Raw genomic sequence first — 144179 nt, forward strand, 5'->3', positions numbered from 1 at the left:
TTTAAGTACCAACTCCAGGCAGATGATGATCCCTTTCAACTTACATCTTTTCCTTCTAGAATGAGAAGGAGTTAAAGAATGTGCAACATCCACTTAATTTTGCATACTCTTTTATTCTTTTAAGTCTTCCTTACTGCAATGCATAGGCATCTCACAGAACTAAAAATTCTCACTCTTACATAGGGCCTCTTTAAAAAATCTGTAAGAAGCTCTCAAAAGTAAGAAAGACAAGGTTAAGTAAGGTCAGGAACACTTCAGAATAGGTATGGAAAAAGGTACAAGCCTCTGAACTGTTTTTCATAAATTAGGTCCAGTCCATATTTTAGTATGTTTTAATACTTTATCCTTTGTGACTCTGGTCACATGAGCTATAATTTTCATTCTATTCTGAAGCTGTATTAGAATTGGCCATATTCTCTGTATGTGACATGCAGAGAATGGTGACACAGAGGTATGTATAATCAGGGAATACTTCCAACTACCATTCCCTAGACAGGGAACAGGTATCTGCTTCTTACTGGAAATAAAACAGTGAAACCTTAAAAAGCAAATTGTGGATAAGAATGCTGAAGAAGTCCAAAAATGTAAATCTGGTGTGTGAAAGCTCATCTGTATCATATCTGCATTCTCTGTGTACTTAACTTCCTTTACCCCTTAATAGGGTGAGGAGTTTGGAAGGCTGCCTTCATTTTGTCATATGCCAGTAGATAGCAAATTAAATCTAAGAATTAGCCATAAAATAGATTATAGTTCAAAGAGTCCTTGCAGGAAACAACAGTCAGACAAATTGAAAATTAGTCAGTTCTGCTGGTATCCTGTGGGTCAAGGATTGGAAGAGAAATTATAATGCCCCATTATAGAAAATCAGTACTTTTGGAGACCCAAAAAGGAGTTTTAAAAAGATGAGAAGCTAGAGGTGATAAGGCTTTTTGGAACACAGAAGTAACTGACAATCATTCATTTTGCCTTCAGTATGGTGCAACATTGGTAATTTTAGCAACATCTGATGATGTCTGTAGTTAGGAATATCTAAATATTTTCATTATGAGCAACATTTGTCAGACATGAAAGCTTTTGCTATTTCAAGCTGTGTAAGTATGTATTTTTTAAAGCTGTAATACTACCATCAGTACTTAACTTCTTGATCACCCCACAAAATTCATGAAGTCGTTCAAGTCTGAATTGGAAATTTGTGATGTTGCTGAAATACCCACTGAATCATCATGAATCATCACTGAAAAAAGTTAAGCTTCTGGGGAAGACAGGAAGAAAATATTTTTTAACATCAGAATAGAGCATGCATTTTTTTTCATTTATTCTCTACTGAAGATTTTTTGTTCTGTATATATTACTGCTGAAATAATATCAGTATCAATTTTATAACACCATAATAGATGACCAACTGGTCAGTCAATGCTTTTGAGACACACCAGCTCAGCAAGCCTGGCAAGTTATTTAAAGTGCATGACACCAGAGACTTGATAAGCATATGTGAAATTGCCATTTTCTAATATCAATGGCAGCAGGTAAATCTCTTGAGATTTTTTTGAAAGAGTTGTCAAAAATGTATTCCCTCAAAGAGTTAACAAAAACTTGCCCAGAAATTCCATAGGTGAATTATATAAGAGCAGCATTTTTATTGTAGTTTACGTTGTTATATGAGACATCTGTACATCTCCAAGGATAGCAGCAGTAATTGTATTAGTATTAAAACATAAAAATTTGCCTATTGAGTAAATCACACATTTAATACTGCCTTTACTTCCAGTCTTGTGCCACCCTTTCCTTCTTTTTTTCTCCTTTTCTTTCTCCTTCTCCTGGCATCTTGATCATTTATACTAATAGAACCGTAAAAGTTACAATGTGCTTCATCAAATTATTGTGACATTTATTTTCCTTCTTTTTTTAATGCTTCATAATTGCTCTTACTAAATCAATAACCTTAAGCCTAAAGAGGTAATTATGATATCTAGAACCACTGTATAAAATAATCAGGACTAACAATAAGGCTTTGATTAGCTGTAAGGGTTACTGTACCAAAGTTCTGTTTTCATTTTTCAAAATACTGTTTTCTATGTACTTTTGTGTTTGCTTGTATTCAAGACACATACTGCACTTTGCAATCAAGAGAATAAAGGAAAATCAAAGAAATGCCCACCTTCGTGTTGTTAAAAAATGCTGCACATATCATCCACTGCATTTCTGATTGACAGTTCTTGAAACTAAGATTGACAACATGTAGGATGTAATGAGTGGGAAGACGACTGGAGTGTTCAGCTTATAAAAGAGAGGTCTGCCTTCACAATAGCACTAGAAGTTGTTACAGTCATCTGTTACTGCATTTGAAGAAGCATATGATAAACAGTGTCTAAAAATCCCAAAATGATGTAAATGCCTACTTTTTTAAATTATGGCTTATATTTATGGATCTGCACATTCACCAAATTGTTTTCTCAGGGAAGTGCTGTACTAATGATATTTTTCTTAAGATTTTAATAGACAAAGGAACAGAGGGAAGACAGATAGTAATTGCCAGTGAATGGACAGTAACTTGAGACTATGCCCTCAGTACTATGTAAAAAACAGTCAAGGAATGAGAGCTTCTGAGAACTGAGAGTTTCTGAGGTCAAGAGAAAAGCTCATTTCCACATGGGTTAGAGATAGCCAGTCTTGCATAGCTTTACCTGATCCACACTACATAGTGCTCAATTTTGTCTTTTATCCAAACCTTGAAGCCCCTGCGAGGTCATCTTTAATTTACATGTCATGTGGCAGGTGGATTCCCCCATCTTCACCCAGATTAAAATGCCAGAACTAATGTGAAAACTATCTTACAGCTCCCTAGAGTATCGATTTATTTGAAGAAAATCAGAGGATCCTGTTATTGGAAGTTTTGAGGTGTGATGTGGATTTGTGATGAGCGACTGTGTGACAAGTCTGTGAGGACCATATTTGAGGGAGGGAAAACTGGTGGAAATCTGATCAAGTTTTATCTGCATACACTTTTGAGATTTGCTCATGAAGAAAGCTGTCTCCCCTGTGCGGATCTTGTCTTAAAAAGAGGTATTTGGAGCAATCTAAAGCATAACTATGGAAAGAATTATCAAATAAACAGGTGTAGATGTACTGAAGTCTAGTGCTTAAACAGCATTCCTCTTTCATTTGTTGGGACAGATGGAACTGTAGATACCAGGAGTCAGGAGAGACTTCTTTGCCCATAGTGCATGGAGTAAATTAATATTGACTCATAGGCTAACAGTGATAATCCACAAGCCTAAAAGAAGCAAGTCCTATTATGGCTCAAAGCCACAGAGTTCTGTGTTCTCACACTTCTATCCCACTCTCTTTTTCAGGTAGAGGAATATGCCAGCATGTATGAGTCCTGTAATGAGAGTGGATTACTTTCCAGGACTCCTAGGGATTGGAGAGTTCTATACAATTTATAGTCAATTTTCTAGTTCCACATGCAAAGAAGGGTAAACCAACGGTTCTAGAGAAGCTCCTTGCTACCATAATTGCAAGCAGCTACATAGGCAGCAAATGTAGGCAGTATGAATGCTGAACAGCCTCATAATTCCTGGTGTGGGCACAAAGCCAGGATCACAATCTGGCTCTTCAAGACTTGACACATTCTCAGAACACTGTAATACAGTATTGTTATTTATAGAATTTTGGACCTGTTTGAACTTTCCTACTTTTATATCAGAGGATAAAACCTGAAGATATCTTCTATAATCTATAAGACATGGTGTATCTTTCTGCAAACTCTGATAATAATTAGAGAGTAAAAATTACTCTAGACCTTTCAGATTCCTGTGCCCTAGTAATGTCATTTTATCCTATGTATTTTGCTGGTTCTCAGCAATAAAGGAAACTCATTTGATTATTATCTCAGGATATCTTTTCTATTCATTTTTATTATACAGAGCCATTGTGTCCCTAAATTTAGATATAACACAGCAAATGGGGTAAAATCAAAGAGAGGGTATAGTTTAAAAAATGCTGGAATAGTATTTGTGCTTATTTTGGTGTGAAATTGGTTTTTGGGAAGTAAAGGATTAATTTCCCATACATAATAGGAATTTAATTGGAACAATTGTCCTGACACTTTTTAGAATCTTAAAACATGGTTTACTCCAAGATGTGGCAGTGATTATCACATCTTATGCAAGACTGGACTATGATGTCTTCGTGTTGCATGGGACATATTTTGCCTGAAAATATTTGTTTTTAAAATATGGTGAATTAGCCAGTTGAAAAGATTCTGAAGAAAACTTGCATGCATGTGGATCCTGGAAAGGTTTGTAGGCAGTGCGTACCTGTTTCTACTTGTCAGTAAGAATGAAATATATTTATAAAACAAGTTTGCTCAGTTCATTACTGAAATAAACATGCAGGGTTAAGGAAACATGGCTCTGACCCCTGTTTCTGTCTGGTTTTACTTGAATTAAATTTGACAAGATATGTAGGCATTGGGGCCAGCAGAAAACAGAGAGGAAGACATGAGCTGAGGCTGATTGTCCTTTGGTCACCATTCTCAAGAGGACTCATAATGTTTAGTGGAAGTACATCAGAAAGGATGATTCTCTACCTTCAAGGCACCAGCTAGCCATTAACATTTGCTATACCACAGTATAATTTTAATGGGGGCAAGTGACTTTGAAACTTTTACACCTTGCTGTCTTGAGTGCAGTAGCAGAAACAGGGTGCATGGAAGGAACACTTCACATTCTTTACTAGCCAGCAATTCAGGGAAAGAGGTTTTGGTGCTTATTTATCTCTGAACAAAGACTTTTGAGGGAAAAAAAATAATTATTTTTCTTTGCCAACTTTATCATTTGGTCTAATGAACAAAATACCTTTTCCCCATAACTTTGTTCTCTTCTTATACTGCAGAGTCCAGAAAAAAGAAAGGGGAGAAAGGTTATCTCTTTTATTTGCTTTTCCTTATTCACACAGGTAAGCAGCAAACAGCCTCAGTTCATTGCAAATGTTCTCAGCTAATTCCATACATCTTTCTTCTAATGTATGAAACATGTGTTTATACTTTTTCATAATAACAGGGGTTAATGAAGACATGTAATATGTAAATACTATGTCACCATTCACAGAATAGCCAAACCCTTAAATTCATGCCTGTTTTCTTTATTGTGTGCCAATGCAGGAACCACGGGCACATGTAAAACCATTTTCATTTTGAGCAGACCACTGATCTTGCTCATTTACCTGAGAGCAGGCAGACACAGCAAGGTATTATTAGAACAGAGCAAAACAAACTGCAAAGCAGAAGTGGAGAAGAAGCTGATCATGGTGGAATCATGATGCCATTTATCCTTTGGAATGGTGCCATGTATACACAGGTTGGTTTTAAGCTTGTGCTCTAATCCCAGATTTATTACAAAAATCTGTATCTTAGAGATTCCATCCAAAACAATCTCCTAAAAAGCACTATATTGACTTTTGGACATGTTTACATTTTGGGGGTGGGGACATTTGTCAGGTATTTACTGACAAGTAATGAAGATTTATACCTTAGCTGAGAATGGGCTAGATTCCATAATTTCTCGTTTTCTGACATTTCAGCATTTGGGAATTTTTTAAACAGGTGATTAATTTTTGCAAAGGAAGAATACTACCCATAATCAGAGTTGGCTAAGGCACATCAAAACATGCTTATCCTGCATAGATTTCAACAAAGGTTATGCTTAAAGAATATTTGAATATACTAGTGCTTGGTAACTTTGGAGAATGCCTCCATTTATCAGTGCAGAGACCCCTCAGATACAATTAGAAATGGTATAAAATTGGAACAATTTTTAAAATTATTACTCAGATACATACATATTGAATAAGATTGCTGTTTGTTAGACTTAATAATGTATGTTTTATACCTTTAAATTTTTGTCTTCCATTCTGTTGCCTAACTCAATTAAATATAAGTGATTGAGGATATGTCCCATTTTTCATTGCCTTATGCATTAGTGCTGTTTTTTAATCAAATGAAAGATGAAAGAAGTACAAAAATTCAGTCATAGTATAGTCATAGGCTGCTGAAAAACTAGCTATCCAAAATCCATTTAAATATGCATAAAATCATTCTCCTTTTTTCTTGGGACTGCATTATTCCTTCTTTCCCTCTCTTCTTGTATGCCTAACTTTTCACTGTACAATATGATTTAGATATACTTGATGGGAAAGATAACCTAATCTCCTGTTTCAAATTACCTGCTTGGTTCTAAAAATATCTTTGAAAAAATCAGTGAATTTCTGACTTTTGTGCTGCTGAAATCTTATCAAGGAGACCTGAAGTCCTACCTAATTTCTAAGCAGCTGTTCTGTATGTCTGTATCATTTTACAGCCTAACTTTGTAGGCATCTAAAGGATTAGTTGACATCTTTGCTGCTTTCACACATTTTAGTGGTATTTATTTTGGGGATATAATTATATATTTCATACTTATGTCTCTTCTGACTAGGGCACAGCAAAAAAAAAACCTACTGAGATCTGTAAGGGCATTCTGAAAAAAATGGACATGATCCTAATCTTTTAGCTCCTAGCACTGTTCAGCTTCTTCAAAATCACTGTTTACTTTCAGCATTTTTCAGAGAAATCTGAAAATTTCCTTTTTTCATCCTATTCGTCTTGAGGCAGAAATGAAATTTTTTCTAAATTCTGGGAAGCCACCTTTTCACCTCTACTGAATTGTAAGTAAACCTAATACTGAAAGAAACAGAGGTTATTAGACTCCAAATGTCTAAAAAGGATCTTAGCAAAGATTATTTATTTTTTTCCATTGTTGACCTAATATAATACAAATATGCATTACAATTAATAGCCTATAGGCTTATTTTTTCAGTTTTAATCCTCCTGAGACAGGAGCTTAACTCCTTCTTGAAGTGTCAGGTTTCTTGCCCTTTCAGCTCTTTCAGTATTGTCTTAAGACATACATTTTATTCCCCTGCTGTTAAAGCAGGCACAGAACACACCTCTCCAAATTCCTAGGAAGATGCTCTAATATGAAGTATTAGGTAATAGCCAAAAAAGTACTAGTGCATCCCCTTTGGAAGAGCCACCATCCATCTTAGAAGAAGCTGAGACACATTAGGTCCTGAGCAGAAAGAATTGCCTAATGGAAAAGCCAGCTAGACACCTATCCTGGATATGGTGCCTTAAACAATGGAGGGGTTTTGAAAATAATATGGGTGTGATGGGTTTTTTAAGAAATGCCACCCCTTCTTCACTGATGAAGTGGAGATTTTAAACCTTGCCTTCTGAGAACTAAATTTTTCCTCATCTCTCCCACAGAGACAACCACCTAAAATTTAGATCTGTCAGTTTAAAACAGTCATCTTGACCTCTAGTATCTTTACATTTTCTTTGTTCTTACTTTATTTTCTTTTGAAACTAATTTGAGCTTGAATTTTGAGAACAGTGGTCTTTTCAAGTTTCATCACCTCAGGATAAAGGCTTTAATGATAACATAACAAATAATTTCTTAATTTTCTTTAAAATAACAGGAAATATTTCAGTATTCTACAAGTATTCTACAATACCAGACACTAAGTGCATTTCAATCGACAAAAGCTCTATAACATTTGAATAATTTTTCCCCTCAGCAGTCAGTATTTCACTCAGCACTAATCTTTAGTGAGCAAAAAGAAAATTGCTCCAACATTTCTGGTTATCAGTTCTCCATGGAACAAGAAAGAAAAAGGGTGCAATTTGTGCTGTTACTTGTTTTTAGCGTAAGGAAAAAAAAAATCATGGCATCAGTTAGAGCTGAAGTCTGGGCTTTCCTTCTCTGTTTTATATTCTCTAGTGACTTTTTGCTATTATGCTTCGTGTATAAGTGTAAAGGAACATCTTATATTCAGGTACACCACCTACATGGATGGTATACACACACTTAACAATTTCATAGGGAATTTACTTGATTTTTTCCTTTGTTTTTCTTCTTTAAATATTAATAAGTTCACCTTTTATAAATAGAGTATACAACTGCTCTCTAAGTATTGAAAAGTATTACATTTACTGTCTGAAGGTATAGACTTTCAAAATCACTATGTCCCTTGAACCAGTTAGAGATGGTTGTTTTCTTCAAGGTAGCTGGCTACCTTTTTGTTATGAATAAATTGCTTTCAATAAATTGTACATTTGTCCTATTTTCTGCTGTTCAAGTGCTGACAACCCTGCACAATTTCTTTCTTCTTTCAGTCATCTTAAAACTCAATGAGACCTCTATTTATTGAGGTTAGGAATATGAATTACACGCTGACACGCTTATAGTGTGAGAAAGCTTACTGTTTGACTTTTCAAAAAGACAGAGTTTGTTGTGTTCAATAGGTTTTCAGCAGCCTTAGAAGATAGCATTCTGTTTATCTAATTCTATGCATAAAAATCTTTCCCCAAAAAAGTGAATATTACCTCAGCATTGTTCTTTGTAATCTTAAATCAAGAAATAACAGCACATTTCTTTATGGCAGAACAGATAATTGAATGGCACTATTTTATTCTATTGTGATGTTATCCCTTTTTAGGTCATTATCTTCAGCAAGAGCTTTGCTGCTTTATCAGCTGCAATTTAAAATACAGGTGCTTTTAATGTTCTTTCAAAGGCTTAGCTGATAATATCAGGTAAAGTGAATCTGAGGTTTAGTACAAACAATTCCTCTTACCTGAACAATCATTCCTTGAAAGATGCAAATCAAAATGAGAGTTAGAAATTATGTTCACTATGTACTAATGTTCAGTTTTATATTAATGTTACTCCAGAATAAAACTTATATTTTTCTATTAGAACCATTGCACAGTTTCCCTGATGGTACCATTAGTAACACACAAAAACTTGACACTGACACAGAGAAGAAGAAAGACACTAATTTGGGGACTCGTTTTTTTTTGAACATGAAAAAAACCCCAGCAATGTGATGTTGTGCCTACAGTACAAAGCAGATACATGTGTGGTTTAATGTTTTTGGCAGCACCTCATAGCCTTCATGGGAACATCTTGGCCAGGCCAAATGTCCCATGTTCATACTACTGTCATTCAACAGGGCAGCTCTTATTCTTTTCAGCTCCAAAGACAAAAGGTCTTGAACTATGGGTTACTGTCTGAGTCTCTAATTCAAAAAGACAAACCATTGCACCATCCCTCATGCTTTGGGATTGAGTGATCATCTATGGGGCATTCATAAGTTCTACTTTCACATATCTCATGTTCTGTATTTTAAAATGAGGCTGGATTATTTTATGTCAAGGTATCAAAAATGAGGAAAAAAAGGAGATATTTTCTTAGACTACTGGAATTACATCTTTTGTCTTTGACATGGCATTTTTTAAATTGTCCTAGGAAAGTAGCTTAAACTGTTTTTTTTAGTAACAGCATAACTGGAAATCTTGAAATATGAACTGCTGAGGAGTCTCAGCCGCAACTGAAATGAGATCTGTTTGGAACATGTGAAGTATGAGATAATACAGAGCACTCTGAAAATCATGCAATGAATATCAGATTTGATTACCCAAAATTTATAGATATTTCTTAAATGTGTTTCTTTTCACTACCTGACATCTATTCCTAATCTTTTATTTCCTCATATAGGTGTTGTGAATTAACTAAAATATAATTATAAAATATTCACTTAATTCAGCAAATTCAATAAATAAATAAATAATTCTCTTTTTGTAAAAAATAAGCAAAAAAAATTATTGGTCTGCAGTAAATAACTTTTTGGATCATTAATTTGAAATACAAAAGTGAGCTAAATTCAGGCTGCTTAATGAAGAGCCTCCCTGTTCAATGTGTTATATTCTCTGTTCTGTGATTCTGGTTTTCCAACTTAGCAGTTTCCAGTCAGACCAGTACAATTCTCTACTAGGTCACGTTAGGATTAAGTCAATTTTTTCATTGTATATTATATGGTGCTGTGTTTTATGTCCAAAACTCAGTTAATTAAAACACCAGTGTTTTAGCAATTGCTGATTAGTGCTTACAGAATGTCAAGAGCCTCTCTGTTTCTCACTCAGCCCTGCCCAGAGAGTGGGCTGAGGGTGGGCAAGAGGCTTGGAAAGCACAAAATCAGGGCAGCTGACCCCAGCTAACCAAAGGAATATTGATGGCATATGACATGGTGCTCAGCAATAAAAGTACCTTCTGGGGGAGTAGATTTTCAAAGATAGCTGGAGGACTGTGTGGGAATTGATCAGCTGCTGGGAGGTGGTAAATGCCTTTAAATCACTTGTGTGTTGGTCTTTCTTTTCTTCAATTATTAAATTGTCTTTATTGTGATCCATGAGGTTTTTTGTTATTTTTTTTTCCCTCTGATTCTCTCCTGCATCCTGTTGGGGTGGAAGAGTTAGAGAGCAACTGGATGTGGACTTTGCTGTTGGCCAGCAAGGGGTCAACTTACTGTGAATTATAAGTCATTTGTTTCTGACTTTATTTTAATAATTCTGTAAGGCTTTGTAGGTGTCTAATGTCTTCTCCATGCCAAATCCCCCACATATTTGAATCAAAAGTGTTAATCTTTCATAATTTCTTTTTATCAGTGATGTGGATGGTACAGGAGAAGCAGATTCTCATCTTTTAATTCAAGCACTGGGGCTTAGTCCAGAGCGCAGGAGAGCAGGAAAAATCCCCCTGTTCTCTTCTACCTCTGATCTGGGTGTTAATTTCCTGTATATTTTGGTGTGTGTACATCCTGAACAGACTTGGAACTGTGATAAGTGCATATCTGTTGAGGAGAAGAATAGTCAGAAACTTATTAGGCAAACACTACCAAGCACTCAGCAGCATGAAGACTCTTGCATGCTTATGACTTTTCCAGACTCGGCAGAATTTGTTTTCAGATCTATATCTTTGCCTAAAGCCTCGTACCTCCTGCCAAATTTCCAAGTGGCCTGACTCTGTTTTCATCTTCTGTGTATTTCCTGCTTATGCTTGAGTAATGACAGGAGTCCTTTATTCATTTAAGCAGACCTTTTGCCTCCCTTGCAGGGGATTTTCCTGCCAGCCCAACCAGAAATCCCTTCTATTCCCTTCCCTTCCCTCCATTTCCAAGGTTCCATTCTTCTGCCTGGTGGTGAGAGGGTGGGACAACCATTGCTTCTTGTGAAGTGTATGGTGGGTGCATTTGTCTGGGGTATGGTAGAGTGCAGTTCCTGCAGCAAATCTCTTCCTCAGAATCCCTAAGAGCTCTCAGTCCTTCCACTTCATCTCTCATCTCTGCCAGGAGGCTGAGCACGTTTCTGGCCTGATGGCATCTCACACAGCTGATCTCTGCTTCCCTCAGAGAGCTGTGCCAGACTCTGGCACTGCCAACAGCCTGAGACCTGGATCCTTGCATGCTCTTGTAATTGCTCCTTCTGGGTCACTGCATCCTTTGTGGTGTGTGTAGAAAAAGAAACTTTTGTCTGAGTGAGCACCATACCTGAGCTCTCTCAACAAGGGGTATGATCCCCAACTGAGCTAATTGTTGGAGCTGACAGATAGATAATTCTTATTTTAAAAACCCCAAACCAATAAAAACCCCAAAAACCCTCTCCCAAAAAAACAAACAAAAAACCCCCAAAACAACAACAACAACACAAACCCCAAAGAAACAAAACAAACAAACAAAAAAAACCCCAAAACTTGCCTCCCTTTATTTCCTAACAAAACTTTGGATAAAAATGTAATATTTAGCAGACTAATAAGTAGCAGACTACTTAAGCCAGGAAGTAAGTAGAATCATCAATGCTGGATAACACTAGCAATCCTGTCGGTTTTGAAAAGGACTTTTATGAAGCACGAACTATGAACTAATGTTGCAATATCTATCATTCCAGAGTCCCTTCTGAAGGCACTGAGTTTCCCTAGTTCAAGCACAGTAGTGAAGACTTAAGCCTGACAATTTGTATCTTTCATACAGAATTTAATTTTTCTGCCTCACCTGCTCTTACAAGTGTAGGTTATCATCTAGTTTTCTATTATGTAAAAAACCAAAATTACTCTTTTGTTCAATTAAGGATTTTGTCCTTGTCTGAGAAATATTGAGGCATCAAGGATTATGGAACTTCCTAAGGGTGAGCACAAATATTCAACCATGGATATTTTTCAGTCTCCTTATACATTTTATTGCACAGACAGGTAAACAGAAAGTACAGATTTTAAAATGCTCAACACTGAATTACATATGCTCCTCATGAGTACAGGATTTTAGAGCTAGATTCATGAAGAAAGTGTGGTGGAGCAATGATAAATTTCAGTGTCTAATATACAAATACATGATCTAAAGGATTAATTGACTTTGATTCTTTAAATGATACTGTCTTACTAGTGCCAATAACAATCACAGAATATTTCCAATATTACATGACATTGTATTATGGATAGAAAAAGTAATTTCTACAAATACATAATAAATTTAAGTTTTAATCTCGCAAGGAGAGCCACTAGTGTGGATCCATATTCCCATTTAAAAAAATAGTAAAAAAAATCTGGTGAAAAGTGTGAAAAATTATTGTTACATCTATTTACTATTTCAACGCAGTACAAACATCTCCTTTGTAGTCTCATTACATAGTGATTAAAGGATGAAAATAGAATTTCATTTGCAAGGTATTAGTATACAATGAATTTTTTGTAGTTGTCAGGGCAAAACTATAATTACATAGAAATTAATTTTTCTCTTCAGGATATTAAGTGATAATGTGTGCATTTGGATGGAAAGGATGGGAATAAGTTCTAAAACCAATGCTCTGATCAACAAGCAGCTGCAACTCAATATATGTAAAAAATAATGAAACCAAGCTGAATAGTGTAAACTTCAGTGAAAAAGTCATCTCTTGAGATGCAATCTTCTTGCAAAGCTCTTGAATGATTAATGGAAATGGTATTTCACTTGTGGTTGTTTTTTGAAGTGGGTCAAGAACACATATGTTTATAACACACACAGAAATAATGTTAAATTTTAAAGCTATGAGAAATTCACAAGAGCCAGACATATTTAGGATTAAAACTTTGACTATGTCCACAGTACATTCCCCCTGTGCCTTCATAATTGCAATGTTGTTAAGGCTTGAAATCAGTGCTTTTATGTTACAAGTTAAAGATTAATTGGAAGCCTTATCTTTGAATTTTCTTTCCTTCTTGGGTTAAAGGCGAATCATTAAAACAACATGAATGCATTTTCTTTTCCTATATTAATTTCTGTTTATTAATGGAAAAGGGGAAAGGGAAGGGGAAGGGAAGGGAAGGGATCACAACAAAATATTAACTTTCAATTTATCTCTTCATTAAGCTACTAGAATGACTTGAAAAACAGAAAATGATTGGTTGCTCTTTTGTGATGTGCAAACCAAAGGACATACATCTTTGGTCAAAGAAATGTATCCAGCTTTCTGTATTGGGCACCTTCTATCAGACCATGATCAATTTCTCCAGCTGCCTGCTGCAGAGGAAGAGAAAATCCTTTAGACATTACATTTGAACACCCAGGCTATTTCTGACAACAAACACTGCTCTTTACCCAGCTTTTCAGAAATTCCCAAATTACAAGTTTTCAATAAAGTTTTCTATAGACTAGAGTGGGACAAGAGAAAGGCACAAAATTCAAGCTTTAAGAGAGAAGAGAAAAAGATCCTTTAAAACTGGCAGAAGTTTAGGCATTGCACAGCTCAGTGCCTAGGCTGGGAGTTCTTCAACATATAAAACTCTTCATAATTAGTTGACAGGTGAGATCAGATTTTGTATATAGAAGTACAAAGGATGGATGTTTGTAACAAGAATAGGCACCAGACCCATCAAGGCCTCCTTGCCACTTTTGCAATCAAATGTGAAAGAGATATTTTAATAATTGTTAACAGTTAAAATGCATCTTAAAAAGTCACCAGATCAGTTTAGGCCTGAAAAAAAAAAAAAAAGCTACTAAATAAGAACTCCCAATGTAGGTATTTCTCACAGATCATTATTTTTTCCCATTCTGAAACAGATATGCTCTCCATAAATCGTGTGAAGCTAATGAGATTTATGAGTGCTCATCAGCCTTAAAATTAGGCTACTTAGATTTTCAAAATATTATGAAGATACAGGGGCCTATACGTCCCCTTTTTTCCACCTGAGTTTTGAAATTTCCATTTCAAAATTAACCTAAAAATCATATTTGCTGGGGGTTTTAGCTCCTTTCTCTTTTATGCTTTCAAAATTTACATTTGCAATGTTAAATATCAGTTTCAGAAGATGTTGGATCAAAGCCCAATATATCTTTGTTTTGCATTTAGTGTTATCTTGAATCTTAGAAGCTCTTTTCAATGTCAACTCCCAAATGATTTATAACTAACAAACAAATATTAGCCCCCCCCGCTAGCTACAGCATCAGAATGATCAGCTGGCTTGACACTAGGTGGCAGACAAGACAACTAGGAAGACCCTTGAGCAAACTATCCCTACCTCTGTGCTCTGGTGTGCTGCCTTCCAGTTTAACACCTCCTAACATACAGGCAACAAAATCAAGGAGTTAGTAGTGCAAACGTGCTAATTGCAGCACAGACTTCCTGCACACACTATTGTGTGTGACTATATCTTTTAATGCTCGTGCTAGTGTTTTGCAGAATGAATAACACTCTGAGAATCCTTTGTCTTTGAAGCCATGAAAAAGTACACATTGATTAAAAAACTTGTTTTCTTAGTAGTTTAATTATGAATATATACATAGATGCATGTGAAAGAATTTTTATTTCATAATATATTAGGAATAATGTCTAGCTAAAACCTTTTGTTATATAAATATATATCTTGCTATATAAATGTATCTGTATAACTATATATGTGTATGTTAAGTCTATTGGCCTATAGTCAATCTAATATTGGCTAATATTCTAGGATCTGCTCCCCAATGCATTCAGGAGCAATGCATTTCAACTAAGACAAAGTCAGGCAAAAACACCAGGAGGCTTGTGTGGATGAACAAGGTCAAACTCAGACACAAAAATGAAGAGTACAAAGGATGGAATCAAGGACAGATAGCCTGGGATGAATATAGAGAAATTAACTGAGCAGCCATGGATCAGAATACAAATTCTAAAGACCTGATGGAATTAAATCAACTCATGAACATCAAGAGTAACAGGAAAACTTCTATGGCTATGTTGGTGATAAAAGGAAGATTAGGGAAAATGTAGACCCTCTCTGTAAGGAAATGGAAGACCTGATTACTCAGGGGATGAAGAAGACTGAGTTACCCAAAGACTTTTCTGCCTTTGTCTTCAATGGCAAATGTCCCAGCCATGCTTCCTGAGTCAGGACATAAAGTCAGGGACTGGGAGAATGAAGAATCTCCTACTGTAGAAGACCAAGTTTGGTACCATCTGAGGAACCTAAAGGAGCAAAAAGCATGGGACCTGATGACATGCATCCGTGGATACTGAGACAGCAGGCAGATGAAGTGTCTAAGCTGATATCTGTTATATTTGAGAATTTTTGCTGCTCCAGTGAAGCTTCCACTGACTGGAAAAGGGAAAGTTTACCCCCCCCTGGTTTTAAAAAGGGATAAAAGGGAACCAGGGACCTACAGATGCCAGTCTCATCTCCATGCCTGGAAAGATCAAGAAGCAGATCCTCCTGGAAAGTACGATAAGGCATGTGTAAAATAAGGAGGTGACTGGTGACAGTCAAGATGGCTTCACTAAGGGCAAATTGTGCCTGATGAATGTGGTGGTCCTCTGTGACATGGTTAAGGCATTATGGAATATGGGAAGAGGACTGATGTAATCTATCTGGACTTGTGCAAACATTTGACACTGACATGACAACCTTGTCTCTAAGCTGGAAACATGGAATTGACAGATGCAATATGTGGTTAATTAGGAATTGGTTGGATGGATGCATTCAAAGATTTGCAGTCAATAGCTTGATGTCCAAGTAGAGACCAGGCATGGATGGTATTCCCCAGGAGCTGGTGTTGGGGCTGGTGACATTTAATGTCCTGGCTGGTGATGTGGACTGTGGGGTTGAGTGCACTCTCAGTGCTCAGCAACACCAAGCTGTCTGGTGCAGTCAACATGCTGCAGGGAAGGAATATGCCATCCAGAGGAGCCTTGACAGGTTTGAGAGGTGAGCTTGTGCACTTTTCATGCATTTCAAGAAGGCCAAGTGCAAGGTCCTGCAGCTGGGTGAGGGCAATCCCAAGTTCAAGTAATGGGCTGGTGAAGAAGGGATCAAGAGCAGCCCTGAGGAGAAAGATGTGGGGGTATTAGTGCATGAGAAGTTCAATGTGACCTGGCAATATGCTCTTGATATAGAGATATAGATGGAGATACACTGAAAAGTTTTAGCTGGACTTTCTACCACACTTTTATTGAATGGTTATATAATATGTTATCTCTATGGCAGTGAAAGTATCTGTCTATTGCTTCTTTTTTTATTCTTTTTCAAATTCTGAACCATCTGTTGAATATTGTGAAAGGCCTTCCATAAGAATATGCTTAAATTACATAATTAGGTCCTATGAACAAAACAAGAACTTTGCTATAAACTCAGAGAAATACCAAATTTGCTAATATAATTAAAAATTTAACACTAACATTAGTAGACATATTAACAATATCAATCAAATTGTAAAGGAAAAAAAAAGAAAATTACTTCCAGATTATTTTGAAATTTTTTTTGCTCCAAGAATGCAAAGTTATTAGTCGTCGGGGACTAAGTCTATAATCTGATTTCCAACTCTTAAGAAACTCTGTTGGGTAATAAACTTGTAATGAGAAAACAAACAAATTAAACTGCCTAAAAGGACTGATCTTTCAATTGATTTTTTTATTTTAATGAAAAAAACCTATTGAGTGGAACTTGAATTTTCTTATTCTCTTAGTTTTGAAGACACCTAAACACACATAATATTGCATCCTTTTTAGCTGTCAGCAAAATCAGTTGAAAAAGCATCAATGGTAATTGAATTTATATAAAAGATATCTATCCAAGTGATCTAGGACCTTTTCAAAAAGATACATAAGCAAATAGAAAACACTTTGACTGTGGCCTTTTTTTAGACAGTTAAAACTGAAGATATTTGAAAGTTATCTAAAAAAATAATGCCTTCAATTTTCACTTTTAATTAACTGTTACATATCGGGAATGCTGTGAATAATAATTCATAGATAAAATCACTGTGAAGGTTAGATGGAACACAAAGCAAAGACAAACAGGAGGTTTTCTCATTGTTTAGCATTATTCATTTCTGGATTGAACTCATTACCAGAGACATCAATCAAGCAAAGGTATTTATCCAGTGAAGCTGAATGTATTTGTTGCATTCTGACAGTAATTCATTTGAAAACATGTTGCATAAGGAAAAGGGTAGAAGCTCAGAATATACAGTCTTGGGCTCCTGCTGTGCAGCTTGCAGGATTCGATGTCTCTGGGTGTATCTATTTGTAAAACTAAACCAAGCTGCAGATGCAGCTCGCTTTAATAGTTCTGAATTAGTTATCTCCACACCCAGGACAACTTTTCTCCATTTCCTCCTTTATGATGCATGTGCCAGCAGTGTCATTGTCTGCCACAGGCTTGCTTTACAACAGATTGTGCTGTTTTGCTCTTATGTTGCATTCATTTTGGCTTCCAAGTGGAAGTGGTACTAATGCATTTCTTAGGCACTTACTATAAAAACAATTTGTCCTGTTGGCAGTTTCAGATGCTCAGGAATTCTATGTACTTGTCTTCACTTTGCAGATCATCTTTTTTTGGCACTTAAATATCACAGGAGGAACTTCCTGACTGGAGATAGCACTTACCGTATTACATGAGCTGTGCATTCTTTTTTGGCTCTAGGGCTACACTTAGAGACAAGCATTTGGCTCTAGCAGGCAAAACAAAAATGAACAAATTACATCAGTAGAAAAATTCAGGTCAATATAGTTTTGAGCTTCAGAAAAATTACTTGATTTTTACTTCCCTTGATGAGTACTATGGGTCCAGTATTTTGGTTGGCTTTTTTTTTTTGTCAGTGCAGTCTTATCCAAGACCACATTTATTTTCATTATAGATAAATTAGTGTTTACTTCCTCTTATGAATATAGTTCAGCTTCTAGTTCTGTTCTAAATGTTTTAATCATCATTCCATTGTTAAATAGAACTGATATAAAAAATGACACTTATTTAAAGCGTCATCTTTCTAATGAATATATATCTAAAAGATGCAATAAGTCTGATTCTTACAGCCAAAGCTTTCAATACAAGTAATTCTTATTTGATAGCATATATTTTGAAACTAATAGTTTTTTTTTCTGTAATAGTTAATTAGGGTTGCTTCAGAAAGGAAATTAGGTACCTGCCTTATACTGAATACATAGATGAACACTCTTTTTGAGATCCCTTGATTTGAGAGCACTCTTCAGTATTTATTGATCATGAGGAAAGGCAGAGAAAAAGTAATGAAATGGTATGCAAGACATAGTAAAACTTTCAACTTTTCTATGTACTATGCCCTTTTTGAGATTCTGAATGTCTAATAAAGCAGAAAACAATACTTGCAAAGTGAATGCTGGTGATACAGAACAACTTTTTCCTAAGAAAAGCATTCAAAAATTAGAGCTGGAGGATGTGCAAAATCAAGGGGTGGGAGAAGGAAAACAATAATCTCCCAAAGGAATATGATGACAATGCTGGATTTAAAATTCAGATGAAGAATAAACCAGTAGGTATTAATAAAGGGTAAGATAAATTTGTATTGAATCAAATGAATCATTTGTATCAGACTCAGAGGAAAACATATTCCACTGTTTTTTTCACCTCCCTTTGTAAGTAAAACAACACAATATATGTTAGTGGTAGGAAATAATACTAAAGCAGTAATAATAATAAAGTACAAAAAAAGTATGCTGTCATTATCCAAGAAGGATATTTAAGTAGCAGTTCTGGAAAGCAAGGAAGATGTGCTGGAAAGTAACTGCAGATGTAGCAGATACGTGGCTGAATATCTAGGTCTGTACTAGTAAATATGTGTCATATGGTCTTTCTCCATTTGCTAAGATTTTGGTCCTTGGTAAACTCAGTCACTTGCTCAGAAAGCAGTAGCAGGTGAAATAGTCACTGACAAGTGTATTTTGGAAACGTCTCACAAGGTCCTCCTATTGAGCAGTTTTATAACACATTTGTTGGTATATACTTAAATTCGGTGTATACTTAAAGTTGGTATATACTTAAAATGCTAACTCCCTTATCATGAATTATTGATGCAGGAGTGCAGTGAATTTCACACAGGTGAAAGTTAAGCTAACATTGTAAAATATGAATTGAGCTTATAAATGAGTATACTGATATTTCCTTTTCTCAGAAACTCTTTGCTGTGCTTTAGGAAGGTTCCTAGTTTCATTCTGTTTATTCTTTCCCTCAGTCCCTTAGAGAAATGCAGAATGGATTGTCCATTCAATAAAGCTGTGTGAACCCAGCTACGCCTTGGAATAAACAGTAATTCAGAAATAAAAATTCTCTAAATAAGCAGTAATTCAGAACTTCACTTTGAAGTGGTATGCCATATTCCTCCCTAGATATATCATAGACCAAAAGACATCCTGACTCTGCTCATTCAGTTTCAAGGACCTGGAAGAGACAGGAAATTTGGACACCCTGAAAACCCTCTAAACTATTAATTCATCTCATTACTGAATGATAACCAAACTTCTCAAGGTTAATTCTGCTTTTCAGTATCCTTTCGCTTGGTGTTACATTTAAGTGATATCTTGTGGAATGTTGTTACTTTGATCTGACAGTAGATTTTTGTTTTTATCACATATACTGGCATTTGACTACATAAATAATAAATGCAACATCAGATGTATGTAAGAGGGATTTAACAAATGGGGCTTCAGAGGTTACACTGTGAATGAGGTGGAAATTAAACAAGTTAATACTTTATAGTGGAGCTTTAAGTACCATTGTCTTGGTAGCTGTAATAGTCTTTCCTTTAGAGACTCATTCAGGGAACTGAAGATACCAGTGTTCTGTTGATTTAGGCAGGAAATTTGAATGCACAAACTTCAGAAAAAAAAGAGAGACATTAAAAAGTAATGAAATTTGGCAGATTTCTAGAGATTACATTAGACTTAGAATGCCTTATAAAAATATCTTTTCTTATACTTTCTGGTATGCATGGTAGCTACCAAGTAGTCTAAAAAGTTAGCAGAGTCATTTTGGTTTTAATGGATTTGTCTTTGTTTGGGTTTTTTTAAGTAGAGACTCATTAACAACTATAACCTCCCTACTAAAAATATTTTTTCCCAATACTTCTGTTATGCCCACTCTCAAATTTTCTAAACAGATTAGACATAAAACATGTTTTAAAACATAAATTTTATTCATATTACTCAAATAAACTGATCCTGTCAGATCTGCTTCTGTGTATCTTCCATATCTGGATGAATACATGAAATATTAAATATTTAGATATATTTTGACTTAATGTTTTACATCTGCAAAGTGGAGATTTAAATAAGTTAGATGTCTTAGACAAGATCACGGACAAAATACTGACAGGCCAAGGAACAGTGTTTAGAAGGTGCTTTTGTGAACCAACGGGTATTTTTAGTCTGTGTTTGAATGACATATGCATTTTACTGCATTTGACAATTATTACTGTTGCCATTTTATAAGTAGAACCCATATTTTATAGCAAATAATAAAAGCTCACACGCATTCTTTTTAATTCCAGATGAGTATATCATATAACCATTCCCTCCAAAGGTCTTCCAAATTCTCCATATCAAAGTAAAGAATTCATCTGTTTCTTAAGTGCTGGGCTTAAGCATTAAAGTGTTCTTATCTATTCATTAATTTCTTATTGAATTTATAGAGTTTATTTTGGTTTTTTGTCATTCTTTTTAGTAATTTGTTATTCTTGTTTGTTATATCTTTTTTTGAAGATTCCAATTATGCTTTAACTTCCTCCTCTGAAATCGCTTCATCCTAACCCTAACTTTTGTGAAACAGAAAACATTTGCTATCCAACTCTTCAGAGTCAATGAATCAATCAATGGATCTTTTTTCAGTTCCATAGCTTTAATCCTAAGGTTTTCCACTACTGGATTTTTCAATTCTAATATATTAAATTCATTCTAATCATAAAAACACACTGTGAAGATATGTAATGAAAAAAATGTAGCATTACATACCATTGAGTAGGTTTGCTCAATATATTGTGAGTTTTAAGTCAGCTGCAGTTGTAGCTCAAAATATTTCAGTGAAAGTTATTGGAACAAAATATTGAAACAAATTTATAAAGTACATAATGCAAGTCAGAAATATTAGCATATTTTTAGCTCTGTCGCTGTTCACTCTATAATAAAAATATTTAATACTATGGCCTAAAATATCTAAAAGCAATGAAACAGCACAAGAGGTCTCTAAATTAGCTCTGAATTTTCTTTTAATCTATTGAAGTTAGCCTGAAGATAGAAATTTGTTTATGTGATTTAATATTTATAAGGGTAAACTAACTTCATAAAGTAGTACATATTTACATGTCTAAGTAAGTGCTCCCAGTAATTAGTTAATTGCATTACTAGGGATTGCAAAGCATTCATCAAAAATATTTTCTGCACATCCAGTGATCTACAAACTGAACCTGGACTTCATATAGACATAGTGTACCTATTATAAAATAATTATTCATAATTTATATGTGGTTATTCTTTGTGCAGAAAGCTTTACTGATATTAAGTAGCTAAAAGTAATTTGTTACCACAGCACATCTCTAGAACTTTCTCCTGCGCCTGCAAAGTTAGCAAACTTTTACTTGCATTTTAACATTATTTGAAATAACGTCATCTGCAAGTTTGATTCAATCTGAATGCTAGAAGCACAGAATAAAAAATTCTTGTATCAAGAAGATACAGAGGAAATCTTGTACCTTTTGCATTTATTCTGGGGCTTGCACAGGAGAGCAAAGAGGTTAAAAATGAAAATACTTTCTAGATTTTATGTTCATCCACAGAATATTTGATATTATATTTAAAAGCACTGATTATAATACATTATTGATAGCAGTTTGAGATGCTACAAAATGTCAGATTGTTTTAATAGTACTGCAACCTCTTTTCAAGGTCTGTATCTCAGTGACAAAAAGGCAGGTTACCACTGCAGGCACATGGAGCATGGATGCAAGTGTGAAGAAAATGGTACAGTTTCCTCAGAAAATAGAAGGATTTAAGTTTTTCTAAATAAGGTTCTGATGCTTTATTTTCTGCCACAGTGCTAAAAAGGTTTTTTGCTGAAGACAGGGGAGTCAGGTGGTTTAGTAAGTCTACAGATCCAGATTCTAATCATGTGTAGAGTTGGTTATACATATCTTCCAAATCCACACTGATAAGCCCCAACAAGCTTCTTTCAGGGATTAAAGCAGATTTTAGGATTACATATACTGCAACTGTTTGAGAAAGAACATTGCAACTATGAGCAAGATATGAAAAGAGTGACAAAGAACTTTTTTGAAAGCTGTATTAGAATATTGCTTAAAATTCAGATAAATATTTACAGACCAAGTTCTGCCTAGGGGAAATCAAAGAGAAATTAAAGTAAGGAATGATTATAATAAGAATATCATTCTCTAAAGTATATAATGCCTAATATAAATAAGAAAACCTCTATATCTCCATTGGAAATATAATGTAAATATGAAACGAAGGTACACATATCACCCCCAACCTTGTTTTTTAACAAAAATACAAAGATTTTATTGTTCTAAATTATACTACCAGAAGCAGTTGATAGTAAAAGAAATCATAGAGGTCATGTATAGTTTTGTTTTGTCTCACTTTGTTTTAAAATATGCTAGCTGTCATAATTTACTGTATGTAGGAATAAATGACTGTTGCTGACAGTGTTCCACTCCCCCCATCCCATTCAACACTGACATTTGATTCTTATTTGAGTCCATTCTGGAGAGCTTCTCTGTTTGACCAGGTCAGCATGTAATATCAACTGAATAGTAGAGAATGCACATTTTCACTTTGGAATTTTTACTCTTGGAATTCTGAAATATATTCATGGAGTAATATGCTTCTGTTAATGAAGTTTATCTGGAACATAAGATTAAATCTACAACTCTAATTACTATACTCTAGTAACCATGGAGTATAGACTGAGAGTTAGCAGCCATTGATGGATGAAATTTTCAGGTAGCTGGCATGTGAAGCTAACACTACACTTTGAATGTAAAAAGTCTGGGTTTCATCTTGTGATGAAAATTACCAGTTAGCAAGGAGGAGTCCTCTGTTCTTGTCCTGTTTTACTTGTTCTGTTGTTCCCTCTTGTGTTTTTGCCTTCTTCATGAAAGAGTTCATATGCAGCGCTTTGACCAGAGTGTTACTCAATGTAATTCCCATGTTTTATTAATTTCACACTAGCAAAAACCTGGTCTGGTTTGGTTTGTTAACAAGCTTGGTAATTTTAACACTAGCTATTACACTACCATGACTTCATGGTATTTTACTGCCTCAAAACAGAGTATTGAATTTATGTTCAAAATGGGTTGGAGAACTGAAGGGGTAGAATTATCCTCATTTTTGTGACTGAAATATTGAGATGCATTATCTGGTTCAAAGACTGGTTTGAATATCTAGAAGCTTAAAGTACTTAGCCCTTCAGTTTGGGCTACTGTTCCCAGTATCTTCAAATGCAGCTGCAGGCATCCTGTAGTTCATCTGGTAGTCATTCATGGCATTAAATTGTATTCTCAGAAAATGAGGAACTCAAAACCTGCTGCATGAAAAAATGGTGTAAATGGTGTAAATGGTGTGATTCAACTGTTCTACTTTGTATCACAAAGGTTTTGCATGTCCAGACTCTGATAAACTCAGCTAGAGGAAAATCTTGAAACAAGTAGCTCTCAATGTTCCTTTCTTTAAGTGAACATACCAAAAGACGTTAAAGACTCTCAATCTTTAAAAACGGATTATTTAGAAAATACATAAACTAAAACAAAGTAATCCTTTCTGTAAAAAAAATCAGATATGCTCTGTTTCAAATATCAACATTACCTGAGAAGGCTTTAAACAATTCTCCTTTTTCTCCACCATCTCCTTTTTCCTAGCTTTACTTTTGAATCAAAGAACTCCCTGTGCTCTGGGTCAGAAAACCCCATAGATTTTCTCTAGGTCTTTTAAAAAATCATCTTTAAAAAAATTATCTTGCACAAGTTTGGCTTTTGTTTCTACCTAACAACAAACTCTTTGTTTTAAACAAGGTCTCAATCTCCCTTACCCTGTAGGCTACCCCTAAGTGCCTGCCTCACACGACATTTTTCAAGCTGACCAAATGCTCAGCCTAAGATAGCAGTCTTCCCTTTCCTGTAAGCATTCCTTTCAACTAGGAAGACAGCAACGTGGACAAGTAGCTGTTTTCTCTCTTGTTCAACCATCCCTTATAGTCAGAATATACAAGCACAAAATCATTAAGATTGGAAAAGGCTTTGAAGATCATCAGGTGCATTTAAGTGTGTCACAAAGTGTCACATCTACTCCAGGGATGGTGATTCCACCATGCCCATGGAGAATTTCTTCCAATATTTAACACCTCTTTCAGTAAACAATTTTTTCCTCATATCCAGCCTCAGTCTCTCAACATGCAATGGCATACACATGCAATGGACTGTCAGATAATTCAGTTCATCATAGAACTGTAGAAATCAAAGTCTTCCAAGTCTTAGAATTTTTCATCAACAAAATGTGAATAAAAATCTTTTTGACTTTCATGGATAATTTTAAGGGTAAAGAGTCACAGTTTTTTCCCTTTGGTGATTTGGTCATTAACCCTTTTGCCTTCTATAGTTCTCTCTCCCAGCTCATCTTATTTCACTCATTTCCTTTATTCTTTCATCTAGGTTCTCTGTGTCATCACTTAGTCTTCACACAAATACATTGACTCCTCACCAGTCATCCAATTTCTTTTGTTCTGTTTATTCTCAGATCTTTCCTTGTCATTCCTGTTTACTCTCACAAGTTTTTGCTTTCTGTCCACCTACAGACCTTTTCTCTTCTAGTTTTTAGTCTCATGTGCCTTCTAATGAAAAAGAGCCTAAGAAGGTGACTTTCCTGAATTCAGTACCAATTCAGTTCCGGGCACTAGTAGTTTTCTGAAGAAAGATTTGGTCAGTTCTGTATTGCTAATCGTTATTCATTCTGTAGTAAAAACTTTTTAGAGCCTTATACCTTGAGCAGATTTGAAGATGTTGTGGGATAACAACTGACATGTTCTTGATAGACTTTGTAAAAATCTCTTTTCCAAAGTGTATAGCAATGCAAATTGTAATACAAGGAAATAGTATTTAATTTTGTTTAATTTTCCTTAGACACTTTCTTGGGAATAGCAGATATGTTTGATTGAACATTTATGACAGAAATGCCAAAAAAATGGCAAATTATTCCATCCTGAGTTGTTCACTTAGCATGGAAAATATGAGTTCAGACCATTTAACGTGTGCGAAGTTATAATTAACTTAAAATATGAACTACTGGCCAACCTCAATAATAGGTGGTACCAACAGTCCTGCTTAAAATCTTTATGATGTTCTTGTTGTCATGGAAGCAATTGTTAGAACACAAATTCTCCTAAGACTTCATTCTTTGATAATAAGAATAATATACTTCATTTAAATATACTTGGGTATGGCTCAGTTTCTCAGGGTGGGAGCACCAGTGTTTCAGTTCTCACATCATCAGCATAAAATATCTTAAAACGGTGTATATTCTAGACATACTATGGAGTAAGATTTGAAGTATGGAGAAGTCAAGTCTCAACATAGAGTGACTGAAATCCCTAATACAGACATATATGTACATTATATTTGGTAACATATAATGATTTTACAAAATGGAGTAGAAACAACTTCATAGGTATAGTTGCATTTCCTCCCACACAATTGTTATGGTAAAGTATATTGATTACCATTAGATTCTGTGTAGAGACTGGTGAAGGCTGCTGTGAGCTTCTTTCCCTTATTTTTACACATATATACATCTATTGTACAATTATACATCTATGCTAAGGAACATTATTTCTTCTGGCATTTAGAAAAAAAAGCCTTTGAAGACTTTGGTGCTCCTTAAACTTCCTCAGTAATTGAACCAGAACTGTACACAAAGAGGGAAATTTTTTCTTGATAAATAAAGAATAATGAGAAAAATGTAAAGAGTAAGTGAAACTTAGTTTAAATAGAATATTACTTAAGATTTTTATCAATTATTATTCCTTTACATAAACTTTGATTTATAGAACCATCTCTTCTTACCTTGAAATATAAATTCATTACCATCTAACTCTATATAATCAAAAAACAACTGAATACATGAATGATACAGTTCAGTTTTCTATTAATCTCTAATGCTTAACATTCCTTACACCATGCTACCAACAGTAGAATACATCTTAACTTGCTAGCAAAGGAGAAGCAGAAGCAATAAAACCAATATACATTGAATCCCTTGGCTCCAAAAGTTTTTACTGGTTTTCAAAAGTGCTGCACATTTCTAGACAGGATATAACATAACATATCTATTGCAACATTTAGTTTTACTTATCAACAGGATGAAGAAAAGGAAAAATTCCCTTCCCCATCATATGTTCAGTGATGCCTTCTTTAAATGTTTTCTAATTTGCTGGTACTTCAATTTCTCTTACTGACAGTTACTCTACCTGTGAGATACATCTTGTTCATTTTATAGCAAATTTCACTGCTATATTTTAAAAATTGTATCATTTTACATTTAAACACGTTCAAGAAGTGGTTTCTGAATCCTTGTCCACTTTTCCAGTGCGGGGCAGTGAATGACTGGCTATGTGTGGGACTGAGATGCCTGCTGGAGTTAACCCACGGCTGCTTAGTCAGGTAAGAGTCTGCATTAGTCTGCATTAGCTCATATTTTCTCTGCAGAACTCTCTGGAAGTTGCTGCTAAAGTTGAATACTCATAGGCTGGGTGCCAACAGAAGAACAAAAGGAGACAGGATTTCTGCAGGTATGCAGTGAATATAGTACAGTTCTCAAATTTTCCATTGCCATAACAGGATCAGTTGAGGCTAGAGGGGCCTCTGAAGGACATCTCCTCTGACTCCCCTACTCAGGTTAGGTCACAAAAAGCTGCTTTATTAGGACCATGTTGAGATGAAAATGAAAATCTCCAGGGATGGAGACACCAGAGCCTCTTTGGGCAAACTGTACAAGTGCTGTGAGAGACTAAAGATTTGTGTCTCAAGGTATTTTGGGGTGCACATGCATGGGGGAAGAGGCAGGTCAGGCTTTACCCTGGCAAGGCAGTGCCTTGCTCTGCAACCCCCATCCCTGAACTGTATCCCAGCCCAGCAGTGCCTGTCAATCCCTGGCACGGCAGAGGCAATGCTCCACACCTACTTCTGGAGCCCCTAACCCACCTCCTGAGTGGACAAATGAGTGGAAGTCTTACCTGAGGGATGGGCCCAGGAAAGCCCAGGGGTATTTAAAGCTGAACACAAGGCACGCAGATGTCTTTACACTACCTCCTCTTGGAATCTCTATCTGCTGAACACTGCTGGAACCCAGGAGCTGGTAGCTATTTGTGCCCTTTTCTATATAGTTTCTGTCTCTTGCCTCTTTTTTCATCTAATTCTCTCTGCTTGGAATTTTTGAGTAACTTACAATCAAATGGGCTTGGATTTTGCTAAATTGGGTAGGCTAAATTAATACTTTGAGAAGGGTATTATGTTGATTGAATGCTGCTCTAAGCCTTTGCCAAAATCCTCTGATTTTTGAAGGTTGCCAGCAAAGTTCTTTTTGCTGTTTTGATCTCTTGAAAAGATCTTGTCAGTACATGCATCTAACTCAGACTACATGAACACCAATAAGCCATTTTAAAAGTCTTGTTGAGCAAGTGTTTTGGGATTTTACATATGCTCAGTCACAGTATCAAATATAATACACAACAACAAATACAATCAAATATGATAGAGTATGGATAATATTTTCTGGTTTTGCCTGGGTTAGAGTTGATTTCATTCATGGTAGCTATTATGGGGCTGTCCTTTGGCTATGTGCTGAAAAGAGTGATGCCTTTCAAAGTAGCACAGTATTGTTATCTCTTATATATAAAGTCTCACACCACCCATTGGTTATAATGATTTTCTCTTTTTTTCCTTCTCCACATATCTTTGTAAATTTTAACATGTTATGAGCAGCAACTGGTTGTCTCTAAACTCACTTAAGAGGTTAGTAAAGCATGTAAGAAAAAAAGAAGACCAAAATCACCAAGTAACAAGTTATCAATGTAATAAGTGATCAAATAAAATCATTATAGTAGCAAGCTCCTGTTCTGGTTCAAGTTACTCAAAATCTCTTTGTGTGTCTGCAAAAATGAAACTCAGCTATGTACTTAGTTTGCTGCAGCCTGAAGGTTTGCAGACAGGAGCTTGTGCTGAGTCCAGAGTCCTTTATGTTTCTCAAAGGCTCTCTTATAGGAATGGAATGAAGTAGACAGGCAAGCTGAGTACTAGTTGATTCCTGCTATAAAAGAGGATTAAAAGTTAGGGTGGCCTCAAAAGCTAGTGCCACCAGCAAAGTAAAACTGAAAAAGGAGCAGAAGAAGCTGCTGTACAAATTGAAAAATCCATTGGATAATATTATTTTTGATACTAGAGCATAGGTATCATACTTCATAAATTGCTCATTATTGCTGCCTTCTAGTAGCAAGGTCACTGTAATGTACTCGGTGTCTGGCCACTTTATTCACTTCTAACAATGCTAGGAGAAAAAAAAACTTAAATAAGCTGTTTTTGTAGCCGGAAAGCAATTTGCCACAATATCAGCTAAAAAGAAAATAGTGAAGATTTCAATTCATTGCTACTGCAGTTTTATGCTCAAACAAATTTTGGGACTGAGGAACACTGCATATGAATTCAGAAACAATTTGAAAATAGATAGGGCAGATGTTACACTGACCTCTGCCCATTGGAATGTGATAGATAGTTTGGTTTATCTTGTTTTTCTTGGCAGATAATATTACCAAAATATATGGGGAAAAAAATTATTTCAGCTGAAATCCAAAATTGATTTTGATACTGCTGGTGTATAACAGTATAAAGAAATTAATTCATAAATGTACATACATAAATAAAGATACGGTCCAACAATAAGAAATTACTTAGTAGATGTTTCAATTGCTATTTTTAAAATAACTTACCATCCTCCTTTTCATAATACTTTTACTGACAGATCTAAATCATACTTCTAACACTAAAAAGAGAAATAAAAATGGATTGCTGTCCTAATGAAAAAGTATCCCATAGATTCTTACCCCAGAACCTCTTTGGACTTGTGTATTTGCATCTGAATTGAGTTTTTGTTGATGGTTTCTCCACAATTTTTGATTCTTAAATAAAATAGTAATAAAATAGCTGTCTCGTGAGGGTTTTTTTGGCTGGCTGATGTCAAAGCAATGTATGTTGCATTTAGAATACACAGTAACAAAGCACTGGTGAAGACACATTTCACAGCTTTGTGAAAGCCCTGAAAAAAATCTGTTCTACCGTTTCCTCCACAAACTGATTTTCATCTTACCTATGTTCATTTCTAGTATATGATGAGTGTAAGAATTTTATTTTTCTGTACTCTTAAAGATCCTTTAATTATTTAAATCATTAATTTTCATTGTAAATAAAGAAATGAACAATAGAGGAAAAAAATAAATCAGTAGGGAATATTTGATGTTTTGTGAGTGAGATGGGATTTAAGACACTTTAACCTCCTATAAGGGGAGAAGTTTAACAACAAATCTAAGGAAACTAAGGTTGTTTATGTAGAATCGTGTCACTGATAAATGAAAACAAAAGCTCCCCAAATATATAATTTTTTTCCTGAATGAAAAAAAGATCTTTGAACTTTCAAACTATTGATCTAGGCATAGCATATACAGATTGGTTATGCACAAAAGAGGAATACAATATACTTGTCTATCTGGAGTTATGGACAATAATATATTCTCTATTCTCTGGTTCCATTAATCACTAATGGTAAAGGGTTTTTTTGACACAATTTTGCATGATACCAATATAGTTGTCTAAGCAGAAGAATTAGTTAATAGACTAAAATATTGACTAAGTAATATGATATTAATTGTAAATATTATATTGTTGTATCTATTAGAATATACAATTGTAATAGAACCTGCAATGTGAAGTTATAGAGTCATAAAATCACAGCATGGTTTGTGTTGAAGGAACCAGAAAGATAAAACCCCCTTGCCATGGGCAAGGACACCACCCACTGGACCAGGTTCCTTAGAGCCCTATCCAGCCTGGACTTGAACACTTCTGGGCATGGAACATCTACAACTTCTCTGGAGAATCTGTTCCAGTGCCTCACCACCCTCAGAGTGAATAATTTCTTCTTGTCCATGTTTCCTGTCCCAGAGCTGATGGCTGCAGGGGACAAGGAGCAGCAGGGAAGCCAGCAGGCTCACCCTTTCCTCCAGCCATCTCATTTGGCCTGACATTGCCCCACATGGCTCAATGCAGAGGCCATTTCTTCATTTAACAATCATATCTACTCATAATCATATCTACTCATATTCCTTCCATTCACAACAGTTAGATCAAACAACTAAGAGTTCTTTCATTTAATTCACACTAGCATAATTGACTGTTAAATAGACAGATCTCATATTTAAGTCTATGTCATAATTGTATGTAGGATTATTAATTTAAATTACTTCATATATAGTATTTTCAGTACACATATATACAATGTTCAAAGAAAGTGTCAGTGGATACTAAAAGTTCCATCATTTTGTTTAAGTATGTTTTAAACTTCCATTTCACTGTTCACTGAGCAAATTTACTTCATAAACTATTGTGAACAAGATAAAAGTTCTGTTATAATTTTTGCTTATTAAACTAATATTTTTTGTGGGTAGGAGGAAGATAAAATTTTAAAAATAGGTAAAAAAATAGCTTGCTAAATTTGGTTAGCAAATTTCATTTTTATATTCCACAGAAAATATTAGGATTTGAAAGATTAATGTCCTCACACAAAAACAGCAAAGCAGATTTTGTGATGAAACAAAACACATGCAGATGTTTATATATATATATATTTATACATCTATCATGCTATACAGTATGAAAAGCATCTACACTATCAGCATGAATAGTTTATTTCTATTTCTTGGCTCCATCTTGATCACCCAGGATACAAACCCAAACCTTAGTCTTGCTCAAAAATTGCTTTTATCTTTTTCTGATACACGTTTGTTAGTAAACTGAAATTGTTATTTTATGTCAGTAAATATTATGCATTGGCTCACAATATTTTAAATTATATTTTATTATTTCTTTTCATGAATTGCTATTTTATTGTAACTGAGCAGGGTTTTCCAGTCAATATTCCCTAAAGACACAGTAACCTGACTTTGTAAGCGGATAGAACTGATCTAAGACTGCAAGTTATTAATGTGTTTAGCAACTTCCATTTATGAGAATTAGATTTCTATTGCCATCATTGAAATAAATTTCAGTTTTTCCAGAGATCCTATACAATTTCTTCAATCTTGACTAGTCTGAATAATGTTGTGTTCCTGTTCCAACATCATGGCCTTCCTCCACATCATCTTTTTCGTATCAGTATTGAGTATATGTGAGTATAACAACCACATTCCTCATACAACATTTTGGAAAATCCAGTTATTAGCTTTTTTTTGTCATGCTGAAAATCGATATTATTCTTACACTTTATTTTCAATATCTAAGTCTGTTAGAATGTATTGCAGTATTTTATCTTTCTTCACATGAGTAGGAAGTTTCTACACAGAACTTGCTAATGATTTCTGGAAGGCCTAAAAATATTACATGAACATTTCCCATTTATCCACTATTTTAGTAGATTGGAGGGGCCTGAATTTCCTTTGTAGTAGCCATGCTGTTATCTCCATCTCTGTTCTGATTTTTAGAGTAACAAAACACTGCTAAGAGTAGATTTCCTTATTCTGTGTTAACAGGGAAGCACCTTTGTAAAGAAAATTTGTAATTTCTGTTCAAAGACTAGCAACCTTACCTAGCAACTGATTTATTTGCATAGACTAGCTGTGTTTTACCTGACAGTTGGTGGTCATTTTGTGCAATGGTGATGACACAATAGTTCTTAAATCTGGAAGCACTTTTTCTGCAAGTGGCATGGGGTTTTGGGGGGTTTTTTTGGGGTTGGTTGGTTGGCTGGTTTTTTTCCCTGGGAGGGAGGGGGTGAAACCCAACTGGAGTTACAATGTGAATATGAAATATTCAGTTGGCTTTATGAATAAATCCCACAAAATCAGAATGAATGTGAAATCTGTTTTTATATCACAAGACAATTTTCAGAATTTAGGATGACTTTCAAATTGTTGAATATGTGTCTCCTTCTCTCCCTTTATTCAAAATTTGCTTTTTCATACCTGCTAAAATCAGAAAATATAGCCTCTGTAGGCAGCTACTCTGATGCAGCCTAGCTTTATTATTGTCTCTCTTTAATTTGTTTCTCTTCTTTGATGATGCACATAATTTTTACACTTATTTTCACATGTGATTGAATTCCAAAGAAAGAAAAAACATCTGGGATTCAAAGTAAATTTAATTAATGGAGAGTTTCTAATTTTACCCTGATATTTGTGTAGTTTCTTCAATGATATTCAATATTAATTCCTCTTCATTAAGTGTGGTTTTATAGTTTTCCCAGGATTTGTCTATGTTGTGAAACAGCTTATATTTGCACCCTGAAATCTAGTAGCTAGATAACCATCTAAGATATATTTGGTATTTGAGCTCACAGTAAAAGTCGTCTGCATCTTAAATTAAATATAATGCAAGAATTTTGTGTAACTCTTAGCACTTTCAAGGTGAAAGCTAACTTCTCATGACTTTGATGTGTGTCACAGGATTTTCCTAGCTAATGAAGCAAGATCACTTGACGAAATTCTTGTAAATTAGAGTAAAGGGACACTTCCAGGCTCTGAAACTCTGTTCTTCATAATTTAAAATTGCTAGAAAAATCCCTGAAATACTTTTACTTTGTGAAATGTAGCAGTCCTAGGCACAGTCTGGAAACTAATGTAAGTCAGAAAATCCCTAAATGGAAGACACCTGTTTTGGAGAGTAACAAGGTTGGAAGTAACAATGTGAAGTATTTCCCTTGCTGGCCTCAATATCAGAAAATGATTCCATGCTTTTTGTGGTAGTGTGGACATAAATTCACCTCTGTGTCTTTTAAATACCAGGAAGCAGCCTGTTTCTTGCACTCTCAAAAATGTTCCATTTAACTAAATTTCAGGATTGTCTGCTCAAAGGAAAAGAAGTTTTAAGAATTAGCCAATGCACATTTAACCACATAAACAAGCTGAACAAATATATAATATGCTTCCCCTCGAGTTTCATGTGATAAATTGGTATGTATTTCATTGGACTTGAAGAAGAAAACTAAATGAGTACTTCAGTCTTTGTAAATGTTTCCCAATCTCAATGTCTTTGTAATTAGTTTCTCACTCTGGAGTTATTTGGATTAATAACAGTTTTTTCTCCCTTTGCACTTTATTTATTATTCTTTTATCCAAATAAAAAGGTGTTATCTATATTTCCAACCAGCTGCATTTTTCTACTTTTTTATTTGAAGGTACTAATTGCAATCTTAATTTGAGATTTATGGCAGGTATTTAATAACTGTTTATCCCTAGCTGAGCTATTAACAAGTTAAAAAGTCATTGTGAGAAAGAGTGTTCTTCCTCATTAGCAAATGCTCAAGGATTTTGTAACACACCCACTTCATAGCTCAGGGCTAACATAGACCTGCAAAGCATGTTTCTATCAGTTGCATGAGTAAGTTAGCAATATACCTCAGAAAAGACCAGAGGTAATGGTAATCATGACATTGGCACATAAAATTATTGAAGGAATTTAACTTGTTTTGAGTGACATGATTAAGACTTACTACTTTGTTTGACTAATCATCTCTAGTAGAAGAGAATTTTTATTTTTTTTTACATGCTTCCTAGATACCTAGCTGCAATTAAATTTTTAATAAACAGTTTCTATATTTATATCTGCTTGTGTGCTTATGTACCATTCTTCTTACATGAATCAAGCCATATGAAAAATTATATGTGTTCTCTCTAATGTCTCCATAAAGTGAAATAAATGGTTCTTAATAATAGTAACTACTGAATATTTCTTTAATTTTCTCTCCTGAAAAAAAATCAAAGATATTTACAAAGGAAAAAAAATTCTCTCTTTAATCTCTGATAGAGAAATCTGTATGTTATTAAATAAAATAGGACTGACACTACTTATCTGGACCAAGTAAAACTTGCTGTTCATGGAGTTGGACATATTACACGTTTGGATCACAACTAATTACTTTATATGTATAGCTCTAACTACCTTCTGCTTTTATACAGGTTAGAACACCTTAAATGTTAGAAATGCAATTTAATTTTACTAGCAGAATTCTCTTAAAAGTATATGCATAACCACCTGTTTTAAGTGGTGTTAAGTAATTAAACACTGATTGGCGCACAGCACAAGGCAAAAAGTGATTTTGATTCTCTAGACTTGTTTTTAGACTATTTGCTAGCTGAGAAAATTAAAGGTGGCTGGGAAAATGAAAAAAATAACACAAAAAGTCCAATAGTTGATGCAGCTTTCTAACAATTGGTTTATTAAATAAGTAGGGATAAATAGTCACCAAAGCACTGACAAGCTTCTCCAAATGAGAGGAAACCAACTATACTTGATAGATAAATATATAAGCATGGGACATTTTTGAAAAACAGTTTGTAGTTTGATGTTTCAATTATGTTTAAATTGCACTCTGTGTAAGTAGATCTCTAATATCTTTTATGTATCTAGATCTAATTTTTAAAAAATTCAGAAGTGATTACAGCATATATATCTGCATTTATTGCTAAGTTTTCTTGAACATACTTTTAAATTATCTAATTGGGACATTTTATAAGTTAAGAACCCAATATATCAGTAAGAAAAATACAATATGTGATGTGTGTGATTTTAGTGTCTAATACATTCTGTGCTTCTGTTTTAAAATGTAGTATTTTTCATAAATTGTATTTATTAAATAGCATGCTCAATATATTTTACAGTCTTACTGACATTGTTTTCCATTTAAAATTCAGATAAACTCTATCAGTTACTGCAAACATCTTCAAATAATGGCTGAACAGCTGATAGTAATATTTTATGCATGAACTGACCATTAATTAGACAGATTGTTCACTCATGGGAAAAGGGGCTAGTTAATTTGTAAGAGTAATTATTCTGTCTTTGGACTGGGAGAGTTAATCTCTTTACTGACTTTTCAAATGTTGTTATACTGTTACACAACCCAAAATTTAGCAATTAGTATACTGTGTGAAGTAAGAGGTCCACACCATTACATATATCTCTGTATGAGAAGAAACATACAGTCTCCATGAATTAACCAAATGAGCTAACAAATTACAGTGGATAATTACAGGCATCTAGAGATGTGAGACTGCTAGCAATCAGACACTTGTAATGCAAAGAGAATAATTGCATCTTGTGGTTTGCCTTGGAAAGGATTAAACAATATTTCACCAATCTGTAGTATTTTGAATTATTTTGCTGCTCATTAATGATCATCTGGGGAGCAAGGGAAAGAAAATATTTTATTAGTCTCTCTAGAAGACTACAAAGTACTTTCAAACAAGGTATCACTTAGTGAATATGACAAAGAAATTAAAAATCTGAAAGTAGACAGAAATAACAGAACACTGCCTTAGCTTCAACTTTTACCTTAAACTTCTTATATAGAGGGTTTGTGGCAAAAAGTGGTGATCTAAAACTTAACCCACCTAGACGACCAAGACAAGCCAGCTAATACAGTCTTTTTGGATTTCAGTAAAGCTTTTTGTCTCTCATAGGATCCTTCAGAACAAAATATCCAGCACACAGCTGGATAAACACAGCATGGGATGGGTGAGCAGCTGGCTCACAGGTCAGGGACAAAGGGCTACAGTGAATGGGGTGACATCAGAGTGGTGACTTTCCACTAGTGGGGTTTCACAGGGCTCCATCCTTGGCCCTGTGCTCTTCAACATCTTCATAAATGACTGATGCATCCAATGACTGGAAGGGTTACTGGGCAAGTTTGCAGATGATGCAAAGCTGGGAGGAGTTGTTGACTCCCTCACAGGTAGGGAGACCCTGCAGAGAGACCTCAACAAATCAGAGGGCTGAGCAATCACCAACCATGTGAAGTTTAACAAGAGAAAGTGCCAGACTCTGCACCTAGGATGGGGTAAGCCTGGATGCATGTACAGACTGGGGATTGAGATGCTGTAAAGCAGTGCAGCAGATGTGGGATCCTGCTTGACAGAAAGCTGAACATGAGTCAGCAGTACTCTGGAAGCCAGAGGGCCACCTGTGTCCTGGAGTGCTTCAGGCACAACATTACCAGCCAGTCAAGGGGATACTAGTAGTGTCCCCCAGGGATAAATTTTGAGTCCAGTCCAATGATTCCAGATGATTCCAGAAGACCACCCACAGAACACAGCTAAGCCCATCATTTAAGCTGGTGGTGCCTCTAGAAAAACATATTTAAGAATGGAAAGAAAATTCCAAACAGGCAGAGAGAATACCAAGAGTGAGAAAGAACAGAGGGAGCACCAGAGTCACAGTAAGAGGTTTTCCGGGCACTAAAGAAAGTATTTGACTTGCAGTCCATGAAGGAACCCCATTAGACAGGAGGTGACACAGAAGGAGCAGCAGAGACAAACCACCATGCACTGACCGTAAACACTCCCCAGATATTTTCACCACTGACTCATTGAAGAGATTGAGACAACCTTTAGGCAATTAGGAGGAGAGGGGAGAGATGAGAAAGTTCTGTCTTACATTTCTTCAATCACTGAAACAAAAATCAGTTAATTTGAAGAAGTATTCAAATAAAAAAAATTCTTGCTATTCTGATGATATCTCCATAAACCTCACCTTGGGAATATTGTTGAAATATCTGCCAGGTCTTTTCCATTTCTGAACTCATGCCACTGAGGGAATTTCAAAAGCTCCTTTGTTTATCTTTTGAAAAGGTGGTCTCAACTATATTTTCTTGACTACAAGGTGCAGTCACCTTGTGCTGGGCTTTCTTTGGAAGCATCTACTTAAGATTGCTGTGTAGCCTCATTTTAGAATTCTGCTGGCCTAAGACAGAAGATTGATAGTCAGACTATTCCTCTGGGGAAAGAAAAGTAAAGAAAACAGATTAATAACGATCTAAAAAGAAGTTTATATATCAAACAGTCTGTAACATCTACAAAAGCTGCTGAGTGTAGTTTTTATGAAGGAATGGTTCTGGACTTGAAATGTCACTAGGTATTGCTGGCCACCTTTAGAATCGGACTTGATCTCATCACCTAATATATGTTTTTTTTGAATTGTGTGTTTGTAAGTAAGATAGATTTTTGTGGCAATGTGGCTGACAGAAAATGAGTAAATTTAAGAGATCAAAAATTGTCAACTTTTATACTCACCTACAAATTCAAAGGTTTGACAGCCTTTTCAATCAAAATTGCCTAGCCATAATAAGATATTCAATGAACATTCCTCCTATGGTAATTCTCTGTTACATCACAAAACTTAATCATTCTTGTAAATATGTGGCACCTAAAATTCAAATACAGCCTGGATGAAGACATCTTTTTGCTGATAAGAAAAACAGAAAATTAACAAAAATTGATATCAATGTCTATGGAGTCTGTGAGAATCCATAGGAAAGAAGACATCTGAGGACAGATTTTCTTCAGTCTAGTAAATACATGGACTGTATACTTGATTGTATTTATATGCATTTTAATTTTGTCTGTAAAGAACAAGATTGATGTCATTCGTTCTCTCTCTGTTTTTGGAGGAATGTAAACCTAGAGGAATATAAACCTATATTGGTTGTTTTTGAAGTGAACACATTGTTCTGTATTATATTGATTTTAGATATATTTGTAAAGCTAAGTATTTTTATTGAGCTAATTTCAAAAGGAAATCAGCTTTATTTAGAATGTCTTAGCTTTCAGTGGTATTTATAGGCATTCAATTACTTCTAAGTCAAGCAAAAAATGTATTCTATATCCTAGGTGATTGTTAGGATACAGAATACATGGAGCTTGGTTTAGCTCTCTTACCTCAAAAATAATTTTTTACTTTGAGCAGTGAATGGAAAAATGTGCCACCTTACTCCTTGGACCAGGATTTGGGTTTTTGATTTGTCTTCTTATTTTGTGTGTAATGTAAACTCCATGTGAACTCTGCCTTAACTCAGCTAACTCAGACCAAAGAATTCTGCCACGTAGTGGTGCATGGGAGCCAAAGTGTCAATGTTTAATTCCTACACCTTCTCATCTATTTTGGGGCATTGCTGGAATGTCCTCTGCCAGCTGAATACACACTTCCATATTTAGTTAATCAGTGATTCAGATCTCCATTAGTTTAAATCCTCTTAATGGCTCAGTGTAGGAGGTATTCTTATGTCTGTATTCTCCTCTGTCTGATAACAGAGAGCATTAACTGTGGAAGTGTATTTGTGACTGTTCTCTTTAAAAAATATTTTTTAATTTTAGGAGATTATATTATAATGGAGTTCATTGAATGAAGACTGCCTTATTACATGGATTGATAGAAAACTGTCTCAAAATATGCTATTGACAGACCACCAATCTTTTTAGAGTGTGGGAATTCAGACACACAGATTCACTTTCATCTCAAACTTAATGCTTTAATCTACAGCCTGCACTATGGGACAACTATGAAAGGGAAGAAGAAAGACATATATGAAAAGGAGGGTGGTTTCCAACTTTCCTGTTTAATCTGTTCCTACATAGTTAAGAGTATAATATTTATGGGGAAAGAATGAGAGGGAAAGTGAGAAAAAAAAAGAGAAGAAATGTATGATACTGAAAACTAGTGGCTAGAATATTTCAGCAGGATGGAAAACTGAGTTCTCTCTGCTGCTAAGATTCTTTCCAAATTTTATTTCATTACCTCTATTAAAAAACTAATACCAGGAAAAGATTTTTTCACTAAGTTCTGAGTAATATGACTGAATTTTGGAATAATAAAACATAGCTCAATTTTGCTTTTTCCACGTAATGGATGCCTTCTCATGTTTACTTCATATTGATTCAAGACACCTCTCTCTGTGAGGAATTTGCAGACTTGTGTCTAGATCAACATGTTTTGAACCAACACATTTCCCTGAATGCTATTTGCTTGTTTGAAGCGATCCTCTGAGATGCCAGCTTTTTATGGGGTCTTACCTCTAGAAAAGATGGGTCAAAGAAGATCACTGATCTTATGCTACTAAAGAACTAGTGCCTACATTTCTGTGGATGGATTCAGAATTTGAACCATATCTAATATTCCAGGTGACAGATAGTCCTGATAGATAGATTTTCAGTTTGAGAGGAAGTTGCTAGCTTTATGCCTCTGGCTAAATCCACAGAATGACCACCTTCTGGAAAGTAATTACTGAGACATCATGTGTAGAACAAATTTCTTCATTAGAAGACCAACTCTTTATTAATAGCCCAGCTTTGTTACTGAGTTGGCCTTTACTCAATAAAGTGATTGCAGAGAAAGGCTCTACTTAAAATGAAAATTAGTCTGGCCTACCTTGTGCCCATTAGCAAAACAGGTGGTTCTCTTCTAATCAACTGTGTCTGTCTTTCACTCTGTTAAAGAGAAAACCTTACCATACAAAACCAAATGAACGAATGATAAAATTTACCCTCACTGGGGAAATACACATAGGTTAATAAAAAGATTGAAAGAAAAATTACATTTGAAAAATAATGTTAGATCATAGAAATTTTTCTTCAGGGATGTTACCTCTATTCAAGAAGAATGAGTAGGAAAAATAGAAAAATACTTGAGTAATACAGGAGTGAAAGGGAATTGTACTAGACACACCACATTAATTTTGGATGTTAATTTGTAGTTTGTGAAAGACAGGTAAATTCACAAAAACTGTTAGTGAACTATTTAATCCATAGATCATTTACTTTACTTTTCATAAGATCAGTTTAAAACCATTTGAAGAATTTTAAATTCATATAGTTTTTTTTTCCTATTTCTCCCTTGTTATTTGGTCATTAGACTACTTAAAATAACTTGGTGAAAAAGGTGAACAGCCTCTTGGGTTGTAATGATATGACAGCAAGGTGCATAGGTCATTTAAATCTGATGTCTAGACCAAATGTTTAGTTGGTGGAAATCAAGGTCTATACAGATATGCCACTTTGGATTAAACTGTAGCCAATGGTTGTTCCAATTAGCTACTGCCTCTCTGCTGAAATGTGTTAAGTAATTAGTTGAGGTTTTTCAGACCTTTTAAGTGCTTCTATACAACTGGATGAAACATCAGGAAAAAATAAGAGGAGTTACAGATAACTACACATCTATAGGCCTCTAACCTTATTGGCAGCATGGAGACAATGGAGACATGGTGGTATGGCTCCTCAGGAGAATGCACCCTAGCAAAGACAAAGTCAGGCAAAAAAGACAGGATATCTGCATGAATGAACACTGTCCTACATGACATCCTTGTCTCTAAATTGAGGAGACATGGATTTGACAGATGGAGAAGTTAGTGGGTAAGAAGTTTGGGTGGATGGATGAACACAAAAAAGTTTCAGTCAATGACCTGATGTCCGAGTGGAGACCAAATATGAGTGGCATTCCTCAGAGGTCACTACTGGGTGTTACACTGTTTGATATCTTGTCTGGTGACATGGAGAGTGGAACAGTGTGAAACGTCAGCAAGCTTGCCAATGACTCCAGGCTGTGTGGTGTAGGTGACACACGGCAGGGAAGGGAGGCCATCCAGAGGGAGCTTGACAGGCTTGAGACGTGGCTCTGTGTGATCCTGATGAAGTTCAACAAGGCCAAGGGTCAGGGCAATCCTAGTGCAGGCTGGGGAGACAATTAAATAAATGTGACCAGCAGATAAAGGCAGGTGATTCTCCCCTCTACTCTGCTCTCATGAGACCCCACTGGAGTGCTGCATCCAGGTCTGGGGCTGCCAACATAAGAAGGAAAGGAATCTGCTGGAGCAAGTCCAGAGGAGGGCTGTGAAGATGGTCAGAAGTCTGGAGCCTTCTGAGAGCCAGGCTGAGAGAGTTGGGGTTGTTCAGCCTGGAGAAGAGAAGGCGCTGGGGAAACCCTACAGCAGCCTTCCAGTAAATAAATAAATAAATACAAGAACAGTGGAGAGATACTTATGACAAGGACATGTAATGATAAGAAAAGGGGGAATGGCTTCAAACTGAAAGAGGATGGGTTTAGATTAGATTTTTGGAGGAAATTCATTGCTGTGAGGGTGGTGAGGCACTGGAACACGTTGCCCAGAGAAATTGTGGATGCCCAATCCCTGGAAGAGCAACCTGGTGTGCTTGCCCATTTCAGGAGTGTTAGAATTAGATGATATTTAAGGCTCCTTTCTACCCAAACTATTCTATGATTCCAAGATTTTATGATCTAACAGAAAATGCAATCAAAATCTTTTTCCAAATAAACAGACATTGAAGTTGACTAAATATGAGTGAAATTAAGAACAATATACCAAGTACAAAATTCTGGCTAGTCACAGAAGTTTAGTTGGTTTTACCCTGTGTTTTGTTTCCAGAGATGAATATCTGTGTATTTGAGGATTCTACAAATGAGTGAAGAAACAGTGAGAGAACATGCACACTAAACAATTTGAACTTGATCAATAGACACCACTTAACTGCATTACTGAGACAGTGGATGGAAATAAATAAAGATACATAATCAATATTGCAAAATTCACTTCTTCCAGAAAAGATTTAAGAAAGATTATGATGCCTTCATTTTGATTTTGGCAAATAATAAATAAATAAGGTGGAGGCAGACAGTATACCTGAAGTATATTAAAGTAGATCCTTTTCAATTATATAAAAAATAAGTCTTCTGTTTAAATTATAGAAAAGAATAAATAAAAGTCTGGCTTAAGGATTCTTATTTAAAGAGAGAGAAAAAATAATTGTCTGAATGTGGATAATATATGAAATTTCTCTAGATACAAATCACAAATATATTTGGAGCTTACTTATAAGGAAAAAATCATCTTAATAGATAACCTACAAGGACAACAAGAAACAATATATTTTTTTCTCAGCTGAAGAATCTGTGCATTCTATTTTATTTGTCAAAAAGTATGGAATAAAGGAAGGAAAATCAGACATTGATGGACTGAGTTAGTGTGGGATTAAAAATTACCTAATTTTGGACTTAGAAACTTCATGTTTGAAACAAAGATTTGAATGTAAATGCTGTGGATGAGGTGGTTATGTTAGACAGAATTCTATGAGGCAGTTTTACTAGTTATTAGCCTTAGAACACAGGAATGTGTGAATGTCTGTGGTAGATGTGAGAGATGACCATGTCCACATAAATGTACCATTTCAACACTGACTTTATATTTATCTAGGGCAGAATGAGAACACAGCCAACATATGGTGCTTCATCCAAATGCTTACCCATTCTCTATCTCTTTTCAGCTCTGAACTTTCTAATTCAGAAAAAGAGTCTGCTTTATAGCTTTCCATGAATCTCTAGCATGTGGTCAGGTCTTGACACTTTCAGACTTAGTAATTTTTTGATCTTTTCTGTATCCTGTGGCAAATTCAGCTTCTTGCATTGAAGTTGATGAAGAAATGCATTTTTTTTTAAATCTGACTGTTAATACCTTACTGATACATTCTAAACATTTTTAATATAGAGTGAATAAGCTCCATTGGTTCTGTTTTATCTAGCATATTCTGATTGTTGAGTTTTCATGTTGGCAATAAAATGAGTTACATAACCTGTCCTTATACTGTGACTCACTGAATATAATTTTTTTGTAATCCCTAGTAAAGGGTCACACGATTAAGGAAGTGACAGAGCAGTGTGTCAGGGAGCTAGCCACACATAATTTTGGCTTTCTTTAGCAACTGGCCACTCAACACACCTGTTTTAACATCAGTTCCTTGAATTCCTGGTATAGTAGAAATCTTACAGTCTACATAGTCATTGCATAAAACCCATTAATTTTTTTAGTGTCATAGGATAATAAATACCATTGGCTGCCTAGCGTCTGGGATATTGTTCAATGTAAGGATTCAGCACAGGACTGGCAGGACACAGTCCTCACCAGCCAGTGCCTGTCCCATCAGCCAGGGAGGGGGCACAGAAGCCCTGATGCACTGGGAATAAATGCAGGGTTTGAGGCTGAGGCTGCCGGTGTCCTCTGTGGAAGAAGTGCACAAATTGTCCTGTGCTGCTCACAGTGGATTCCAGACAGCTCTAGATGGAGGGAAATAGTCCATGACACCTCAAAACTTCCACCAAACAGAGACTCACATATCATTTCTTTCTTTTCTTTCTTGAGGAAGGATGGCTGCTACTGGGGGCAGGAAATGCAAGCAGAACACAGGAGGACACTCAAAATGGGACACATGATAAAGTATGTGAAGAGGACTATTTGGAGAAAGAATGAGGAAACTGAAAGAAAAGGAAAATTTTGGGAACATGTAATTAGATGAACTCCTGAAAAATTGCTTTGGAAGTGGGGACAAGGGACACCCCTGAGGGATTACATCCTTTGTGTTGCCTGTGCTGGGGCAGGGGCACCACTGAAGGGAGTGTGGCCCAGAGGCAACCCATGCCAGAGCAGGGGAACAGTATGAAACAAAAAGTACTTGCAGAAAGAAATCTCTGTGTACTGTTCCCAACCTTCTGCACTGCCTGTTTCCTCATCAAAACGGTTTGGAGGGACTGAATGTAAGGTGAAAACAAGAGTGGTTGAGACGAGGAAAGAGGAAGAGGTGCACTTAAGCTGAGTCTGGACAAGAGGGAGGGAAGGCATTTCCCCAAATATTTCATTACTCACTACCTCAACAGATAATTAAAAACTGATAATTGGCAATAAATTTATTTAAATGAAATTTAATGAGCTGAGATTTTTCAGCTTGTTACAGCCAGCTACGGTGACCAGAGCCAGAAACAAGCTGATGTCCCCAGAGGTTGATGGTGGCAGGGACAGATGAAGCAATGTTGAGATAACATCCAGGACATGGGTCAGGATAGGCTCAGAGGGTAACTGGTGTCAGACACAGACATGGAATGGCTGGAGAGGGCAGGGGAGTGGAGGAAAAACCAAGGGCAGGCTGGTAGATCAGTATGCAGGCTGGACATGTCTCAGGTGGCAGGGTGGTGCTGGAGCTGTCAGGTTTGTCCATCCTTTGCCAGGTGAGGGGAAATTTACTGAAACCAATGAGAAGGAGAGGGCTGTTATTAGAAAACATAGAAAATAATCCCTAAATGGTTGACAACACTGAAGATGAAGGGACATGCCCTTCAGGATGTCAGTAATTTCCTGTTATTACAACTCTTCTCTGCTTGAGGAAGGCTGGTGGCACAGACCTTAGGACCTAGATGGACTTTATAGGGATGAGCATAAGAAAGGAGAAAAGATATTTTGATTTTTCTTGTATAGCAACAAAAATACAGTGCTATTATAAATGAGGTGTTCTATATTCATTCAGACTTACGATTGCTTGCTTTAGCCTGATTGTATTGCTCAGTTTTTATAAACAAAAATTCTTGGCTATATGTATCTGTATTTAAAATATTTATGATGCATTTCCTTTTAGTCATAATAAGATTTTGATCTTTGAGATGTTTTTGCTATACTTTTGATTTTGTTTCCATCGTCTTTTCCATTGTTATTTTATTCTTACTGAGAAGAATGAAACAGAATTTTACATAGTACTGAATACAGGATAATATTGGGTTTGTACATGGAAAAATGACAACATTTTTTTTTTCCCCGACTGACTTCTAATATCCTGATTTGCTTTATGGCCACTCCTGAATATCAAGTTAATGATTTTTTGTGATAACTGCTTTTGAAACCCCTAACCATGCTTCTGATGGGTTGATTGTCAGCTCAGAGCAGATCATTTTTTATGAGAAGTTGGACCGGTTTATTAAATTTTTTATTACAATTGTAAAGACAATTATTATTGCATTTTATCTTATCTTTATTCATATTGAAGTTCACCTGCCATTTTAGTAGCTAGTTTCTCCTAGTTAATAGTTCCTTCTGCAATTACTTATAACCAGACTTTATCCTTACTATCTAAAATAAACTCCTGTCACCAGCAAACTTTGTCACTTTTTCCCATCTGCTAAACTGTATATCAATATTTTTACAAGTCATGTCAGTGTAACTCGTCATCAATTTCTCCCTAACTGGTGGTCACCAGTAGCTGACCTTTCTTTCCTGTGAGAACTGACTTCTCTTAGCTTCATTTCCTATCTTTCTCTAAATAATTTAACATTGAAAAGCTCTTTTATGTCATTGCTGATCATATTCTTTAAAAGTAAGAACCCCTTCAAACCTTTGGAAACCCAAGAAGGTTTTATCCATTAGATTATGGGATATTTGAGAAAGCAATTTAATTTTCATTGATGTTCACAAAAAGTCATAAGGTACTCATCAAATTTTCTGATGACAGAAAATTGGAAGTTAATACCAATACAGAAGTGTTCAGAATATCTGATTGAAAGAATTAGATGATCTTAGAAATGGGTTGAAATATGGGTGATCATCCGTTTATATATTAAAAAAACATTCTGCTATAAAATGGGATTTTTCTACTTCAAAAGATCCAAAGTCAAAGAAATTAACATTCTGAGCAATTGCAGAGTGACTAGAGTATTAAGGCTAGAACAGGAAGAGGTGAGGGGTGGGACATACTACAAGCTCTATCAAGAAATTATTTCTGTTACAGAAAGGAAATACCAATAACATTCATAAGGTATTGCTAAAATCTTACATTGAGTCTTTTATATAGTTCTGGACATAATTTTTTTTTTAATATGAGCTGACCAGAAAGATGAAAACTTTATTTTATTGAAAGCAACTTATTGAGCACAGAAAGTTTTGTAAGGTAAAATCTGGGAGAGGATATATTTTACCTTCCAGAAATAAACACCAGAGAAAAGGATGATTTAAGGTAAAATGCATTTACACAAGAGCAAACAGGTATAAACTTGCTGTGATCAAATGTAGCATCTATCTTTCAGGAATATTTGTAAGCATGAGGGAAATTAATATTGAAACAAATATTGTGAATGGGATTATTTAATGAAGTTTTATTGCAACAGCAGGGCTCATAGTCTATTACAAAAAAATTTCTGCAACTGAAAGATATCTGTAACCTTTGAGTGAATGAGTGAAGTAGAACTGTATTGTCTTGCTTCTTCCTCCTACACCCCCTTCTTTTTTTTTGCCTTCTTTCTCATAATGGTTTACATATATTTGCTTTAGGGTATATTTTTAGTGCAATGAAGCATAATGTTGTAGAAACCTGGGGCGTCCCATATTGTGATTCAGCTTTGGAGTTTGTTTTAGAATTCTGAAATCATAGTTTACTGAGATGCCCTAAAGTGACAAGAGAGAATGACAAAGGATCTCAGCAGTTCACTGACATGTGAAGGTAACTATCTAGCAGTGGATAAAATTCTCTATAATTTGTTAATTCATTCTTATTAATAAGATGATCAGAATTTGAATTAGGCTATGGAAAATATAGAAAACTGAAATACTAAAGAAAGATGAAATACATATATTAATAATCAGGTGGAGAGCATAAAACCCAGCAGGAATAGCATAAGTTTATTTAAGCTGGGGAAATGAGAATATTGTTGACCAAAAAAAAGTGTTTTCTTTTAGTTGCTCATATGAGTATAGTTATACTGTACTTGCAGAGAAATTTTGATTTAGGATAGGTTCTATAATACTTGCCAGTTATAATATAGTCATCATAATGCTAAAATATTCAACATTTTCCAGACAGTACTTCAGCCTTTGCATGCAGTTTACTATATTTTCATGTTTATGGGGTGTAGTTACACATTGCTGAGGATACCACTTAGAAGTTCCTCTCAAATCTGAGATTTTATGTGGACAAAGACCTTGATAAGTGGAATTTGACACAAAGTGGCACCTTGCCACTTACAAGATATACAGAGGAGAGAAGGAAGATTAGTCACATGAAGAAATAAGAGGGAAAGAGCATTTGATCCTATGCCCTCTGCCATAAATGTAGAAAAGAAAAAATATGAACTGAACAGTGATTTTTATCCTTGTTGCTCTTCACATCACCTCTTTCTTGTGAACTTTGATTTTTAGCATTTTTCCAAGAAGACTGAGTTAGAAGGGTTTTCCAGAACTTTATGGTCAACAGCAAAAACCTAAATAAAACCTGTTTTTTTCTGTCTTCTTCCTCTTCTAACTCAAATGGTGCTAGTAATGCTCTGCCTTTCAGTGAGAGTGGTGGCAAAAAGAGCATTGTGCAGAACAGCAATGTAATGATGTAGTCTGACTGACACATTCCAACACGATCTGCTGACACCTTTGCCATTTTAATATATGTCCTTCATTTTTTTCCTTTTAAAAATATTGCATTTTTAATTAAAAAAATCCTCATATCCATATTTCCACATTAAAGATTTCCGTTCAAGGATGCGTTTGTGTGGGTATCCAACAGATGTCTAATGTTGCTAAAATCCCTTAAAATAATTGAAACATTAAAAATCCCACTGCACTTGAGAAAATATTTTAAACAGAATCATGATTGCTAAAGCACTAAAGGTAGTATGTAATTTAACAGAATTTAGAAGAGAACAGCATGAGGAACAAGTATCTGCGAGTCTTGACTTTCCTTAATTGATGTGTTCAATGACAAGGTTCAGGATGAAACTTTTTTTAATCTTAGAAAAGATTTTTAAAGGAGAGGTGAATGCTTTTATCCATAAGAGGGGAAGAAAATTACTGCCTGAGATCCAATTCACTAGTGAATTCTTGTTACATTACTCTCATTAATACTTATACGATGGGGCTACCATAAAATATAGATCAGCTAGGTAAGAAATACATAATATAAACAGAGAAAAAAAATAGTCCTAGACTAAGTGCCTTATAAATATGATACAAGAAAGGATTTCCTCGCAAATCTTTAGCTTGGCAAAGATCTAAGTATTTTTGCTAATTCTCATGTAGCTGGGAGAAAGTATGTGAATACTGAGCATATATGCAGTCTGAATCAGTCAAATCTCTTGCTTTCTTATAAATAATAGAGGGCTGTGAGAAGAAAAATTTTTGTATGATGTTTTTTATAACAGTGAACCTTGTGAGTTTGTAGGGCTGTAGCTGAGAAAGGGTGTATTTGATGGAAAAAGATGGGAAATAAAGTATGCGGATTCGAACTTTTCTAAGGCGTCTAAAAAGTCAATGTGTTTCTTCAGTCAAATTGTGAAGATGGTTATCTTTGGTATAAGCAGAAAAAAAAATTAACTTTATCCAGTTTTATATTTTTGTGGAGTATTTTGTGAGCTAAAAATTGTGCTGGGCCCCATCTAAATAGTCAAGTTCTTATCATTGCTTTATTGAAGACTCTTTTGTTCTACAGAAAGGCTTCTTTGACTCATTTCTTGTCCAAATGGTTTTCTGAAACACTGACTTTTTCAAGGATTTTGGCCCCGTCCACGTCTGTCCCTTGTCTACCTCTTTGGAAAATAATTATAATAAATTGTATTTTTTATTTAGGAATTGAAATACAAGAACTACAATCTGAATATTTTATAATACTTGTATCAAAAGGACAATTAATTTCAAGAAGATAGTTTGGGGATCAAAGCCTGCTTTTATTGCAACTGTGTCTAAATGGACAGCTTCAACCTTCTGCCAGGCCTTACTTGGTATACTATCAAGAAAGACTACTGAGGAGATCAGCAATATATTTAGGTAATTTGGGCTCCTAGACTCAGAAAAATTGATCATTTTACTACCTGTGTGTGTCTACTCCCTTTCAATATTGCTTGTTTTCATTTGTAGTAAAGAATATTCTCTTTTACATCCAGTAGAGTGCAGAAAATTCAGTCATCAATCATTTCCTGATCCCTGGAGCTCATGGCACACAGGAGGAGTAATCTGAAAATCCTGTTCCTACTAAAATTCATTTAAGTGAAAAATACTGAATAACTTGTGTGATCATGACTTTTGTATAATGTATTGTCAACAGCAGCTTGAATGGGAATATAGCACATGTTCACATGTAATCTGTATCCTGTCTCCTTTTTTTCTCGATAATCTGGATCACATAGAGGAAAAATATTTTTTTTCTTTGAGAGGCAGAGGGTTGCAGTTCCTGCTGAGTTTACAACTCATGGGTGTTGTAAGATAGTGCCTTAGAGCATGATAGTGCTGATTAGAAATATCTTACCTTTGAGAAGAGGAAGGACTCTCACATTCCACTGACTTTCAAACTCAGCAGGAACATAGAGCCAGGAGCTATGGTTTCTTTCATATTTACCTCTGTCTTTGTCCTCATTTAATAACACTTTCCTTCCACATAGAGAAGACTCCTTTTAGGTTTTCTGAGCTATTACCATAAAGATTGCAGAAAATCCTAGGAAGAGTTTGTGAAAAAAAATTGGGCATGGAAACATCAAAGTGAAATGAATTATGAAAAGTTTCAGCTATTAAAAATAAAGTGAAAAGAAATACCGTGAGGATGAATCAGGGTTGGAAAGACAGGAGGAAGTGTCATTAAAATAAAACTAGTGACTTTCTCACAAGCAAACAGCACCTGTGAAAGGGACAGTTACACCTCCCCCACTCCCCACCTTTTGCCTATGGACCTCTTGTATCAGGACTCATGACCCTGTGTCTGTGCAGTAGGAGGGATAAGCAAACTGATGTAGCTAAAAATTAATCTGTGATTATGTTGGTTTAATGATCAGTACATAAGCAGTAGCTCATGGAGGTCTAACAAAGCACATGAGGAAAATTTCAGCAGTGGTAGACCTCAGTCATATCCCTTCGATCAGTAAAGAGGGCAGCTGCTCAAAATTAATGGTGGAAGTTGAACATAAACAAACGATGAAAAGTTTTGACAATTCAACCTGGAAAGGATAGTTAAAACAGAGCTGTGTGTTTTCAGTCTGAAGAAAAGAATGGTAGGGGCAGTTGTAATGACTATGTAAATATAAAGGGACAAAATAAAGGTGAAAGGAACAATTATTTTCAATAGCCAACAAGAACAGAATGAGCAGTAATGAAAAAAAAAATAGTAGTAACCTTTTATAACCTTTGATGTGTTCAAAATCCAGGAAGAACTAATTTTCACAATGTTTCTCTGTATTTAGTGAATACTATCAATGCATTTTATGAAAATACTGAGGTAAAGGTTTTTTACCTTTCCCTAGTTCAATTAATGTAAAGCCTATGCTAATATTGGAAAAGATTTTTATTTGTTTTTATTATGAATATATCAGTGCTCAAGATTGAATCCAAAAAAGGGACTGACCATTCCTGAATGTTGAATTGAACACCGACGCTCCATGTATACTGAAAGGAAAACAAACACTTCACAATGAATTCCACAGAAAAGAAAATAAAAAGCCTATTTTCTAGAACAAAAACCAAAAAAAGGTTGCCTAGAGTTATAGTCCATAGAAAGAATATTAAAAACAAGGATTTCATCTCTCTTAAAGACTCAGTAACTTTAGTGGGGCTGCTCAGAGACAGTATCTTAGGTTGGCAGGACATAGTCTTTCCCCAAAGGTGAATCTTTGGGAATTTAATCTTAAGGACTGAAGTCATTCAATTTAAATTTATTCTTCAAAGAATATATAATATTTCTCAGGAGAAAAAAAAAGGTTTTTCTGTGGAGGTTTACATACAGGAAAAAAGTAAAATACATTTTGGGATATTCATATATGTTCATACGCAGAGATATTCATATATGTTCATATACAGAGATATTTTCATATTTGGACTGAAAGTTCACCTCAAAAAAGGTCAATATGTTTTAATTGTCTTCAAAAGTGCTAGGAGTTAATTTTCATATTTTATATTGTTGTCTTAATCAGTCTAAATAATGTCATTAAAGCCCTCTTTTAGGGCATCTGTGTAGGGTTCACAGAAGTGTGTTAGATTCTTTACAGTCATGCAAAAATATAAGCTGCTTCCTTGAAGTGATTTCAGTTTAAGTAGACAGTTTGCATAAGGAAGGGGAAAAAAAATAAAAAAAGGCAGAATATAATTATTTTCCTTTTTCCCCTATGCTTTAATAATTTCCTCTCCCCTTTTTGGTTTCACTTAGCTGCCTTAGAATGATATAATACTGGAGGGTCTTTTTCTTCAGTTCATAAAAAAAACCCCTATATATTCCAACATCATCTCATTGCACATTTCAGGAGTCTTAAAGTCCATTAAAGTAACTTTATCTTCTGCTGATTATCATTCTCTCTACTTTATTATTTCCCCAACCTGTGCTCCTTACTTCACCATGCTTCAATTTAAAGTTGTTCTCATTATATCTGTCAGTATGCCTTGTCAGGGACTGTTATGCCATGGCACCTGATTAGGATTTTTTATAGATTGGACCAAAAAGAAGTTTCATTTTGAACCCACCTGATGAAGAATTTGAGATTTTTCTCACATGTGCATCCCTTGGATGGAGTGCCAGTGCATTAAATGAGAATTAGGATATTGTGAAGACTGGACTAATTTCCCATACTCTTTTAATCTCTGTAAATTCTTTTAGAACTTTTCACTGTAGTATCCATCCTTATGCCAAGAAACTTTTTGAAACCTTGAAGCATAGGACTGCTAGCACCTTCGGGCAACAGCTTAAAGAGAACTACAGACAACTGCATTTACCCAGTTATTAGTTCTAACTTGATTTTAAAAGCAGAGATGTAGCTTTTTAAATTCTTGATAAAGAATTCAAAGTTAAGTTTACTAGGCAAGAAAAAAAGAATGTTTTTATTACAGAAATCTGTATCTGAGTTGAGCTGTTTGAACCTTTTTACTTCATGCAAGGTACATGGAGATATAATGTGGTCACATTCATACACCTGACATTGTTATAATAGGATATAATTAATTTTGCTAACCACTCAGCACAGAATCATTGATCCTGTAGGTTTAGTCAGGGTAGTTTGAGTGCTGAGCATGAATTCTGGAGAACCTGTTGTGGATAGACTCTTTCTTATCCCTGGAAAAATACTGTTAAGTGGCTGAAATTCTGTCCATTTAATATTTACAAAGATATGGTCAGAAAAAATTCAGTTGTATGGCTTTAATTCCACAATATAGGAAGTCACAGCTAAAGACCATCTGCTATAGCTGATAACAATGTACTGGTGCTGTCAAATCTCAAAGCAGAACAGGATTGCTGACCTGCAGAATACTAGAGGAAAGCAGATGCAGTGACTCTATCTGTGGCCTTTACAATCCCTGGCCTGCTGAAGTAATTTCTTTAGAAGACACAAAAGTTAAATCCTCTGATGTCAAATCACCAGATGACTTCATTGTCATTATGCCATCTAGGTAGCACAGTCTTTTAATCCCAGAAACCCGTTGTAATTAAGCTAAGTAGACGCTCCTAATGCTTATTAGAAATGCGTCTTCCTGAACCCGTGTTCTGCTCTCCTCTTCCCAGTTGTACACTTGCTTATACAATGTTCATTAATCAGTTCAAATTACTTTCAAGCTGCATTTCCAAGTTTCAATAATATTACCAACAAATCCTCACTTATAGAAAAGATGTCTCCTATTGACCCTGGAAAATCATATCCTTATCTTCTTCATACTGCAAAGGTTGACCACAGCAGTGATACCTCTAATTCAGTTAAAACCCTTCTAGAGGCAAATTTGTAAAAATCGCTTTTTCCCTTTTTTTATAATGAGGTAGAATTATTGGACTGTAGCAGTTTTGCTTCTGTATTTGCTTCAGCTTTCAAAATTGTTTAAATCAAAAAAGTTAATAGCCTTCTGTTATAATAAAAAATAAGTATTTTTTTAAAAATTAATTTAGACCAGGAAGCTTTCTATATCTACTTTAATAAGTGCAGAAATTCCACATGTCCAAACATACCAGCTGTGAAGTTTATTACAATATTTAAGAATCAGTGTTTATTGAGAAAGAAAAAAAATCAACTGAAGGATAAAGGAAAAACGCACTGTGAGAAAGACAGCAGTATTTGTCTTTTCTTGGAGATTTACCTTCATATTTTACTTACTTGGCTTTGTTTTGGAATTAAGTTCTGGGATGCTAAAGGTTAATTAATTAGTCTCATGGGTGATCCCTAGCCAAAAACTAAACATCTCACAGTTCTTTGCTCATTTTCTCCTGGTGGGATGAGAGAGGGAATTGGAAGGGTAAAAGTAAGAAAACTTTTGGGTTGAGTTAAAGACTTTTTAATAGGTAAAGCAGCAGCTGCATGCTCATGCAAAGTCAAATAACAAATTCATTCACGCCTTCCCCTGACCAAGCAGGTGTTCAGCCACCTTCAGGAAAGCAGGACTCCATCACATATACTGGTGACTTGGAAGACAAACACTGTCACTTTGAATTTCTCCCCTTCCTTCTTTTTCCCCCAGCTTTATATGCTGAGCATGATGCCATATGGTATGGAATATCCCTCTGGTTATCTGAGGTCAGCTGTCCTGGCAGCTGTGTCCCCTTCCAAGCTGTTCTGCACCTCCAGCCTCCTTGCTGGTGGGGTGGGATAAGGAGCAGAAAATCTCAGTGCAGCTCAGCAGTGAGGAAAGCATCCCTGTGTTATCAACCCTGGTTAGAGTGCAAATCCAAAACACAACCACAGGGAATACTCTGAAGAAAATAAATGCTATCCTAGACAAAACCAGCACACTTAGCCACTAGTGGAATAATTTTAATACTGAAAGGCTGCAGCAGTACTGATGCTAAAAACAGACTATTTAGTATTTCATTGCAGTTTCTTTTTCCATTTGCCTTAGAAATATCAAAAAATTATCATAAAGAAAAATGAGGAAATTGTATATTGGTAAGTTCTTCACAAGTTGCTCTAGGATTTTGTTTAGATTTGTTAAAATGTACGGTGGAAAATAAATTGCTTTCATTAATAAATGATTTTTCACAGGACCAAAGTTTCACAAGAAGCATATAACATGTGCTTAATTTCACTGTTCATTTTATTCTGTTGATTATGACAGCTATGGTGAGTAATTTGTGATAAGCCAAAAAAACAGGTTTCTGAAAGAAATGAACAACAACTAAAAGAACCAATATTGTCTTATCACTGGTAGAGACGAATATTATTACAAGAGAATGATGGGAAACAGCACAGAGAACATAAGCAAAAAGAAATGGAATTGTATTAGAAAAGAAAGGTATATCCTAAGAAACCCATCTTGATGCAGTTGAATGTGCTTGGAGAAATAGAGAAAAGATGAGGGAGTGATATAAAAATGATGAAAAAAATTATCTTAGTGGTTACATGAATTAGAGTGGGCTTAGCATGTCACAGGCTATGTAAGAGTTGAAAGTATCTTACATGTGTAGGAAAAATAAAGGAAAGCAAACAGAAGGCAATCACAATCCTAGGGGTATGTAGGGATTATTTTTTATCATCATAGCTGATAAATGAAGAAAACAGAAGCTCCTGTAGAACAAGAAAGAACAAGTTCACTTTTGACATAAGAAAAGTGCTTTCTGATGGGTTACAGCTGACTGAAAGAGATGTGAAAAATATCACAGATTTCTAAAAATAAAAATATTATTTTGATGGTTTATGCTTCAAAGGTTCTAATGAGACTGAAAACAAAAAAAATATTTTTAGGCCTTCAGAGGTCTGCAAAACCATTTTCTTCTTTCTTTTCTAATCACAGGAATTAAGCAAATATATTAACTATGAAAAAATCTGAAGTTCTTTGTCCTGCCAGTGTGTGGTACTGTGAAGTATACAGATTAATTAAAATGACTCTATAGACTTTCTTCTTAATTACAATAACTTTAACTACATAGAAGAAATTGAAGCTAAGAATAGCCAGGTCATGTTATATATTGTCATTTTCTGACTACATGTGTATAGAGAGTCTTCAAATCTGATTGAGCAGACAGCTATGAGAATACTTCTTACTGTCACTATGCAGTTTTAACGAGAGTAGTTTTAACAGAAAAAATAGAGGTTTTTTTAATTTAGAGGTATTTTTCATTTCCTTATTAATACATCTCTTAATATTAATGCATGTTACTTCTATTAATATTTGTGCATATGTTTTTTTATTAAGTAAAGCAGTGTTGGAAAATAAAGAGCAGCATAGTTAATTACTTAGTTTTGGTACACAATCTAATTTTTTTTGCATAGCAACTCTAGTACCAACAACTTAAGCAGTACTTGTTGTATGCCTCAGAGCTGACAATCTCTATTCTAGCTGTGTCCACCAGAAAAATCTTAGAATCTGTACATTTTATTTCCATGCATGCAAAAGCGAGGTAGCAGTTTTTATCCCTGTATGCAGTGTATGATTATGAGTAATTTACAATGTAGAGCAGAAAAGTTGAAAACTTTTAGGATAGACTGATAAACTCATAAACAAATTAACTTAAAATAGAATTTATGGTAGCAGGAGAAATAAGCTTGACCTTTTGGGTCCTTAGTAATCTTATGTTATTAACAACTGCAAATAACTTGTAAGATTTTGAAGAGACCTGCAGAACTTACAAAATCTGATAAAATTTTCAATGTAAAGGTAACATAAGAGAGGTAATGTGTTTACATGACTTCTTTCTGTTGTGCTTTGCCCTTATTATTGGTGTTGTTTAGTTCTGAAAGATTTGTTCATTAACATTCCAAGTAAGTTTGCCATTGTATCAGCCTGGGAAGACAGGTAGAGAATAAATAGAAATACGCATCTGTTATGAGGGACTTAAATGTTTCTTTTGGCTCTGCAGCTGGCAGAGCAGAGGATAAAGAGGTCAGAAAGTAGTAAAGAGTTTGGTACTGTTTCAACAACCAAGGAAACAACTCTTTCTTTGTGGTGTTTTGGAGTGAACATATCTTGAATATTGCATTTGATATTAGAAGTTGCCTCCAAAAGAGATATTGACAAACTGAATGAGGCTATGAGGACAAGTTCATAAAGCAACAACCCTCCCCCAACACACCAAAAAAAAATCAAACCCAAAGCCTAGATCAAGGAGATGGAGAGCTTGATTTCTGAGGAAAGATAAGAGAAGGAAGTATGTACATTTGACTTAGCAATGAAAAGGGACAGGGAGAATTAGCATGCTACACATAGCCAATGGTTTGAAGTATTAAGTCAGAGAGAAATAATTTAGTGCAGGACAAGATGATGTAGTTAGAATTTTGGCATTAAATTAAGGAAAAGAAACTGTAAACTGAATACCAGAACAACCACTGCAGAGTAGCTGTGTTGACTGTTTGATTGGATTGAATTACAACGCAATGGCAGTTGTTACACTACTAAGGTTGATCTTTAACCATTAATACTAAAAATATCGTAGAGATACATAATAACACTGAGTCAGAAATTAAGATTTTTGGTGATACTGTTTTATTTTATAATCAAATAAATCATCCTGGCCTGTGTTATTGGGAGTGTTGACAGCAGGTTGAGGGAAGTGATGGTTTCCCTTTATGCTTTTCAATGAGTTAGTTCCTTTGAATATTATTTTAGTAAATTGCTGCCATGAACCTATACAAGCAAGGGTGTCATGAGGAAGAATGAAGAAGAAAATAGTAAAGGAAAATAAAAGAGAGAGACTAGAAGCTGTGTGAATAGACCATGTGGATGTAAAAGTAGAGATTAATATTGTCAGGGCCCCAGTGACAATATCAGGCCTTGTTGTCCTTGCTGAGCCTCACCTGCGGCCTCTCTGTGCCCCTGAGTGGGGCTCTGGACCCCATTATAGCTTACTGGGGCCTTCATTCTCTGTCCCAGGGCTGGTGTCCAAGTCCACACAGCCCTGACCATCCCTGGACCAAGCCCACCTGCCAGTCCATGCCTGGGCCTGGAGTCAGTGCCTCCCCCTCCAAGGGCTCAGTGGGGCAACTGGGGCTTCCCCCAGTGACCCTACTCCCCTTCTGGCTTGGGCAGCGGGACAGGACTGTCTGCCCAACCGCAGAATTCCCCAGGGCTCCCACTTCCCACTAGGGGAACTACTAGCTCACACCTCTATGTTGAGGAGTATACTCAAGAGAGTAACTCGTAAGTGGGTGAAAAAGGATTCTTCTAAATCATAAGTCATTTGCCTCCGGGGAGAGAAAACTACTCTCAGCTGTTATTTAGCTCAGCTTCACAGACAGCTCTCTCTTTTAGAGAGGTGACACGTTGCATGATATTTTTCTATGACAAGTTAAAGTTTTCTGTGATTTTTTCAGAGCAGAATTCTACTTTCTGCTAACATAGTTTCAGCAAATTTGTAAGGACTTCTTGGAACTGAATTGCTTAAAAATGTGGTGTTTTGATTCATATGCATAAAATATATGTACACTTTGATAAGATATATGCATTTGACAATAAGTTTACATTAGTATTGCATTTACATTTGCAATGCCATTGTGAAAAAGTTGCAAGTTACAAGACCTTGAAAAGTTTCTACAGCATTGATAATTCAAATAAGTCTTGAAATTTGCAGTGGAATATACAGAAACCTGTCAGTGTTCTAATACTTGAATTTAAAATGGCCAAGTTTATTAAAAACAAGTAAATCGTGCTTTAACATTATATTAATATCACTTTTTACCAGCTCTCTGAGAACTCTTCAATTTATTGCATTGAATCAGTGTCCTTTGTAAAAGACCTGATTATGTTGCCCTTGCCGTTCCAGAAGTCATATTTTAAAAAGGTCAAAATGTTTATCTTTATAACAGAAAAAGTCATAGCTACTTATTGGTCTTGAAGTTGTTTCCTCATCTGTTCCCCTGACGTTAATTTTAGTGCTTTAGCTTTCTTATTCTCTTTTTCTTATAAGCCTGAGGTATATGCTTTTGATGTACATAATTCAAGACAAATAAAAATCAAACCAAATAGAAATGAGCTCTTTGATCGTCTAAATAAATTGCTGAATTAATCTCCTTTTCTTACCTATATTTTTTAAAAAGGACAGTGGTGCTTTTGATGTACTGAAAGAGCAAACTGCCCCTTAGCTACATACCTCACTGCTCTTCTGGAGTTACTGTTTTCCTCTGTTTGTCACGAAAAAAAAAGTTAAACCTTGGTCTTCTAAATGACGATCACCTTTCCAATGACCATAAAGGAATCACAGGTTTTCCTTTTATAATTGTTTAACCTCTTTAGTTTATCCTTGAACATTTCTGTTGATAGCTCAAGGATGAATTTTTTTTCCCTTAGAGCATGATCCCATCCACAGCTGGTAAATGTTCCAGCCCTACTTGTACATGTATGGATGAAACGTTACAGAAATACAATAGAGCCTTTTAAAGTGGTTTTGTGTCTAATGACATTGAAACCTACTATTTTAGTTAAAGATTTGCTATTGGAAATCCTTGATCTCCTTTCAGATGCTTGTTCTTCTCACTACTACCAAATGCTGAACTGATGGTTGTATGGTCTTACTCAAAATGTGAAATTTTTTTTTTGGAAGGTGAAGATGCAAAGATAATATTATATATATATTTTAAATTCATTTCAGTTTCTGGTTTAGGAAGCATAGAGAAAAATTTCTGACCACCCTAAATTTTTCGGAAATTTTTGTGATTAAAAAAATTAATGAGAAAGTTGTCTTGCTGAAAACTTTCTATATAGACATAATAGAAAAAAACTACCTTTATAATGATGAAAGCACCAGTTTTACTATTTGGATGAAATATAGAAATTTAATTTAAATGAATGAAACATAAACCACTAAAACTTGTAATATATTTGTTTTGGTAACTTTTTAGAAGATGTTTTTGATATTTGTCTATTTTTAAAAATTATTAATGAAGTTATTCTAATAGTAAAAGAATTTGATAAAATATTTATATGGTTCTTTTGTGTTATAGTCATATAATTTTACATCTGGTGCAAAATGTAAATACATTTGACATATAGATAATGTAACAGGACTTATGAATTCCATAGCGAAAATATGCTTAAGGTCATTAATTGAAGTTATAGTTGGACACAACTAACACTTTTTCATCTGGCAATCATTTTTTTCTGTCATGTCAGAAAGCTATATATTTTAGTATAAAAGGAATAAAATCTTTATGGGAAAATGTTGCTTTCTATACATGTTTATTTCCATAATAAATGATGCTAACTATTTTTCTTAACTTCATTTTATGTAAACCTCTATCTTTCAAAAAAATATTTTTTGTTCAGAAGGTAAAAAATAGAGTAGTCTGTTTTGGAAAAAGAAAGATGACACCACTCAATATTTTTTGTGTATGAAGCATCACTGTCTTAGGTATGAAGCTATTTGTTGTAGAGACTTGGTAGCTTTTGACATATTTCTTACACCAACATTTAGTCCAATGTTCTAAATATTAATTGATAAAGGTGACAATGAGACTTGGAAGTATGTGATAGAGGAATGGACAGGCCCTGTGTTGTCAAATCAAGAGCAGATTTTTATTCTTTCTTCTCTGTATTGCCTTCAGCAAAGTATTTTCATGGCAACTTTATCTATCCCACGATGGCATAAAACAGCAGATAATTCATAAGGGAATTAACTCTCTGCTGTATAAACCCTTTTCCTTGTATTAACAAAAATGTGTCAGTCAGGTGGGTGTGAGAAGGAGTCAACCTCTTTGTATGGCATTTCTAAGTAGCATTGCCTTTCATCCAGTACATTTTTCATGGGAGGAGAGTTCACATTACAGCCATCTAAGAATTTACTGTTCAAGCAAACACTGAAAATTATTTTGCTACTTTTTGCCTACTGTCCAAATAGATAGCTACAAATTTTTTTTAAAAAGCTCATAGATATTTGTGTTGCTTATAATTCCTCTCCCTTTCATATGGGAAAGCTTTGAATTGAGGCTAATCAGTTAATTTTACCCGTGAGAATTCCAGCAGAAGTGGGACATAATTTTATCTTGTGGACACCAACAAACTTTGGACCTTAGCTGAGTCTTTTGTTGTTCAACATTCCTTGGACTTGAAGAGTTCTCAGTATTATCAAAACCAGAATTTGTGGAGTAAACAATACATTTGGAGTTCCACAGATGATCTAAAAAAAATCATGTTTGTATCTACACAGTGTTATATTGATGCCTGAGACATGAAACCTGAGCCTGGTTAGGCTGATTTTTTTTCCTGAGTCAAGCTTGACTAGAAACTTTGGTTGTATTCCTAAGTTTTGGTATCATGAAGAAGCTGAAAGGCTCTGATTGTCAGGCTCTTAATATGCTCATAGGTCTAAATGACCCTGACCAGCCTCACCTGGGGCTTCCAATCCCACCATCTGTGTTGGGTTTCAGATGCCTCATGTGAGCTGAGGCCTGATTATCCAGTGCCCTGTCCTGGGCTATGGCTGAAACATACCTGTCCTGTTCATGTTGTGTGGATGGACCTTGGACCTACACTGAAAGTAACTTGTTTCCTGAAAGGACCTCTCATATGGCAGTTTTATCTTGCTTCCAGTCTTGTCTTTGGTCCTGTTTTCTGTTGCTCCTCACTGCATACCTGGGTAAACTCCATGCCTGGTTCATCTCCTTGCTTTGTCTGGGAGCGATGCTGGACTCTGTTATCAGCTCAATGACAGATCCACTTTGGTTGGCAAGGGCACTATCCTCTGAGTGCCCTGAACACTCTTGATTGCTCTTCCCTGAGGGGTGGCCCTGCTCTTTGTGTTTCCCTCTAGTGCTACAGTGTGGTGATTCTAAACAGAGAGGAAGGGGGATGGTAGTGGTAAAAAAACCTAACTAACCAAACCAAAACTTTGAAAAAACATTCAATGTTGGACAGGAGAATACAAAAATCTTGGTTTGTAAAAAACTGGTGAACCTCACCTTGCATGAAAAAGTAAGAGTTTGATGCACCAGCTGAGGGCTAATCTATCTTTAGTAGTACTTCTTGCTTGTACCAGTGAGACTGTTCTGCTGTGTGAAAGCCAAAATCAAGATCCACAGATCCACGCTAAGTATCTGGTACTTTTAAGGGAGGGGTTTTAAACCGGGGGCCTCCTATTATTACTGTCCCTATGGCTTGTCCAGCAACTACTGGTTGTTCTGTTTTCACTCTCTTGTTTTCCTAATGCAGATGTAATTTTATATGTGTAATTGAATGCTTTAGTCTTAAAAAAAGAGTTCTTTGACCACTGTAATAGTATTTGTTTTTATAGATAGATAATATTTTCTCTAAAAGAGACCTTGAGAGACACATTTTATGAAACACTTTGTGAGCCTGTTGATTAAAGTATTCATGAGTTCCAAAGACCATTTAAACCCTCAGCTTCTTAAATAAGGAGATCTAATGTTGGGCTTCTTACCTGCTTGTGTACGTTTTGAATCTGACTGTTGTTCTGTATAGAAATCTTACTCTGATTTTAATTGAAACTGCATCCTACAGCAGCATAGAACCATTTACATTAAAAAGTAGCAATATCTAAAATGCTTTCTGTCCCCAACTTTTTTTTTTTTTTTTAAAGCAAATGAACATTTTTCTAATTGAGAAGCTGTTGGCATGAAATGTTTGACTGGTCCTAATCACTTAAACTGCATATTTGAAAAGGGAGATCAGTAAAGAGTGTTACAGACTTGGAACACTTACACATCTAGCAAAAGTAGAAAAGTAAACAAGCATTGCTCTCTATTTCAACAAATGTTGGCAAGATCTTAGGTATATTTAGATGTCTTCAATAACTTAAAATATTCAGATTTTGCCAAGATTTCTCAATATCAGTTGCTTTACTCTCATGGAATCTAGGAAGAACTCCTCATACCCACACAGTTTCTGAATCCTAGGTCTGTTAAGATCCTAGAATTAATCTCTACTACATATTTCTGCAACAATTAGATATTGTTTTCAGTGTATTTTTATAGTTTTCCTATAAATGGTTGGTGTTCATAAAACACTGATAGATATTCTATCAATTTAATAATATTCTCTCAACCTTCTGATGTTGTTAAAAAAAAAGAACAGCATATTTTTGGAATTTGTTATATCTGTTCATGTCAATAAATTTGTTCAGTCCTGACACACATTATTGACTTTAGCACAGACAAATCACATCTTAGCTTCATCTGAATGGACATGTTTCTCTGAAACATCCTTTGCTCCCATTTGATTTTTATATTATGATATTGTATTACATTAGAAGCTGATTTTTTTCACTTGAAGGATATACATCATTTTCTGTCACATACAAGAAACTTTACACAAACCATGATTATTGTATGAAAGTATTTTTAAGTGTATTTCATAGTTTTTAGAATTACATATCACGGCACATTTATAAACACCATTGTTAGCCACAAAATTCTGGGGCCACCATGACATAATAGCCACATTTTTATTAGCTCTTAAGTTACTGCGTAATTTGGGAGAAAAAAATAACTACGGGAATAACCAATCACTTGGGGAGTGTCATGGTATTAAAGATACTGCTGATTTTGAGTCTCTCAAAGCAATACTGTTCAGAATGATAACTAGGTATCTTCACTTAGTATGTGAAAAAGGCAGGCCTAATACCTCTGCAGCCTTAATTTGATCCTCCTGTATGTATGAATTGGGGTAGTAATTTTAGTTATGTAATTGCATGCAAATTAAGGGATCATTTCCTTATTTGTTTTCTTCTCTTTATTAGAAGACTGTAACTTACTTCATGTGTAGTATTTTAAATTCTTGTCTAATAACTGAAAAACTGTAGTGTTTGGGTTCCTTTTTCCTTTATGGAAGCCATATAATTATGATTCTTTTGTTAGATGACTCAGCTGTTTCTCAGTACTATCAGTTTTTACAAAGCAAAATCACCTCTAGAATAATATTTCAGATTTATTTAAAAAATTTGTTGATGTCTCTCTAATTGCTTCTACAGAATTTGGTAGGACTGAATTTAAACTTGAATGTATTATACTCAAATACTTCCTATTCAGAAAGTTGTAAAAAAAGAAATAAAAGGATATTGTACGAAAACCCTTTTTCAAGTATATTCTGTTTTGCTTATACAAAAGTTTTAGTTATTTATACCTGGCTTTATACCAGTAGTGGTTGTCCTCTAGCAATGTTATCAAGCTTGCGAAAGTATCTGAACTCAGAAAATTCTAATGAGTACAAAATAGAGTTCATATTAGGGAAAAATGTAAGTGTGAGAACATATAAATTAATAACTAAGGAGATTAAAGTAAATTAAGTAAATCATCATTTCAGTCCTTGTATAGATAGCATGGGTGGTACAGAGACTCTTAAGAAGTACATTATCATTAAGAGCTATTGAATTTAAGCTTACTTACCTTAAATCAATCTTCCTGTGATTATAGTACAGTTATGCAGTTAAACAATATTGAAAAATTCCTAAGAATTTCCAATCAGGTCAGGTTAATAATGATAGTAATAGGCTGTGCAAGGGCAGGTGTTTTTTCTTCTGTTTTTTAGTGGATGTGATCAAGGTAAATGCTTCAGTTTCTATTGGTATCTCATAAATAATAATTTATGCAGTTTAAAGGTAGTATTCTTTGTTTTGTCCAACATCTTCAGGGACAATTTCTTTAGATTTTTTGAGTGAATAGTACTATTCTTTGTAATGCCTTCTGTAAATGCAATCCTTCTGTGTCAATCTGCATTAGAATTTTTTGGAATCTAGTCACATTCCCCACAAGGCCATCCAGATTAACTCAGGAAATGTCCTCTGTAGATATGAGACTTCTCTAATGTTTTGATGATGGAACTTTTTGGTTGCCCTAATGTGTAGCAAGTCCCACAGTAGAACACTGTAAAATTACTGTCTGAGAAAGTGGTCTCTTTCTACTTTTGTGTTCCTTTCTCATACTTTACTCTGTAGCACTTAAAAGAACTCCACTGAGGTGTCCTTTTAAAGTAATTTGTATAACTGGAGTGTATCAAGAAGTCATCCAATTATGCTATTCCTTGTATTCCTTGACTACTTTTGCAAATCTATATCCTCCTTTGACTCGTGTAATCACAGAGAATTCTGAAAGCATCCAAAAAAATCTCCAGATGTTCCATATCAGTCAGCATGAGTAGCAATATAACTATTTGTAATCTTAAGGATGTCATCTTAATTAATGTACTTGACACAAGTATAGTTTAATTGAGCTCTCTCAATTAAACTGAGTATTTAGGTGAAACCAAAAGCTTAATTTAGCTTTTTCCTGAGTAATAGATATTGAAAATGGCTGTTAATGGGAGACCAGAGACCACAGTTAACATCATACACTGTACATACCTCTGCTAAATATAAATTTTGGCAATGGTAAATATAACATTTGTTTCGTGGTTTACAATCTAGAATAAAATCAGATGTGATGAAAGGTACAAATTTAAAATGTGTGATAGATTGCAACAATGAGAGTGTTAATCGAATAATGAAAAATATGACATACTTTTTTTTTAACTTAACAAAATAAAAAGTCTCATGACCATTCTACAAACTCTCTGCTGTAAGACAAATTCTGGAGGCTCATTCGAAGGACATTCACTCATAAAAACCTGAATTCTTTCACAGCAAATTGTGGGAGAATATCACTGACTATCAGGGGACTGATAGTTCCAGTATTTGACCAACACAACCTGTATCTTCATTGCAAAGGGCTTGTCCCAAGAGGAAAGCTACACACAAACCCGAACTTACATCATCTGAATGAGAAACTTCATTCTGAAAGCACCACTCAACTTCTTCTATCACCTTTCAGAGTAATCATCTTTGCAAAAACATAAATTGGTTTTCTCAGCATCTTTGGATACAGCCTATTTGGTTGGAAAAGAGATTTATAACCTATGTATTTGTCACATTTACTCTGACAATATGATGCTCTTCAATGTGCAACAGAACTTACAGACTATTCTGCCTGAGGTGATGCTTGGGTGTGTCTGATCAAGCCATACCAATCATGAGGTCTAAGAAGCTAAGCTGAAATTTTATCTTAGTCAAAATTTGTGTCTTTTCAAACTTTCACAATTATATCTAATATTTTCTTCTGCTGATTTGAATCATATTGTAAATTTTGAGAAAAATCAAGTAATGTGACATAAATAATTTTTTCTCCTTCAGACAGAAAGCAATTCATGGCCTCTTTTCAGGAGAAAATTGAATTTTATTGATGCTGAAAAGGACTGGCTTTCTTCATACTGATATGAAAGTCTTTATGAAAGTCTTGTGACTGAGAGCTGGTAATTTTTTTTTTTTAATCTGGTTAAGAAGACATATCTGAAAGAGACTATACACTAGGAAGTGAAAGGCTGCCTATGTCATATAGTATAAAAATATTAGCTCTTTTGAAAACAAATTAAATTGAGGGCCTTGCACCAAGGCATGTGTCTGTTCAGCTTATAGTACAATAAAGAGTGCAAGTCTGAAGATGAATATCCAGCAAAGCCCACTGTTGATTTGTTGACACTATCCTATGCAATTCAAAGACCAAATCAATGTCATTTGATACAAAACAATCACTGATTATTACTATTTTTATTCATTATTTTTGCCTGAAACCTTTTGTGTTCCTGTAGAGTTTCCTGTGGATATACTTACTGAAACTTGATTCCAGGACTTCTGATGTAACGGAATCTTACACCTCCTTCTGATCAATTTTTGCGCCTATTCTGGGGGCCCAGAATGCACTGGCAGGATCAGCAGAGTGCTGCAGACAGCAGCCCTTCAGAAAGGTGTCAGCAGGAGAGATGCTCAGAGAGAACCATCTGAAATTCAGCAAGGCAAGTACAGGGTCCTGCACCTGAGGAAGAGTAACCCCACGCATCAGCACAGGATGCAGGGCTGACCTGCTGGGAAGCAGCTCTGTAGAAAGGACTGCAGGGGCTTCTGGTGGACACCAAGTGTCCATGAGCCAGCAGTGCCCTTGTGGCCAGGAGGGCCTGCGGTACCCTGGGGTGCATTAGGGAGAGCATTGCCAACAGGCTGAGGGAGGTGATCCTGCCCCTCTACTCAGCCCTGGTGAAGCTCATCTGGAGTTCTGTGTCCAGTTCTGGGCTCCTCAGTACAAGAGAGACATGGAGCTCCTGGAACAGGTGCAGAGGAGGGTGACAAAGATGATTAAGGGAAAGGAGCATGACTCTTTTAGGGATAGACTGAGAGCTGGACCTGTTTGACCTCAAGAAGAGGCTACCAAGAAGAGACCTCATCAATTTCTATCAGTAGCTGAAGGGACAGTGGAGCAGGAGGATGGACCCAGTAGTGCCAAGCAATAGGAGAGAGACAATGGGCAGAAACTGATGCCCAGGAAGTTGCAGCTGGATATGGGGAAGAAATTCTTTACTGTGCAGGTGACTGCACTCTGGAACAAGTTGCCCAGAGAGATGGAGTGTCCCTCATCGGAGGTATTCAAGAACCATCGAGATGCAATCCTGTACAATTATTTCTGAAAGTGAATAGTTTAACAGTTACACTGTGTTCTTCCTCTATCAGGATTTGTGCTCTTCAGCAGGCAGAGGTGGAATGTTTGGATTGATCCGAATTACAGTTTCTGGTTCTGATTTATATTTTAAAAGATTTTTTTTTCCTCTGATGGAGCTCCACTTTTTAATTTAGATATTGGTTGCTGAATCTTCATTCAATAAATTAATATGTGTTAAGCTGTTCAGAAGTGGGATATTCATTCACAAGAAGCCTCTTTTATGGTCTCCTGAAGATAGTGAGAAACCTGAGACTGCTTTAAAAAGCAGACAAAAAGGTAGTCTTCAGATCCTTCAATGAGATTTTGAAAGAGAGTTTCTGTGACCTTTTGTCTTTGTTTTTGCAGTCAAAATTATGGTTCTAAACTACTTAAAGAGATTAAACTCTTGCTGATGCTAAATCACTGTATGACCCATATTAATATAGTCAACCAATGAAATCTGAGTGATCTGCCTTACAGATCTCTGTTGATGTGCAAGACTAACTTCTTTATTATAGTGATTTAAGATTCACTATTCCCAAATCTAGTGTGATAATCTTTAGAAATTTTATTATTATGTGAATATTTCTATAAACTGCGGAGTTTTTCCATTCATATGTTATTTTTATAGCAGGCGGATTTCTGTCAAGCACAAAGGTGTAGTGGAAGCAAAACCACATAAATGTCCAGGCTTGAAGAAATTGTTAAAAACTCTTCCTGGGACACTCCCAACCCAGATTTGTTCTACGGTGTGAACAAATCTGCCAGCAACAGGTACAGTGTTGCTCTTCTAGAGGTTTCTGTCTAGCAGATCAGGTTGCCAGCTGGAAAGATATTGTGGGAAACCCCTGGTGAGCAAGTGCAGTATTTTATAATTTCCTTCCAGCTGGCAGACTGCCTAGGATGGTATTTCTGTGCACTCTTCAAAACACTTTAGGAAGTTTATTAAGATTGCAGGCAGCAACCATGACAACTGGTAGGAACGACGTTTCTCAAGTGCACTAGAAAAGCATATATACAAATAAATGCATATTGTGGGAATATCCAGGTCAGTACAATTCTCTGTTGTAATTTCAATATGTATTGAATAAAGTGGTAGCTGGCATCTGAGCATTACAGCTTAATCCAGGTGAGAGAGCTAATGGAACAAAGCTTTACAGTAACATTTTTGTACCTGTTTGTTGTGTATCAGGTGATATGTTTTGTGGTGCTGGGTCATCTTGTCACGTTCCTAGTCGCACCTGTGAACCTGCACGAGGGTCAGTTCACACTTAACAGTTACAAATGTTAACAATGAGCTGCTTTAGCATATGATTAATTCTCTATTTACTAAAGACTAAAAGCTCAGAGAAACCAGGTCTCTTGATGGATCTTGTGATCAGTAGCCTGCCCTGCGTGCTGCAGTCAGATCCTGTAGAGCTCTGCCCTCCTTGGGAGAGCAGTGCCTGTGCTGTGGCCACCTTTTATTCATGGCTCATACTCTGTGGAGCAGCACTACTCTTTCTGCTCTCTAACACACGGATAAAAATCATCCTAACACGTAATGTGAGGAAAAACTAAGTAGACCACAAAAGCAAACTCAAATAATGACTGAAATAAATTAGTTGAAAATGAAAGTATGGTGAAGCCAAAGCAAAATTAAAAAACAAAACAAAAAAAGAACAAAAGCAAAAGTGGGAATATAGAGTAATATTTACATTAAAAAGTCTAAAGCAAAAAACAAATGAAACAAAAATCAATCAAATGCAGGCAAGGAAATTGAAATGAAAAGGTCTAACTTAAGCATGTAAAAACAGAAAAAATAATGTTCTCACATAAATCAAAACTTTCAAGTTAATAGTTTATATAATTTTTCTTCCAGTGATTTTAACTATCACAATTTTAAAATCTAGTCTATTGAAAAAAAAATCTGGTTAGAGTAGACAGAAGCCTGGACAATGCTGGTTACATACAAAAAATATTGATTAATTTGAGGTAATGTGATTTTGATCCCATTATTAAGAAGATGACCAACTTATTATAGAATTGAGTTTTCACTTTTATATTTTTGTATAATAGTTGTAGCACACTGTGGTACACTAGTAAATGACTAATCCTTATACAAGGAGTGAAGAATTTGTTCCAAGGTATTACCTCACTACATTATAAAAAAACCAAAAAAACCCCTATCATTTGGTTTACTGATGATATAAAGAAGAGGGGAGAACAGAAAGTGGGATTTTAGCTGTAGTCAGATATAACTAGACTGACAAATTCTTGGACTACTGATATTCTATTTTAGACTCAGATTAAGTACAAAACAACATCAGCACTTTCTCAGATTCATTCACTGCCTTATATATCCTTGGAAACAAGGGTACATTTCTCTGCCATAGTCACATTCTGATTGTTAGCACAAGACCAAATGCAAATATTTTATCTTGTTTGGAAAGTTAAAGCTGAATACTTACCTTTTCTTCTCAAAAAGCCATTTCTGCCTGTATAGATTTCTTCTGGACTCCTTAGAATCTGTCACCTCTTAGAGCAGGGAAAAGGGTCTCTGTGTAAGGATACTTAAGCTTCAAGAATTTCATAGTAGAAACACCAAATCATTCAAATCTATTTTAAAGATATTTCTTCAAAGAAAACAAGTGTTCCATTTTCCCTTTAGTCTTATTGCAGGAAAAACTATTACAGAATACTATGAAAGTGAATTGATGTCCCATGAGAGATGGCTGAGAATTGAAAATGGAATTGTTTTTAAGACTTATTAAGAACACAGTTTGATACCTGTTTCCTGCAAATAATTTTAAAAAAGAAGGAAAACCCAAAATGTTTTGATAACACCAAAACTATTTGGAGTCTGGCTTAGAATATGGTTGTGTTCCAATTAATGACAATTGTTAACACTATAGAGTAAGCAGTGATAAAAGCAAGTGAACTAAAACACAGAGGAAATTAGTTCTGTTTAAAAAATCAACAGAAATCAGTAAAGCAATAAAAGAGCAATGAAGTCTAACAAGTAAAATGTTAACAGTAGCCAGCAGATTGCACAGGGCAATAGTTTCTAACCTTTTCCTGGGTTGTTGGCTAAAGCCTACAGAAAACATTTGGTTCTTAGGTATGTCTCTGTAACTCATTGGCTTCTGTCTCTGAGTGTTTTAGTTGCATCAGCATTTCTTATAATGATCTTGCAGTCTTGCTGCAACTGAAGCAAATATCACTTGGGCCCATGTTAAAAATTTATTTTTCTTGTGCACTCATTTAAAACATTGTAAAATGGGTTAAAAATATTTACTCTGACATGTTGGACAATGATGAGGTAGGTCTCTTGCATTTGCTAGAATCAGGGAAGAGGAGGGAAAGGGAAAAATTATATAAACTATTGTATAAACGAGCATTTCAGAAAGGTTTTTTTATTTTTTTAGTAGATTTTTTAAAGCCTTTAAAAGAATAATTTTTCCTCTACTTATTTATGAACAGTTATCAAGTTTTATGGAAGTTTTTCTAGCCTTAGTATACTAATACTGAACTTCTGCTTATAGCTATCTGATAAAACCACTTGTGGTTCTAAATTAAAATAAGAACATCCCTCCAGGCAGTAAGAACATGTGTAGGGAGAACCACTTATTGAAAAACATTTCCTTTGTAGTCTTGCATAAAAGGTTTATTTTATATCAGGATTTCTACAATAAAGTTATGCTTTGTTATGAAGAAAAGAAACAGATGATGACTAACTTAAAGTGAAAAAAAAGAATTGAAATTACCAACGCAGAATTTTAAGTAACCCATTAAAATGGTATAAAATGATTTTTAGAATTCTGAAAAATGTGGGGAGGATTTTAACATTACTATATTCCTTATTTGTGGGTAAATATTCTGTATCTTGGACAGATGGAGGAGTCATGCAGTAGCTGAATTACTCATGCAAGGCCATGTAAGGAAAGTATGATTAAGCAAGGAAAGGATACAGATATTTTGTAATCTAGGCAATAAACAACCTTCCTGCTTGCTGAAAATGAAGTGAGCTCTATCCAGCTTTTTGTTGTTTCTTTAGACTTTTCCTTTCCTCAAGTTTCTCCTACATATCTGATTGGGACCTCAATAAAAGTAATTCTGTGAGTGCAAGAAAAATTCCAGAAGGGAATTATATGGAATATATTTCTCTTAGCAAATTTTGAAATTAATACCATGGACCTTATGTGAGTCAGGACCCTTCTCAGTGCTGGCAGAACTCTGTTTTTGCATGCTGCAGTGCCAATGAAGCAATTGAGAGTTAGCATTTTAAATTTCATCTCAGGAACTCACACTCTGGGACTCTGGGACCCAAATAAACACTTAAGCAACATTTGATGACAGTTTCCAGTCCTTCTTGATATGTTTGCAATTATAGTCAAGCCAATATTCAATATTAGGTGCTGGAATATGCCACAATAATATCTTCATTGTGCTCCAAAATGTCATAGTGAGTAAAGTCTTTTGCAATTGAGAATGATTCTGTCATGATTTTTCCCTATTTTTATTTTCTATGTAATAAATTACAACAGTACCAGATTATCTGCTCAGCAAAAAATTGCATATGGTCTGTAGTAGAGTATCAGATCACTATATATGTCTGGAGAAGATGCCTTAAAGTTTGGTAAGTATCATTACAGCAGCTTGAAGATTGTCATAATTGACAACATATTTCACACTCTTTATGGTAATATTTTAGAGAATTTAATATATTAAGGGCCAGATATCATCACTGATTCAAAGAAAAAAGATACCTACAGGTAGCTCTTCAGTACAAGAAATATTTCTGTCTCTTGGCAGGATTTTATGCAGTAAGCTACTGCAACAGCAGGGTTCCCTTTGCAGCTCCTGTGATCGTGTTTACTTGTTATCAGGTAGAAATTTTTGATAATGGACTCCTACATAGGCTCTGGGGCGAGATAACAGTCCTTTTTAACTAACCCCATGCCTGAAGAAACAAGTAATTGCTGAGGCACATCACCCATGTACCTCTCTGATCATATGCTTATTAATCACCCAGCTAGTTTTCTGTCCAGTCAGGTACATGACAAGATCCTACATTTCTCCCATTTTTGCTGCTCTTTACAGAACAGTTAACCTAAATTGTTAAAATCTACATGGGAAACAATTATTATATCAACAGAGGAGATAATTAAGAAACTTAGCTGAAGCAAAGGCTCTATGTACTGAAGGAAAAGGCTTTGTGTAAAGGTATGTAGGGTTAAAAACCTGCAGTTAAAACGGACTTAAGTGATATGATTAATTTAGAGAAAATTTACAAGTCTCAATAATAAGGAAATGTAACTGTAAAAGTAAATCCTTTTTTCTCTGCAGTCTGTGAAACAGCAAGCTGGCAAAATTCAGTGAAACATTTAAAGCAATGTTAGCAAAAATGTCATTAAAAAAAAAGTTGTAAGAAACATGTCTAGCTGCCTACAAGACAAGAAAAACTGAAAAAAAAATAGATTGATGTGTGTACTGGCACAGAGACTAGGCAGCATGACAGACTCCATACATAGTTAATACACCTACACGAAGAACAGATGTTCTGTCAGTAGAGTGCACAGCAGGCCGTGAGCAAAGGGTAAACCAAAAGTTTGTTCTCACCAATCCATAGCCTTGGGACCATTCCAGCAATCTGAATTCCCCTGTGAGAATTCCTAATCTGAGGTTCCTGAGACATAATGGTAAAACTGGAGCTCATTTCCAGAGAATCACTTCTACCTTCTCCCAAACTGCATATATACCCAGATCAAAAACCTCAACAATCAAAGGGTCATAGAAGGGTTTGGGCTTCAAGGGACCCTAAACATTTTATTTCTCCACCTCCTCTGCCATGAGCAGGGAACTTTTCACTAGAGTAGGATGTTCAAAGCTCCATCCATCAAACACTTGCTGGGATGGGAAGGCCACAGCCTCTCTGGGCAACCTGTGCCTTGCCACCCTCACAGCAAAGAACGTCTTCCTAATATCTAATCTAATCCTGCCACCTTTCAGTTTAAGGCCATTCTTTCTTGTCCTATCTCTACATGCCCTTGACAAAAGCCCCTCTCCAGACTTCTCGTGGGTCCCCTTTAGGTACTATAGGCTGCTGTAATATTTCCCTGGAGCCTCCTCTCTAGGCTGAACCCCAATTCTCTCAGCTGGTCTGCATAGGAGAGGTGCTCCAGCCTTCTGACCAACTTGGTGTCTCTCTTCTGGACTTGTTTCAACAAATACAGCTTTTTTCTTGTGCTGCAGGCCCCAGACCTGGATGCAGTACCCCAGCTGGGAAGTCATACCATGCCTATTAATCAGTTAAATCCAACTTTCTGCATTGAGGAATAATGCAATATATTTTTGGAAAAAAGACATACCCAGCCTTCTGATACTTAAAATTATCAAGAAAAGGACTAACATTTCACATTAAAAAACTTTAAAACTTTTTAAATGCCATAAACATATATTAAGCATATTTATAGACGTAGTAGTCATGGCATATGGAGTAGTGTAAGTAGTGAAGCATTTTAATGATTCTGCATGACACTCTAAAAATATTTCTTCTAGATTGTGACATGAAGTTGCATCGACAGGAGTTTGGTGAGACTTACTACAGGAGATAATGAATGGTGTGCTTCAGAGTAAATAAATGGTAGCTGTTTCAAAAGGATTTTCATACATGCAGATTTATGTTCTTGAGAACATATAATGTCTGTCTATGCCCAATTACATAAATAATTCCATCTTTTAAGTCTTGTAACAGATGGCTTCTGTTCTAAATCAGCAAAATGTACATGTCAGCCTGAAACTTGAGTTGATCCCACTCCTCGTCCCTAGGTTTACAATCTCTTTTCACCTGTATAATTGTTAGAGAAAACAAAATTGTTGCAAGGAATATTTTTCCTAAGGAAAATGACAATACCACAAGCTTCAAACTCTCCTCATCTTCATGACTGTTAAACATTTAAACATATTTTCCTAATCTTTTTTGTACTGTGATCTGTGTTGAGGATAGAACTTGAACAATATTCTGGAAATAATACAATTCAATGTGTTCTAACTAACTGCAGTTACATTTATGTTGCTCTAACAAAACTTCACATGAAGGGTTTTTTTGTTTTTTGCTGTTCTTTTTTCATTAGATGAGTGATCAAATGATAATTTGATTCTTTTTACAACTATGACTGGGCTGTAGAAATGTTGACATTTGAAGACTATTAAGGACTTTTTGAGCCTAGATTTTATTTTTAAAGTACACCAAAGGTAATTACCAGAGCTGAGTGTTTCAATCTTAACCTCATAAAGACCTTTCTTCACATTTACCTGTAGAAATAAATTTAATTTCGTCTTATAAATAGGAAAAGATTTTTGGAAAGGCAGGGGAATTTTTAGAAGTTTTATGTTAGTTAGATTCAACTACTCATGCGAAGCATGTACTGAAGCACTTTGAAAGTTATTCCTAGTAATAGGGACATTCTGCTATTATCTTAATGTCTCTGTGCTTTTTAAATTCTGTATTTAGGCCCGAACTTTCCTCTTTCCTTTTCATTTCTGCTTTGTACCTTTTTTTAATGGAATAAGACTTATGAGAGTTGAGAAATTAAACAGTCTGTAACATTAGTATAATCATGAGCAAGAAAGACTATGGTTTACTAGAATCTGAACTACTAAATGAAATGAATAGACAAATATTTTTAGGCTAATCTTTAAAATCATACCTGACCAATTTCACATATATGATTCTGTATTCAATTTCTTAAGTATAATTTTAAAGTAACTATCTACACTGATTCTGAATGGCTGAACACATTTGGTATCTGAATTTGATTATTACCATCATTAATGACTAAAGGAAGGAAGTTGGAACAGTCTGTAACTTGCTTTACTGGTTCAGACCTCCTTTGTGTTTCTTTGTTCTTGGAGGTATTTTTGTACATATTTACAACTAATTATTCAGTATCTCATGTACTAGATAAACATTTCTATGAAAAGAAACACAGAAAAAAATAAACTGAAACTGAAATGCATAGATGTCCTTTTTCAATGATGTCTGAAAAAAACAGATTAGTAGTTAGGCCACAACTAAGCTAGATGGGAAAGTCACCTAAGTTATACTGTATATTTTTCTGAGCATCAAGCAAAAATAGCTTATATTTTTTTAGATACATTATACTGAATGTTTAAAATGGATTTTTTAAAATTATAATTCATTATTCTGGGTACTTATCAGCAATAGCGCTTCACCAGCTAATACCTTAAGGTACTTAATTGTAGTCTGGATAAAACCATCAATGCCTACACTGACTTTTATGTAATAAAACTGTTTTCCATGAGCTTTACATTGTGCACTTGTGTCTATGAAAGCATGAGGTGTTCTGATGCATTTAACACATTAAAGCTTGACATACTTCAGAACTATTTAGAGAAAATGCATATATGTTCTTTCAAAAATTTACCCAGGCAAAAATAACAAATGAATTACAAAATGAATTGAAATGTGAAGAATACTTCTATTATATTTTTTAGCTAAAATTTTAAAAATACACTAAAATATTTAAAATCAAGGGGGATATTATAATTTTACATTAAAATTTCAGTATTTTATTTATTGATTCTTGAAAATATAGCACTCTTTCAATAACAATTTGAAATTGAGTCAACTCCTTTGATAGTGGTGCACACAAAAATTTTTATTGCAACTTTGTTAACTTTTTAACTTATTGTTCAGTCTATAAATAGAACTCTTTAAAATCAGCTTCTCTCTCCCTTTGAGAAGATCTTTATAAGTGAAAGCAATTTGCCTACTTTGCTTTTTTACCATAAAACCACCAAATGATAATGGAGATAGACACCTGCCACCAGAAATAAAATAAAAAAAAAAAAACAAGAAAAAGGGCATTCAACTCCCAAAATTACCTTTTTTTAATGTAACCAAAAGCTTTCTTGGACATGTTTTGAACAAAAGCAAATTTCTGTAATATATGTTGTAAAATGACTGTATTTATTGAAATGGTAGTAATAATAGATCTAAGGTTAAAATGAGTAAATTCTTACTACTAAACTTTTTTCATTAATTCTTTTTAGACTTTGTTTATGACTGCATCATGCACTTTATTTGTATTGCAAGAGCACTGTGATAATGCAGCTGTTATCCAGTTACATATCCTTTTCTTTTTGGACAATGTATCCTTTACTGTCACAATGACCTGATATCTGGGTAGAATAAGAAGGTGTCTCAAATGAAGTAAAAGCCAAATGTGAGGAAAGAAAGATAAAAAGAGGATTCATTTTCAGAACTTTGTCAATACCACTTCACTATTGATCTAGGACATCTAATCACAGATCATTAAGCCAGTGAAGCACCTCATGGTCACTCTTGTCTATTTCCTTATTCACCTACAATTCTCTTTTGTATTAAGGAATTCAAAAGGGAAATATGAAAAGGTAATAGTGCAAGACAACAGATAATGGGCTTAATCAGAGCAGAAACTGAATGTCTGAGAAGCTGAGGAGCTTTTTAGTTATGAGGTACCAGCAGGTGACTGACAGCAAGCCAGGGCTTGTCCCTATAAATTTGGAGATTCATACAGAAGCACAATGCTTAAACTTTGCCTTTTCCAGATGTGTTTGCTAGTTTGGGTGGAGTTGATGTTGGGTGTGAATTGTATAGTTTTTTAGCAAATATGAGAGGGTTTATTTGACTATCATATTTAGTGAAGCAGCAGTCAAATTAGACAACAGGAGAAATGTGCTGATTTTCCAAAAGACTGTAGACACAATATACAGTCTTTGAGTCTTTTCAGCTTCCCAGAAAAATGCTGTGACACAGAAATTCTATTGCAGATTAGACGTGGGTTATCTCTAATTTTGTATACAGATGGTGTTAACACAAGCTCTCCAGCATGTTATTAAATGGTCTTTAAGATGATCTGTGTTCTCTGAGAAAATAAGGATTTCACCCAACCTTACTATAATATAATGAGATAAATCCAATATCCCAGTAAAAAAGTGATAATCACTTGATTAATTTTACCAAGCTTTACACTTGCACCCAAAGTCTAATTTGCAAAGATGTTCTGTGCTCTCCTTTTTGTCAAAGACATTCCATTAATATCAATGTTCCAAATTCCATATTAATTGTCTAAGATCATAACTGTTGACATTTTCTATTTTTCTGGAGTTTTTGGGTCTTCTGCTCTAAGAATTTACTGAACCAGTGCCATTCCTCCTGAAACAGTGAGGCAGGGAAGGAGAAAAATAAAATAGATGGCAATACTAATAAAATTATCATCTGTTTCAACTTTCACTTGAGTTAGCATCAAGTATAATGCATAAGGCAAAATTTAAATAGAAATCATAGTCAAAGCATAAGCAGAAGGTTTTACCAGAAAGAAACAGCATTTAGTAAGACAATTTCAAAGTACTAGGAGACTATGTTAAACTAACAAGACCAGGGTATGTTCAGTGCATTAAAAACTTGTACAAACATGGAAGTAGTTGTATTGAACAGGATATAATGTCTGGATTTCTGTAGGCTGGGCCTAGAAATTATGTCATTTGAGCCTTTAATAAATATATGAAATCTCTGAATCTTATTTGGTAGGATGTGGTAAGATTCCATTGTTTGGCAGGATGATCAAGTCATTAAGTTTCATCATCAGGCACAAGGATTAGAAGAGGATACTGGTGTAGGACTCAACAATCTGATGTAGTATTGGAGAAAGAAGCAAAGGTATATTAGGAATAAAAAGAGGAGTTTAAAAAGAAACTTAAGTGGTAAGTCAACTTAGGAAATTTCTTCTTTTAGTGCTATGTCAATGAGTGGTGATGTGCAAAAAATTATGTTATTAGTAGGATAGTAAAGTCATAATTAAACAAGAGATTCCTTTTCTATTTTGTTATCTGAAATTAGTTCTTGTAGACCTCCACTAAAACAGCATGAACAATTCATTTTTCCAAAGTTTTTGCTAGTCTAGCTTTGAATTATTGCTATGTGACTGACTATATTTACTACATTTAAAGCTATCTAAAGTTCCCAAAGTATTTTACTACACTTGTTTCCTTTAGCATTATATATAGTAACCTTTTACTGGTCTTGCAATATGACTTGGCTTGTGAATTAGCATTCATAAAATATGAGACTGTTTGTCTAATCCTTTTATTTTAAAAAGAATAATCTCATTGGTGGTTGAGGCAAATTGTGGGCATGGTATGCTGTCTGATAGCTCATTTTCAGGTAATACGGTATCCGATGGATTTATGGGATTCTCCCATATTTAAGAGAACTGTTATGACCCCTGAAGGCAAGGGCAACTCAGGTTCTTTTTATTAGAGCCCTTGGGGCAGATTAGAGTGAAATGACAGTGAATCACTGGCGTTTGTAACTAAACATATAAATGCAGGATTTATTTTAGAACAATTTATTTGCAATGGAAAAGAGCTAAATAGCCATTTTGCGTATTATCTCTAGTATTATGACAAAATAAAAGCTTAAAAATAACACTTAAGAAAATGTATTAGGAAGAGAAATAAAAACAAGCTATAAAAGTAGATTGTGGAAAGATGTCACCACCTGTGGATTCAGTGACAAGACTTGATTGTTGCTATTTCGATGTCTGTTGGTCAAAGTGATGGTCACAGTCTTGATCTGCTGGGGTGAGGGAAGCCTCTGAGACATAAAATTCAATGGCTTAATATACATTTAGTTTGGGTGGAATACCCTTGTACTTCCTCTTGAGGAGGGGAAGTTTTACACTGTCTGTTGCTACACTGGAGATCATACAGGGTCTTCAGGTGGAAGGCCCCAGAAATTAGTCAGGGGGCACTCTGGGGGTCTTTGATGGTGTGTGACACCTAAGACATGACAGCTGCCTCTCAAGTCAGCATGGTGGAGCCAGTTATACCCCATCAGAAGGAACAAATATCTTCTTCATGGGAATGTCCCGTGTGAATATGAACACCCCAATAACTTCCCTGGGGGAAAGTGTTACAACTGAGCCACTTGTGTAAGGGAGGACATTGGCATAAGAAAAAGAACTTTTGCTCCTCTGCAGGATCTGCTTCTTACAGCCTTCTCTTCCATCTGGGTCAAAACCCAGCTTGTATTTTCCAGGGGTGGGGATGCACCCTCTCTGCCTTATGTAGATAGAGGTTTTGCCACCAGACAAAAACTCTCTTTGCAAAAGACTCCCCTTTGGTTGGGGGTGTCTGTGCAAACCTGGCCTCAGTGAAATATTTGCTGCTTTTACAAATGACCAATTGCGTGAGTCATTAATCTTCAACATTTCAGTTTCTCACACACACCTTTTCTGGCAAAGTCTTTTGAATTATGTATTTTTAATTCATGGAATCAGAGAATGGTTTGGATTGGAAGGGACCATAAAGATCATCTAGATCCAAGCCCCCTGCCACGAGCAGAGACACTTTCCAGTAGACCAGGCTGCTCATACCCTCATCCAACCTGGCCTTGAATGCTTTCAGGGATGGGGCATCGACAACTTCACTGGGAAACCTGTTCCCATGACTCACCACCCGCAGTATAAGGAACTTTTTTTTAACATCTAACCTAAACCTACTCTCACCAATTCCTTGCTTGCAAAACATGTGCTGGCATATAAGATATTTTGAGGGTTTTTTGATTATGTATTTAATATTATTTGGAAAAGTTTAATACTTCAGCCCTTTTTTCAGATGAAGAACTAAATGTCGTTTGTAAAATACTAACATAAGTTTGTTTCGAAGTATTCATTAGTGCATGAAGTGAAAATTCTCAGTCCAATAAACAGTCTTTCTTTTTTTCTAAAACTGAGGTTATGGGAGCCAAGCTGATACACTAAGCCTGAGGTGAGAAGAATCAAAGGAAAGAATGCTAGCCTTGAATGCATTATTTGCTTCTATGTCTATATTTCTTTGTATTATTCTTAAAAGTGATGTTATTTTAAGTTCTTACCATGGCAAAGTTCTTCCATGAAGAAATTAATATAATAATAAGTTTTAAAGAAAAATTAGTTATCTGAAAATGTTATACTGAAAAATATAGATAAAATGAAATATCCTATATTGATTACAATGAAACCTTAAGTTAATAGGACAAAATTGCTAAGCAGAGGCACATAAACTATAGAAATGGAAGGAACTACATCAGTTTAATAATCAGATCATGTTTATGTAACTATGAAGGGATTTAAAATCATACATTCAAATAAGCAATCTAATGACAATATATTGGTGTTAATTTTTGGAACATATCTTTTCAAAAGCAGTTTGCCTCCCATCTTTCCTTTTAATCAAAGTTGTCTTAGAGCCAATGGGTTTTATCACTGAAGTAAATACTTAATTAGACCAAAACTGAGCACTTCTGGAAAATCTTGCCCTAACATTTACATAATTAAATTACCATATAAATGACTGCATTGTAGGATAAAAACAATTTTACATTACAATTGTAATTGCATGGTTTTGTTTTCTTTCATGTTGCTACGTCTTAAGTACTTGGTACAATTAATAGTAGTTAAATATTTATGATTTTTCTAATGTATTATGTTTCAAGAATGCATCTACCGAATATTAAAATTAGATATTCCTAAAAGCCTGATATTTTGTTAAATACTAAACCTTTTTTTCCTCTTAAAAGCATATTTTAATCTTAAATCTATCAAATATTTTATTGAAATTGTCTATGAAAGACACAGAACAAATAAAGACTAATCAATCGGTCATATTTATTAAATGTTTGACAGTGGTTGCTGAGTGCCTAAATTTTAATTAACTGCACATGTTCTCAAAGCTTTGCTATGTTTTTTTTTCTCACTCAAGAGCTATTCTGTGATAGAGAAGGTTGTTTGTAATATCTAATTGAGAAATGCAGAATTCAAGCTGTGTGTAGGTGATACATGAATTTTTCACCCCTGCTGACAGCCACATTGACTTCTGTGTAATTCTCTAAACTGATTCAATCAAACTCATGCTGTTTATGCTTTTAATTGATTGAATTAAAACATCATTTTAAACACTTAATCATTCCATTAGGCAAGGTTGTGTTTGCCTAGTCTGTGCACAATCCAGCACAAAATAAGCACAGATTTCTTATTCACAAGGCATGAGAAAACTCATTCCTTGGTGTCTCAGTCTCCCTGCTTTGGTAGCCTCATGAAAGCATTTTGCAGAGGAGACTGAAGAGGTACTCTAGTAATAATGAACCTATGAATGACTATAAGGATTATTCTGTTTTGGAAAACCAGATGTGAACATTGACTTATCATCTCAGAATGAACTGGTGAATAAACCTTAGACTCTGCTGCTTCCAAAGTGGATTCATAACAGGAATTTCTAGTCCTTAGAGTTTTCCAGTGGAAGCCTTTGGAAGAGTGTTGTCAGCCTGGAACATATGATATTTTCACAAAATTTAATCTTTAAGAGTTTTCTTTACTTAACAGAGTAAGAAGTACAGACACATTCTGAAGCTTGAAAACCTAGGTAGCAACCTTTTGAGAGTAGTAACAACAAGAAATGTCTGAACCACAGATGAATACTACTGAGAAAGAAAATTCTCTGACAAATTTCAGTTGCTTTCACAATTCCTGACTAGAATTTATGGCAAACTATGATTTTTTTCAGCCTATATTTCTGATTAGATTTACTGTCAGTAATATATTTATCAATAACGGACAAGTAGACTTTTCATTCTCTTATTCCATTTATTTTGACTCTTACTATTTGCTTTCTTCCACCTATTTTTTTTATCCATAGCTTTTTATTAAAGCTGAGTTTTTGCCATTTTATTTTAATAATGCTTATGGTTTTATAGTGCTAAATTTTGCATATTTCCGTATAGTACATTATCTATATAGTATAGCATCCCTTTCATTTCTCTAAGATGGTTCCATAAACATATTTTAAGATATTGACCATGTAAGTGGTGATAAAAATATTTTGATAAGCTCTTGAGATATATGACAAAAAAAAAATTGTGGGAGGCAATGAAGAAACCACATACATGATCACCCTAAATTTTCTCTTAATTACTTATGAATGCTGCTTATATTAAAAATTCTCAGAAGCTTAAAATATCATCCATGCAGAAGTGAGATTTTTGAATACAAAATTATTCTGGTTTTATCCAAACATGGGTACTATTTATTTTGTAATAAAATTTTATTGGTTAGAAGAGGCATTATTTTGTTCTGAAATGGTAAGGAACTTTTACAATATCTTTGGCCTAAACAGTCACTGTCTCATAGTTTCTATGCTTAATGCCTCTCAATGATATTAAAGGTGCATCTCTAAAATGTTAATTTATTTATTTCTAATTTCACTCCTGAAATCACAACCTGAGCTGTTGAGCTCAAGCTGTGTTTTTCTCTTTGTATCTGTCATCTCTGCTAATAAGGATTTGTGTGCCAAATTAGGCCCTTGGTTACAGATTAAATTCCATTACATTCGTATTATGTCTTCAGTGATAACTCCTTAATTTTATAACCTTCATTTTGGTGGTACACCTGTAACTAAATAAATGTTAATCCTGATTCAAAGGTTATTAGAAACAATATGTCTTTAAACTGACTTTAATAAGCTTTAAATAAGGCCTTTATTTATCAACTCTGTTAATGACATGCAAGAAGGATTAATAGTCATCTTCTTAGCTATGTCTGTTAGTAGCAACAATCAAAAGTATTACTTCTTTAAGAGGGCAGATTTTAAAGGCCTCCCTGGATTTAGAAATGAAAAAAATAAATTTACCCTTAAGATCACTATAGTTAGTGTTAGTCAAAAAAAGCACTACTTTTAAGTAATCACGTAGTAAAATTTTATCTTAGCTTTAAATAGAAAATTTCTTCATCATAGGAATATATGTCTTTGTTACTAACAAGAGAGTAAAATTTCACAAGGACATATTTCTGAAAGAAAACAATGGAGAAAATTATCTATCTGATAAATATAGAAAGTATATGAATGTTAAAATAAAATATGTATTTATTATAGACACTGACATGTGAAAGTGTTTTTTTGGTATGAGCCCCCATAAATCTGTAATACGAACATGCTTTCTGGAATTACAGAAAAGAGTGACAAAAATTTTGAAGTGTGTTTAAGTTGGTTAGTAGCCTGTATGTACATAAAATTCTTTGGGATAATCCAGAATATTCCTAATTTGAATTTTATCTGACTTTGGATAAACAAATGTATTTTAAAAATAGAAGTTGGCTATGCATTATTGTAAAACTTCAGGTCAGGAGGAAAAAATGCTCTGTGAACTGCTTTTATTCTAAAAACCACTGTTGCTATGACTACTTGAGTAGCTCTTAAGGTAATGTCCTTTTTATTTGAAGTATTTTTAGTACTTTAGTTACCCTAACAACAGACTACACTTAAAATAGCAACTTCTCGCAAGTTAGTTCTTGTTTGCAAAGAAAGTCTCATCTTTGTCTTTCCTGATGAAGTTCTAGTCATTAAACGATGGAAAGGATAAAAGAAACTAAGCTTCAAAATCATTCAAAATTAAATTTCACGTATTGATATTTCTTTAATAGCTTTAGTCCACACAGCATCAAATAATCTCTGTTGATAATCTCACTGGATTTTTTTTTTTTGAGCAGATCAGAGGATCCAGATTGAAGAGTATTAAAAACATTTTTGGCTGTCAGAGCACAGTGATCTTGTATTTAAGTAGAAACATATTTTTAAAATAAGCTGTGATATTTTATATAGCCTCCCTTACTTCAGTTAATAATAGGGACTAATACATGGTCAGGCTCCATACCTGTAAGAAGAAATGTTTAATTTTTGTTACTAAACCCAGTGTCTTTATCAGACATGAATGTCATTGAGTGCTAGAAGACTCATCCTTCTCAGTTACTATGCAAGGGTCAGTAGCACATCTTGAGTGTATATGAACTGTATTTGTCATTCTTTTCTGACACACTTTTCAATTTTACAGTGGTTTGTAGTACATTCACTCTGCTGAGTAGAACTAGGATGTCTCATTTTGATAAATTTTGCAAAATTAATTTTTTTTTATTTATTCCAGTGGGTTTTTTTAAAATTTTGGTGAACTGCTGTAAATATCCTCCATCTGCTCTAAAAAGAAACTGTTTCTCATCTTTGTTTCAAATTTGCCACCTGCTCCTTTCAGTTGATCCAGAGAGTAGTAATCTATTCAATTTCTCCATGTCAGTCTTTATTTTAAAGATTTCTATCATGTTCATCTCTAGTTATGTCTTCTATGCTGAAGAATATTATTCTGGGAAATCTTTGGTGGTAATATGCACTAGATGTACAGACTGTTAGATGGATTTAAAACTGGGTAGTCTATCACTTTTAAAGGGTGGTGGTTTATGTCTTAATATCTGGTAGCTGATAAAAAGTGGAACATCCCTGGAGCTCATATTGGTCAACACAAGCTTTATGAAGCTCATCAAGAACAACCATATAGATCAAAACAGTCTGGAAAAGGACTGAGTAAGAGCTTAGCAGAAAAGAATTGGCTAGATTAAAAAACAACCCCGTAAGCAGTGACGTCAGATGTTCTGTAAGCAAGAGGCTGCTAGAAGTCAAGCACAATAATACATCCATCACAACAGGGACCTGGCCAGTCTGAGCTCATGGCTGAGATGGTCCTTGTGCAGTCATTTCTAGGATGAAGAAGCACACAAAGAAGCAGTTCACAGTTACTGGATTCTCTGAGCTGCAGAAATAATGAGACCAAATTCCTCTGTAGAGTAGCAGATTATTGCCCATTGTTATACTTTCACAATCTGTGGTTTGGAAAGTTGAGACTTTTCCTCTTTCTTCCTGTGGGAGGGTAAGGCAGCACAAGAACTGTCCAAAAGCAGACTACCAAAGCAGACAGGCCTTGCACATCCCTGGACCCATGGAGATGCCCAAAGCCCAGGGTTGAGGCTGCCTCTGGCTCTCCCCAGCCTGTCCTGCTTCCTGGCTGAAGGTTTCTCTTCTGCCATGCCCATGGAGAACCCCTGCCCTGTGGAGGAATGGTTACGTGACAGGGGCCACGTTCTGGACCAAGAATCGGGAGGATGCAGCTAATCTGGGTCCCTGCACCTGCAAAACACTGTGTCCTTGAGCATAGCTGTGGTACAATAACAAGTAGTGAGAGAGACATGAGAAAAGAAAGATGTAACCATCCCCTAAGGTATGAGAAGAGCTGATATTGTAGTATAGCCAATAGATTGCTTAGCTTGCAGAATATGTATGAGCTTCTTACTTGTTGTGCCTAAAAGTCTGATGCTCTCTTCAATAAACGAAGCTTGCTAAACACTCATATTGAGCGTCCAAGTTTCCCCCACCGTGACACTGCCCTACCGTCAGTCTGGCAGATTTAAAAATATCCTATTTTAGAAGTTTTTGTTTGAGTCATATCTATGTTATAGTTGCTAATTTTCCTATCTCAATGAACTCTAGTCAGACGTGCACTCTATGTAAGTGAATAACTGAATGCACGCACTGCTGACAGGTCATTTAAAATGCCATATTAAATAGACTAGGGTGCTGGTGAGGCCCTGGAAGCTAACCTAAAGAGTCTACAGTAAGGTAGCTTGAAGCTTCACAATTTCTTATCTAAAAATTAAATAACTAGAAAACCAATTTACCACTTGATCACAAACCCCTTAATTCTTAGTTTCTCATGAAATCAACTAAACCAAGAATTCTGACACATCGATAAACACAACATCTGTACATTTTCTATGACCATAGTGAAATAGCTTATCACAAAATTTAAATATTAAATGTTAAATTTAATGTAGTCCATTATGCTGTATAACCAAGACAGAAAAATTGTAACATCAATCATGCAATTTCCATTTTTGGACATATGTAAAGGGTATGTATATAAAAGATCTAAGGAAAAGTCAGCTGCAACATCTGAAAATAGGTATGTTTTCATAAGAGGGAAAAGAAAAAAAAGGAACAGCAAGTGGAAAAACACAGATAGAGGCTTATTGAAGTGTAAAAAAATATCATTGTAACATGAAAAAAATATGCTTCCTGTGTCAGTTAAATCACAGGTGTTGATAGATATTACAGTCTTACAGGAACATTAAATGAGGAAACTTCCATCACAAAACTGTAGCCAACATTCTGTTCTTATTTTAAAACTACCATCTCGAACAATTCTAAAGAATAAATGACTTAAGCCTAATTATCATTATGCTTTATTAAGTGCTATATACAGCTGTCTATTATCAGCAAATATCCAGTCAACTGGACTGGTTATTCAATTTTGCCATAATGTCCATAATGTCTCTGGTGGGAGCTGTTCCTGGAGCCACTGGGATGCTGGTAGCATTTACATTTTTATACAGCTTTTCCTAGTAGTTTGGTTTGTTTTTAATTACTCCTTCCTACTCCATGTAAGAACATCAATTTCCTTTCCTTCTGATAATATTTTCCTATTTTTAAGTGTCATTTCCATAATTGATACCCCAGTCCTAACTCCACTGTCCATGGTATGAATATTTTCTCTCTGTAACATGGAACTGTACATATCAGAGAACTCTTCTTCCGACTGAGTATGACCATGTTTAAATTGGCACTTCCTACCTTTGCACAGGTTATGCTCATTTTATCTGCCTTACATCTTTCATCTTTCTGAGCCTTCTGCTCAATTTATAGTTTTGCTTTCCTTGTTCAAATAACTAAGTGTATTGCTGCCTCCTTTATTCAGCCTACTAACAACCTTCCAATTTAGTATTATTCCAAATACCACCTAATTTAGGATTATAATCCCATTGTAGACAGAAAATTGTATGGTAACTACAAAAAAAAATGGCACCCTTTGAAATAGGTACAGTAAAAAACAGATTTTAAAATATGAGAGCACAAAGAGATTACTTGGAAGAGACAGAAACATGATTATATTATTTTGGCAGATTATGTTTTGGGTTTTTTTAAATTACAAGTGATTCACAGCCATCATGCACGTTAATGTGTGTGTTTTATTTGGAATGTTTCTAAGTTCTTCTGGCACCTTTTCAACAAGGAAGGAGTTGATAAAGGAAAAAGAACCAAAAGGAAATTAATGAACAGAGAATAAGAGAAAATTATCAGACCATTAACATGTAAACTTTGACATTTACTTGGGAAGATGAAAGTATGAATGGCTTATATTTCCAAAGTAATGTACATCACATGGAATTAAGAGGGATCTTCTGAGTTTAGGATTTTGGAAAGACTTTCATCTAAACCTTTGAAACAGAAGGCTGCCCAGGACTTATGAAAACAACCAAATACATCAATATGCATATAAGAGAGGAGGTAACATGAAAGTAATTATAAAAATTATTGGTATTTGAAAATATTGGTGTTATCAAGGTTGCTGTGCATATTAGATATGCATGAACCAATAAGAAATACATAGTCAGTTTATAAACATATCCATTACTAAATATTCCCAAGAGAAGCAAGAATCATTGAGATTTCTTTGTAGGAAAACTTGCATATTTTGTTTCCAGCAGAGAAAAAACCAAACACATCCCATGGTTACTAGTTTAATCTTCACTGCAGGTACACATCAACAGTTGCTTCAAAGAGGTTTAACATGCACCAAATTTCATTTTCCAGTAGGCAAATAGAAAGTCCTGTGTCAGTAAAACCAGCTTCATCGCTGCTTAACACAAGGGTGGTCTTCTCAAATATGTCAGTAGAGAGATTTAGAGATGTCGTGTGGTCCATTAAGCAGGTGTTAGATACAGAGATGGATTGTTATCCTGCAGGGCTGCCAAGTCACTAACATCTTTGTACTGAAGAGTCATTTAGCACAGATAGCTATCAGCAGGCTCTCTCATACGAGAGTTATTGCAGGGGAGCAATAGAAAAGAAAACTATCTTTTGTAGAAGTGGTTTTGCTCATGTAAAAATTAAGTACAAGATTTACATGAACATGGATTGTCTCAAGCATTCTTAAAAATGGGGTTTTTTGGTTACCAGCGTCCATAACAGTTTGCGGAAGATGGTAGTATGCTTATAGTATTTTAAAATGAGAACCCATGTCACAGTTAAAATGAAAAAATAATAATTTGTCTAATTCAAGACACTCAAAGACACACTTATGAGCTGTTGGTTTTACCTCATTAAAGGTGTGTTTAAATCTCAATGTGCACTTTAACCCTTATCAATATATTGGATTTGAAATTAAGTTCTATGGTATATCAAAATTAGGCAAAAGAGGCATTCATCATTAAAAAAATATAATCAGTCTTGCAAGACTTGGATAGCAATTTAAAGTCTTAAAAAAAGAAAGAAGAGGGGTGATTCACATACAGAAGATGGCATTTCCTTGAAATAGCTTCCTAAATTTTGGCAACTACACGTTTAGCAGTTTTCAGAACTGAAGATTTTCATTAAGACCTTCTGATTTTATAGGTCTTGATGGAAATCTCTTACACATAAGTGTTTAATTGCCCTTAAAGATATTTGTACTGGAGGCCCCTACTGTATTCTAAACTCTGTGATGCAGTTTTCTAGCAGGTGAAAAAGTATTATTGTTTCATTTCAACTGTTTTATTATTACATTGATTGCTGCCTGCTTCTTAAGATGTGTAACAGGTGGGCTTTTGCTATTCAGCCTTTTTATACCACACATGACATTTATAGATCTTTAATAAAGTCTATTTTGACTATATCTGTTCCTGATAGTCTTCCATGGCCTGTTTACTATCCCCAAATATGTCATTATATTCTTTTCTTCATTCCCATTTCAAGAAATCTCAGAAATTGATTTCCACTTCAGTGATAATTCTGCCAATGTGTTCTGTATCTTTTTAGTTCATTTGAAAACAGGGAGACTAGGCTTGATCACAATATTGAAGATCCAGGTGCATCAAAGAGTAACATAATGATATAATTATATTGGGTTGCTTTCTAACATTCTAGTACCGCTTCCAGCTGTCACAGGCAATTTTAGAACATGTTCATAAGTCTTTCTAAGGTTTGTTTCCTGACTTTTAATGACTAGGACTTATCGTTATGCATGCATAACTAGTACTGCTTTTCTAAATACTCTTTATGTTGTTTTTATTAATACTGAATTTCCCCTGTTATTTCATTATTCAATTATATTTCAAAACCAGCATTACGCTGATTAACTTGAATAATTCGGTAGGAGCATTTAATTTTGTTAATTATATGCCCATTTCTTTTGTGAGATCATAATACCCGTACATTAGGGTCCATAGCACAGATGTATACTGTTGATCTTCTTCCATTAAAGAATTAATTACTCATTTCTATCTTTGTTTCTTACTTTCAAAACATATTAACCATGAATAGATCATGCCTCTTTACACCTGTTACTATGAAAGTTTGGTGAAGGTCAGTGTCAAAATTTATTTTTTAAATTCATGAGTGCAATTGCAGCATTATCATCTTCATCTGAATGCTTTTTGACAATTTCAAAGAACTTGAGTTTATGATGTATTATTTCCTTTATTTTCTGTATTAACATTAGTTCAGTATACAGTATATGTCTATAGGATGCACCTATATTAGTACTTTAGTTCAGGTCTGGATGTAGATTTCAGGTCCATCTCCTGTTTATCCCTATTTAGAATCAGAGAATTTTTAAGACTGGAAGGGACCTGAGGAGGTTATTGATCCAACTTCCTGCTGAAAACAACTTTATCTGTGATATTGGACAGGGTTACTCAGCACTGGATTCAGTCAGGTCTTGAAAACCTTCAGAGACATCACCATGTCTTTGGACAACCTCTTCCAGTTCTTAATGGTGGAAATGTTTTCCTTAACTTCAGATAGGGCTTCTGCTGTCTCAATTAATTCCTGTTGCTACTAATTCTCCCATCATGCACTACTGTGGGAAGTTTGAATCCATATTCTTAATATACTCTGCATAGGTATTGGGAGACTCTTTGATCTCTTTCTCTTCACATAAAGATCTGGACATTTGATCAGAGAAGTTGATTACACTGATGGTTCTTCTCTAGTTGATCCATATGCACTGCTGCCAAGAACCTTTTCTTTTTCATGAGACAGTCACAAACACTTAAAATAAGTTTACTCTAAAATACATAATTTAGCCACTGAAACATAGTTTATTGTTCAGATGGTCAACTCTGATTGATATAAAGGAAGTCAAAACAAAGTCTGGACAGCCCCCCTAAATAATGAAATAGATTTTTAGTGAAAATATAGATTTATTTTTTGCTACCTTTAAAATTCAGTCCTTCAATGGACTGTGCAAAATGTCCTATGTTATTTACAGAGCCCCAAACTTTAGGAAGAAAATATTCTGTGTTTATAAAAGGTGGACTAAAGAATTTTCCAAATCTTTACTATGGCTTCACAATCATATTAAGAATCCATATTCAGCTGAAATGACAGAAAACAAGTAATTTTTAATATTACTGGGACAAATTGACAGCACATACCAAATGAGAAGAGTAACAGCAGAGAAGACATGCTTTCTTCAAACAGTGAAATACCACATCAGTAAGAATATATTCTAGTCCTGCTGCAGGCTGAATTTTAATGGATGCCCATGATATGCCGAGAGCTGTAAATATTTGTTCCTTATTTAATGCATTATTTCTACCTCCATCTGTTGTAAGTGGCATTTTATGGGAAGGAGTTCTTGAAAGAGGCAGTTTTACTGCTTATAGTGTGATGCAAACAGTATCACATTACATTCCAAATAGAATTAAAAGACGTAAATACATGTTTGCATTTGTGCATAGCTGTCCAGTTACATATACTGTTACAGCAACCCTTCAACATGCTCACAATATAAATAACTATTAGGTCATTTGTATCCATACCACTTAAACAAGGTTTGACATCATCTGGATGGACTAAATGGACTAATGGACTAAAACATTATTTTATTAAGAATTATTTTGTATTGAAAAATATTCTTTCATTTAACCAGTTTCCTGGAAAATAATTTTATTAATTAACCAGATTGCTTTTCTATTCTTTTCAGCTTTACACAGAGCATACACATTTAATCTCAACCCTTACTCAGAAAAACACTCATTATATCATAAGTGTGCAGAGTGCATGTCTACTCATCTCCATTAAGCAGAACACTGTCATTCCCAACCTATTCATCACAGTCATTAATCATCTGTATGCAGAGAGTGAATTAGTAAAAGGTTTTTGCAGATTTGCAACTTAGTTCCAACTTAGGAAACAGTCTGTGTGAAGCAGAGGAAGGATATAGGCAATTCTTATTACTGGAAAATAAACCACTGTAAAATACAATGTATTTTTTTTATACAATCATCTCTAATTAGCAGACATGAACCAGTATTTTGGCTATAGGTATTCTGTAACCAGCAGTGGAAATTTCCAACAGACTAATCTTTATAGCACATAAAAAATATATCTGAAAACAGATGCTGTTTATAAATCTTCATGTTAGGATTTATGAATAAAGTGCTGTGCCTGCAAAAAATCTCCCCCCACATTTCTTGGGAGTGCTAATTTCAGAAAGGTGATCAAAGATGATTATGGTCATTCTTGTACATTTAAACTTGAACCATTTAATGAGGTTTCTTTGTATTAAAAGAGGACCACAGAATAGAAACAAAGAGACAGATACAATCCAGACACATCTAGAAATCCCTTTACCTGTCAAAAGGAAAAAGAACCAGAAAGATAAGACAGAACACAGCAAATTCAAGTTATAGCTCACTCATAGGAATATACAGAACCTAAAGAAATAACTGAGAGTCAAGTCAAGAATTTCCAAGTAACATTTCTACTCCTTGAAATATCTTCAATATTATTTTCTGTTCAAATGCTAATTGTCAACACTAGTTGTATGTTCATAATACATTTTTGAAGAGAGCAAATGCCATTAATCCTGCTGGGGCTCAGTTATCACAAGTGATACAGATTCTAAAACTCATTTTAAAAAGTCAGGTCCCCTAGTACATCTCATTTAGCTATTCCTATTTTAAAGATGCAGTCATAAGTCCATCTCATGCTTGCAAAATGATGCACACAAAAAGTGTCAAGCTCAGTCAATAGCAGAAGTGGGAGCTAAGACTCCAGCAACAAATCTCAGTCCTGTTTCGTATGTATTGTCACTGTTATAATTTCATCATTGTACATCACTTTCTCTGGGCTACAGAGTTTATTGGAATTTTAGATGAATTTCTGTACTGTTGCAGATGACTCTTGCTGATTTTTGATATTTTTTTTCCCCCACAACTTAAGAAAAACACAGAAAATAATTTCTAAAAACATAACTGAGTATGTCTATATAGTTTCTGTTCTGAAATTGATGGTATGATGTTAGAAAAGGTTCAAAGGGTCCATTTGAAGTGATCATAAAACAAGAGGAGACTGTGGCTTTTTGCAGAGCTGTAAATTAATGTCTCGTGTCAAATTCATAGTGTCCACTGAGTTGCAGCTTTTGTAACACTGTACAGAAATACAAGGATACACAAGTTAGTTACATTACATTTTAAAGCTGACAGATTGCTTTACAAAATATTGACTTTACAAGACAGTAAACTTTGATAGCTGCATGATATCTCTTACCTTAACAAAGTGTCTCAAACATGAACATCCTCATTTAATTCAGTGATTTTTATTTAAATTTTACACAATTAAAAATAAACTTATGCTTGTCCTTATCAAATTCAAAATCAGGAAATAACTACACTTCATGTTTTAAAATATAAAATAACGTATATATTTGACATCCCATAAAAATAAATCTCAGGATTCTACAGAGTTCAGTAATATTTCCTTATTTTATATGTAAAAAAGTGAAGTTAATAAAAAATTTTCACAATTTCACTGGGAGGATGATCATGCCTAGAGTGAAACAAGATATTAAATGCTTCATTATAAGTAAAGGAGAATGCAAAACTTTTATTTCCAATATGTAATGCTGTCAAAGCAATTTCAAGTATTGTGGCAAAAATTCCTTTTCTCTTCACAGTCTCAGTATACAATGAATGAGCTGTTTGACTATGGAAATAGAGTGTCACTTTCTTAAGTCCTATGCAATTATACTGTGTTCTGAAAGAATGACTTGCTTAAGCTTATGAAATCCTTATGTGGAAATGTTTCAAGGTGCAGACTAAATGCTTAAAACTATCTATCTAAATTACTTTAAACTAACCCAAGTTACACATTTAGGCATTTAGGAAGGTCAAGATATGTAGATCTCATTTAAAAAGTACTAAAGAACCTATTTTACAGAACTACTTGAAATTGAACAGTCTGAAATGAATTATTGCCTCCAATATGAACTACTTGCCTAAATTTGGATGCCTACGTTTTCAGAAACACATCTAAACTTAGGCAAAATTATCCAGTGTTGTGGTATACATGGAAAATATCTTGCTTCGAAATCCTTGAATTTCACTATACTTGTTTAAATCTGTGAAAATTGTTTCGCAACTCCTTTTTTTTTTTTTTTCTCCATGAAAAGAAGTACAAAACATAAAATTCTGGCTGAAACATTTTCCCAAAAGTAAAGAAGCCTATTTCACAAGAGATTCAAGTATATTATTTCTTTTTTTTTTTCCCCTGTGGAGAAATATCCCTGTCATCATGCTACAGATAGATTATTTTTCTCCCAATCTGAATACGGATAATTAAAAAAACTAAGTTTAGAGATGTTTCTATACCAGAAGCCACCTGAACAGGGGTTTCACCTTGTCAACATCAATGCAGACTTTAGGCCACTCAGTTCTTCCTTGAAAGTAGGGTCAAACAACATGGTGATGTTATTTTAACAAGGAGCTGGAAAATCAACCTCTGTATTTTTACTCAAAAAGTAATAATTTGTGCTAAGGAAGTGGAAAAACTAAATTTAGTCATTTTCGCCAAGACCACTTCTACTTTGCTGTATGATACTTGAAAAGTGAAACATAATGGAATTTTACTGGGGATACGATGAAAAGAGACATCAACCTCTATTTTTCCTTTATAAAGTGTGGGATTTTTGTCAGGTATGGACAAATTATAGGCTCAAATTAAACAAATTTACAGGTTAGAGGGGATGAAAAAGGGAGGACTGTATTTACATATTTGCTTCCAGGTCTTTCAAATTCACAAACTAAAACTCCAAAATTACATCTTCAGAGAGGTGGAATTCAGCTACTTGCATTCACAAAAAGAGTGCTGTAATTATCAGTCTAGGACATTAATGATTCTTCACTCAAGCGGTCCAAAATTAAGAACACATTTTTCTCACGTCAGTTTTAGAGCTTCATTTGTTTTTTACATTATGGAACCAACAGTGCTTGAGAAATCAAACACTTCAGATAGACTGCAGTGCATCAAAACTATACAGATTTTTTAAAGCAAAACAAAACATAAAATACTGCATAGAATGTAGTATGTACATATCTATGTATCTTCATAGACATAATAAAAATTTTCGTCCTGTATTTCTCCATCTTCATTATCAATTCAATGATCATTGGAATAAAGAATAAATGACTCTTAAGAGAAAATCATCACAACTTACATGTATTTCAATAGCATCAATATCACCTTTCTCCCCTTCAATAAACTCTTGTTTCTGAGAAATAAGTGGAAATTCTAGGAGTGGTGAGATGAATGCAAGCATGAAACTTTTCTATTGAAAACAATTTTCTACTGAAGTCCATTACACTATCCAGTAGATTCCTTTGGGAAAATGTAAGAACCTGAGCTTTGGGTTTTTTTCTTAAATCAAATTAAATTTGAATGGCTAAACCAGCTAAAACAGTTGAAGCAAATCTTTTGTAGCAGCTATAGTAGGCCACATGAACAATAAACTTGTTGGGACTCTTTTAGTTTCAACTTCTATTATTATAAATAACTTTCTTTCTTGTAGTTAAAAACAATGTTCTAGCATGAATAAAGTTTGATTATACATCTAAAGAGATTATTTATATGTTAAGGCAGAAAAGGTGGAGAAAGTCTGGGGAAAAAACATCAGAATGGGAAGAAATGTACTGAGTATTTATATAACAAATGGTTGTGTTTTACCATGCTGTTTACATAAATATATATCAAACCATCCTGCTAAATCTTGTAAGAATTTTTACTAGACATTTCTAGCTCCAAATAATTTTTTTCTGGCCTCAAGTCCTATTTTAGAGAAAAGTGGAGGATCACATGCTGGAATGATCAAGATAATTTGTACACACATAATCTTTCATCCTGATTTCTGCCATCTAGAAGACGAATATATTTTCAAAATTTAAATTTTCCATTATTTTGAAAATGAAGGTGTTCTTCTTTACCACAGAACACTTACTGTTGAGGACCTGAGTTGAGGATCTCATTTCTGAAGTACAACTTTCAGAACAAGGGCTCTCTGAGTCAGCTTTGGCTTTTGTTGCTCAGTTCCATCATTGTGCCTGATCAAAGCGCCTGACTTATACCTTTGTTTCTCTGTGAGCACATCATTCTTGTTAAAGTCCTTGAAATCACCTTGACTGCTGACTTTAAAGTTAGAAATAGTGTAATTTTCCTGGTGTCTTGAATATTTTTATCTTAAACCCTTGGAAAATAACAGGATTGTGCAACTGCAGAGCAGATACACATAAACGAAGTGGGGTTCATTTTGCTAAATTATTTAGACCAGCTGGAGGTGGTTTTGAAGCAAAAATACAATTATTAACTGACTTATGTTTGGCATTCCCTTCTGTCTCTTCACAAACATGGCATAAAACTGGTGTTTGAGATACCAGTAAATTCTCATCTATTGTAAATCTTGGTTCTCAGTACGCCCATGTCAGCCTCAGAAGCTGACAGCTTCTGCTTCACCGTAGGGTTCTTTTCTTAATAGGTTGCTCTCTTCTGATCTTACTTCTTTTAACCAGAGCAGAAAATCCTCATTGCCAAGAATTGAAGAGTAGAGTCTTCCCAGCTTTAAATTTTGCTATTGTTCTTGAGTGGATTTTTCTCACCAAGAGCTTTTTCCCTCCTCTTTTCTGCAAAGCTTCTCTATAATTAGAAAAAAACCCTTCTATTTCTATGCATTCAGGCAGGGCAATGCGTCACATATAATTTTGAGATGCATATTACTTAAGGCAAAATGAACATATCTATCCTACACAAAAACGTGAAGAATAGACTTTATTATCTAAGAAAGACCTCTAAAATAGTCTAGCCTGACAAAGAAATTCAACATATTCCACAAAGTACTTATTTTCCCTATTATAAATGGCATTTCAATGAAATTAAGTATTCCTTGAAAATAGGATCATAGTCCATAATGATTATATTTTATTTTTTATAAAATAAAGTATTTTTATATTTTATTTTATATTTTTTCATATTTTCTTACAGAAAGTTAATTTTAAAATTTGTAAAAGCCTTTATTTAAAATATTTAAATTCCGCAAGCAATCTATGTGCATACAAATGTAATCACGTTGTTAATAAAATTGTAATAAATATCCTAAATTTATTACCAAATTAATTAGCAACTTTTTAATTAGAGAAGAAAATTCAAATTAATTATGACTTTTCTATGAAGTGAAGAATTAGATATATGTATATGTTTTGCCTTCAGAACTGTCAACTGAGACAAGTAGGAACCAATTTTGCATTCCTTGAAAATGTGCACCGAGGTACAGTAAAATGAGACTTATAGTTTGCCCAAATACCTATTTGCAGTAGTTGAAACAGTTTCTGAAACTGACAAGCTTCTCTTCTGAAATATGAATAATATATCTGAGAAACAACTTTTTTGGTATATAATTTCCCCAAACCTAGTCATATTTAAGGTAGTTATTCCACAACTGAAAAATAAAAAAATATGGGAACAGAAAAGGAAAGCCTTGTTCCGCTCTCCTCTTTGAATAAAACTTTATCCTGAATTATGAGTTTTATAAAATTCAACCTGCAGAATACTGCAATACAATGTTAACACTCTTAAAAAAATTCCATAATGACTAAGCACTAAATACAGGTAGTCATAGGGATTCACCTGAGGTTTTTGTACAGGAAAAATATCAATTAAACCAAAATTAAATTATTTTATCATAATAGAAAATCTGGATTCAGGTGTTGTTATGTGAATTTTAATATAACGTGTTCTGGAAGACACTTAATTTTCATTGTCAGTAGTTTACGTTTAATCTGTTTTTATTTGAAGTGGTGTGCTATAACAGCTGCCCAGTGCACAGGGCAGACACCCAGGAGGATGGCTGCACCTAGGTGGGTTATCAGCACAGGATTGCATTTATAAATGTGCTGCAGCACACTGTTCTCAGTTATAGTCAGGCTAAGTGCCTTAGCATCAGCTTTACAGTGGACAAAAGACATTATGTCTTCTCTGACACAAAGTTTGAGGGGTGAGAAGAGTTGGTAAGAAATCCAAGATAAGCTAGTCTGGTACAAGAGCAGTGTGCCAACATCTTGTTAATAACCTGTACAAGAAAATATACTTTATTCCAGATTAGCATTTTAGATCAAGATGGCTAAATTTTGAGCTTAAAACTCACATAAATAATTTGTTTATTTTTTTTTTTGGAACACCTCCAGAAATACATTTTAATCTCTTAAGGAGGAGAAGATTTGGAGAGAGGGGAAGCAGACGGTCCAGGCATCAGATCATTTTATCATCCAGCCAAGATCAACCCACCATGGATACTTTTGGTGAACAGTGCAGGGCCTGAGGAATTCAAGACAAGGAGAGGTAATGGGCAAAATATGGACTGAATGAAGAAAATTAAGAGAATGAAGAGTGGAATGATCATGGAAATTTCAATTGTCATGTTGTGATGATGGGACAAGGGGTGGAATGAGTGTAAATTGTCCGCTTTCATTTGCATTTGTGATGATGTTAATGTGATTTTGTTGTGAGGATCCTTTTTTTTATTTTTTTTTTTTTATGTGAGTGAAGTTTATGAAATCTGAGAAGATTGTGGGATTAATTTGTATTTTAATGATAATTCTTAAATATGTGATTCACAGAGGAGAGTGTGGAACTAATTGGGTTTCCATGTCAGGGGTTAGGGTGTGGGGTGCTCTAAGGATGGCTTTTCTGAGAAGCTGCCAGAAGCTTCCCCCATGTCCAACAGAGCCAACACCAACCAGCTCCAGGATGGACCTGTTTCTGGTCAAGGTCAAGGCCATCAGTGGGGATAGCGCTGCCTCTGGGATAACATAGTTAAGAAGGGGTGAAAATTTCCTGCACATACGTAACCCGGAGAGAAAAGTGAGAATATGTGAGAAACAGCTCTGCAGAAAACAAGGCGGGTTAAGAAGGAAGGGAAGGGGATGCTTCAAGTTCCCCTGCAGCCCATGGAAGTCCACAGTGGAGCAGATGTCCACCAGCAATTTGGTGGACATCATACTGGTGGAGGACCCCATACTGGTGCAGATGGATGCCCCAAAGAGGCTGTGACTGAATGGAAGGCCACACTGGAGCAGGCTCCTGGGAGGACCTGTGGCCCTGTGGAGAGAGAAGCCCTTGCTGGAACAGGTTTGATGACAGGACTTGAGACCCCATGGGGACACACTGAAACTGTTCCTGAAAACCTGCACCCCTTGGAAGCGACACATGCCAGATCTAGGTTTGAAATAGAATTCCAAAGTATTCTCCTGATACACAGATCCCTAACTTAAATCCAAATATCATCAGCCTGTTAAACATGTTTGGATTTTCTAGAAGGACCTCTCTAGTTCCATCCATTCCAGATGATCCTTTGCTTGTCTCTAAAGGACAGTTCAGGCATAAATTAAAGTGCTGAAGCTCTGAAATGCAACATCTTAGATGAGGAAAGTAATGATTAATGCTTTGTTCCTGCAATGAGCTGCAATGAAACTGACAGTTCACTGCAGATTTCTGTGACCCTCTGTTTTGAGAGGTATTAAGAAAATGCAGGTGCAGCTCTAGATTGGTTCATTGGCAGCTTGCTCAATCAGGAACAAAAGAATCAAGTCTATTTTTTTAATTGAAGTATCAGTCAATAAATAAAAACCAGGATTCCTAAGTTTTCAAATATCTAATAATTGCTTTGCCCCATTTCATCAACTCTTAAACCAATTGACCAATATCCATGTTAAAAATGGTCTCACTTGGAGAGTTTTCTATTCCTGTTGACAGCAACCCTAAAACAAATTGTGTTTTAGTATAAACTGGAAAGTTATAAGTTTAGAAACACTTTTCGTTCACAGGCTTAAGAGAACTACCTCTACTTATTTTCATGCAGAGAACAAAACAACATGCATATGTACAAAAAAATGTTTAGAAGGGCATTAAAGATTCCTCAGAGTACACGCCCACACCCCTATGCATCATCATGATACTTGTACCAGAAAGATACCCTAACAAACTTCAGAAATCTTGATTGCTTGCATCTTGCTGTGTTGCACCTTTGACAGATGTCAGAGTCTAAAGTCCTTACTGAGAACAGAGACTCCCAAATAAAAAATAGTTCCATCAATCCTTCCTATAAAATGCAGCTAAGTGTTCTATCATTAACATTTTTCCTTTGTGGCCAGTCTAAGAGGTCAGGTAGGAATATAATGGAAAGAGATATAAATCCATCTGTGCTTTTTAGCCTCTCTGGGTCCAGCTTTAGAGAGGCATGATTTTCTTCCTTTTTCTCCCTCTTCTGAAAGTTTCCTACTGCCCATCCTACTCTGCTTTAATTAGTATTTTAGAAAGAAAACCCACCAAAAACCCAGTGTGATGCTTGTGTACTGATCCATACTTTTAGCAATATTGTCATCTACTATTGCTGTTAACTCTGTATATCTACATATTCAAATAGAAATGTCACGTGATAAATGCAATATTGTAGCTGGTTATATTATCTTAACTGTGGATATTAACTGATGGAAGATAATCTGATGTGAAATAAAGACTGATCTTGCTGAATAGGTAGAAATTAATTAGGAACTTTAAAGGAGTAATATTTTTTAAATTGTCAGGATGATGGGGTTACTTTTGGTAAAATGCATGTCTAGTCATGTAATTACTTGAGAAACTGGAGTGAACTGAAGACAAGTGTTCAGAATTGATATATCTCTTGCAAACTCCGCTCCTGGGCAGAACAAATTCACTGGAGATGAGAAACCCCAGAGTTGATCATTGAGGCCAATTAAATGAATTACTGTAGAAGAGCAGAAAAAAATTCATGAGTGACATCTAATCTATTCTAATTTAATTGAACAAAAAGTTAATGTGGGTAGTTTCAATGTCTGTAGTGTATTGTGCAATGTATCACACTTTTAAAAAAACATTTTCTGAGACCTGCAGTCAGTTTAGTGTTTTGTTAGAGATGTATAATATATTGTTCTCCATTAGAAATATTGTTAGAGAAGCCCTGTGGAGATAAATGTCATTGTGTCATCTTTGTATTTTGTACAGGGAGACAAAGGCTCCCTCTGACCTGCAGGCACAAATTGTAATTTTTATGAAGAGTGTTCTTTTCCCACAGATAAACTTGCTAGCTTTTGTCAGTTTGAGAGGCTATGTCACAGACAAGGAGAAAAATTGTTTATATTTTAATTCCTTCCCCAGAAATATCTTGCAGCAAACCAGACCTTGGGAAAAAAAAGGCAACAATGAAAGATGAAGATGCAGAATGGACAGAATGAATGTCTATACAGATCTTCTACCTTGTTATAAGCCAAAGTGTGCTTTGGTTTGTATATATCTGTTTTGCTAAAAAAGACATAAGGTACTGCTTATGCTGATATGCCAGTTGCTTGACCTAGATACAAGTAAGAGTAGTAAAAGAACATTTTTGTCAAATGATTCTTTACTTTTGCCTTTATTATTTGAAATGGCTAAGTAGTTTTTCACTTTTCTCACTATCTGTCTCACAGTAGCTTAAAAAAAATATGTGCTATTTTGTAGAGCAAGGAAAATATAGTGCAGCTAGTATTGACTCAATAAGGTTCTGCTGTCTCTTATGCTGCTCCTTGTCCAGTAGAACACTTTATTTTCTTCTTTGTTCCATCTGCCGCTTTTATATTATGGTTTAACATACCATAATACTGCTTGACAAGAAATCTATAATTAACGTGTCTTGTGTGAATGTCACTCCTGAGGTCTCAGTCATTTCTCCTTTATGAATCTTTACGAACCAGTAAAGATATTTGCCTTAATAGCTTTTAAAACATTCACAGAAAATTATAGAATGGTTTGGTTTAGTAAAGACCTTAGAGATCATTGAGTATCAACCTCTCTCCCATGGGGAGGGACATTTTCCACTAAACCAGGGTGCTCTGAGCCCCATCCAGCCTGGTCTGGAGCACTTCTCTGGATGGGGCATCCACAGCTTCTCTGGGCAACTGTAGTAAACCTGGACAGTGAGGAATTTGTGTGTTGCTCTGCTTCGAACACTGAGGGCCATTCCAGTGGGTAGGTTAGAACGGGATGTGGCTGGGAAGGGGAGGTAAGGCAACATTTTTCTGAGGCAAACTTCCCTGTTCTGATCAATGGAGACTGCCTAACACAGAAGAGTGAAGTGGGGGAACGGGATCAAGGAGGGGTCAAGACCCATTGAGGGGGAACAAGACCAACAAGAGACCCTCAAATCCCCCCAACCTATTTCCAGAAAGGTCCAGAAAAATGGACTGCACATGGTAACTCATTTACATGAACAGTGAGAAACCTAAGCTGAGGGTGGGGTAAACTTACCTATAATAAGGTACCCCCACAAAGCCCAGGTGGTCTGGACCCAGGACTGGTGATGTTCTCTCCTCTCTCTCTCTCCCTCTTTCAACCTCTCATTCTTCTCTCTTTCCTTTCATACTTTTATTTCTCCTATTATTAGAAAGTAGGTGCAAAAATATACCAATTTCCATGAGAAATGTGTAATTTGCTAATAAAACTTGGTGTTTTTTTTCTTTTTTCTTGGACCATTTTGGCTTTTGCAATTCTTTTTTAACCTTTTTAAACTTTAACACAACACAGTGGTTCCAAGATTACCTACTGCATATAATATTCTTGCATGTTTGTGGATAAATATTTTCCTGTTTGCTCTTTTTTGAAATGCAGGGTAGCTGAAATCATCCTTATAAGAAGGGATTTCCCTTATAGGAAATCCTTATAGGAAGATTTTATGGAATTTCTGCAGGTTTTGGGATTTTGTTTCTGGTCAAAATAACCATCATAAATAAAAGGTGGATATTTCATGTGTCACCTCAGCATGTTTAAAATGCCTTTTTTTTAACAAAAAAAACTCCCTGTGTTGGTTCTGTTGTTATTAGTAGCTCTACAGTGAAAAATAAATTTTTAATAATAAAAGTTTTTTAATATGTATTACTTACGTTTTTAAATACATTTTCCTAAATGGATCAGTGTTTTTGTGCTAACATAAAACTGAGTGAATAGACAATGGCTGTATTTCCACAAATTCTAAATTAAGTCTACTTGTCCCATTGGGGAAAAATGTAAAAAGAAAAAATGTATACATACAAAAGAAATTAAAATATCTGGAAATAAAAATTGGATATATAGTGCAAAATAGTTATTTTCATCAACTGAAATTTTGGTTCACTGAGCTTATTAAATTAGGTATATGGACTTACTCAGGCTATTGGAATAGACTTTTATTATTTAACTGTATGTACATTAGAAGATGCAGATTAGTGAGGAAGTCCACATCATTGATTAGATTGGCCATCCTGTGATTCAGCTAATCCAAGTTCAGGGTTTTTTTGCTGTGTGATGGGTTTTAAAAGCAATAGCTCTCTAAAAATATAGATAGAAGATGAATAGAATTTCAAAAGCACCGGAGCATTTAAGTACTGTTGAAATCAATAAATAGTAGTAGTGAGATCCAAAAATGCACTTAGGTATCTGTAGTACAAGATAGGTATCTGAGACCCAGAGGGTTATTCAAATGCATTTAGGTTCTCAGAGTCAGAAGATATTTTAAGTTTGCACTTGTCTTGTTGCTGTGAAGGCCCAGGAGATGCTGCTGCTACTTTGGCAGAAGAATGCATTGAGGGGTGCTCCCATTTCCCATTGTACAGACTAGGCTACTTTTCAGCTGGGGTAAGCGCCCTACAGGGAGAAACAGGACAACGAGTACCTATAAAATTTAATATTTTGGCTATTTTGTTAGAGGAGTCAAAACATGGCTTCTCATTTTAAATAATTTCTGCTTTTTTCCAAGGCTCCATACGAAGCCTGGATTAGTGTACAGATCACTGTGCTGCCTTGTACTCCCTGGCTCAGTAATCTAGTAGCTAGAATATGTTCCTGCAGACTAAAAAGGCTCAGATGAAAAGGAAGGCCAGAGCTGCTGACTCATGTGGCCATAGAAAAAGTGAATATAAGCACTCTCCCCCTCTCCTGTTTCTGGTCTTCTTCAAACAAACAAATAGATGAAAAAACTCAATCAGTAATTCCATTGCATCTAACCAAATAGGCACTTCAAGTTCATGCACTCTCAGCTTATTGTACTTGCCTTAGTCCCTGCTAATTTTCAAAACCTTGCCAGACAAGACATTGTGCTCTTATAGAGTACTTAGTGCTATTTTACATTTTTTGCATATCTAAATATTTCTGAGATTTACTTTTTCTCTGTGTGAGCTTTTCTATTTCCCAATATTTCCCAACCTTTTCTGGGTATTTTGAGGATCGTAACATTAATGATTGCAAGGGGATTACATTTTTTGTAACAAGATAAATATAAATACAACATATACAATTCCTAGTATCACATTTCAAGAGAAGACAGGCTCATTCCAGATAATTAAAGCAGTGATAATCTGAGTCCTTACAACTATAACTACTGAACTGAGCAGTATTTCATCATTTTGTCATGAAAATTTCTGGACCATGTCTATTCTTGAGCTCACTATGTCCTTTCATGAATTATGGGCAGATACACAATTGTTGAACTAGAGACAGTATTTTTTCAAAGTGCAGTCAAGGTCAAAATTAGCAAATTGAAACGGAAGCGTATTTCGAACAAATATTTCCTTTTGAAGTAAATAAAGCAAGCCTGGTCCTTCAGCATAGAAGAGCAAGCTGGCAAAACTTCAGCCTTTAAGAGGACAGAAAAAATCAGTCACATGAAAAATGTCCTTCGTATTTATAAGAAAGGACTATACAAAATCAAAACATTGACTATCTGAATTTGTAGAGATAAATTCTACATTAATGCTAAAAACCTGGAAGGAATTAAAGCTTGCCAATATCTTTAGGTCATGCTAAACTGTTCTTACTCATCCTTCTTTCTCTAAAAATCAACTATTGGCTTCTGTCAAAAATGTACTATGGATTTTTAGATCAAGTTAATACTGAGAGAATTCCTTTATAATATCAAAATATGTATTTTTAGGCTTAAAATCAGACTGAGTCTCAGCTTCACAAAAATCTGTTTTCCCTAGAACTTTTTGGTGGTTTATGTAATATGCCAGCAGTAGTATATAGAATTGGATGGACCTTCAGATACCAACTTCTAGTGTCTCTATTTCACTAAATCAAATTGAGGCAGTTAATTTTAAAGTTTTGTTTGTTTGTTTGTTTGTTTTTGCCAAGAAGTCTGTGTTCCTTTGAATTATTTCTTGATTTCTATCTTTTAGAAGGACCTATATTTTTTGGTTAAGAAACCAAAAGACATTTCTTAAATGATTCAGAAAATGTAGGTCCTTCCAAAAGATGGAAATCAAGAAATACTTCAAAGGAATACAGACCTCTAGACTATAGTTTCAGAGAACTAAGGAAAAAAACCAGGTAGACTTGTCTAGATGTGACACCTGGGCACATGGGTTAGTGGGGGTCCCGGTAGGGCTAGGCTGGCAGTTGGACCCAATGATCTTAAGCTTCTTTCCCAAATGAAATGATTCTATGATTCTATACTGCAAGTTCCTAACTCTCCTTGATTCAAGTCAGTAAAAGACTAGTTCATGGCCTCTGTATTTTAACAAAACCAAGAGAATAAAACACATTAAGCAAAAAATTCCCTGAGCAAGCCATGATTTAATTTGTTGAAAAAAATTAATTAGGAATACTGTGACAGTGTTCACAGGGGTTCTTGGATGAGGCAAGAGACGAGAATGTTGACTCCATGTTCAGAAGGCTTGATTTATTGTTTTATGATATATATATATATGTATTACATTATAACTATACTAAAAAGAAATAGAAGAAAAGATTTCCTCAGAAGGCTAGCTAAGAATAAAATAGAAAAGAATGATAACAACAGAATGATAACAGCTGGCTCGGACAGAGCGCGAGAGCCAGCACTGCCGTGACTGGTCAGTAAATCCAAACATCCACACGAGACCAATCAATGATCCACCTGTTGCATTCCACAGCAGCAGATAACCATTCTTTACATTTTGTTTCTGAGGCTTCAGCTTCTCAGAAGAGAAAAAATCCTAAGAAAAGATTTTCACAAAAAGATGTCTGCGACAGGAATACAATATTTTGATGTACATAAAACAGGAAAGAAAGATATATTTACTAAAAAAAGAATAAATTAATCCCTGTTTTTTCAAATTTACATTTTAAGGGGAATGCAGATAGTTTAAAACATCTTAGTTTTAAGCAGTGCTTTCCAATGTAAAATGTGTGTTTGTGTGTGTGTGTGTGTGTGCATTTTAAATAAATTCTTGTTTGGTATCTTTGAAACTCTAGGCACTATGATTATAGATGTTTATTTTAGGATTAAATGGTAAAAGTTAAACAGACAAAACCCCTTTGACATCTGTTTTATCTGAGGTGGGGGGAAAAAAACATAAGGCAACCTAAGTAACAATGCTTATTATGTGAAATTTGTTGAAAAGAACTATATTTAACAGAGAAATATCTACATTTTCTAGCAAACACTCTGTTCTCAAAAACAAATACAGGGTGCCCCAGACAAGATCATATAAATAAGCAAATCTGAATAACCAATATCACAAATATTTGTTTAAAAACTCTAGGGAAAAATAGAAGAGCCCCATATTTGCTTAGCAAAAGGTCATCATTCTACATTATGTATAAATGTAGTCACTTTGAAACAGAACGAAGAACTGATCTAAAATCCAAGCACATTATTGATCTTTCAGTGACAAAACAATCTTTCTCATCACAGCAAATTTTCTATGGAGGTAGAGAATATACATCTGATAATTGTGAAAAAAAAAAAAAAATCCCAGGCATGTAATGGGCAAACTTAAGATTTTCTGATTTTTCATAAGCCTTCTTATATTGTGAGACATAAATTGGCACTGAAACTCAAGTCAGTTCTGTATGAAAAAATGCCATGAATATTTGAGATGTATCTCTTCCTACAGTATGTGGTATATCCATTAAAGCATCTAAGAGCAGATTCAGAGTCAGTATTCATCAGCTTCCTTCCACAGTATGGGTCTGCAGCTCACTGATTCTCTGCTAAAGTTTTAAGCTGAAGAATAACCTCCTCTACTCTTAATTGACTCAAAAGGTTATGGTTATACAGTGAGTACTAGGTTTTCTGGTTGTCTGTCTTTACTACATACTTCTCATGGATAAACATCAATAATGAATTTAACTCTCTAAGTATTTTGCTAAAAGTCAGTTGTGTATATACATACATACATGCATACATATATATACACACACACACACACATGTAAGAAGCTTGATACACTGAGTTTGAATTTTCACTTCAGGGTCAACAGTTATAGTGCAAGTAAAGAACATGATAAAAACTACTAAAGCTTTCTCAAAAGGGGAATGTTGAATGAAAACAGATTTTGCAGATGATATTTCATTCCTGCTGAATATTTTCTTTCTGGAACTAGACTTCATAGTATCTCATTTCAGTGATATTGAGATATCAGAGATATGTCTCATCTTTAAATTCACAGTTGTGGATTCCACTTTTTCTGTCAAGGGGTGGTGAAAAATAAGCAGCTCTGGATTGTGAATACTTCACAAACTTCCTAGTATTGTTAGGCCTAGTAATGCTTCCTATTTCTTCCTGAATTATATCAATATTTGTGTAAAAGAAATAAAATTAAGCACTAATAGAGTTAAAATACTCTATCTCACAGGTTCTCACATTTTCCACTGTTTTGCAAAGTGTTAGGACCATATATCATTAAGAAATTGCTTCCTCTATCTGCAATAATATTCAGTGTATTTCTGGACTGTTCTATAAATAAGAGTTAATTTTCTCCAAACTGCAAGCCTTTTAATTCTAAGTAGTATGTTCATGGGTTTGTGTTCATAATGCGGAGTTTCTCAGTCTCAGAATACGTGCTGATTTAGGCTGAGATAGAGTTACTTTTCTGCCCGGCATTTAGTGTGAAGCTGTGGTTGGATTTGTGCTGAAACACTGTTGATAACTCGTAATTGCTATTCAGTGCTTGCACAATGTTTTGGCCTTTTCTGCCTCTCACCCCACCCAGTTAGGGGGGTACAAGGGGTTGGGAGGGGTCACAGCTGGGACAGCTGACCCCAAGTGACACAAAGCAGAGCCCATACTCTGCTTTCATGCTCAGCACAAAAGGCTGGGGCAAGGTTGGCTGGGGCAAGAGCTGCTCAGGGCCTGGCTGTCTTTTGGGGCAGAGGAACTGTTTTCATTTGCATCACTTATCTCTCCTGGGTTTTATTTCTCTTCCTTTTTTATTTTCCTTCTCGTTAAAAGGTTTTATTTGATTGCAATTATTAAACTGTTCTTATCTTGACCCATGAGTTTTCTCACTTGTACCCTTGCACTTCACGTCCCCTGCCCTGCTGGGTTTTGGGAGTAAGTGAGCAGCTCTGTGGGTCTTCATTGTCATATGGGTTTACACCATGGCACATGATGCAGCTGACTGATTTAATCATATAAAAACTCCTCCCCCCCCCCCACTTCCCCCCCAAAAAAAATCCTAAACAAGATTAAGGAAAAAGAAGGAAATAAGGAAAATGCAAATGCATGGGATTTTACTTTCAGTGAGCATTAATCAAACAACGTCATTATAAATTCCTAAATAACTTAGGGAAATTTGTGGATAATATTGCAAAAATCTGCAAAGCAATACAGAGAACAATGAATTAATTTGTCATTGATAGAATCTTTTGGATAGTGCTTAACATACCACTCTTAAAAAGCACCAGCATTACCAGTAAATACACTGTAGTTTATTACAGAATTTTCCATTACCCTTATTATGGGGTTGTTACCAGAGGTACTGCATTCCTAGTGAAGCAGCTTCCAAGCTAACAAAAAGACACCCAAAAAACACCATGCCAGGTTATTTTTAAAGAAAATTGTAAATTTTCCTATATGAAACCACTAGGGTTTCCACAAAAAATGAAAAACTCATTATGCAAGTCCTACTGAACTTCTAGGAGGTTTGTTATTTTCAGCTGTTTCCTCCCCCCAAAAATACAATGATCCTAATTTTTTATTCTATGTGTTTGATATATTCAGAGAATGTCCTATTTTTTGCAGATACTTCATGTGATTACTGATGAAAGGAAGAATTCACCTCTTCTAAAAGAGTTAAACCAAGTCCTGAATACCTGCAGGTATTACATGAGTGGTTGCTTACCCTGAGCTTGCCTTTCCCAGTGCCCTAACTGCTGGCCCAGCACGAGTTTCCTGGGCATCCATGGCTGTTAGCCAATAGCTTACAGTGCATGTCCTTATAACCTAATTTTTCCATATGTTTTGTTTGATCTGTTTTCTTTATTTGTTTCTTTTGGTAGTGCTTCTTACCTCTGTTAACCACAATGACTGTTGAGGAGGAAATTTAGGAAGACTAAGACTGATTTAGGCAACAAACTAAAATAGGTGCTGTGAATATCCTCTCTCTGGTACTATCATACCCACAAGCATATGAAAGGAAAAGAGAACCTTGAAGTATATATAAGATTTTCAATTTGCCCTCTAACATGGGTACTATTCTGAATACTAGAACACAAGACTGCAATAGGAAAAATTAACACCTAGCTTACTCTGTCAATGAAAATTTGTCCAGGGGAAATTAAAAATTCCTGATGATAGACAGCACTGTAGTTTAACAGCACTCTTGAACCAGCAAATTGATGGGATGAACCATTTCCATTTAGCCTGACAGCAGAACATTAATTATAAATTAAACTTTATTAGTGGCTTGTTGCTTGATAACCCAATGATATGAGAATAGCATTTATAGTTTAACAATAATTAGAAGGTTGAAAACTGTTTTATTCTCTTCAGTGACCATAAAATGGTCAACATTTATTTACAGCTGATTTAAGGAAGAAGTAAATAGAAACCTGTGTATTCTTTTTCTTTTTTTTAAATGTAGGTGGAAATGTGGTTTTTTTTTTCTTAATAAAGAAATTAATTTACCAGAACATTTTTAGTATAATTAGCCTTTTTTTGCTTTTATGTTAAGTGTTAATTTTAGAGGATTGTTCACATGAGAGAAAGCAGAGACACTGTCATATATGGTCTTCTCTGTTTTCAGAGAGCAATAAAACTTTCAAAAGGAGACAAATACATAGATTTAATGAACTGTTTAACTATACACCATGTATACTGCTGCTGACATCCTGAGTGCTGTGCTGTTTTTTTAAAATATAAAATTAATTATATTTATAATTAATTATAGACTAAATAATTAATTTAATTTAATTGATTAAAATTAACTAAAATTAATTAATATAGTAATCTGAAATAATTTAGTACTATGACTATATTGGCTAAACAAGATCAGGTGGGTTTTTGTTTTGGTCTTTTATTTTTATCTGCAGATAGAGACCCTCAGAATGGCTTTTGAAAAAATTTCATTTTATCTTGGTCTGTCCTATTTTCTCTGGCAAAAGAAGAAATTATTTATTGTTTACAAAATAAAATTACTAATTTTTATTTGGGGCATCTTCATAATCCTGAAAAAGTACCTCAGAAAATCCAGGAAAGGCAATTCTACTTAATATTATAACATTTGGAACTGAAAACATAATTTTGGCATTCAGGTGGCTAAAACAAGACTTTTCATGAATCTCTGTGCTTGTATCAAAAGAGATGTTAGCTCATAATAAATATTTCACTAAAAGCAGGTGGGAAGAAAGACAGAGAAATTACTGCCTTGTGTTATGTTGGCTGTAGGAAGGAGGTGTCATACAAATCTCTGAAATAAAAAGTACAAAGGTAACTCATCTTTTTTCCCCAGTGTTTCAATTTTATTCAAATGTATATATAATTATAGTTTTCACAAACAAAATTGCCACGGAGAAGAGAAAATAATAAAATGAAAAAAAGGGTGACTGTGAAACTTAGATTGAAGAAATGGTGCTTCTGCAAAGTGGAATTTTCCAGGATTCAATTAAGTTGAAAAGGAAAACAAAAAAATGCAGTGGACTCACAAATTTAGTGGAAAAATAGTAGGAATTAAATTGAAATAATGCATAATATTTTCAGTATTCAATATTTTAGGAAGAAAATATATTTTAACAAATCAGTTTTAGTTAAACTGCCTCATGATAAACAGTCTCTGAGATCCAAAATAAAGAAGTATCTGACTGAACATGGGAGGAGAATAAGTGATATGTCATACATATATCAAGGCCAGCAATGTCTTTTCATGGAGGCAGCAGTTTTTGCATTTTAGTCAATACCTAATTTCCTCCAGACTAATCAGATTGATTTTTGGGAAGAAATTATTGCAAATGGTCCACTTTTGTAGGTTCACAGAGGGAAAGGGGTATTCATGCAGTTTTGGAAATAAATGGGAATAATTTCATTGAATGTTTTCATCAGTCTTCTTTACACAAAAGGAAAAAAAAAGAAGGGATGCACTAAGAAAATCTTCAAGTGAAACATATCTGGAAGGTTTTATACAGAAAGAAATGTACACCAAGAAGAATGAGGTTATCTCAAAGACTTGAATAAAAACAAAATTAAATATATTAGTACAGAGTGCAGTGCTAAGCAGTCATGGAGAATTTCTGAAGCATTACAGTCCCAAATATGCAGAAACTGTGAATCATGCCTTTGAAAGAGCCTAATGGAACTGACTTTAAAAAATTTAAATTATACATTTAAGATTATTTTCCTTGCTATTTACTAAGAAAATACTTAAAAGGGAAGGAAAAAAGCCTGTTACATTATGGAAGGTTATAGAGTCCCTGAGGAGGTAAAAACAAAACAAAAAAACCAAACCCACTCTGAAATGGTAGTACGAATTCAGAACTTGTTGCAGATGAAAATTCATGTTAAGGCAGCAAGTTGTAGAACATAGATGAAAGTTTTATATTCTCATTTAATTTTTTATTATAAAGTACCATCCCTTTTTGTTGTTTTTTGCAAATTTATGACAGTAGTTGTTTTGATAGGAGAGGGGTTATTTTTCTCTCGTGTTGCTTTGTGGGGAATACAAGTTTTGAGCACTTTTTTTCCCTTGATCATGATGATTTGAACAGCCTTATACCTTTGTGGAATCTGGCCAAAGACAAAAGATGAAACTGTTGTGAGGTGTGTTTTGTTTGCTTTTATTTCAGGGAGGGTAGAGTTCTCCTTTCTTATTTTGCTTACTTTGATTTTTGGTTTGTTTCCCCTTCTGTATATCCAGAGCAACTGTAATTTAAATCCCAAAGAACATTGAAATAGAAAATATGAGGCACTCAAACTTACTTACAGTATGTTAAAAATTCTTGAAAGAGGGTGCCACACATGTTCATGGCATTATATCCACACAAAACCCTCGAATCCCTCAAAAAATTAATCAAGGATTTTTCTTTTTGTCCAGACATGAATTTAGCCTGTTTATATTCCTTCTGAATGTCAAACAATGGTGCAGATATACTTTGTTGTGCTTCCAAAATTCACTGATCACACAGCAGCATTAGATTGTCCAGACAGCCCACTACTATGGTTAGAGGTTTTTGCTGTAAAATCCTGAGACAGAAAAGAGGCTTGATATGGCTTTCCTGACCTTTGTGGTTTGGTTTGGGAGGTTTTTTTTTTTTTTTCAACTATTATTTTTTTCTTATTACTGTCAAGGCACAGTCATCTGAGTCTAAGAGTAAGGGTGTGCTTACAATCCTTTCTCTGCATCTAGCCAATGTATATGTACACCAAATCACAGAATCATCAGGGTTGTAAGAGACCTTCAAGATCATCATCAACCCAACACCACCATAAACACTCTTCAGCCATATCACGAAGTGCTACATCCTGATACTCTTGAACACTTACAGAGGTGGTGACTCCCCCAGCTCCCTGGCAACTTCTTCCAAAGCCTACCAACTCTGTGTGAATATTTTTTTTCTAATATCTAATCTGAATCTCACCTAGTGCAATTTAAGGTCTTTTCGTCTTGTTCTGTCACTTGAGACATGTCAAAAGAGACTGCCCCCCCACTTGGCGATAATCCCTTTTCAGGTGGTCATAGACAGCAATGAGGTCTTCCCTGAGCCTAGTCTTCTCCTGATTGAGCAACCCCAGCTCCTGCAGCTGCTCCTTGTAAGACCTGTGCTCCAGACCCTTTACCAGCATTGCTGCCCTTCTCTGGACTGGCTCCAGCCCCTCAATGTCCTTTTTTGAAGTGAGGGGCCCAGAACTGGACACAATACTTGAGGTGCAGCCTCACCAGTGCTGAGTACAGTGACACAGGCCAGGATTCCATTGGCATTCTTGGCCACCTGGGCACACTGCTGGCTCATATCCAGCTGGCTGTCAAACAGCACCCCGCGCTCCTTTCTGCTGAGCAGCTCTCACACCACCCTTCCTTGTGCCCATAGAGATATATGGCATTGTCGTGACGCAAGTGCAGCACCTGTTGAACCTAACACAGTTCTCTGCAGCCCAGCCATTCAGCCTGTCCAGATCCCTCTGCAGAGCCTTCCCACCTTCCATTAGTGTGACGGTGTTCACAGGGGTCCGAGGATAAGGGAAGAGACAAGGATCTGACTCCATGTTTCAGAAGGCTTGATTTATTATTTTATGATACATATTATATTAAAACTATACTAAAAGAATAGAAGAAAGGATTTCATCAGAAGGCTAGCTAAGAATAGAAAGAATTAATAACAAGGGCTTGTGTCTTGGACAGAGAGCCCAAGCCAGCTGACTGTGATTGGCCATTATTCAGAAAAAACTCTATAGACCAGTCAAAGATCCACCTGTTGCATTCCACCGCAGCAGATAACCATTGTTTACATTTTGTTCCTGAGGCCTCTCAGCTTCTCAGGAGAAAAAATCCTAAGGAAAGGATTTTTCAGAAATATCATGGCTGCACATTAGAAAAGCTCTCCCACCCAACTTGGTGTCTGTGAACTTACTGAGGATATACCCCCTCCTCATCAAATTGTTGATAATGGTTTTGAACAGAACTGGTCCCAGTACTGAGCCCTGGGGAACAGCACCTGCTGGGTTTTACTGCATTCACCACCACTCTCTGGAGCTGCCCATCCAGCCAGTGTGTTTACCCAGCAGAGAGAACACCTGCCCAAGCCATGAACAGCCAGTTCATCACTTCCATCTGTTTCTAAATCCTTCACGTTTTCTGCAGAACTGAGTTTTCAAGGAGAAAAATTTAAAGGGGGATTGTTTCACACTTACGTGCAACTCCTTGTAGTGTGGATGCAAAGGACATGAAACAAATAACTCTCAGTTTAAAAGCAGTGCATTTGTAGTGTTTACTCATCTCCAATAGTAGAGAGGGTATCCTCACAAAGTTCAATTGTTTAATTTAAGTTCAATTTAAATTTGGGACTCTGTTGAATTTATTATAAAGAAAACCAAATAACCATATTTATTTTGTGTTGATGCAGATTTTTTTTCAGTTATAGAATAAGTGAGTTGTTCTAGAATAGGCAAGGATTCATTGGTATTTATATGTTTGTGTAAAGCAGCATTTACATGATTTCTAGACTTACTAACTCATTACGTCTCTCTCCAGAAATAGACAAATGTGCAATTGCCTTGTTATCTTAATTCCTCCCGCTCTCATAAAATATTTTTTTTTTAAATCAGCCTTTTGATTGCTCTGTTAAATTTCAGTTTACAGCAATAATGAAGAGTCAGTAGCAAGTTGCCAGAAAGGGTATTTATTTTTCATTTAAATATCCTTACAACATGAAATATTTCTGCTCTCCAAAATAGTTCTATATGGTTTTTTAGACATCTCTACTTATTTTGAAATTAATTGGTAAAGAAAATTGTAAACCACTGAATTGATAAATGATAGTCAAGCATATTGTTGACAAGAATTACTATAGCACTATATATATGACCTTTCAAAGCTTTTGTTACCTTCCACTCAATGTTATTTTCTAAATAAATTATATTTTGGCCTACAGATGATTTCTCACACAGCTAATTTCATATAAAAAAGTGGTTTCCTTGAGCTCTGATGTTAAAATTGTGGAAGAAATATGTGAATTTCATTTATTTGTTCAATATTTCTGAGATATTTTATATATAGAAAGACTTTTTTTGGCATACAGAGCTTTATTCTCATACACTCACATCTTAATGTAATTATATTGAATGAATTTTTACAGTAATTATCTTCTTAAGAGCATTCCTAACACAATATATTTTTTGAAATAATTTTCTAAAATTGAAACCAAAAAGACATCCATAATGGTCTAGTTCACAAATTGCTGTTTTAAGAGTTTCCATTTAAGTAAATTGCCTAAGTGCATATCATTTTAAATCTAATTGTCACTCTTATAACACTGAACTGCTTTGATACCAACTATTTATAAGTTCAACATACCTACTTCACAGCTTTGTTTGCTCTATTTAGTAATTTGCAGTATGTAAGAGCTGGCAGTATCAAACAGTGATGAGCACCATGACAGCAACAGCAGCTCAACATTTTACTACAGTGAGTTTCCCAAGAGAAGGACACAAGTAGGTAAGCTTATGTAGAAATTACTATTGTAGTCATGACTTAGTCAGTTGATCACTGATCTAGAGTAAATGGAGTCCGTGACAGTTCTTTTGGTTGAAAGACCAGGACTATAGTTTTTTAAGACTGATTTACCACAAAATACCATAAAATTAATAAACGTTTGAATATGGAAACTTGAAATAATTTAAGACTGGCTGTTTTATTTTTGGTTTGAAGTTTGAAGTTTTAGATCAGTTTAGTCACTGAAAGACTATTACGTAGTAATCAGATGCGTTTATGAATTGTGTCAATTCATCCATATCATCTGGAATTTTTTGTTTCATCTGAAATTAAAATGAAGTAAAAACCATAAAGATTTCCAAGTGTTTAAATAAATGGATATTTTCATGTACATAAAAGGGCAAATTTAAAAAGTGCCTAAGCATTGCATTTGTATTATAAATTGTAAAGTTTAATTAGTTTTTCATCTCATCACCATAAAAAGTGTAAAAGTAAATGGATCATCCCAAAGTATCAGGCAACCAATATTCACAGTCCAGAGCAGCCTATTGCCCGATTAACACAAGGAAGGATGAAAACTTGAAGTTCAAAGCTTATCTGGTCTAGGAAGCCCATGAGACTGTCTCACAGAAGGTGAAACTGCTGCAGTCAGTGCCATCAGGCGTCTGAGAGAAGCCACTGACAAGTGGACATGAAACACAACACCTTTTCACCAGACTAGTTCAAGTTAAAATACCTTATCCTAGGAAGGTTAGGAGTGTTTTTTGTAGTTTATCCAAAAGCCAAGTGTTTTAGATTCCTCAGCTAGTATCAATTATTTCTCCCCCAAAGGATTCACAGCCATATGTTTTATTTGTTAAGTGAGATGTGGTACAATTATAATATTTTGTGTTTGGTGAGTTTCTAGTTTTATAGTGTTCAAGTTATTATGTTTTGCGTGGCATATTTGAATATGCGTTAAACATAGAATTAGAATCCAAAGACTTTTTCCCCACAAGCACATATAAAACCACTCCAGTTGCTAAGAGATAGAACTGAGGGCTTTTTGTTTGCTTGTTTGTTTGGGGTTTTTTTATGCCCTGGTTTGATGAAATGGCTTTTGGCTAAAAGCACCTTTGAATTGAATTCTTCCTTTTGGAGACATATTATATTTCCTTTTCTTCTTTTAATGGACTTCATAAAGGAATTTTCCATTTGTGCTGAAAAAAATATCCTTTGCATGTTCCAAAGAAAATAGTATTTCTTTTATAAAAATTTTATCAGAGAAATAAAAGTTTTTACCTGATTACTTTCCCTTCAGCATCTCTGTTCATCAGTTAAAACATGCTACCAGTAACTGAGACAATCTTTTGAATGGCATATGACTCTAGAAAGAATAATATGCACAGTCAGTATGGTATGCAAAATATGACTGCTCTTGGAACAAGAAATTATTTATTTTAGCAAAGTTTTATTAGGAGCAATTGGGAAATACTCTACTGATGGTAAAACTAAAATTATTTTCTGAAGCTATACTTTAGTCAACTCCCAGGAAATTTTAAAATTTTCCAAGAATGTTACAAGAGTATAAGAGAAAGTTAAAACTCCACTGCAAGCTTATTTTTGTCTTTACTTAATGGATTAATTTATTTCTAAAGCCTTGCTATGTAGAAACATTATGTATCTGTGCTATATTTAGGGAAAATATTGTGAATTGCTAAAGGTGGACCAATGCTTTATGGACCCTTTCACATATACTGTGGGTACTTTCAGGGAAAATGAATGATGCAAAAATGTAGTTCTATCTCCTTCAACATCTAGTAGTGGGGTTTTTCACTCTTCATAGGATCACTATGAAAACTTAGTGATATGTGGATGAATGAGTAGCTTGACTGGTTTGTAAAATTTTTCACTGCTTTTCTTTGTGCTGTTCATTTTCTTTGTATTCAAACTATGTCAACCTTATGGGTGAGCTGAATAATGTTAAACTCATAGACATTCCAGGTTAGGAAGCTCATATTATAAGCATGCATGTTATTGCATTGTATCACATATTTTCAAGGCTAAGGCATAATGTGTGTGCAAGGTTTGTTGACACTACCAAAGACGTGAGCAAACCAAGGAGCAGCAACTATCATGTTCTTGGTATTGGTATTACTGATGTCCATAATAGCACCAAGGTCAGTAGTGTCATATGATAAAGATGTTAGATAAAAACAAAGATTTTAATTAATATTTGGAGCAAAGTGAGAGGAGAGCTGGAGTAAATAACCAGATAAAGTCAGTTGCAAACAAAAGAATTATATCTCTGTCTAAATCCAGCTGGTTACACTGACTGCTGCAATGCCAGACTTGTTTTTTTTCTAAGGATACATCTGGAGAGTGTTTGGCATTTTGTATGCTTTAACTGAAGTACTAAAAAACTAGATAAAAATTATTACACTGTGTAAGTGTTTTAAAGAACTTGTGAGAACAGCTTATGTCCATTACTCATTGGAAATCTGGTATGATTCAAACTCAGAAGCAATGTGATGAGCTACATTCAGTAGATATGCAGATGAATGTAAAATTCAGAGTGACATTTACTTCTTTTTTTTTTCTTTTTTGCAGTTAATTTTAGGAGTAATTGCTTAATAATTTTTAAGTTGTTTCTACTAAGGTAATTTACTGCTCTTTTCAACTTTTGTGAATAAATGGCATCTTAGAGATTGCTGTGAAAGAAGTGTTTAAATAGTGATCAGGTCAGTTTTAAACTTCTAAAATAAACTTTACCAACTTTTAAGTAGCAATATATCCCATGGTATTTCCATCTTCTTCATGCTTGATGCTTTAATGCCATTACTTTCTCTCTCAAAAGAAGGGGCTTAAAATTGCATTTTGATGCAGGTTTTCCTGTACTTCTTCCAATTTATTAGTCAGAATGTATATATTTGCATTCCTTGCATTTATTTTGTTTTTGGTTTTTCAACATTATGCTACTGGGATGCCCTCCCTGTACAACTCCTTTGCCTTCTTGGTGGTCAAACTGCTCATATGCCCCTGCAAAATGCTAATTTACATGTGTCACAGGGCTCTTCTTCTTCTACAAAATGATGATCTATAACATATGAAGACATACTTAAATCTTTCATATTAATGCATCTATTTTTTATGAGTCCAAAAACATAATTGTTGTGTTTTGCTAATTTTTTCTCTGCATATTTTTTATGCATCATCCTCAAATGGGAGATTTCTGTGTTAGAAATACCATCACAACTGATGCAGCTTAGTTATCTATATTTACCAAATGCTAGTTACTGAAAAGGTGGTGTGGAGCCAATATTTGCTGGTTCTCTGAGTAAACAGAGATAAATGTGGCTCATTTCCTAAAGTTAAAAAGTGCCACTATTTACTCTAGTAACAATTTGGCTTCTGACAGCAGAGATGGCTGCATATGGGGGAAGTGTTCTAAAGGTGTGTGGATGTGGGATGAGGGGATATGGTTCAGTAGTAAACACAGGGGTGTCAGGTTAACAGTTGGGCTCAATGATCGTGGAGCACTTTCCAGCCTTAATGATTCAGTGATTCTATGTAAATATTGTTGTATTTTTTTTACTATTTTATATAAAGCACGCATATACTTGAAGTGTTTTTCCCCATCTTTTATTTTTCCCATCATCTTTTGTTTTCATTTTTCCTCTTTTATAAAATGTTTTATCTAAATGCTTATACTTATTTGATGAAGTCCTAGCATTTTGAAAAGCTTTAGACTCAGAAAGGGTATTTTTGAAAAACATTAAAAATTATTTGTTCATCTTTCATATGGCTATTTTAAAGTCACTATAACCTCCTTAGTATGTAACTATAAATGATGTATCTGCACTCTCTAACTTATGTACTGCATAATGCAAATAGATAAATAAATTAGTGATAATTTACCCATCAATATTATAGAGTAGCCAGTCAGAAAAAAAATCTCTATTGTTAGCTTGCACTTGAGACCACTAGTAATTTGAAAAAAAATTAAATATCTGTGTTCCATTTACTTTGATGGCATATTGTATGGGCTGGGAATCCTGGGAAGCCTAATTAATGCCTTGTGTCATGAACTATGACAAACAGTCTTTTACAATATGTAGAACCTGTATTACCTTGATAGTCTTTACCACAATTACATCTCTCACACAGTATTTTTTAAAAATCCTTTTAAAAACACAATGAATGGACCTCAGCAGGGTACACTGGTATTATCTTTGCTAAATAAAATTTCAGAGTAAAATATTCTCAACAGTTTCCAGAGGTTTTGTGCTTATACTCTTGTGTGTATATGTGTGTGTGTACATTCATGAGTGTTTAAGTAAAAGATAATCTGAGCATGAGAGTATGGAGCCTCCTTGCAGCCTCGATTTAAGTGAGAAAAGTTTTTTTCCCCTGATAGGAAACACTGAGCACCTTGCCAAAATAGGGCATCATATGTAACACTGCATAAAGACGAATGTACCTGGGTATTTGCTGCATAAGTAAAACCTAAAGATTTTTTATCTCAGTAGAGTAAAATTCCAGATTAGATATTGAAGGTCTCTGCTTAGAATCAGACCAGATTCTCTGCACAATTGATCTTTCTAGACTCTGTTCTAATTGAGGCAACAGTGCATGGTGCTGTCTCTGCTGTGTTCTCCAACTGTGAAATTATGGCTTCAGCTGTTTTGAACATCTCTTATCCTTATTTTCCATTCCAATGGAATTCAATTCCTCTTTCAGTCCCTTATTATGCTTTGCCATGTCATATTTAGCATTAGATCAGGGAATCGTTTGAAAACTAACTCTGGAAAGAAAGCAAAAATGTTAATTTTTCAGGCAGATCAGTTAACTGTTGACTGTTAACATGTTGATCAGCCATACAGATACATTTGCTTTTGGAACAACAAAATTAAAGGAAGATAAAGAAACTTTGAAAACTGCCTTTTATTTTTTTATTATTTTTATTTTTTAATTAAAGGAATACATGCTCAGATTTTTGTTAAGTTTCAAATTTTCATACTGTTTTCACATTTTGGAAAATTCTTAGATGATCAAAAGAATAAGAAATAGATGTTCACAGTTAAGGGAATTTTCTTGAAAAAATTAAGACTTTGTCAGTTATTTTATGATATGTAACAGAATTCTTTTTTCTCCTCTAATTGACTATGATAAAGAAAAAAATAAATAAATAATACTAGATTAAAAAATAAATAAATAACATTATATCTAAATAAGCTGTCATCAAATCTTTATTGCAATTTATGTCTAAAATCAATCACTGTCATAAATGTCAGAAGGTTCAGAAGTATCATAAGTAATAAAAATAATATCAGAAAAAAGTCCTGAATATTTGAAAAGAAAAGTAAATAACTTTCACAATAAAATCCACTCTGTTATATTAATTTCTGACATTCAGGAGACAGTGTTAAAAGCTTTCCCGAAGTCCAGGTAGAAAATATCCACTGCTTTTTCCTCATCTACCAAGCTAAAAATTCAATCACTGACGTTTATCAGGTTGATCAAGCAAGTCTTCATCTTCATGAGTGCATGCCAACTACTCGTCATCACCTTCTTGCCGTTCATGTGCCTGGAAATGGTTTCCAGAATTAGCAGGAATATCTTTTACTTTGGCCATGGCCAGTCTGGAGTTATGGAGTGTGGCCTTGCAATCACATCACCCTGCTTCCCTTGGCGCTCGTGGCTGCATCTCATCGATGCCCACAGACTTATGTGAGACCACTCAGCTTGAGCATTTCCTGACCTGATCCTCTTCTGCCAAGACTATGTCTCCCTAGTATTACTGGTAAAATCAGGGGCAAAGAGACAAAGAGAGAATTCAATACCTGATCCTTTTCTTTGTCCTGTGTTGCTAAGGCTCTACCCCATTCAGCAGCAGCCTCACATTTTCCTAGTCTACCTTTTGCTACTTATGTGCTTCTAGAAGTTCTCATTTTTGCCCTTCTTACTGCCCCACTTGTATGGTTTCAGTATCAGCTGCAAACTTACAATTTATCAGAAAAAAACTCAAACGATGAGATTATAGTAAAACTTTTTACACTCTTTAGTGTTTCCCTAAGGAATATCTTGAAACTACCAGGAAAAAAAATTAACTTATGCCACAGTGAAACAGCATTTCATTTCAGAGTTCAATTATTTTTCACCTTAAAGAGCAGGTAAGAGAGCTCTGAGTTCACTAATGTGCGACATACCCAAACTGATGAGTTTAGGTTTCAGTTAATAGAGGAAAACATTGTCACAGTATCTAAGTAATCTATGAATGGCCAGAAATAATAATGTAATACACTTTTTACTTGTTCTAGTGCAAGCATTTTGTGTCACTATTTCCAAACTTCCTTATACCAAAACTATGAGAGATCAGTTTTAAAAAGTCTAAGCTAAAGTTATTTTCTTGCTATCTCTGGAAAATGGCATAACATTTCTTTTCTTGCTTTTGGGAAAGTCTGCCATGATCTCTCAGAGATGACAGGGAATAGTCCAGTAGAAATTGCTTCGTTCCCTTGGTGCCCTTGCTATCTACTCCCTTGGACCTGTGCATATCCAGTTTGCTGCATTATCCTTGAATTCATCTTCCTATCTTATGAATAGTACTGTAATCTTTTAGACTCTGCCACAAGGCAATGTGAACCTGGACCATTTCAGGAGCAATATTTCCACTAAAGGCAGCACTGACTGCCTCATCTCTTTCTGAGTCCGTTGTCAAGAGTTCTTCTGCTTTTTGTGCATGAGAATGGAATTGACTTTAGCTTAAGCTTTGCTTCAGCTGTAAATGTAAGAGCCATTAGCTTTCTTCATCTCTTCATTTCCAAGTTCAGCAGAGATCTGCTTTTATTACATCTTTGAATGTGTGAGTAATGTTTCTGGGTTCTTCCTGTGCTCATTGAATGTTTTCTGTGAAGGTACTGATGCCTGCATTTTCTGTTCACTTAATCATTCATTAACATTGGCAGATCTTTTCTTCTTTGAATGCCATTTCCCAGTCTCTTTCCTAGCTCCATTCTTCACTTACAGGTGCAATTTTACAACCTTGCACATATTTGTAGTATTGTTCCCTATTTCATACCAGATGAATAGTTGCTAGAACATGAAGAATCTACCTTACACAGGGAAAGACTTGTCTATTATGAAGACAGGGGAGCACCTGACAGTTTGGATGAGAAACTGATACCTACATCATCTTTCATTTCCTCATTGCAGTAAAAGTAAGGTAACAATAGATTTAGGAAGTCTATTTTTCCAGGGTAGAAACCAAAGCTTTGCCATGACAGGAAGAATGCAGTGATGCTTAGAAAAGTGAAATCATGGTGGTTTTCTACTTGAAAATACCTAATGTTGGGTATATCATCATAATTATTTATTTTAAAGCCAGCAATTTTGAAAATATGTACAAAAGACCTTGCTTTCCTTATAAGTAATTAAATTATGTGGGGAGGCATTTCAGGCTGTTCTTTCTAAGACTGTGTGGATATATTTAGAGATTCTGAAGCACCCAAGTGAAAGACCTACTTTTTGAAATGCTCTTGCAGCAGCTGCATATGCTAGCACGAATAAATCATAACCTTGCAATTACATATGTGTGGCCATAGTTTTAATGGTCAGTTTCTTTTCATATTTGGAACAGAGTTCTGACTGAATCTGTGCCCTCATTTCAAACCAAAGACAATTATCTCAAACCCCAGCCACATATTTACCTTCAGGATGAAGTGTTTCATAAAATAAACATTATTATATACCTAACATACAGATATAAATTCTTGTATATCAGTTTACAAGTGTAATCAGTGGCCATTTCAACACAACAGCTCAGCTCTAGTTATAAGTATTTCTTCCTCCTGTGGGCATTGATGTTATGCTCATGTCCATGTTGAAAAAACTGAAGAAACTATAATTGTAGAAAAAAGAGTGCCTAATGAAACTCCTCTTTCAAAAGCAATCTTTGAATAAGAGATATATTTTGACTACTATCATAAATTTCATGTTGTACTTCAGTCTACCTTAATGACTCATATGATTGAATATATTTTTTACCTAAGAATGTAAGACTGTAAATCTACTTTTTACCAGTTAAAGATTCTTTAAGAGAAAATTTTCTGTTTAGTCAACTTTGAAAAACATCTGCCTTAATTAAAGTTATTCCTTTCCCCTCTTGATACTCCTTTTCCCCTCTGCAAGAAAACAAGCAGAATAGATTAAGGCAATATCTGCTGTTTCAAGGATTTATTCCTATAAGGAATGGGAAATGAGAAGCTTTAGTGTAAAAAGAAAAGGGAAATGAAAGTGTTTTCCCTCAGAGATCTCTGATATGCAGTTACAATATATATGGGGATAGCACAAATATTTTACAGGACAGCAGAAATCTCAGAGGACATCTAATGAGCTGCTCTCCAGTTTGTCCTTCAAAGACTTTTGGCTAGAACTTCATTTTTCAATACCTTTAATTTCCTAAAATGAGGGAATATTTTAATGTCACTGCAATTGGCTATTCACACCAGTAACTACAGAATATACCTGTGTGCAATGAAGTGTTCCTAGCATTTACTCCATTTTTTTCTATCATCTCAGCTGAGTAAAAAAATATGTATTTCCTAGGTGATAAAAAGAAATCTACTGAATATAATTGCTATCTTAATTTCTTTGTTTAGTACGTATTTGGACAAATGTTTAAAATAATTTTTTAAAAGGGCATAAGATTTTTTCTTTATCTGCTGATTCTTTTTTGTATTATTTATAATGCATGTATCTGTGTATGTATGTATGCTTGCTTGAATATTAAAAAAAATAACATCTCTGCCTTTGATTTAATACAAAAAAATATTCAGCTGGTCAGACTGGTCACATACAAAGTAAATTAAACTCCATGAATATAAAACTAGCTACAAATAATTACCTTAAAGTAAACTTCAGAAGCCTGATTTTAAAGGCTTAAATCTTTTTAAGGAATTTTTAAAGTCCTTAAGTCTCAAAATTCCAGAAGTTTGCAATGTTCAAGAAAATAAGGCAGAACTTAAGAAGATTAAATCCACCAATTCAGGAAGGTCATACCTATGTCTAAAAATGTAATATTTGTAATATAAGGCAAATATAAAAGAAGTACAGCTTAAAAAAAAAATCATTATATATTATGCAAAATTAAAGGAGTAATTAATAAAAGGTAACTTTCCATTATGTATTCTAATAGGTAAATATTCTATGTTTTCCCTAACATGTTCTTCCTTAATTTCTGCTATGCTGAGTGGTTAGTTCTTCAAAAAGTTTTGGGGGTTTATGTGTTTTTTAGAACCAAAAAAGTACGTATCATGTAAATTTTTATTTCAGAGAGACCGAAAATATTGTTGCTATTTTTCAATATAAACCTTCATTAAAAGAAAAAAAAGAACACATAAAAGATTGTATTGAAAAAATAACTTTCTGAAACTGGAAATTCTATTTAAGAAGGATGGTCTGGAGCAACATTCAGGGTAATACTCTTATAAGAAAGTATTCTCAAAAATGGTCGTCTTTAACACAGCTCATTGGTAAAATTCTCTAGTGTAGATGACAGATAACACAGATTATAACAATGGGAAAGAATTAGAATCATTTTACTATTTTTGATTATGACTTTAACAAAAGTTTTAGGAATGTAAAAAAGGTCCTTCACTCAGTAAAATTTTTGTACTACCAAGAGTGTAGGATTCTTAATTAAATACATAGTTTGTTGGGAAGAAAAAGGTTAAAGAGTAAGAAAATGCATTATTTTTTAATGTAGTTTAGGATTTCCAAGTTGCTCAGAGGGGTTTTTTGACTTTGAGGATTGATTTTTTTTGTAGTGGTAAACTATATGAACAATAATAGTCTTTATTGTAAATACTTTTATTTTTTCAGTTCCTCTATTTTTTTCCAGTGCATGCTGGGCTGCCCAGTTGTGTGAAACCAAGTCATAAATCATCTGCTTACTGTCACATTTTCCCAGAAGAAATTAACCTGAAAGCAGTTAGCAGCCTCTTGGCTCTCCTAAAAGTTTCTGAACAAAAACGTGTTTCCTTGTAAACCAAGAGATGACAAAATTTTTAAATCTGAAAGCTTTCTACCAAAAAATGTAATGTTTCCCCTTTGTGAAGACCCAATTTAAAAGAGATAGATACAAAACAAAACAGAACAAGACTCTAACTTGTTTACTAACAAGACTAAAATAAATGACTGCTTTTGGTAAAATTATTTAATCTCATGCTATTTTTCATACTTCTTTTCATCAGGAGCCATTTTATTCCTCATTTGTTAAGAGGAATAACTGACATAAAGAAAGCTTTTTTGAAGGAGGAGCACAGGATTTGAACTCAAGTGTTTGAACTCACGTTTTAAAATACACCCATGTTCTGCTTTTTTGGGTACCAGCCACATATAGGGTGTACACACATGGACTCAGAAAAAGATATCTCTGTTGAATTTGTTTCACCTTCAAACAGTGTCAGAAGGAACATGCTGATTTGTTAATGATTAGCCATTCTATTGCACATTATCTTAATCTTTCCATACCTTTATCGATAAAAAGTTGGAAAAGACAGAATAATTATTTTAAATCTTCATTCTCATCACTTACTGATAAATATATGTGTTTATGGTAAAACATTTCATTTCTTATGCACAGGGAGTACAAGAGACAGTAAATATGTTAATGCTGCATGTAAAAATATGTAGATTTATTTCAGTGTTGATTAAGAAATTATTCTAGTATTTACTAAGTAACTTAATGAAATCAATTATTAAAAATCCAAGACAATAAATGGAGAAGGGTGTTTTTCCAATTTCATCATGATGAACACTTGGTGATTAAGAATAGGTTTCATTCCTTAGATATTTCTTTCATTCCCCTGCCCCCTAGGATTCCTTTCACTGGGTTCAGCTGAATTTAGGGCTGTAAAGTATGTTTGTATCCAGTCTATGCTGTTAGATATGTAAACTTTTTTGCATATGGATATGCTAATTTCATGTTTGTTTGTAGACTATACTTGTATTACACAAGGCTAATAAAAAAATTGATTTAAAAATTCAAAACATACTTTCAGAATGCATTCCAGTCAAAAATACAAACACAAACGAATTCAGATGCTGAGCATGCTTTAATCCACACTGTCAGTCAGGATTATAGGGGCCAATAGACCAACTATGTCCTGAGGGTGTGAACGGGGACAGATCAATCAATTTACAGAGCTTTGGCAAAGGTTGAACAGCTGGTGCTGAAAATCTTTGTTGGAGAAATGACCAACCCACCAGAGATTACAGATTTAAGCCAAGATTGATGGTTAAACCTTGCAAATTAAATCCTCTTCAAATGTGCTCTGACTGATTATAAAGCTAATTTAAAGGCATCACTCCATAGCACTTTCTTAGAAAAAGATACTCATTAAACTTCTGGTGTTCAAAAAATTCTCTCTGAGGCCTGCTGCTAGTAGCAAATGCATTAGTGTTTTCATTTGCAGATTATTTTTAAAAGGTCTCTGTTGGCCAATTTCTTTTTATTTGCGTATTTACTAGGGTGAACTTACATTATCAATAATTACTTTTACATACTTAACACAACAGAGGGTAAAATGTTTTTTGCCCTTTGAGCACACAGCAGAAGCTCTCTACTAGCTCAGCAACTTTCTAAAGAGTTCATGAGAAATCTTTGATTATGTAATAAAGAAAGTTCTTCTAAAGAAGAGGATGTGACTATCAGTTGAGTTGAACTTGGTTTAGTTGCTCTGCTGGCAACTAAAAGCTATGAAGCTGCTCATTCACTTCCCCTCCCATCTGCCCCAGTGGGATGCAGAGGAAAATCAGGAAAGAAAAAAAAATAAAATTTGTCAGTTGAGATAAGAACAGCGTAATAACTGAAACAAAGTTAAAGTAATGACAATAACAGTAACACTAACAATAGCTTTTATACTGCTAATAATAGTAATGACATTGTTAATGATAGTAATAGTAGTAATAACAGTAAAATTGTTACAACTACTAATGATAATAACTGTAATAATTGTAATAAAAAGGAAAGGAAGAAAGGGAGTTGTAATCTAAGAGGAAAAAATTATGTACTTCAGAATTGATCACCACTCATTGACCAATTCCCAGTCTGTTCCCAAGCAGTGATTGGTCCATTTCTGAGTAATTGTTTACTGGGAATGGCTTTCTATGTTATGGAATATCTCTTTGGTCAGTTCAGATTATTTGTCCTGGCCATTCTCCCTCACAGTTTTTTGTGCACCTCCTCACTGGCAGAGCATGAGACACAGAGAGTCCTCAATTTACAGTAAGCTTTATTTAGCAACAGCTAAACCAGCAGTGTGTTATAAACATTATTCTCATACTAAATCCAAAACACAGCCCTGTCCCAGCTACTAAGAAGAAAATGGATTCTGTCCCAATTGAAACCAATACAATGGGACAAGAAAATTTCCCTAAAGAAGAGAAATTAGGGTATCTGAAACAATGCAATAACACACAAAAGTGAGCATTTTTTAAGGAATAAGGAAAGGAGTCAATTGACTGAAAATAGCAGGTAGAGTTAGGATAAGAAGAGAAAAAGAGAGAGATTGGAAAAGGGAGAGAAATGGGCTGTATGATGAGCCAAAAAAAAAAGCCAGGAATAAAATCCTTCAAAAATATGCAGAATTTTAAATAAAATAAAGAAGGGCCCTTCATCCTTCTGGACCAGGGGTCTTGGGAGTTATGCAAGTACCTAAAAGTAAATACAAGCCCTGATAGTCAGAGTGTGTTGTGTGTGGTTCTGTTTGTAAGGCACATTACCCCATAAATTTCATCAATAATAAAGTATTGTGTCATCTCCTTGATGTAAGCAAGAATTTCCCTTTATAATCTTGTTTATAGATACTTGGGCTGGGTGGGAATAGGCAAAAGGAAGTTGAGGACTTTGAAAAAGAAACTTAGAAGATTGAAGATTAGAAATGAGTGTCATTAGTAGCAATTTGAAATGTTGAATTACAAGATTTTAGGTCTTGTAAAGCAGGGTTGATGGTAGAAAGACTTCCTTCTGTGAAAAACTTAAAGAAAGAAATGAGAAAATATGTTCCACATAATATTTTACAATTTAGTGTTTCAATTTTTCTCAAATTGAAAATCTAAAAACTCAATGAAAAGCTAATGAAATCTAAGCTATAACTAGGCCTACAGAAGACTGGAATGTAGCCTATGCAGCCTGAATTTTAAATTCTATCTTATTTATTGAAAGTGCAAGAAAGGTGTTAAGGGAACAGGCTTTAAAACCTTAAAATGTTAAATAAAGTGATTTATTTTTGCTGAAAAACAATCATAGCAGGAAAGAAACACAACCTATGTAAGAGGTGGCAGGGCTGGGAATAAAAGAAGTAAACAGATTTGGTGTGTAAGGGATATGGCATCTTTGCCAACAGACTAAAGATTCTGCTTTGTTTTAATGTTTTTGCACGTAGATTAAACTCTGACCTATTGTTTAGTGGAAATAATTTTAAGATATTTGGATAGATTTTTTTCATTCATTACTTCAGTTTTTGTAGCCTACATCAATATATTGTTGCCTTTCATCACCTGCTCCTTTATGAAACAAGTGGTTTCTCAGGTTGTTTCAGAACTTGAAGACCAGGAAAGATTTTTTGCTGTACTAGTTGAAGTTATTCTCACTAAACAGGATTAACCCAGCTTCCTTATCACAGAATCACTTCTCACTTCCAAATTTCTTCCTGCAATAGTTAGCTTATATTTTGAACACAAATAGCTTGAGAGTTATCTGACGAGGGAACAGAGCTGTATTACTTTTGAGTATTAAAGAAGCCTTATTAAGAAACATTTTTTTCTTATTTCTCAAGAAAAAGAAAAAAACAAAAAGTACTAGCTATCAATTTATACACTTATTTCTCCTCTAATATAAGTTTCCCGAGGAATCAGGTTATATCAAAACCCCCAGAAAAAGAGAATTCTATCTGAGTTCCCACAACAAAAAATGCACCTTAGGAATACACTGTCAAAACCTATGGATGTAATACAAGATTATCCTCAATCCAATATACTGCATTCAACACAAAAATCGGATTTATAGAAATGAGGTGGGTGAAACAAAAGAGTTAAGCCCTTGAAAAAATTGTTACAGAGGAAAGGTTTATCCGTTTTCTTTCAAACCGTGTGTGTAATAGGTACTTGTTATCTGTTCTCTGTGTGATTTCAAGAAGAAAAAAGAAATTTTTATTACCTGTAATTGTGGTTCTTTTCTATGCATAGTTTTCTTTCCTACCTAGACAGGAAAAGAGTTCAAACACAGAAAACTTTAAATGCTGATGCTCAGAATTCCCGAAAGACCAATTTACGTGAGTGTTACACAGTGATGAAGGTTACTGTGGAGATAAGATTATGTTTACACATATGCTTAAGACTAGTCTTAAATGGGGTAAACTGCAGCACTAAACACAGTATTTAAGTACAATTCTTTGCAGTGTGCAAGGAAGGGGAATCTGATGTCTGTGAAGTATTATGAGAAATCTGTGGCTAGTGATGAGTTTTCAAAAATAAGACTAACTTCTGCTCAACAGAGACACAGAAATTCAGTTTCACAAATCAAATCAGGCTCTACTGTAAAAATACCAACAAAGACATAAGCTTGCAAGTTTGACTTTGGGCCAAATAATAGAATCAATAAAAAGATAGATGAAAAATGTAGCTTTCAACAGAGCTCTTCAACAAAAGAACTCTCTTTAGCAAAATTATCACCTCAGTACAGCATAAAATTTCATAAATTCTCAATATTGAAAACCTTATGCCTAGAAGATTGAACACCCTTATGCTTAGAGGAAACTTAAGAAGGATTACAGTTCTTAGAAAGTAAGCCAATAAAATGCTCTAGAATTAACATTTCTAATGTCTTTTAAAATAAATCATCTGCTGTACTTAAACTGGCATAATTAGAAATGTTTAGATTTCAGGTATCCTCAAACCTGCAACTTCCTCTGACCTCATGGGTTTGTTAAAAGCACCTTAAAATCCATGATGTTGCTCTCTAGTGCTAAAAAGATAAATCTGGATGGACAAAGAACCCCAACCCTTAGTTATTTCCCTTATTTTATTAAATATTATAAAATAAAATATGATATCTGAATGAAACCGCAGCTTAACTGAAGGCATATATAAATGAGAAACAAATAAAAAATTTTTTCTTTGGAAAAAAATAAGTATGCTCTTCTAGCTTTCACCAATGCAATTGTTAATTTTCTAGAGGGGCGCTTCATACTTTTGTTTTGGAGAAAGGAATTCTTTTTTTTTTTAACTGTGCAATGAAAGGCTGGTTTCACCATTCTTTTCCACAAACACAGCTAACAATGTGAAGACCTACATTAAACATTTATGCATACATATTATGCACACACTCAAATGTTGCACGGGCCACAGAATTTGAGTTATCATTTTTAGAGGAGATGCAGAAGAATCATTTGCTATCATTTGCTATTTTACAACCTAAAAGAGGTTGTACACTTTAACTTGAACAAGTACACACCTTTGAGAGCCAACCATTTCTGTTGATAAGAGCCACAGATGAGTAGAGCCATGTATTTTACTGATGGCAATATCTGGCAATACCCTTAATTCAATTATTTCAACTGTTCCTACATTCCAAACATCACCTTTAGTAATCTTCTGTGATTCAATATTGTATGTCGTATAAATGTTGTCAAACCTAGGTTTGGGACTATAACTAAAATGCAGAGATAGGCTTACAAGGACATTTTATGTGGTTACAATAGAATGGATGTATTTACTTTCTCTGAATCCCTTTCATGTCATATACAGCCTTACTAAACATTCTTCATGCAAGCTCTTTGCAAATGATTTACAATTTGAATTGACAAGTTTTGTTGTGACCTATCTGTAATGTTAAATTACTTTTCTGTCTTTTTATTGTTAATAAAATTATAAAAAATAGCAGCAAAAAATACTCAGAGTATTACATAGAATTTGTATCTGTAGATCTCTCTGCACTTTGAATGTGGGTTAAGAAAGTACTAATTATGGTGTACCTCAATATCTCCTTTTTAAAATAGAAAGTGTTTAATGTTCATCCTTCAAATTCCCTCTGCATCTTATTATTTCTGCTCTGTGGGGTTTTATATTATGTTAAATTGTGTTGATGTAATGAGACACAATCATACTGTGCTCATGATTTTATCAGTAGGGCACAGTATCCCTCTTTGTAGCAAGAGTCAAATTGTATCATTACTGAAGTGCCTTATTTAGCTTCCTGGGCTTTGTTATTCTAAATGTGATTCACATACAACAGTTAAATACCTTTCATATATTAAGACCATAAGTTTAACTTGAGTGTTAAAATATAGTAATCAGTTCAAGTTACCTGGAAATTACTTTCATTAATTCTTATCAAATCCTATTTTTACAAATTCTAGTTATTCTCCCTTTATTCTTCTTTATTGTGAGCCTCTGTGGGGCTCACAATCCGAGGTTCACTGATATGGTACTAAAACAGCAAACAGACATGAGAATCATGCCCTGGATTTTTAAAAGAACTCTATTGATTCAAACATTCTTCTCAATATTTTAACAAAGTCATCAATTTATTTATATTTTCTAGTACTTTGGCTCACTTATTTGAATTATCTTTTTGCACAGACATCAGAATTATATTTTTTTCATACAAAATGAAACTGGCATTACCAAATTTGCTAACAAACTCTTAAAATCTGAAATCTTTTTAATGTTTAATATAACCATGGGATCTTAGTTCACAAATTCCACCTCCAGTGGTTTCCTAGGATACAAACACACAAACACAAACAGAAAGCAGCACAGAAAAACAAGGTAGAAAGCCTGCAGCAGTTTAATTTTTTTTAATCTTTTCAACTGCTTTGCATTCTCACAAACATATCAGTGCTAAACCTCAAACAAAACAGCTGGTGATGGGCTTAAACTACAAGTCATATCTGTGTCATTTGTAAAAGTTGACAAAATTCTCCTGAGATTCCTGAATAGACCAACTGAAACAAGAAATAAGAGCTTTTGCACACAGTGCATCATGACTTTGGAAGAATGAAGCAGGAACAATTAATTTCAGGGCACTGCTTTAATAACAAATTAAATAAAAGGGAGATATTAACTGACTCCAGCTGCTAAAGTGGAAACGAACGTGTAAAAGGCAATTACAGAATGCATTATGTATGCTTGGTGATATTTTCTAATAAAATAGATGTTCTGTCAAAAGCAATTTTAACTTTATTCTCTCATCCTTCAAATGTCCCTTCAAATGTACAATCAGTGCACACATGATTGTATGTATGCATGCACAAAAATTTAGACAATAGCTACATTATTTTTAAAGAAGAAGTGGAATTTCAAAACAGTTCTTAAGAATACAAAATCAATGACAGAGTTGTAATGTTGGAGTCCGATGATAGATCAAGAAAAAAGAATGAGACCGTGAGATGTAAACCTGGTGATACTCATGCTGGAATATTTTATTCAATTTAGTTATTATGTTTCTAAGAGACCCCTAGAAGACAGAAAAATCCCTGCCAAAACTAAAAATAGTGTAAGAGCTAGAAAAACCTTGTACAGCAAGAAATGAAATTTATTAATTCTTAGTAGGTAATCCTAAGAAACCAAGTAAAGAATAAAAGGTGAGGTGACCAAATTACAGTATAAAAGTTGTCATGGGTAGAGATATCACACATTTAAACCGGAAGATTTAGCAACACCAAAAGCATAAAATTGAAGTTTGATAAAGTAAGAAATAAGGCAAAAAATGCTGTAAACAGAAAGTATGATTAATGATTGGAACATGATTATTTAGAAAATGATGGCTTGTAGTCTCACTACTCTGGAGATCAAGATTTGTGTATTTCATTCCAGACTGTAGTTATCTTTGCGTTTGACTGTAACATAAGTGGAATTGAGAAATAGTGACATTTAAGCTCAACAAATAAAGTGTTTGCTCTTCCAGGACTGGATGCTACAAATCTCTGACTTCACAGGATAAGCGAATTGGAAGGGAGCCACATGGATCACCCTGTCCAGCTCCCGGGCCACCAGTACCACGAGTTACACCACGTGTGTGAGAGCATTGTCCAAACTCCTCTTGAACCCTGTCAGGCTCTGTGACCTCTTCCCTGGGAGCTTGTTCCAGTGTGTCATCTGTGACTTGATGTAGAGCTCACTGTACTAACTCTCATGTTGCAACATTAGTAATTTTGATGGCAATTCAGTGTAAGAAACTTGAACCATTCTTGTTAAATATATTTAAAATCGCTCTCAGAGTTTCAGTTTCATTTTGCAGCTACCTACTTGTTACCAGGTTACTGGAGTTTTCATAATACAGGAAATAGCTTTGATAAAAGCTAAGGACAGCATTACAAAAATGGAATCTGCGAGGCTGGCATAGGGAAGTTAATGGATATTGTAATGTCAAATTATTTAGGCCAATGTTTCACCAATCTTTTGGATGAGTAGACAGAACTAAATTGAAAAACGTCTGTGTAAGAGAAGGGAATCAAAACTTGCTTAAGAAAGGCTAGTACTTAAATGAGAATGGCATACAAAACAACAGAAATTGTCACAGTGGATTTTTATTTTTTGCCACAGTGTATGAAAGATCATAAAAATCATAGAATGGTTCTGGTCAGAAGGGACCTTTAAAGATAATCTGGGAAGAATCCCTGTCACAGGTAAGGACACACACTAGATCAGGTGCCTCAAATACCTATCCAACCTGACCTTGAATATTTCCAGGAATGAGCTCAATCACTTCTCTGGGCCACGTGTTCCAGTGTCTCACCACTTGCATCATAAAAATATTCTTCTTTTTTATTTTTTAGTTTAAACTGTTTCCCTTGTCCTATCACTACACACCCTGGTAAAAAGTCTCTCTCAATCTTTTAATGAGCCCCTGTAAAAGGTTCTCTTACTCAATGAGCTTCTTAAAAGGGTTTAGGCTTTTTTTATTCTCTGAGATTAGTGCACAGGATAAATGGACAATACTCTCAGGAGGTTAAACAACATTTTTACTGGAAACTTTAGAAAATAAGGGTACTTGGCAAATTTTAAAACAATTGAAATAAAGCATTTCACAAGGCATTGACTAAGAAAACTCTCACCCATTGAACTTTAAGTTACCCAGATTTAGAGAAGTGGAAATTAGAAAGGGAGGTTAGAGAGGGAAAGGGGAAATTAGAGAGGGAGAAAGAGAGGGGGGTACAGAGAAAGATTTATATTAATTGCTTGAATTCCAGCATGTTCTCAGCTACTATAAAATCCAAAACATTGGGCCATGAGCACGTGTCTTTGTGCAACTGCTTTTATCTGCTTTGGTGTCCCAGGTCCTCCCCTCCAGGTGGGGCTTCAGGTGTGCCACTGAGTGACAGCCACCCTGGGCTGCACTGGAGTGAGTGTGGGACTGTGCACATCCCACTTCTCACAGAACTTGAACTGCTCCCCCCCACATATTCAAGGTGTTTTGAGCCAGTAATCATTTTCTCCAGTTTCCCACACCCCTTTTAAGTATTGTAAGGCTTCAATATGGTCTCCCCAAGGCTTTTCTTCTCCAGGTGGAACAACCCCAAATCCCTCAACATTTCTTCACAGGTAAAGTGTTCCACCCCTCTGATACTTTTTATGGACCTCCTTTGGACCTGTTGTAACATCTGACTTATGCTGAGATCTCCAAAGCTGGATGCAGTAGTCCAGGTGAGGTCTCACAAAAGGGAAATTAAAGGTCAGAATCACCTCCCTTGACCTGCTGGCCACACTTCCTTTGGTTCAGCCCAGGATATAACTGGCTTTCTGGGCCACCAGCTCACATTGCTGGCTCATATCCAATATTTCATTGACCAATATCCCAAAGTCCTTCTCCCAGGGCTGCTCTCAGTGTATTCATTACTCAGTGTCTAAGGATACTGGTGATTGCCTTGACCTGGGTGCAGGCCATTACACTTGGCCTTGTTCATTTTCACCATGGCCCACCTCTCAAGCCTGTCAAAATCCCTCTGGATGGCATCCCTTTCCTCAAGAGCATTAATTGCACTACTCATCTTGCTGTTAATAAAGAGCACGGATTCTGAACACTCTTCAGTAGGAATAATAAGAGTTGGCTACACATGAGGAAAAAAAACTTTTTCCCCCCAGTTTCTCTCAAATAATCAGCAGGAAACAACAAATTTTTGTAAACAAAACAAGACTGCAGATCCATCTTTAGGATTACTAAATGCCAATCAAAAGTAGACTGGTTGTACCACAGTGTAAAGCTGTCAGGTCTTTTGAAACATGAAAATGTCTCTTTGAAATTATGGTGACAACATAAGTGTTAATATAAATCAAGCTTCCAGGACATTTAACTTGATCCTTACCCATCTGGGTCCAGTCTGCAGTAATTTTTCAGTTGAAATTCCAGATGTTACCAAAAAGCAGAGATGTTATGCACTTAAAAACCAGTTCAAATGATAAATGATACTAAGATGGTAGCACAACAATGTTCAGGAAGGAGTCTCAAATCTTGGCTATCTTCGTGTAATGCAATAACACAATGTTTTTTACGTGAAACTCAGTTGATAGGGTTTTTTTTTCAATGTCTCTCATTTCCCTGAGTCTCCTCAGATAAAAGAGATTCACAAAAGGAATCTGTATGTAGGACATCAAATTTTACCCAGCTACCCTAACTGAAAGTCCCTTACATGTTTGAAATCTGTGATTGAAGAACATAAATGTGTATGCATGTATTAAAGTCACTCACTACACTTCTGTGTTTAGATTGTGAGGTAGTTGTCTTCTACATAAATGTTTCTAGATATTTTCTAATATTGAGCTGATCAGTTAATTCTACCAATACAGACTTACAATTTAGAATATAAAAAAGGGTACAGCTGATGAATACAGTAGTATTAAATTACATTTTTTGTTTTTGGAATTACAGTGTAAGAGATGCACATTTTCCAGAAATAGCTGCTCTAGAGGGAGGAAAAAAAATCACACAATACTGCAGGTAGTTTGAACATGAGAGTTTTGCTCCTGTCTCATGACAATAATATAAAACAGATATTATACCTATGAACTAATAAATTGGAAAAACTTTCATAGTAAATAATTAGTTTTAAATTCTATAGCACAGAGGGTAATCAGAGTATATGTGTATCTATTTATTTAAATTAACTGGCTCCATTATTGAAACTGCTGTTTAAGTTTATTGAACTCCTTTTGCAGCAACATGAATCTGTGATTTAGATTATTTTTCTAAGTTGATTGGAGTGTTTTTTTTCCAAGATTTACATATTTTAAATTACATTTGCAGGGAAGTTTGACAGCTATTTGGTATTATTTGTGAGTTCAATGAAAATATATGGTTTCCTCTGTATTGGGAAATTATTATGCCCACATAGTTTTAATAATAGGAAAAAATAGGAAGAATATTGTAGTTGGTCAGCCATTGATCTTTTCTCTATTGTTATCCTTCTCTTTTCTGTTGCAGCATCATGCAACCAGAATCTAATTTAATGTTCAACACTGACAAGTTTTTTTCTTGCTATGAGTCTTAAGACATAGGTTCAGTGCTGTCTGCAAATTATGTGACTGTTCACGTCCATATATCTGAAAGTACTTGCACAATATTTTATTGCAAAATTTCTCAGGTTCCAGAAAATTTTTTGTTATGTACTTTTCCATATGTAGTGCATACTGAAAAAAATCTGTCTCCTTCAATTTTCGATGAAATAGAAGTTTTGTCATTTGGTTTCCTTGAAAGTTGAAGCCTTAAATTTGTTACTTAATAAATGTGACTTTTACACTTGGATAATATTTGCTTTAATGCCTACAGAATTTCAGAATTTATGCACTCTGAGAGACTAAGGAATCTGATAAAAATAATTGTCCATCTTTTGCCACAAAAACTCCATAGATCCATCCTGAAGAATTCACTGTATCATTTTAAGAAGGTGCATGAGGTGAACAGGAGCTTTAAAGAAGAGCAAATGTGAAAAATGAAAAAAATTAATTATGATCAGTATGAATAATTTAACACACCTTTTCTTTATAATAGAATACCACCATCATAATTCCTAAACAGGAGATGGACATGCTAGGAATTTTCAAATCTAAAGACAACAACAATAAAAAGAGAGAATTAAAATGATGGCTATAGTCAGAACTGCATGACATACTATTTCAAAATCAACCTGTACTGTAGAAATGCAGGGTTTTTAGGGTGACATAAATTTGTTTATTTTAGCATGAAACTAAAAATTGAGGAAATTTGACAGACCAGAAAAAGGAAAACCACAATATTATCAGCAGGTCCACAGCAAGTCGCTTTAAAGTGAACATTGTTCATTTGTACCAAATAACCCTGTAGCTGTTTAGTAGATGTTAGAAGGCAAATTCAGGTAATGACAGAAATTACAAGTGACACAAATGTTTTGAAGTTACCAGACTTGCAATCAACTGGCTTGCAGAGTCTCAGATGCAAAGATATGTCTTTTTTTAAGACAGAAAGAGAGCGTGCAATATACTCTATCATTACATAATATTTCTCATTTAAAAGCTCTGTCATTTCAGGGCTCTCTATTGCAATTCAGAGGTATCACCTTGCTTTTGTTCTAGGCCTGGAATCAGACAATGTTTATTATTTTGCATTCAAGATAACTTATTCTTGTTCGTACAACTCTAATAGTAATTAATACAGTTGTACTCAGATAATACTGACTGATCTCATCATTTAAAGGTCAGATTGTGAAGTTAAAATTGCAACCCTTTGACATGGTTACTGCTTCTGGTGAAAGGGAGCTGTTCTTAAATGTGGCTGTGTTTTTTCTTTCTTTTTTTACTCTGTTTTTGTTGTTTGATTTTTTTTAATGTATGTGTGTGTTATAAACCATCTTTCATAGTCTGTCATCTTAACTGCTCTAGGCAGAAGTGTGGTTCTTAATTACAAAGTGTCATAAATTCATATGCCATTTGTAACTTTAATGGCAAATCATCAGTGAGATTTGTTCTGCCAGGGCTGTGGAACATTGAAAGTAGAATTTCACAAGTTAATGGCCTGCCCTTTTCTGACAGCACACCAAGCTTTCACACTATTAACTAACACTTTGCTTCACTCAACCACTGAACTGTTGACAAAAGCACTTTAGCAAGTCTGAACAGCAGAAAAAAAATCAAGTAAATCAAAAGCCAGTTCGGAATGAGGCAGAAAAACAGGGAAGAAAGATGAATCAAAGGAAAAATTTTAACAAGCAAAACAAAGCAACCTGGTATGCTTTGATAAACTTTACCATTAATACATCAACATAATGAATAATACCTGCTATAATTTTTCAGGTTTTGAATAGTTTTTCTTCTCAAGAGTGAGAAAACAATCTTTGAATAATCCTGAGTTATTTCAGTTTTATTTAAAGGTTTGATCCTACATAGTTGAGGTACTGCTTTTTTATTCAACTGGTTTTGAAGCATGAAGAAGCTGAAATCTTCCCTGTAGAGATAACTAAATTTTATAAAAAAACATTCACAATGGAAATATTGATTCCTGTACGTATTGCAGAAAAATATGCTTTAAGAGCATGAAAGAGATATTAATTTTTATTAATAAAGAAAATCATATGTTTAGATGCAATCATAAAAATATAATTTTTTCAAGTATGCTAAGTTTCTAACACATAAATATCTTTCATTTGCAACAATCTATCTAGTATTGTATGTAAGTGTATCTTTATCTGTTAAATGCATGCAGACATATTTCCTGACCACAATTTGCTTATGTGCAATGACAGATCATTAAGGAATACATTCATGTTATTTTATCCAGAATATTCTTGGAAGTGTAACCTAATTCTTCTTCAGTAGCAGAATCAATATATTATGAAGATTTTAGTGAATTGCAGGATTGTATGATTACAGCTTTGGACTGAATTTTGTATAAAAATTAGCACATAGAGGAGGTCTGCAAAAAAAGACACAAAGTTTCTGATCCACTTCATGGAATCTTGTGAATATAAATACTAGGAAAAGCACCTACTTGTTAGGTAAGTCATCTACATACTCAGATTTTTTTTGGCAGGTGTCCCCATTCTTTTAGACAAAATGATTTAACATTTATTTGTTATCATGATTCATAATGTTTTCTTTGCCCTTGCATCAAGAAAAATTTCTTACTCTCCTAAAGCACGTTGGAATACTACACTGGTTTCAGTGAGAGGCCTGTGTCACACATGCCTATGAGAAGAGAAAATTAAAATATCCCTAAGAAAGCTTCTGCTTCTGTCTTCCTCTGTAACCATTGTCATTTTATCTGTATCAACACCAAGAATTTACTGCAAACTGCTACACTGATGGGTTTGCTGCAGGCTATTCATTGTTCAGTTCAAATAATTGAAAAACATTTGAGGGCAGGGAAGAGAGTAGCAGATTTTTCATTTATCTTGTTTCAAAATTCCAACTTTCGTAAATTTGGACATCTGCATAGATCTTTAGACTCCTTACAAAACATGACAAAATGAAGCAATATAATCTGCAAATTAGTTAAAAATCTGAATGATATAATGAATATGACATAGGATTAACCATGGAATTTCCTAGGAAAGCCAAGGGGTCACCGCTGCCTTTCACAATTGCAAAGCTAAGGCACCATAATGAATCAAACTTCCACCGCTAATCCTAAACACATCATATGCAGTTTAAGTACTTAGTACACATTTTTGAAGTCGAGTCACAGTAAGACAGGTGCCAGAGAAATAGGAAAATGAAATGGGATGTAGGTGGGTAATAAGAGAGAGAAGTGACAGAACAACCCAAGGATAAAAAAAAAAAAGGCAGTTTAGCTGTCAGTCAAAATTTCCTGTGAGATATTAACAAACTTAGGGATGATTACTTTCTAGTTATTCACTCTTTGTCCAGTTTGTCCCAAGTGTTTCTAGGAGGAATGTACAGCATCATAATTTGCATTTAGTGATATGAAAATTTATACTTAAAATCCTCTTTCCTTGTTCAGTCATGGACACAAAATATTACTGTTTGGCCATTATCTGTCCACTTTTTACTTTTCAGGCTGAATTCTTAATATATTTATAAAGATTTTGAGGTAGAATTACAAGAAAAAGAAATGGGAAGATTATTGATGACAGCAAGAAATTTAAAACACTTAGATTTAACTCTTGAAAAATAGGGTCTTATGGTAAACTTGGGGATAATTTTTCTATCACAGAATCAGTCAGCAAAGAAAATTAAAGTTGAAATAAAGATAGAAAAATGAATAAATATATAAACATTCTGCATAAGCACATAGGTAACTTTGGAGAGAAAGTAAAGTAGATTTGATGTTGAAGGTGGAGAGGCCTCAAACTGAACAAAACCCCTCAGCTCAGTTTAAAAACAAGAAGACTTTGAAGAGATTGTTCTGCATACATAGAAAAAAAATGTTAATTCTCTGAATAGTGTTGTTTACAGCAAGTAAAAATATTCCAAACACTAAAAGAAGGACTTTATGATACAGGAATGAAAAATTTCTTTGTTAGATAGCCCTGCATTTTCTGTAGACAATGTTGTAAAATTTGTATTCTTTTACATCATGTCCAGGTCGGGGTTAGTTGAGAAGACTACCTTCAAAAGACGTTGTGAGCTAGAATTAATGCAAGACAGTAAGATTAGTATCTGATCTGACTAAAATACGACATTCTCTCAAAAATAAAAACTGTACTTGTATAACAGAGTAGAGTTAAGCATCCTGTTCTACTCACACATGAGTGATTTTAAGTATTTCTTTAAAATTTGAATATTTTTTATGGATTCTTGGTTTCTATTAAAAATAACAAGTGTTTAATGTAATTTCATATATTACTTCATTTTTGTTTCCATTTGAAGCAGTAAGGCTGTCTTCTTTTCTTCTCCTATCAAGTGATATTCCTGAACTCACAATAAAAGGCTATGATTTACTTTTTACATTTTGTCTAACTGTTTCATTAAATTCTCTAATTCTCTGTAAAGAAATGTTGAATTCGTGATAGAGAATTCTAGGCCTTCCATTTATATTTGAAATTTTGACTTCCTTGTATACAATCCTATAACAAAAAATGAACTTTTGTACCCAATACTTAATTGCAAGATTAAGACACACTAACTGAATTTTTTTTTCTTTTTGGTAGACACTTTATTTTGTGATTCACTGATCCAAAATGAAAATTTAATAAATTCATTACTTCTCCAGAGAAACTTATTTCTCCAAAGCTCAAATAACCAGTAGGTCATAAGGTCAAGTATATGAAAGTTATGTTCAGTATTTTAGAACAAATCAAGTATGCACTAAGTGATTCCAGAGCTTTTGGGAAAAACTGTGAAAAATTTCTGTGCAACCAAAAATAACACATTTCTCTAATTAGGCTGGTTAATGATGTTTACATTTGCATAATTACCACAATGCTTCTATTAATTTTTGCATGTTTCACATTTTTCTTTCCATTTAGCAATTTCTCACATTGTTTGTGGGGCAATGTGGTGGATTAATCCTAGAATATTTGCATTTTTCTATAAATAGCATTTTACATTGCTAAATAAATAGAGTTGAGTGGGCATTTTTGCCTGTTTTGCTAATCATTTGAATATATGTGTTTCTGTTACACTTTCTTTGTATGTTGAAAGAAATAGCTTCTAGGCCAGAAGATTTATGAATCCTGTCAGAAACATCTTTAAGGAGACTTCATTAAAGGAATGCTTCTCTGTACAAAATCTTTTTCTTCAGTAACATAGAAAAGTTATTTTACTTTTCACAAAACTTGGCCAAACTGATAAAATAAAGCATAGAAGAAAGTAGGAAGAAAGAAGTGCTCACTACACTCATTTGCAAATAAAAAAATGAATTATGATAAAAGATAAATGATATTTGCATTTTAAACAAATCTCAGAAAGAATGGTCAGCATAAAATCCTTCCTTAAGAGATTGGTGGTTAGGTTTGTATCACATATCATAGATACAGAGTATGTTGAAAATGCTACTAGAACATAAAAAACAGTAACAGGAGAAATACTATATTCTGGAATACATGTTATACAATAATGTAAATTAGAATAAAAAACATAGTCACCCTAATTCTACAAGGTATCAGTTGTTGTTGTTGATAGAGTTTTCTGCACAAAAAGAAATAGCTATGCATATGCATATATAATATACAATGTTAGTTTATACAGAATATGTGCTTATGACTGTAATAGAGACAGAAATTACAGTAAAAATAGAAAAAATATTTTAAAAATATTTCTAAAAAAGAGGAGGGTAGGGTAGGAAAAAAGACTGAATGGAAGATGTTCTTGGTTTAAAAATATTACTTTTTTACCTGAGTTACTTTTTTTATGAGTTGTAGGGTGAACTGAAACAGTTTGTTGGTCTGTGTGAAATCTACCATGAAAAACACAAAATTGCTGTCTTGACTCTCTCTCCCTATGACTGGCTGATGACTAAAACCGAACACAAGGAATAGTTCTAGGGATTATGAAGGCTCTGACAGCCTAGTTCAGCTTCTATTACAAGTGGAATATCATCCTTATTTTACTGCTGGATACATCTTTCAAAACTACAGGCAAATAAAGCCTATGTTATGCCTCAGTGGTGGCCATGTCAAAACTTTTCAACTGTTATGGCTATATGGACAATAAACTGGAAAGTAGAAATGCAGAAACATAAAGAGAAGTTTTGATTTGAACAGAAAGCATGTCTGGAAAGATGCATAAACACAGGTATGAAAGCTGAATTGGAATTCATGAAAGAGATTATGAGGGCATGAAGCATAATGAGAAAAGACAGAGAAACCATAGCTGCATTTTCATTTGCACAGCACTTGAAAAGAAAAGAGAACAGTGTACTGAAAATAAATTGTCACCTTCTATTATTTTAAATCCATGTATATTATATTTCGTTTAAAGGGAATGTAAATTCTCCTCTAATACCAGATATATATATATATATATATATATATATATATATGTACATATAAATATTCTACTTAAGTTGGTAAGAGGTGAAAGTCACACCTATCATTGTGTTATGAGTGCTTTCTCTAGTGTGAAGGAATGTTTTTCTTTCAAACCGGTGACTTTTATAAAAAAACAGATATAGATACTCTTGTACTGTATAAAAGAAGGACTACAATTTTTCAAGTCCATTGTACACTCATTCTCTTAAAAATACCCACTATATCAAGAGAACTTTAATTTTGATGGTCTTATGTTTTGTGTGACAAAACTTACTAATGACCCTTTGTTGAAAATGATTGTTTTAATGTTGTTTAAAGAATCCCTGGCAAAGGCACCAGCAAAAAACACATTTAATATAAAAGTGAAAGCATGAAAAAATTTGTCAGCAAGTTTCACTCTACTACTTACTACATGGTTAAAGACACAGAGGAAGACTAAACTAAAATGTATTACCTATGTGAAAGCTGGGGCAGTGGAGGCAGGTAGTAGAGGAAAGAATAATGGTAAGAGATGGTAAGGCTAAAAAAAGGAATATGAGAGACCATTTCCTTGAGTTTAAAGGTTCACAGTACACCACTTTGCCAAAATTTAGCCCCAGACTACACCACCAGTTTAAGTCTAAAATTTTAACTTCACTTAAACTTAACAGTAGTCAATCAATAACTTAAGCCGAACAATTTAGTCAAAGATTCATATAGAATTTACTATAGCACAACAGCAACTTACAGGTCTAACTTATTTACAAATCTTAAGTACTTAAGAATCTAGGAGATCAACCTTCATATCATATTTGCTAGGGCATATTCACACTCACACACAGACTTAAAAGAGTATGTACAAGACATACTTGTGGAAAATTCCCCTCAAATTCAGTGAAATACTTATGTCAAAAGAGTACAAAGATATCCTTGTATCTTCTCAGTGGGCAAAGGATTGAGCCTCGAGGAATGTGAGTATTAACCCAGGCTCCATTGTCATTCAGTGATCCTCCAAGTATGGCAAACTTGAGAGTTCACTGGCTCTGAGAGGCATTCCATGGAGAGGAATATTGCTGGATGCAGCCCACTGGAGTCCAGGAAGGCTCAAAAGGTCTCACTTGGAATCACTATTTATTGGGTTCCAAGATAGTTGATTTTAGTCTTCATTTTTCACTCTGGCTGCAATTTGCTGAAGCAGGGGCCAGGGTCAGGAGGCATAGATATACCACTACACCGTTCTCCATGTTATTTGATGCCATCATGGATTTTCACTCACATTTAAAAAATAGTTCTGATTGCATATGAATAAAAGGGCAACTAGGCTGTATGTTGATGCAACAGTCTTCTCTTTGTGGTCTAGTAAATTTTGAGACCATGCAGAAAGATAGAGGTTCACAAGCATCTAATATTTGGTATTTTTCACTAGGAATTTAAATGTTTTATTATCACTGGGTAGAAATTCTGGCAAATTTCAGAAAGCTTTAATTCTCCCATACGCAGTGCTTAACTCACAGGTTTTGATTCTATTTTTCAGGCTGAGCATAATCAGCCACTGAAAATGGTTAAACTGTAAGTGTTAAATTTCCTGTTTGGTTCTTTCGTAAATGAATGCAGCTTATTTAAACATTCTTCTTTGGACTTTGTCATTCTTATCTATCGTTAGACTTCATACTCTAAACAGCGTTATTTATATTTTTGGGAACATTTCAGTAGAAAACACTGCTGGCATTTAACAGAATAAAAATCCATTTGGTCCTTATTCTGCTTTCTCTGATGGAAATCTTCTACTCAGTTTCACTGTCTAGTTAAAAGGTTGATGCATAAAGTAGGTTTATTAGCATTTTACCTAGATGCTACCTGACTACTGGCACTCTATGTGTTGGGTTTTCTTCTTTCATATTTTGTAGCTATTCACTGCTCTCTCTTAAAAGCACAGTACAAGTCACCTACTACTTAATCCTTTTCTTGTGCTCAAAATAGTGAGGAGAGAACTTGTGTATTCCCTAGAGAAAAGCATAAGTATTTTTCATTGATTGTTCTGTAACATGAAAATGGAAGTGGGGAATCATGTAGGTTATGTCTGCTTAGGCAAGTAAAGCTGAACAGTAGAAATGGACTTGCAAATCAAAACAGTTGTCAATAACTT

At 34.7% G+C, this 144179-nt stretch overlaps 1 long non-coding RNA gene across 1 annotated transcript; it reads left to right on the forward strand.

Moving 5' to 3' along the window:
- The first annotated feature begins 15941 nt into the window (after positions 1-15941).
- On the forward strand, positions 15942-101204 carry LOC118686427 (uncharacterized). The gene is made up of 4 exons (XR_004980171.1): positions 15942-16088; positions 26780-26853; positions 96870-97023; positions 99859-101204. It is a non-coding gene; the product is annotated as an uncharacterized LOC118686427 (long non-coding RNA).
- Positions 101205-144179: the final 42975 nt, after the last annotated feature.

Source organism: Molothrus ater, chromosome 4 (genome assembly GCF_012460135.2).
Source record: "Molothrus ater isolate BHLD 08-10-18 breed brown headed cowbird chromosome 4, BPBGC_Mater_1.1, whole genome shotgun sequence".
Lineage (NCBI taxonomy): Eukaryota > Metazoa > Chordata > Aves > Passeriformes > Icteridae > Molothrus > Molothrus ater.